The sequence below is a fragment of the Pteronotus mesoamericanus genome, unplaced genomic scaffold (assembly GCF_021234165.1).
Source record: "Pteronotus mesoamericanus isolate MK-2021 breed Mesoamerican mustached bat unplaced genomic scaffold, CSHL_Meso_final contig_46, whole genome shotgun sequence".
In the NCBI taxonomy this organism is placed as follows: domain Eukaryota; kingdom Metazoa; phylum Chordata; class Mammalia; order Chiroptera; family Mormoopidae; genus Pteronotus; species Pteronotus mesoamericanus.
This window is the reverse complement of record NW_026555170.1, coordinates 1868771-1976831: the sequence shown is the minus strand read 5'-3', so window position 1 is coordinate 1976831 and position 108061 is coordinate 1868771. Positions and strand designations below refer to the sequence as shown.

The following is a 108061-nucleotide window of genomic DNA, read 5'->3' as shown; positions in this document are numbered from 1 at the left end:
CCCACAACCTTGGCATATTGGGACAACACTCTAACCAACTGAGCTACCCAGCCAGGGCTAGTGAAGTGCATTCTTATTTTGCCTACCATGACCCTAAACTCTGTACTTCATCCTTAGTCCAAAGCATAAATCTGATTTTATCCCCATTTAAAACAATTTAATGTATTCCATTAATCTCAGAATCAAGCCCAAATACTTTTGTGTCTTCAAGACTTGACCCTCTTTACCTCTCCAATTCTTTCTTCTAATATACATGTAATGCTCCAGCCAAACAGAATTGCTTTTTCTTCATTGTTCCTTCTGTTCTGGCAAACTCCTGCTCTCTCTTCAGGACTTAACTGATGAACTGTTTTAATGAAGGCTTTACTGCCTTCTCAAGCCCGAATTAGACGTTCCTGCCTCCTGGATGCTCCTACCCCAACACTATCTCTGTCACGGCACCTGCCGTAGTGACTATAATTGTTTTTCTTGTTTGCCTCTCCCGCTAACATATAAGGGAGGTCAACTGACAAGGAGATGAAGTGAGGAGTTTGAAAATAGGTTATGAGGAATGGAAGGGAGAGGATGTGGAAAATGAGCAGGATCACTGGGCAGCACTGAGGACCCGACTGAGGTTAGAGAACACAATTTAGAGACACGTGATCTTAACACATCTGTTAAGATCCTTTTAGCATCCTGGATATATGTGTGCTTGCATATCGGTAGGTGAATAACCCAAGATTGTTTCATTTGGCAGCTGCAATGAAGGAATGGAGGCAGCAAACACACAGGCAAGAATGTGGCTCAATGATGGAATGCAGGATCTAAGTTTCATGGGTTAAAACAAGGTAAAAAAGCCAAAGGAGCAGGGGGAGGGGCTGTAGGTCTCAGTGAAAATGCAAGATCAAATTTGGTGGGAATGACAGGACAAGAGGTTGTGGTCATAGAGAGGGTGTCTGGATTTAAGATTTGGGGAGAGGGGGAGAGGCATGCAGAGGTAAAAACAAAGGAAGAATCAGATGTCTTATATCTCCCACCCTCCAAAATAAAATGAAAACTCCAACAACAAATCATGCCATGGGCTATTGGTAAATTCCCATTTATTGACAGTCTGACTCAGCTGGCAGGCAGGATGGCTCCAAGTCCGGTTGGAGGCTGGATCTACATCCTCAGTCTATCAAGATGGGCAGTTGTCCAGGGCACACTGTGGTAAGGAGCCCCACCCAGCCCTGCCCATCTTCTGCTTCACAGCTGGCCCCTGGATAGGTAGCTTGGTGGCACCTCTGCTGTCATTATATACCCAGGGTCGGGGGGGGGGGGGGGAGGAGTAAACCAGTTTTGAAAGGAACTTGCGTTAGACTGCTTACTATGTACAAAAGCATTGCTAGGCCTTGAGGATACCAAGATGGATAAATTAATGTAAGGAGTAAGCAATTAACAAGGGAGACTGACACGTAAGAAATAAAATAACAGTCTAGTGAGGTGAAGTGCTACAAAGCCTGGAAAAATATAAAGGAAGGCTTTGTAGAGGTGGCACTTGCACTCTTCAAAAGAGGTCTCCAGGCAGGTAAGTAGGGAATCTTAGATAGGGCAGTCTAAGCAGAGGGAACTCCATGAGGCTTGCAGGCTTGAGAGAACATGATATTTAGAATTTTTTTTAAAGGTTTATTTTATTCTCATTCCAGGAAGAGGGGAAGGGAGAATAACATGTGTGAGAAACACCTATGGGCTGTCTCCTGCATGCAGCCCAACCAGGAACAGAGCCAGCAAACTGGGCATGTGCCCTGACTGGGAATCAAACTGGCAACCTTTAGGTACCAGGACAATGCTCCAACCGAGTCACACCCACCAGGGTGACATTTAGAATTTCAATTTGAGCCCTGGTCAATTAGCGTGGTTAGAGTGTAGTCCCAATACGCCAAGGTTGCAGGTTTGATCTCCTGTCAGGGCACATACAAGAATCAACTTTGTATACTGAATGCGTAAATAAGTGGAACAATAAATTGATGCTTCTCTCTCTCTCTCCCTCATCCTTTCTCTCTCTCTCGAATCAGTAAGAAAAATTTTTTTAAAAGAATTTCAATTTGAATATACGATAGGATTCCAGAAGGGGAACGTACCTAAGAAATCAAATCCAGGCATGAGAGACCTCACATGCCAGCTTTTCTGATTTTATCTTATGTACTCATGGTCAAGTTTTGGTGTGCATCAAAATCAGAGCTTGTTAAGAAAAAATACTGAGGCCCAGTCACCCACGCTCCCAAGATCCTGATTTAGTGGTACACAGGTATCATCTATGTTTTCAATAAGCTGTTAGCTGAATCTAATACACATGAAGACTTGAGAACCACTGTTGCAGGAAAAGACACCTTTAGGATACACACTCACTCACTCACACTTGCAGCAGTAATGTGGGAAATGGATCCAAGCGGGGAGATAGCCAAGAGACTAGCATGGTGGCTGTCACAGTAATTTAGGTGAGAGGATGGACCTGAACCAAGCCAGCCATGGAAGGCAGGTATTTGGAAGATATTCCAAAAATAAGCAGAAGGAGCTTAGTGGCATTATCTGGGGGGTAGTGGTAATTGAGAAAGTGGCCCAGGTTTCTGGCTTTAGAAACCAAGTGGTTGTCACTTAAAGACTATCCAAAGGCATTCTAAACTATTTAAGAAAAAAAAAAATTTCCTTTTAAATCTTCACCAGGGGATCTGTTTATTGATTTTAGGAAGAGGGAGGTGGGGGGAGACATCTATTGGTTGTCTCCCATCTGCACCCTGACTGGGAATTGAACCTGCAACCTTTTGGTGTACAGGAGGATGCTCTAACGAACTGGGCCAACCAGCCAGGGCTTGGTACTTTTTAAATTACAAAATTCGTCGTCTAAAAAACTCAACCTCCTACTTTCTGGAACTTCACCTCCTTCAGGGAGGACTGGGTCAGAGACAGTAAATGTAGCTAAAAGGGCTTTTCAGGCCAGAAACCACTTGTGACTAAGCTCCTTACGTTTTGCTCCCAGGCAGCCAAAGTCAAGTCATTGCCCCTGGGTCTGATCTCCAGGGCAATTTCCCTAGTGGCAGATTCCCTTAAAATAGAGCTGAGACAGACAAAGGTAAACTTTTCCAGAATAATCTGCAATACGAAATTAAGAGAAGTCCAAATACAAAGGTAAATAAGAATAAAAACAGCAAAGTGACGAACGCATGGCAAGATTCTTTACCTGCAATTAACAACAACCCTGTCAGACTGCCCAGTTCACAGGGTGAAAGGGCAGACACTCTATCTATGTGCCCGTACATCAGACCTCGCTTCGAACAGTTATTATACGGCTAGGGAGGCCTCCAATACAGCCTCAGGGAAATATTTTATTTACGTATTTATTTTTTGGCGGTAGGCCATTCATGACCTGTAGGAGTGAGATGAAATCCAGACTATGACCCCTGTAAGGGCTGTGCCCTCGCTGTCCTAACACAGCGACGCCCAGAGCCTCACCCCGGCTCGGGTTGGGGACCATGAACCGCTCAGGTCTCGCCCTAAGCAGTCCATGGCGAGTCCTACTGGCGCAGCAGGCAAACACTTCGGGGCGTCCACCAGATGCGGGCAAGGCCTCCGCCCGGGTTCCTTGTTCTGGACAGCTACTGGGCGCTTGCGGCAGGAACTGCTCAAGGTCTCCGCTCCAAACCTTCCCGGGGACAGACGGACAGCCCGGCGACGACTTTTTTTCCCGAAAAGGTGCCTGCATCCTCGTAGCCAGGCCTCGACCGCAGCCTCTTGCCCAGGAAACCGTCAGTGGGGCCACGGTCCCCTCGAGGGTCTAGGAAGAAGCTTCTCGCCGGGCAGAAGATACAGCGGCCGAGGGCGGAAGTGGTAAGACTGACGTGGCCTGGGCTGCTCTCCCGATTGCCGGGAGGTCTCTGCCGGCGGAGAGGTTCACTGAGCCTTGCTTGGCCTCAAGAGTTGGGCCGGGCCTCCCCCTGTACAAAGCTCATTGGCAAGCACTTCACAGAGCCGAGTGCGGGGGTCCTTTGTGGTGTAGCTGTAGTCTCTAGGATCAGGCACAGCGGCGGCCAGCTCCATGGAGGTCGGTCGTCAGGTCCTCAACAAGCCGCCGCTAGCGCGCCGCTCTGGGGGAGACCCCAGCTGGAGCCCAAGGGCAGCTACGGGGCCGCAGAGGCTTCTGGCGCTGCCTCGGCCAGCCCTTCCCGCGCGGTTTGGACCCCAGGACTGCAGCGGGAAGGTGCAGGAGGTGCGAGGCCGCGTGGCGTTGTCATGGCAACGGGCTGAGGCGGGCGGGGTTGTCCGGGATGGCGGGCTGCGCGAGAGGGGAACCAGGGTTGAGGACTAGAGAGCAGAGGTGCAACCCAGCCTTCGGGATAAAAAACATCGTGTGGCGCCTGAGGGAGGGTCGGAGAGGCCAAGGGGAGGAAATGCAGTCATTGAGCTCCAAGGGCGTCATGTGTTGATCCCTGGTTTCCGTAACCTCAGGACTCCCCCAAACAGGTTCCGCTGCCTTAAGGATGACAGCCCTAGGGCACCCTCGAAGTTGGAGCTGTCAGTGGTTGCCATTCCTGATGCTGCTGCTAAGCACAGGCCATGAGCCAGGGGTGGAAGGTGTGACACACTACAAGGCCGGCGACCCCGTCATTCTATATGTCAACAAAGTGGGACCCTACCATAATCCGCAGGAGACTTACCACTACTATCAGCTTCCAGTCTGCTCTCCTGAGAAGATACGTCACAAAAGCCTTAGCCTGGGTGAAGTGCTGGATGGCGACCGAATGGCTGAGTCTTTGTATGAGATTCGCTTTCGAGAGAATGTGGAAAGGAAAATTCTGTGCCACATGCAGCTCAGTCCAGCACAGGTCAGCCTCTCCACATTGCCTAGAACTTATTCCTTCTTCCTCCTTCCCAGGGACTAATAATAGTGCATCACACTTTTGGATGTCAAAGCATTTTTATGGAAATTACCTGACTTGATTTTAACTACAACCCCATGTGACAGACAGGGCAGGTTGGCATTATTTGCTTTCAGTTGATGAAGAAACATACTTGCTCAGAGGTAACTTTTTCAAGACTACATGGATAGCAAATTGCAGAGCTGATATTAGAGCCTGAGGCTCCTGATTCCAAGCTTCTCTGCTGGTAATAAGCTCCCAACTATCACTGCTACATAGTTATTTTCTTCCATACTTACCTCTCAGCCCTTTCTTAACTGGCTCCTTTACACTCTGCCTAATTTTCCCTGTCATGCTATTTTTATTAGTAAATCTTATATTAGGACACTTCTCCTTAATCTACTTTAGACCTCCTTACACCTTATCTCTCTCCTTTTATAGACTGTAACAATGTCAATCATACTTTTTTTTGTGGGGGGACCCAACATAGTAGGGTCTAACCCAGTGGTTCTGTACAGGGGTTTTGTCTCCCAAGAGACATTTCGCACTGGCTGGAGATATTTTTGATTGTCACTATTAAGGGGGGCTACTCTAGTGAGAAGAGGCCAGGGAAGGGACAACCCCAAACAGCAAATTATCTAGCCCCAAATGTCAGTAGTGCCAAAGTTAGAAACCTTGCTGTAACCCTGTGACCAGGGAGGGCTTGTCTGATTCCTGACTTGCTCTTTGTAGGTGGAACAGCTGCGCCAGGCCATCGAGGAATTGTATTATTTTGAATTTGTGGTGGACGACTTGCCACTCCGTGGCTTTGTAGGCTACATGGAGGAGAGTGGTTTCCTGCCTCACAGCCACAAGATAGGACTCTGGACCCATTTGGACTTCCACCTGGAATTCCATGGAGATCGAATTATATTTGCCAACGTCTCAGTGCGGGATGTCAAGCCCCATAGTTTAGATGGGTTACGACCTGATGAATTCCTAGGCCTCACCCACACTTACAGTGTGCGCTGGTCTGAGACTTCAGTGGAGCGGCGGAGTGACAGGCGCCGTGGTGATGATGGCGGTTTCTTTCCCCGAACATTGGAAATTCATTGGTTGTCCATCATCAATTCAATGGTGCTTGTGTTTTTACTGGTGGGTTTTGTGGCTGTCATTCTCATGCGTGTGCTTCGGAATGACCTGGCTCGGTACAACTTGGATGAGGAGACAACCTCTGCAGGTTCTGGTGATGACTTTGACCAAGGTGACAATGGCTGGAAAATCATCCATACAGATGTCTTCCGTTTCCCTCCATACCGCGGTCTGCTCTGTGCTGTGCTTGGTGTGGGTGCCCAGTTCCTGGCCCTTGGCACTGGTGAGGTGATAAAAATTAACCAGGGAATTTTCTCAAGGGTTAAAAGTAAGTAGGTGGTTTGTTCAGAAAAGATCTAAAGATCTGTCCAAGGTGAGGGGCAGTCCTAAGGGTGGGGTGGCTCTAGCAAGGGCATGTATATTCTAATTGTGAGTTTTCTGGACAACAGAATTGGGGGGCAGTGTTTTGCTGGAGGCCTTGGGTATGACAGAAGGAGGCTGATTCCTCTGAAATTGCCGGAAGAGGAACAGATGAGACCTAACACAGATTTTCCACTACCACCCTGCAGGCATTATTGTCATGGCGCTGCTGGGCATGTTCAATGTGCACCGTCACGGGGCCATTAACTCGGCAGCCATCTTGTTGTATGCCCTGACCTGCTGCATCTCTGGCTACGTGTCCAGTCACTTCTACCGGCAGATCGGAGGCGAGCGTTGGGTGTGGAACATCATTCTTACCACCAGTCTCTTCTCTGGTGAGAACTGTCCTTTCCCTGGTGGGCACGTCATAGAACCTGGGATAGAGTCAGAGTGAGGCTTCAAAAGAATGAAAATAGGCAAAAGAAACAGTAAGAAAACCATGCAAAAGCAAGAATGCATTTATTTTGCATAGTTAAAGATTATTAAGCCCTTAAAGAGTTCTAGGTAATGTAGAAAGTGCTCAACATGCCTTCATCTCATTTAATCCTTACAATAACAATATGAAGTAGGTAATATTGTCACTGTTTTACAGATGAGCAAGTTGAATTTTAGGCTAGTTAAGTAACTTGCCTATGATTACACTCCTAAAAAGTAGTGAACCAGGTTTTAGACCCAGGCAGTTCAACTCTAGAGCCTGTATTTTCAACCATTACACTGAAATAACGGTTTTTTAATTTATTTTTGGATAATCTCCCCCCCTCCCTCCGTTTTTCTTTTTAAGTTTTCTTATTTTTGAGGTGGGCTACTCCACTGAGGTGGGCCACTCCGCTCTAGCCTTTAAGCTGGCTTGTCCTTTCAAAGGCAGTAATAGTTTGCATTCAAAACATTTCATGTTCCCAAAGCCAAGTGTCTTGATTTATATTCTATCACATTTAAGGTTGAATGGATGTTTTCTGAAAACAGAGTCTAATCCCAAAGAATGTTTCATGCTAGGAATCATTGATGGCACAGCAGGACAGGCCCTTGGAGGCAGGTGGATTTGTGTCACTCTTAGGTCTTTATGTCCAGGTGCCTTGATCGTTAATGATAATGGATGGGGAGGGGTGTCAGTAAGATAAGGAACAAGAAGTGGGATGTAAAAGGGTGGCACCTGCCAGGGTGCATGATTTTTCATCCCTCTCCCATTTAGACCCAGGCTGAGTGGGTAGCCCCAGGGATGTAGTTCCTAGTGCTGACCCTCCTCCCTCTGGGGGCCCATCCTTGCAGTACCTTTCTTCCTGACGTGGAGTGTGGTGAACTCAGTACATTGGGCCAATGGTTCAACCCAGGCTCTGCCAGCCACCACCATCCTGCTGCTTCTGACGGTTTGGCTCCTGGTGGGCTTTCCTCTCACTGTCATTGGAGGTATCTTCGGGAAGAACAATGCCAGCCCCTTTGATGCACCTTGCCGCACCAAGAACATTGCCCGGGAAATCCCGCCTCAACCCTGGTACAAGTCTACTCTCATCCACATGACTGTTGGAGGCTTCCTGCCTTTCAGGTATCTTCTCTTTACCCTATGGCCATCACTCTCAGGTTCCTGCCCCCAACTTTTCCTTCTTCCTTTTACCCTATGGCCATCACTCTCAGGTTCCTGCCCCCAACTTTTCCTTTCCCCACTCCCCCTATATACCCTAACCTATTGTCAGTGATCATCTCCGGTTCAGCTGTACCGTTAAGAGATCACTGAATGGTTCCTCCTTTCTCTAAGTAGGAAGGATTGAGCTTGAAACAGTTCAAATATGAGGTGTCTCACTTATAGAGGTGTCGCTCCTTTCACCATCTTCCTGGTTTCTGACTTGAGCGTCTACAAGTGCTGTGCGGGGCAAAGCCCATTTGAGTACTTGTTCAATTTGTTGAGTACCTCTTAGTGGCAGGCAAATAATACAATGGAAAATAAAAAGATGTTCTGAAAATGAAATCAGCTAATCATAGGCAAAAGAATACCCATCAAGCCAGGGACTCCCAGGGTAGGGAGTTGACTGGACCTACTTGCCGCACTGACCCAGTAACATAGAGGGGTGATGGCTAGATTTTGCCCTGGCCACTGTGTTGGCAGCGCACAGCCCTTTAATGCAGTGTCTTTTCTCTTCACAGTGCCATCTCTGTGGAGCTGTACTACATCTTTGCCACAGTGTGGGGTCGGGAGCAGTACACTTTGTATGGCATCCTCTTCTTTGTCTTCGCCATCCTGCTGAGTGTGGGAGCTTGCATCTCCATTGCACTCACCTACTTCCAGTTGTCAGGGGAGGATTACCGCTGGTGGTGGCGATCTGTGCTGAGTGTTGGCTCCACTGGGCTCTTCATCTTCCTCTACTCAGTTTTCTACTATGCCAGGCGCTCCAATATGTCAGGGCCCGTACAGACAGTGGAGTTCTTTGGCTACTCCTTACTCACTGGTTACATCTTCTTCCTCATGCTGGGCACCATCTCCTTTTTTTCTTCCCTAAAGTTCATCCGTTATATCTATGTTAACCTCAAAATGGACTGAGTTTTGGGTGGCAAAACTACTGCTCTGCTCTCTTTCTTCACGCCCCACTTATTTACCGACATCTCTTCTGATTGACTGAATTGTGTGATGGCATTGTTGCCTTCCCCTTTGCCCTTTGGGACTCCCTTCCCCCCGGGAAGTTCCAGAAATTATAAATATTCTATAAGAAGTATATATTTGAACTTTTTAAGTTGCCTTTAGTTTTGGTCCTGATTTTTCTTTTTACAATTATCAAAATAAAATTTATTAAGAAAAAGGATCCTGTAGTTGGAGGGTTTGGTCTGGATATAGGAACTCAAGCCCTGCCATTGCAGGAAGTGTCCCTTAGGAAGCCGGGTCGGCCGCGGAATAAACGGAACTCGAGTTCTCCACGCAGCCTCGGAACTCTCGGCTGGAGGAACCTACCTCGCGAGGGCGCAGTTTCCGCGGCTCAGCGGCCCTCAGCCCAACGGAAGTAGAGGAACCGGAGCTCTTTGTAGGAGGCGAGTTGAATCACCCTGGCGACGGGAGGGTCGCGGAGCAACGCCCCTTTCCGCCGGAAGTGGGTTTCAGAGCTTCCACGTGCCGTCCCTCCCACCTCCCGGCCAAGTAGCGGCGGCTCGGCTGCTGCCATGGAGTCCGCTTGCCTGGAGCTGATCCTGCGGGAGCTGCTGCTGCCGGACACCGAGCGCATCCGCCGGGTACGGGGCAGGCGGGACCGGACAGGGGCGAGCGGGAGGTTGCGGAAAAGGCCTGACTCTAACCCCCAGCACCCCCTAGGCCACCGAGCAACTCCAGACCGTTCTTCGGGACCCGGCTGCACTGTCCGCGCTCTGTGACCTGCTGGCCTCGGCGGCCGATCCTCAGGTGAAGCTCCTGTTCCATCCCGCTGAGCTTCCCACGGTACGTCACTGGTCAAAGCCCCTTCTCTTGCCCGGACCCTCACATGCCTGCTCCCTCGTCCTAGATCCGCCAGTTCGCAGCCGTGCTGACCCGCAGACGACTGAGCACCCGCTGGCGTCGGCTGTCAGCGGAGCACCGGGAGAGGTGGGCAGCGTCGGGGGCGGGGTGGGGCGGGGCCAGGCTGAGATGGGCAGGCAGAGTACCAAACGCCTCCCACCTGTGTTCCAGCATCAAGTCCCTGGTCCTGACGACCCTCCAGAGAGAGACAGAGTAAGTGCCCACCCACCTTCTCTCGGATCCTGACTGACTCCAGTCTGATACCCAGTCTGGGCTTCTGCCTTTTCTTTCATCTTCAGGCTGGGTGTTAGGGTCAGGGACTTCAGTTTTAGACCAAGGGTGGGTCAGATTCTAAAGCTGTGTTGAAGACTAAAGTGCTATGATGTTCTGCCAAAGAATGGAACTGAAGTTCAGTCTGACTGAGGTCAAGATCACGAGATTATACACCCACCATGCTATCAATTTCCTTTTGAACCTCTATCTTACGTGTCCCAACTTGGCAAAGACCCTGTACCACCACCTGGGAGTTTCTCTCCTGGCCACCCCATAGAGGCAGGGCCAGCATGTACAGGGGAGGGTATTGGAAGGTGATTGGGGGTTGGGGGAATCTCTCCTGTTTGCAGGCACTCTGTGAGCCTTAGCCTGGCCCAGCTCTCAGCCACTATTTTTCGGAAGGAAGGCCTGGAGACCTGGCCTCAGCTCATGCAGCTTCTTCAGCACAGTACCCACAGCCCCCACATCCCTGAGAGAGAGGTACCATTACATGGTTGGCAGGAGGGAGGGACAGAGAGGCTGGATAGACCATGTAAGTTTTTCCTTCTCGTCCCCTACTGGACAGATGGGGCTTTTGCTGCTAAGTGTAGTGGTGACCTCACGGCCTGAGGCCTTCCGACCCCACCACCGGGAACTTCTTCGGCTTCTGAATGAGACCCTTGGTGAGGTGGGCTCTCCTGGGCTTCTCTTCTACTCTCTGCGTACTCTGACCACCATGGCCCCTTACCTCCGCACTGATGACGTGGTGAGATGTGGGCCCTCACTTTCCCCGGCTCCCTATCCTTGTTAGGTCCTTACCCTTGCAGGATACAGAGCTACTCTCTGCCTGTTGTCCTTCCTAACAATTGAGAGGGGAGACTGTGAGTGGCTGTGCCTGTGCTCCTTCCGCATCCAGGCTTCAAGGAAGCTGCCAGCTTCTGGGGCCTGAGACTGGGCTGCATTATGCTTTCTGCGATTCAACTCATCCTTTGTTCTCCAGCCTCTGGTGCGGATGTTGGTGCCCAAGCTCATCACGGCCGTGCAGACGCTGATCTCTGTAGATGAGGTGAGGACATTTGGGCAGGAGCAGCTCTATTGGAAGGAGGGTGCAGGAGCATCCTCCCTGGTCCACTGAATAAGAGCATGGTAACCCTGTAACTTGTCTGTCTGGCAGGCAAAGGCCTGTGAGGCCATGGAGGCCCTGGATGAATTGCTGGAGTCAGAGGTGCCTGTCATCACCTCCCACCTCTCTGAGATCCTCACATTCTGCCTGGCGGTAAGTCTGGGGTGGGCATGGCCCCTGCTGCTTTTTCTGTATTTTCCTTGCCTGTTTCTGATTTGCCTTAGTTTCTGAGCAGGTGGCTAGAAACACGGCTCTGGGTGATGCAGTACGTGTACGTATTCTCTGCTGTCTCACTTTTTTGGTCAAAGTCAAGAGCAAGGTGAGTGTCCTTTGACACACCCAACCCCACCTCTATCCCTCATCTCACACCTGGGGCTTTTTGACAGTCTTGGGATAGCCAAAGTACCAAAGCTAAGATATTTAAGATTTGGTCTGGTCTCACCCTGGTTCCTGGCTGGGAGATTGAGAAACTCCTGCTAGACCCCTTTATTTATAGAAAGGCTGGAATTTTTAATGTGAGTCCATCTTGGTAGGAGATTTTCAGGGACACCTTTCCACCTTTCCCCCTCAAGGCCTTACTGAAGAATCGTCTCCTGCCCCCCTTGCTGCACACCCTTTTCCCCATTATTGCTGCCGAGCCCCCCTTGGGCCAGCTGGATCCTGAGGACCAGGATTCAGAGGAGGAAGATCTGGAAATCGGGCTGGTGGGAGAAACACCCAAGCACTTTGCTGTACAGGTGGGATGTGGAACAAGGGTGGGGCAGGGCATTAGGTAGTGGGCAGTTGGGGGGCAGAGATGGAGTCCAGCAAAGTTTCCCTGTCATTTTTCAGGTTGTGGACATGTTGGCACTACATTTGCCACCTGAGAAGCTCTTTACCTCACTGGTACGTGTCTTCATCCTCCTGGTGCCCATTGCCCCTGCCCCAGGTGCGCATGTTCCCCTTGAGTGGTTGATATTTGGGCCCTGGTGAGTGTGGAGGGCCTGCTGCCACAAGGGTGGGCAGGCTTGTGCTGGGGTTTCAGGAGAACACCCTGTGCTTCCCTAGATGCCCATGCTGGAAGAGGCCTTGCGGAGTGAGAGCTCCTACCAGCGCAAGGCTGGGCTCTTGGTGCTGGCTGTGCTGTCTGACGGCGCTAGTGACCACATCAGGCAGAGGTGTTTATTCCTGTCCTGCTGTGAGGGTGGGCCCTGGGATGAGGACCATATGACCCATAGCAGTCCTGGTCTGTGTGTGTAATTCGTGCCTAATTATTAACAGTGTTTACCCTCTAATCTCAGAAGTGTTCTGATTTGAAAGATAAGTGAAAGGCTGCCCCAGCTGTAGGGACCAGCAGGTGGTTCCTACCATCTGGTGACAGAGAAAGCCCAGGGGAAACAGGAGAACAGCTCAGTCCAGAGCTCTCAGTTCCTGCCCCTCAGACTATGTTCTCTTGTCCTGCCTTGTCCAGACTGCTGCCCTCGCTATTGCAGATTGTGTGCAAAGGCCTGGAGGACCCGTCACAAGTTGTGCGTAACGCTGCGCTCTTTGCCCTGGGCCAGTTCTCAGAGAACCTACAGGTCAGCAGGGCTGAATGTGGGTAGCCACCAGTTCCAGGGACGAGCTTCATGTCTTCAGGAACCCTTGCTGCCATTGGCACTTAGGTGTGTGCCTTGTGGTTGAGCTGACTCAAGGCCCACTCTCTCCTTCAGCCTCATATCAGCAGCTATTCAGGGGAGGTGATGCCACTGCTCCTTGCCTACCTGAAGTCAGTGCCTCCCAGGCACACACACCACCTAGCCAAGGCCTGCTATGCCCTGGAGAATTTCGTGGAGAACCTAGGTAGTGATGGCAGTTGAGGGTACAAGGGTGGGGACAAAGCTGCAGCTTTAGCTAAAGGGGGCAGGATGTGCAACTCCTGGAATCACTGCCTGAGGTGGGAAGAAGGGTGTGGTGGGGCCACGAGGAACATCAGCCTGGAGGCATGTGGACCCTAGAATGTAGAGACCTGGGTTGGCTGTTAGACGGGTACCCTATCCCACAGGGCCTAAAGTGCAGCCCTACCTTCCGGAGCTTATGGAGTGTATGCTGCAGCCTCTGAGGAACCCCAGCAGCCCCCAGGCCAAGGAGCTGGCTGTGAGCGCCCTGGGAGCCATTGGTGAGGAGAAGGAGGCAGGAGGCAGGGCATGGGGCTCACCCAGAAAGCCTGTAGCAGTTGGTCCTGGCACCCCATCCACCCACAGCTGATTGTGTCCTGCAGCCACAGCTGCCCAGGCCTCCCTGCTGCCCTACTTTCCCACCATCATGGAGCACCTGCGGGAATTCCTGGTGACAGGCCATGAGGACCTCCAGCCTGTGCGGATCCAGAGCCTGGGTAAGTAAGGGGCTCTCAGGCAGGGTTCCCAGTGTCAGGGAAGGGCCAGTGCTCACCTGGGATTCACAGAGATATTCCTCAGGGCAGCACAAGTGTCTTCCTTCTCACTGAGGAAGGCACTCCTGTTGTACCTAAGAGTAGGTGGAGTTTCTGAATTACCTCCGACTGCCACCTTTGGTCCCCAGATCTTGGCCCTGCATTCCTCTGGTCCAGCTCCACTTCCCAGTGCTAACCAAGTCTTTGCCCCCATAGAGACGCTGGGGGTGCTGGCACGAGCCGTAGGGGAGCCCATGAGGCCCCTGGCTGAGGAATGCTGCCAACTGGGGCTGGGCCTATGTGACCAGGTAGACGACCCTGACTTGCGGCGCTGCACGTGAGTGAGCCCCCACTCGTCCCCACTCCAGACCTTAGTCCTCTGGTTCTGGACCATAGTTTTTCCCTGGCTCCCCCATCCTGTCTGGCTTTCGTAGGCAGGACTGTACAGCTTCCACTTGCCTCCACCAGGTACAGCCTGTTTGCAGCCTTATCAGGGCTGATGGGTGAGGCCCTGGCACCTTACCTGCCACAAATCACCACACTCATGCTGTTGTCACTGCGTTCCACTGAGGGCATTGTGGTGAGCAGAGAGTAGGGCTGGGTGGTGCGGAAGGCCAGCCCTGGTGTGGAGTTTATCTTCTGGTCACAGCTGAGCCAGAGTCTGTGCTGTGCCTCCTCTGTCCAGCCTCAGTACGATGGCAGCAGCTCTTTCCTTCTGTTTGATGACGAGAGCGATGCAGAGGAAGAGGAGGAGCTCATGGATGAGGATGAGGAAGAGGAGGATGACTCAGAGATCTCAGGGTGCGGAGAAGTGCCATTACTGGAATGGTCGGAGGAATCCTAGCTTTGGACAGGGTCCCAGTGCCAGACTTGCTCCCACTGGTGCCTGATCGCTGCCACCTCCCTACCTTACTCTAGGTACAGTGTGGAGAATGCCTTTTTTGATGAGAAGGAAGACACCTGTGCTGCCCTGGGGGAGATCTCTGTGAACACCAGGTATGCATTGGCCCTTCCCTGCCTGGCACTGGGAACACTGCCTGGGAGCCTCTTCCCCATGGCCTTGTGTTTGTTCACAGTGTGGCTTTCCTTCCCTACATGGAGAGTGTCTTTGAAGAAGTATTCAAACTTCTGGAGGTGAGTGGGCGATGGGTAGAGTTGGGGAGCTCCAAGGGTTAGAGGCCCTGTGCTCGCCCTGCACAGAGGAGGCACATTCCACCCCTTTTCATCTTGCAGTGCCCTCACCTGAATGTGCGCAAGGCAGCCCACGAGGCCCTGGGTCAGTTCTGCTGTGCATTGCACAAAGCTTGTCAGAGCTGCCCCTCAGAACCCAACACTGCTGGTGAGAAGGGCACCGGGGCCAGGCTGGGGGCCTACGGGGCCAGGGGGTGCATGGGAGAGGGGCAGGGGCTGACCAGGACATCAGCCAATCATGTCCTCAGCTCTGCAGGCCATCCTGGCCCAGGTGGTGCCATCCTACATGCAGGCAGTGTATGGGGAGCGGGAGCGCCAAGTGGTGATGGCTGTGCTGGAGGCCCTGACGGGGGTGCTGCGCAGCTGTGGGACCCTCACACTGCAGCCCCCTGGGCGCCTCGCTGAGCTCTGCAACATGCTCAAGGCCGTGCTGCAGAGGAAGGTGAGCAGGGCAGGTGGGCTGCAGGCCCTGGGTGGGGGTGGTCAGAGGCTACAAGTCCAGATCCTCCATATCTCCACCCCACGGAGAAGAGAAGGGGCAGGAGAGCCCAGGCTGAGCTGTGCTACCTCTTCCTGCAGACAGCCTGTCAGGACACTGACGAGGAGGAGGAGGAGGAGGACCAGGTGAGAGCGTGGAGAGCAGTTTGTCTGGTAGTCTCCACAGGGCAGGGTGGACAGTGCACTTGGGCTTGGCCTAGGGGAGCCAGGGCTGCTACAAGACTGCTAATGGCTCTGAATGATACAGCCCTCCTCCCACAGGCAGAGCGGGTTCAGGGAAGGCTTCCTAGAGGTGGGGATTCAGGGTGGGCTTCGATTGATAGGTGAGAGGAGGCGGGCCAGGAAAAAAACCTGGGCTACAAACAAGCCCAGCCTAGAGGGGCCAGTCCTGTCACCAAGGGCAGCCCTCACTGGGACCTTTGGCAGTGGAGGAGCATGTTGGGAGGTGCCAGTCACAGCTGGTCCCGGTGCTCCAGCCCCTGACCTGGCCCCACAGGCTGAATATGACGCCATGTTGCTAGAGTACGCTGGTGAGGCCATTCCTGCCCTGGCAGCTGCAGCGGGGGGAGATGCTTTTGCCCCCTTCTTCACTGGGTTCTTGCCGTTACTGCTCTGCAAGTCGGTGAGTGCGCATCATCTGGCTCAGACCCCACTCCGCCCAAATTCCACTCTGTCCCAGGCCCAGGCTGACGTGCACTCCTCCCCATGCCAGAAACAGGGCTGCACGGTGGCAGAGAAGTCTTTTGCAGTGGGTACACTAGCGGAGTGCATTCAGGGCCTAGGTGCTGCATCAGCCCAGTTTGTGTCCCGTCTGCTCCCTGTGCTGCTGAGTGCGACCCGGGAGGCAGACCCCGAAGTGCGGAGCAATGCCATCTTCGGGCTGGGCGTGCTGGCCGAGCACGGGGGCCGTCCTGCCCAGGAGTATCCTCAGCCTGCAAGAGTGGCTGGGGCGGGGGGTGGGATTGGGAGAGTGTCCCTGGGCTCAGATGGGAGAGTGCCTTTTCCTTGACTGTGGACCAGACACTTTTCCAAGCTGGTGGGGCTCCTGTTGCCCCTCCTGGCACGGGAGCGCCATGATCGTGTCCATGACAACATCTGTGGGGCACTCGCTCGCCTGCTGATGGCCAGTCCCACAAGGAAACCAGAGCCCCAGGTGAGGGATGGGGGCGTTGGGCAGCTCTGGGAAGCTAAGGAGGGGACAGGGCAAGAGACCAGAGACATCTGTGTGTCCAGGTTCTGGCTGCCCTGCTGCACGCCCTGCCACTGAAGGAGGACATGGAGGAGTGGGTCACCATAGGGCGCCTCTTCAGCTTCCTGTACCAGAGCACCCCTGACCAGGTAACCCCAATGCTGGAGCCCTCAGGGGAGATTAATGCTCTCTTCTCATTGATAGACAGAGTTGGATCAGTTGTAGCTGATGCAGAGTGATGGTTGAAGCTGCCCTTCGACACTCCCGACTCTGCTTTCCTATTGATCTGCAAGGATTGGTAGCCAGGCCTATCCTGTGAGAAAAAGGGCTTTCTCTCACCACGTAGCATTTTTCCGCAGGGAGTCTCCATCCTGCCTGGCCATTTGCATCTAGAAAATTAGACTTTCCTAGGCAGGGCTCTTTCAGGCCATGCTTCATGGAGCCTAGATACAAGTGTGGCCACCTTACCTACCATCCATTACAATCAAAACAGTCCTTTCTGTGGGGTTTGACTGCACCAAGTGGCTAGATTTGGACTGACGTCCCAGTGTTCCTGTGTCTTCCACCTTTGTCGTGCACCTTTACAGACTGTTATATTGGTGGTGCTCCTGGGTGTCTGGGATTTTGATCTTGAGGTCATGACTTCAGTCTTCTTTGGTCACAATCCCCTGTCCTCTCCCCCTACCACCCGCTCCCAAAATTATCATCATGGTTTTTCATGGGTCCTTCTCATGTTTCACAATTATCTTAGATTCTTGTGACTTAAATTGTGACTTAGTATCAGGCTACAACAGCCCTAGCGTGAGACTCTGCCTCTCCTTGGCCCCTACCACCCGCCGCCGTCCCACAGGGCTCAGGGTTGCTGCTGCCCGTCAGCCCGTCTTTTCCCACAGGTTGTAGATGTAGCTCCCGAGCTCCTGCGTATCTGCAGTCTCATTCAGGCTGACGACAAGATCCCACCAGGTGAGGGTGGCAGTCATGGGCAGGGCAGGGGGAGGCAAGGGGCAGTGGGGCTCAGAGAGCCTGGGGCAACTAGGTGTTGGGGGCCAGTCCTCCCTGGATCTCTCTCTCTTCACTCCACCCAGACACCAAGGCCGCACTGCTGCTGCTCCTGACATTCTTAGCCAAGCAGCATACCGATAGCTTCCATTCAGCACTGGGCTCCCTGCCTGTGGACAAAGCTCAGGAGCTCCAGGCCATCCTGGGCCTCACCTAGACTGTGGGCTGCAGCCGGGCCGGAGAAAACAGCCAACCCAGGCCCCAAGACCACCGCTCAGCCCAGTTCCTCCTCATGCCTTACCAAAGATCCTGGAGTTCCAGCCCTGCTTGCCGCCTTATGGGGCTGTCCCTGGGGCTGGATCTGCTATGCTATGGGACAAAACAAATGGAGTTGTGACAACATACTGTAATAAAGGCAGTTCATTTTCTGTTTAAACAGTAGCTATGAGAGCAGAAAGGAAGAGGTGTATGTCCAGAGAGGAGGCAGGCAGGGCCTTGTAAGGCAGGACATGGTTTAAGGTAGCTGGTTTCTTGGCAGCTCCTACATTGGCTCTAACCACTGTGGAATCGGGGCCCCGGCTGGATCAGGATGCGCCCATATGGCTTCTCTTGTTTCATGCGTAGGATCTGCTGGGCTGCCAGCACTGTCAAGACAGGAGAAGTGGGCTGGTCAGGGGAAGTCCCCACAGTGGCCTCTGGCCTGTGTGTCACCTACATAGACGTGCCCACACTCACCCAGGAGCAAGTAGAAGACTCGGGCGGCCATTCTGCGAGGGCTGAGAGGTGGCACCAGGCTACTGAAATCTGGCTCCCTGTTGGCCTGCAGCTCCAGTGCCACTGCCCTGTGGGGGTCAAGAACCATTAGCTAAGGCCCCGTGCTGGGCCTCCCCAACTGAGGCACCCCGCCCTGGCACCTGTGCACAGCCTCGAGCGAGAGCAGCTCAGGCTCCAGAGGCAGCTCCAAAGGCATCTCCATGGGCACTTCAGGGAGTTCAGGTACCACAGGCAGTGCAGGGAGCTCTGGCTGCTCTGCCTCAGCCCAGGCCCTGGGAGAACATAGAAGGCAGGGAGAGTAGGGAAGTGGCAGCGGTGATGGTGACCGGGGGCATACCCTTCCTAGGCACTGCCCCACCCAGCCAGGGCTGCAGCCTGAGCTCAGCCAGGCTGGCTGCTTACCACCGCTCTTCCGGGGGGACAAGGCTGATGAGGGTTTTCTCCTCCTCAGCTGCTTCTATGGAGAGCTCTGTTGGGGAAAGGGAGGTCTTGACCCAATCTGCCTGGATCTAAGCAGTTGGGACCTGTTTGGACTGGATGCCAGAGCTGGGCAGTGACTTGCTATAAGCACCCAGGAGGGAGAACTGAAGAGAACGAATCTATGCTTTCTACGTTCAACACTCCCTCTAACAAAAGCTGTCCACTGTTGGGGTACCAGTTTCTTGGGACAGTGGTTAGGGTTGTGGTCTTCACCGCCCCTTCCTCAGGTGCTTACCTGAAGACAGCATAAGGGGCCCACTGGGCTCCTGGGCCTCCCTCAGGACCTGGGAGTGAAAGAGAATTAAGACATCAACCATCACAGAAGCGCTTGGGGCAGGAGTGAAATGGTCCCCACCCTGAACCAGCCTTGGCTCTCAGACAGGACCTGATGCCATTGGCTCACAGGGGCAGAAGACAGACTGCTGGAGCCCAAGGAAAATAGACACATCCTTCAGGAAGGACTGAGGCTGCAGTTACCTCAATATCACTCGGAATTTCAGCCTTTCTCCTTTCCTCCTCAGCTGCTGCCTCCCTCCTAGCAGCCTCTTCTTCAGGCTCTAGGGGCGGCATTCGCCTGAGTGCTCTTGGAGGTGGCTGGGCACAGTGGGTCCAGAGAGCCAGCAGTTCTGGGGGTAGCCAGCCAGCTGAATGGGGACAAGGTGGCCGCGGGGACAGGATTTGAGGCATGAGGAGTGCCAAGAGTGAGGAATATGGGGTCAGAGGATCCCACATGCCAGCTCCCACCACTCTTCTTACAGTAAGTTGGGGTTCGGAAGAGCTCCATGGGGCTTCTGATGGTCCTCTCAGGGGGCTGCACCATTGGCTGTGTGGTAGGGAAGGCCAGAGCCCAGTTCAGAGGGAGTCACTGTGCACTGCCCCTTCACCTCTGCAATGGTTTGTTCCAAGGCCTCTTGCCTTCCAGCTCTTCCCAGGCTCACGCCCCTGCCAGCTGTGCTCATTGGTAAAAGTAGGACCTTTAACTGGTGCCAATAGATATGCTGGGCAGGATCACTGAAGGAGCATGGAGAGTTACGTATGGGCAGACCCCCAATATGTGCACCTAGGGGGATTTTCCCAATGCCTCCCCAGGAGTTTACAAGGCCCAGCAGGTACCTGCTCTAGGCCCTCCCTGTCTCCACCCCTGCAAAGTCTGGACTGCACTCACACACTCCCAGCAGTGAGCTTTGGTTTGCAGTTGTTTCTGGAACTCCTCCCGGGAGATCTGAGTTTCCTTGTCCCAGAACAGTAATTGGCGGCGGCGAATGCGACGACGAGCAGGTGGGGAGGCTGGGGGCCGCCTCTGCCAAACGGGGAGGGGAGATGGGGGCAAGGCTACCAATTACTCCTTTTCCTGACATCCTGGTGGGTGGCAAACAGGCCGCACACTGTTGCCACAGAGGTGCGCCAGGAAAAGGCTTGGGCAGCCCTCCCGGAGCCCGTGCAACTCCTACACTGCAGGGGCTTACCCATCTGGAAGTGCAGCTGGTTAAATCGTGGTATGGGCAGGGCCACCTTTTACTGATTTGTGCGAAGGCTTGTGTAGGCTAGCTATGGCCTGGGATTTGGGGAAGCTTAATATGGGTGAGGAGCTCTGGGAGAGGAGGGTGAAGAGAGAGAGAGAGAGAAGGCTTAGAAGGGCTACTACTCACCTCTGGGCTGAGTGGGGCTGGGAGAAGCAGCTCCTTCGGGAGGGGGGGTGTCACCTCTGCAACAACATGCTAGGTCCTGGCTCTGCCCCACACCCTCCACCCTCAGCCACCCAGGCAAGAAGCTAGAGGGTCCTGCCTTTACCAAGTGGGAATACAGGGCCCTTGTCTGCAGCAGCTGTGCAGATGCCCCAGGAAGGATCCGGGCGTGGCAGCTACTCACCAACAAGTGGGGCCTCAGGCTCCCAGACTGCTGGCTTCACCTCCTCCGGGGCCAGGACCGGGCCTGGAAGTGGCTCTGCAGCCACTTCCACCCTCAGGGAAAATAGGCAGGAGAGATGAGAACGCTGCTCCCAGCACCAACCTCCTACCTGACCCTGGGGTTCCTGTCCTTACTGTGCAGGGGCTGGAGGTGAGAGCGGGGGAACTGCCACTTCCACTTCTGGGGCCCGGGGCACCTCCCTGGCCACTGCAGAGAGAGAGGGAATCAGGGTTCAGAGCACAAAAGAAAAGAGAGAGCACTGCCCAAGCCAAGCCTGCTCATGCCCGGGGCCTGACTGTCCAGCACCAGGCGGGCCCCACTCTGCCGGGTAGGCCTGCCTTGTTCCTCCAACAGGATAGCTTCATCTGGCTCAGCAATGAGCAGGTCCAAGTCTCGACGGCTAATCTCTGGGAGGTCTGGTTCACCCTGTAATAAGAGGAAGAACAAGGACAGGGGACTCAATTCCATTTCTGAAAAAAGGAAGTAGACCCAGGAGAGTGAGTCTGAGAGGCAGGCCACAGGGCCAGGTCAGGGAAGCCCAGGGGATGCTCACGTGCCAGAGGCAGGGAGAGGGAAACGAGAAGGCAGAGAGAAGTAGGTGCAAGGGGAGCTGGGCTGTCAGCAGCAGGACTCTGGCCTCCGGCTCTGTGTGCAGGGGCACAACCCACCTCGATGTGCAGCATACGTATGGGCTCTGCCTCCTGGAGCGTGATGGCCTCTGGAGATAGCACAGTGACCGGGACCCTGTCTGAAGGGGCAGGAAAGTCACACCAGCCCCTTCGCTTCCTTCCAAGTTCCCACACCCATGTAAAGCAAAAGCATGGAGTCTGGGTCAAGTCAATCTGGGTTCCATCAGGCCCAGGCCAGCCGCTGGCCGTTTGACCCTGGATATGCTGCTCAATCACTATGGACTTCACTTTTCTCATCTGTAAGGTGGGGATGAGAAGTCTGATCTCATAGGACTCCTGTGAGGCAGTGATGAGGTTACACATATTAAGTGCCCCTCACAGGGCCTCACTCTTGAGAAGCTCAAAAATGGTTATTTCTTCAGTTAGAGCTTCCTATGTCTCTCCTCAGAAAGAAGGCCATCTCTATTCACCTGGCTTCGCTGGCTCTGTGGGGACTTCAGGAGGGGCCTCCTCAGGAACTCTCTCTGGAGACACAGCCTCCAAAAGATGCCGAATCTTCAGGGACAAAACAAAAATAGGTTTCAGCTTCAGCCCCCTGCGTTCCCACTTTGCAATCTTATTCACACAATGGACAGTAACACCCCTTTATGCCTAGTTGTATTAACATGCAGTGAACCCACTCGCCACCTGGCCTCCCATTCCTGCCCTAACAGACCCCCATCTCTACTCCCCCCCCACCAGTTATGGAGCCTTTGTCAATTTGTCTGTGCAAGACGTGCTGCGTCCTTATATCAAGTGTCGAAGGAAAAGTATTCTTGATCTTAAGGGCCGTATAGTTTAATAAGGAGACAAGTCTGTCTATGACCCTAGCAAGGGTCAACACAAAGGATAAAACAAGGCCCTAGGTGCTGAGTTCCAGAACAATATTTGGCTCTGCCTGGGACTGGGATAGAAACTTTATGGAAAAGGGTAGCATTTGTGTGAGGAATGTAAGGAAATGTAAGACTTGGCTAGTAAAGAACAAGGGGTTACCTTAAGGGCTTATCAAGCAAAGAACTGAATGTGGCATCTTTGGGCCCAGGGGTCAGACTGGTGTGTTTGGGAGCCGAAGATGCACCAAGAATGTGTTGAGATGTCTGGGGATGGCTAACTCTGGACCAGGGCACAGAGAGTCCCAAATGCTAGTATTCTGTTTGCAGTGGGGAACAACTGCAGGTGTCTTTGAAGGAGGGGAATAACATTGTCTAAGTTACGGGGTGTCAGGAATGGATGGCGACGGACATGGGTAGGAAAACCTAGTGCCAAGGAACAACGAGGGCTGGACTAGGGCCTTGAAACAGTGTGGAGATGAGTGGAGAGAAGAACAGCTTCTAGGATGGACTTGAGTAAGTGGAGCAGGTTTGCTTGGATTGGTCCACCAGGACAGTTCCCCAGCCCCGCCTCTTGCGGGGCAGAGCTGTGGCAGCTCCCTTCCCTAACCCCAGTGTCAGGCTGGTACAGGGACAGCGCTCCCCTTCTGTTCTGTCAATGCATCGGTCGGAGGTGTCCTGGGGGAATGAGCCCCACCTGAGGTATATTGAAGGGGCTGGGAAGTCTGGGATCCACAGACATCATCCCAAAAAAGGGGTCTGGAGCATCTTCCAGGATCTCCATCATGTCCAGGCGGTTAGGAAGCAACAGGCTGGGTCTGGGAAAGAATGTGGCTATCAAGGACCGAGGCTGAGAGGAGCAAACGCCAAGCAGGGAGATTCCCCAGCAAAGGCTGGGTGGTCCCAGGCCCAGAGGCACACTCACAGCTCAGTGTCCACCATATCTATGCGGATCTGCAGCTGGGCCCGGTGCAGGCGCTCCAAGATGTGCTGAATGTCCTCTGTGGGCAGGGAAGGAAGAACAGGGAGCCGGCCTACCCGAGGGCCACTCAACTCTGCCCCACCTTGGCAGAGCCTTCTGTCTTACCTACGAGGTACTGGCATTGTTGTGAGTAGACCCGGATCACGCCAATCTGGAGCTGGGCTGAGAGATAGAGAGAGAAGCGGGGGCGCGGCAGGCCGGGCTGAGGGGGTTCCACTTGTACCAGCACATAACTGAGGATTTCCTCACTAAGGGGACAATGTGCCTTGATGACCATCACGCCTGTGCAAAGAATCAGCCCCACAACCTTACCCACCCTAAACCACCCCCTAACCCACACCAGCCCCAGGTCCATTTTCTGGGCCTTACCAGGTCTTCACCACATTCACCTTCAGATATTCACGCTTCACCAACCGGCTACCACGTGTTGCTGCCAGCCTGGACGGGGTGGGAGTGGCATGGGGGCGGGGAGCTGTCAGGCAGGGGTGCCAGGACACCCTTCCTAGCTCGCCCACCCTGGCCCAGCAGGCTTTTACCAGATGGTGGCGAAGCAGCCCGTGTGGCGCTGAAGCACATTGGGATAGTAGAACATCGTCCCTCCGAGGTTTCACCCTCCTGTCGTCTACCACTCCTCTATTCGGATCTCAATACGAATTCTTTAGGGCACGGAATTTCCCAACACCGTCGCAGAGAAGTAAGGATTTGGACTGGTGGACAGCGTATGGACCCAGAATGCCAAATAAATGAGCAGATAAACATGTGATGGATAAACGATTAAGGGAACAAATAAGAGAAAACGCAGACTAGATAAACAGGGATGCTCCCTCCTTCAGCTCCGAAGGGTTCTCAAGCCATGTGGGTGCTTCGAACTTACTGGAGCAGGTTGGAGATGCAGAGCTCCTGAGGAGAGGCCTGGCGGTGGCCCAGACCAGGTCCCGATGGGGGCTGCCCTCCACAGAGATGTCGGGCTCTGGGCCTTTGCTCTCAGCTTGGGTAGCGACCGTCTCTCTCACCCGATCGCCCCCTCGCGGGCCTAGATCCCGTCACAGGGAGGACGCACTTGGGTGCTCTGCGCCCCGCTCATTAGCAGACGGTGGCCTCCAGAACAGCCAATGGGAGCAGGAGTCGGCGAGGCTGAACTCGTTCCAGGGCGCCAAGCTGCCCGCTCAGGGTCGAAGAGATACGCCACCTCACCCCCTCCCAGCCCCCTAGCGTCCGGTGAGGGAGGAACGAACCAATCGGCAGAACCCTGCGCGCTGCTGGGCCATTGTGAGGTGTTCTGACCAATGGGCTCTCGTTCTCTTTGGTAGCAAGGGTTTCTCGGATGCTTCTCAGCCGACCAATGAGCGGGGAGCAAATCCCAGCCTCTCCCTTTTCCAGCCTGGTAACAAGGGCATTTCAACCAGAAAGGTCATGTCTGGGGCAAAGGCCTTGGCCTTGTAAGGCACCTGACTTGCGGTTAGACCTTGCACTCCCCCCCACCCCCAAATCCTACCAGGTAGCAATTGTTTGGTCCATCTTTGTGCCAGCTTTGGACATGTAGAAACAGTGTGAGGTGGATTGGGAACCACTACAGGCTGATGTGAGAAAAGACAGATCTCACAGAAGTAATGAGGGGACTTGCCTGGTCATTTCCCAAACTTGAACGGTTTAAGTTATGGGCATGCCTGATCTGCCTGTTTTCCATTTGTGAATCTTCTGGCTGAAATAGCCTTTAGCTTTGTTGGATGCAGGATATAGTCTCGATATCCAAAAGCCATTAGTCTCAAACAATTCTTTGTGTAAAATTAAGTTACATTCTCGTTACAAATATCCCTTGTGTCTACACCTCCTGCTTTCGCACAGCCATTTCTTTATTCTAAATGCCCTTCCCAGTCTCCACTCCAGGGCGAGCTTCTGTCTGTTTAAGACTCAGCTCTTACTGCAGCCCAGCTGACCCTATTTTATATTGGTCTTTCAATCTGAGAGCGCTTTAGATTGGGATCTTGTGTTTTCAATTAGTGCCTAGAACCTAGTTGAGTAAATATTTGTCAAAGAACTGTGCAATTACAATAAACTTACAACCACAGAATGTTGAGGCTAAAAGGGATTTCAAAATCTAGTGCAAACCTGGCCTTTACAGATGAGAAAATGGAGACCCAGACAGACTCTTTCTCCTGGACCACACAGTTCCTAGTGACAGCCTGGTTGGAACTCTGCTCTCAGATTTCATTGTTCCCAATCCCCATTTCACCGTGTTTGGCTAAACTGGCTTCTACAAAACATAATTGTTTCCATCACTGCCCATAAGTTGTTGAAGTTCACAAGTGTTCACATGGGGACACAAACCTGATAAAATAGGGCATCTACCCTTAAGGTGCTTAGAACCTAGTTTGGGAGATAATTTGTGCATTCATTCATTCAACAAGTATTTATTGCATGCCTAGAACGTGCCAGGTGCTCCTCTAGGCACTTGGGATATAGCAATGAACAGGTCAAGTCCCCATTCTCATGGAGTGAGGAAGGAGGAGTAAACCAGTAGACAAATGGAAATAGGTGAAGTGGTCAATGCTATGAAGGAAAATGAGGCAGCGTAGGAGGATAGAGAGTACTGAGGTACTCTCTAACTCACTAACTGCTGGTTAGGTAGGGGACTCAGGGAAGGGAGGGGGCAAGTCATGTGCCTACCTGAAGCAAGAGTATTTCAGACAAAAGAACCAGCAAGTGTAAAGGTCCTGAGGCAGAAATGTATTTGGTGGGTGCAAGTATCCTGGAGCAAAGTGACTGAGGAGAATGGCAAGGGGCGAGGTTAGAGAGGATAGCGGCCCAGTCACAAGGACCATGGAGGTCATTCTAAGGACTTGGGCTTTAACCTGAGTTGAAAGCCAATGGAGGGTTTTGAGCAGAGAAGTGACATCATGAGACTTATGTGTTAAGAGGACCTCTGCTGTGTTGAGAATAGGCTGAAGGTGGACAGGAGGGAAAGCAGAAAAGATGTGGAAGGAAGCAGGAAGAAAAAGTGTGAGATGATGGTGACTTGTTCCAAAGTGTTGGCGGTGGAAGCAAAGAAAAGCAGTCAGATTCCGGGTAGCTTTTGAAGGAATAATGACAGGACTGGCTGGTGGATCGGATGTGGGGTACAAGAAAAAATGGAAGTCAGGGAAGGTCGCAGATACAAAGGTCCAGGTGGGATTTCAGTACATTGAGGGCACGACATGGCTGTCCACCTGTGCCCTCAGTACCTGATTTCTTCACTGCCAGTGCCAATGCCTGTTTAGAGTCCTGGAGCATGATGGGAAAGACTGAAGAGAAGACAGGCCTGAGGAGGAAGAAAGGCTCCAATAGCAACATTAAAGCAAGATCCTTGAGGATCTAGGTATCTAGATTTGACCATGTAGGTAATTCATGAGCCATTGAAGGCTTGTAAGAGTGACATGACAGGAAAGAGTCTAGTCTGGGAGGCTTCTCCTCCTCTAACCTGGTGTCGTGTACAGGAAGGGGGAAGCTGGAGGCCGGGGCAATCAGGTAAGTGGTGACTTAGGTCTGAACTCTTCTGCTGGAATTGAGCGTACAGAGAGGAAGGATGACAAGCGGCCTTGTGAAGAAAGTTTCCGGTTTGGAGGCCAAATAAACACGGATGAGGGAGAGGAGTGTCAGCTGATTTGCACTCCAAATCTCAGTGGACAGTGTTGGTGACATGGCATCCTGGGCCAGCTTGTCTTCTTTTGTGGGGCTCAGGTAAAGTGAGGAAACCAGTTTGGGGGTACCCTTCAGTGGGCGTGACAGTGCACGATGTGCTGGGAGAAGAGGCACCAGGGCCTGGTCTGCCTCAGGCACAGAGGGTTCAGCAACGCTTCCCTCTGACTTACCCTCCCAGCAGGTCCCAGGGCCTCCAGCCCATAGTTTCAGGTCAATTTCAACATCTCCTGTTCATTCAGACCTCCAGTGTAGGGTCCCACCCTCAGACTGTTGTGAAGGCCCAAATCAGACGCCTCTAACAAAGCACTGTGGAGCCCGGATCTTCCCGTGTAAAGTTGGTGGCTATAGGAGCTGTAGGCTCAGTGCCTCTCTTGGTGGCTGACCCTGACTCTCATCCTGGTTGCACAGACGGTACAGAGAGCCAGACCCAAAATCCGCAGTGCCCAGACTGCTTCCTCCCCAGCACCCGTCGTGGGAGGAGAGGAAAGGGACCTGGTGATGTCAGCAGGAAGAGAACCCAAGTGCCTTGCTCTCTCGTTACCTCTTTGTTATCAACCTCTGACCCCTGCTACCTTATTCTCTCAACAAATCAGATGCTGATTCCTTTTTCAATAACATTTTATTTTAAATCTTTAGTGAAGATTTAAAAAGAAAATGTAAAGTGCTTGGCTTCAGGGTTGGGGGGAAAAGGAAATGACCCCCTGAGTTCCCACCATTTCCCAGTTCAGTTCCTCACAGACAAAAGAGGGGATGTCTGAAAAAATGAAACACAACAAAAAACCCCAAACTAATAAAAAAAAACCACCACAGATAAAAAACAGCCAGATATTAAGAGGAGTTCAAGGACATATCCATCACAGACAACTATTAAGAAGTATCATTGCAGGAGGCAGATCAATAATGTGGAGAATGAGTGTCTTTCAAAGGAAATAGGAAGAACCAAGTGGAGAGGAGGAAGGTAGGTCCCCCAGGCTCTGCACCAGGGACAGAGTGGCTGCATGGTCCTCTGGAGTGTCCTGCAGTAAATGTCGGGCAAAGGCCTGCTCCATCTGTGCCAGAAGTTGGGGGAGAGGGTATCATGAGCACAGCAAGGCCAGCCACTACCCCATCCCACCCAGGTAGGCCCCTTCTCCTCCTGGAAGCCCCTTGCCCTCATAAGCAGCTATCCTTTATTTATGTATGTATGTATTTTGAGAGAATGGGGAAGGGAGGGAGAGAGGGAGAGAAACACTGGTCGGTTGCCTCTCATACGACTGGGGTCTGAACCCGCCAACCCAGGCTCGTGCCCTGACCAGGAACCTAACCGGTGACCTTCCGCCTCGCAATATGACGCCCAACCAACTGAGCCACAGCAGTTCGGGGCAAGGCAGCTTTTCTTACCCGGCCCTGAACTTTACCTGCACTGAGATAAGACTCTGTGGGGTGTGGTTGGGGCCAGGGTCCTCCTCTAAGAAATTCAGTGTCACCTGGAACTTGGGTTGCGGGCCCAGGCCCTGGAAGTACCTTTCCAAGTCTGAAAGAGAAAAGCTCAAAGGTCAGAAGAAAGAACAAAGAAGGGAGAGGGCCACAGGAAGGGAGAAAGGAGAAAGAGGTGGTGGTGAGGCCACTTGGAGACCAAAGCCAGAGGAGGAGCTGCAGGATCACCAGGCTGCTGCCTTGTGCGAGGAGGGATTCTAGGAACTAAGTGGCTACTCACCCATATGCAGATAGGAAAAAGTACTCCTTCCACCAGCAGAAATACTGTATTTAGTGGCAGCCAACTGTTATACAACCTGACATGCTCTCTGCTGGGAGAGGTTAGAATCCTCTCAGCAGCAGCCCTGGCGGCTAACACAGACGTGTCCACGCCTTGGTTGCTTGCTCATACTATCCTCCCTATGCTAGGGCACCCGTGGCCCTGGGAACACCCATTCTCTGCGCCCCCTGTACTCCTGGCCCCCACTCCCAAGGCCAGGCTTAGAGTGGAGTGGAGGCAGGAGGTGGAATCCCAAGTGTGGATGGGAGAGGGGCGGCCTGAGAGGACACCTGGAGTGTGGTAGGGCCAGGGTGTGTGACACGTGCCAGCTCTTTTGAAGGCGTGGATGGACGAGTGTGCCAGTGTATGTGTAGGAGGGAGCCACCAGGTGCACCTTCCCATGATTCCTGCATGCTTCCATGCGATGGTGCTCTCTGAGCTGTGACGCTTTAGTGCTGGGCTACACCTGAGCCTCCTCTTCCGTGGCATAGACTGCGGAAGGAGGGCTGTCTTGACAGCCAGGGCTAAGCACAGGGCTGCACAGGATGTGCGCCCAGCAAGTGCACAGTGCCATGCATGGGCTGCCATGGTAGATCTGCTGGAAGGAGCACCAAGGTGGGGGCAGGGCCCAGGGGGACCAAGGGGAGAGGGAGGGGCTCAGGTGCTGGGCTGCAGGAACCTCACCTCTGCAGAAGTGGGCAGTTCTGAAGAGCTCCACACACTTGTTGGGGGGCAGCATATGTGGGCCTGGACCAGGTGGGGACTGGGGCGCGCTCCAGGAGATGGGGATGCGGCAAAGGCGCTGCACGAAGAGTCCTCGGGAGTTGCTGGCCACCAGGACACCTTTCTCAAGCTGGCTCAGCAGGCGATGGGTGGGCTCTTGTGGGCTAGGCTTGGGAAATACCACCTGTTCCATGCTGCACTGAGAGTCTGAGGGCTCAGCCACGAGGCGGCAGTCCAGGCTCTGCACCTGGGCCTCACCCACCACCTGCCCATTGTAGATGAAGGTGAGCAGCAGCGAGTAGTCTGCGGAGAGAGAGCAACCGACTACACCAAATGCCTCTCCCCAAGGGCCCGCCTGGTCAGTCCCAGGGGACTCTGGGAAAACAAAGAGGGGCTCCTTGCAAATCCAATGTCCTCATTTTAATGCTGAGGGACACGAGGCCCAGAGCGGAAAACCAAGCAAGGGTTGGGGAGGACAAGGCAGGCTGTGGGGTGGGGGCAGCAGCTATACTTTCTGAGGTTAGAGAAGTCACCCTCCCTCCTCATCCTCACTCCCCCGACCCTCACCAGCAAGGGACCTCCTGCCAGACTTTCCTATCACTCAGAAGGGTAGCTGATACAGAGATTCTCACTGGGGCTTCCAGGCTTAATGCCCAGGGCCTTACAGTTTACAAGGCAGTCCCAGAGATTGCACTTCTGCTTAACCCACAGAAATCAATGTCTCAGAGTGGATTCCGAGGAAACAGAATGCATAGGGGGTATTTCGGAGAAGCAAGCTGTCTGGAGTCTGGACTCTGGCCAGATGCGCTACCTAGAAACCAGCGCCTGTGTCTGGGTAAGGTGGAGCCCAGGTTGCTGCAAGCCCTGACAGATTAGACAATGTGTGTACAGTCCCAGGAAGATGACCTGTAGGGACAGGGAGCAGGGACAGGATGAGCCAGACATGCCGAGTACCTGAGTCTGGAGGGGGCAGAAGCTCCAGAGACACCTGGTCTTCTTGGAAAGGGACCTCATTTGTGTCTGCACCTGGAAGAGAGAAGCGGCATGTCATTCAGAGTGGGACTGGGGAGTTCAAGGGGCAGAGGGTGTGGCAAGGGGGATGACAAGGGGCAAGGGAGGCGGTACCTTCCTGAGGCTCAGGACTGTTGCTGCTGCTGCTCCCAAAGTCTGAATAGCCAGCTCCCCCATTGGTCTCCACTTTCTCCTGGAGATACAGTGTCTATCGTTGGCCTCCTATCCCCCCAGGTACTGTCCTACCCTCAGGCCCACCAAGTTCCCTCCCCAGCTCTCACATTTCTGAGGGGGTCCTGGAGCAAGGAGGGACTAAGTATACAGTTCTTCACGGTATCCTCATTCTCCTCCCTCTCAGGGGATATAGAGCTGTGGTGTCTCTTTAATGGTGATTTCTGGGCTGCTGGCGAAGCTGTAGAATGTGTTTGAGGGGGAGAGAGAGGTCAGAGCCTTAGGTAGGCACGGAGTGTAGGGGAGAGATAGGACGCAGTGAAAGGATGGGCAGGACTGGGCAGGGGAACCTGGGGAGCAGCTCCTCAAGGACAGAGATAAGGTAGAACTCTGACCGAGAGGCCTACAGGGGCCCCGGCACCTGCCCAGGCTTATCTCCGTCCTCCCTCCCGTCTGCTCATTCTAGGAGTGGCTGGCAAGGGGACACTCACCAGGGAGGGCTCCTGGTGGCAGCAGTCGATACACCTTGTAGGGCTCAGCCCCATCCCTATGGCTATTCTCAGGAACCTCCTCAAATTCAGAACTCTTGTTGAGAGCACAGCGCAGACGAGTCTTCCAGATGGCAGGGCCGTCTGTGTCCCCCTCCTTGTACTTTCCCTTAAATATTGCCCAGGCCTTGGGAACAGAAGTGAAAAGAAGTAGCACATTAGAGACTGCAGCTGACGTGCCACTGGGGCCAGCATCGTGAACGTGCGGCCTGAGCACTTCCACAGATAGGCCTGTGCTGGGTTTATGCTCAGATGCTATCATCTTGAAACACTTAATTTTGCATGTTCATTTTGCACTGGGCTCTGACAATTACATAGCTGTTCAACCCTCTGCTCTCCCCTTTATCTGACACCTGGGGGGACACAACCCCTGGAGCATCAGTGTCAACTCTATCTCTCACTTGGAAGGAGGGGCCGGTTTCCAGGGCCTTTCACCTTGAAAAAGGCAGCATCCTGGTCCTCCCGGAAGTCCTGCTTGCCTGCATGCTTCCAGGGAATCCGGAACATGGTCTTAGCTGCATCTTCCCAGCACACCCCTGGGAACTGTCCACTCTCCACTTGCTCCACCACCCAGTTCCGGAGCTTTCGGGTGCAGCGTGCCCTGCCTGATGCCATCCTGGGGATTAAGAGCAGCAGGCAGCATCAGTAGAACCAACTAATCCTTTAGGCGGGAACATCTGCTTAAGTTCTGGCCATCTGGGTTGTATTCTGACGAGAACCCCTAAATAACCCATCCACCTTTTTCTCCAGACATATCTCAAAATTCTGAGGCCAAATAGTTTTGCTTATGCTATCACTGGCAATTAAAAAAGAAAAGTTCCTCTTAACACCCCAAGCTCTGACACCTGAAAGGAAACCCTAGGCATTGGTCTCAATTTTAAGATGTTTTCAAGCATCTCTTGTTTGGAAGAGAGAATTTCCTTGGTGGCCTGTTCCTGGCGACACGCCCAGTCTAGAGCCCCAAACATTTGCAGAGGCCGCATCGGCTTCCTAGATGCCTCTCCAACCCTCTTCACCCACCACCCCCACAACTTCTCCTAGGACCCCCATCCTTCCCCTCTGCTTGCCCTAGGGGTAGGTGGGGCAGGGGCGGAGCTTCAGCGAATGTAGGCAGGGCCGGAAGGCAAGAAAACAGTGAGAAGTGGACAGGAGCAAACAGCCTTCTTCCCTGAACCAGGCAGCAGGTGCACCCGGCCTTTGCCTGTAGAGCTTGGGACACAGACCCTGGTCACTCATGTTGGCCCTCATTCAGGCCACCCTCCTGCTTCTTGGCTTTTACGCCTTCCTGCCTAGTTGAGGGGCCCCCAGGACCCTGCCCCGGCCCATCTGGCTGGGCCTTGCAGCCCTATACCCAGGCTACCACCGCCACTTCTTGGCTGATCTTACCTGAGCGGCTGTGCAGGGAGTCCAGGGCTCAGCTGACCTCAGCTCCGCTCCTGGCTAGGGAGCTTCCTGTTAACCCCGCCCAATTCTACAGTCCCCACCCTAAGTTTCACTTCTCCTCCTGGGAGGTCCTTTTCCCTGAAATCACGTGGCCTGAGTTGCAGGGCAAGAGGTAGCCACCAGGGGGCAGCAGCAGCATCTGAGAATCCCACTGCTGGAATCTTAGGGGCTGGAGGAACCATCCCGCTCAGGCTCCTTCCCCTTCCTCCCTCAGACATTCCTTCCGTCGGACCACAGCTGTGGCACCGCTGCTTCCCCAGGGAGGCCACGGTGTGCTGGAGTCTGGCCCCAGGGCCTCTCGGTAGCTCTGTACTGCCTGTGTAGCTATGTTCCCCCACAGTGCCAGCTTAGCACCTATGAGGTGACCACAAATATCAGCTGAATTTGCTGAAAGGAGGCAGGGCAGGGAAGGAGGAAGTCAGCCCAGGCCAAGTGGCTGGATGGGGAGGACTTCCCTTTGACATCCATGGGGTCAACTCCTTTCTGGTCCTGAGTCCAGAGAGGGTCAGCCGATGGGCTGCAGGGGACCCTTTCAGCAAAGCTCTGTTCACCCCCCTTTTTCCCTGGTGCCCCCAGATGGTGGGGTCAGGAAGAAGGACCACCAAGAAGCCTGGGCAAGGAGATGCCTCTTTATTGGTGCTGGAGCTGTTCCTGAGGGAGTGGGGCCATGGGACCCTCACCCTCGGCTACTTCCTCCTGCGGGGGATACTCTGTCCCAAGGGCACCTCTTCCATCAGCTTCTGCAGAGAGAGAGAGATGATGATGATGATATTGGAAGTCTGGAGGTCAGACACAGGCTGGACAGGGCACTTCCAAAGCATAGGGTCAGAGGCAGGCTGGGGGGGGGGGAAGCTTCACCTGTAACAGGCGGGCGTGGTAAGCAGGGGCATCCTCCCCAGCCAGCGGCTGCAGGCGCACGTGCAGGTAGCGCTCGGCAGCCGTCTCCAGCTCCTCTACCTCATACAGAGTGGCTGGGTCCAGTGAGTGGGCATTGATGAGGCTTACAAGATATTCTTTATAGTGTGCCCTGAGAGATGAAAGGGTAAGATATTTGTTCTTCTGTTTGGCTACTATTAACTGAGCGTGCCCAGCATCTCACTGGACACCGGCATACTTGCAAAGAACAAGATCAACAATGCTCAGCTGTGTAGGCATGCCAACCTGCGCACAGTGCTTGCTACTCTCTATCTAGACCCTTGCCCAGAGAGTCCTTCCCTCCTACTTCTTGCAAGACCTACTGCTCCCAGAGTCCCACGTTGCTGCCCGGACACACCCTCAGTGCACCTGTCCTCTCCCTGACACCATGCTCCTTGCCAGGCACTTACTGGCAGAGGCCTGCATAGCCGGCTGGAGTCTCCTTGCCACAGGCTTCGTCCCGGAACCCGTTGGGAACCTCCTTCTGCTCCATCACGCGGCAGCCACCTATGGATAAGGGCAGGAAAAGACCCTCTGTTGGGAAGAGGCCACTGACAGCTAAGCCCCTAGGAGAACAGGGATGGAAGCCTGGGCAGCAGCCTCTGTGGAGGGGCCGGAGGACAGGAGGGCTTGCTCTAACAGTGGTAGTTGTCGGGTGTACTTAGAGAAGCCATTGTGGCAGACTGGCTCTGGTAGAGAAGCAGGGACCTTGCTGTCCCTGCTTTTATACAAGTTGGCTCTTGGCCCTAATCACATACTCTCTGAGACAGCTCTTTAGTGATTTAGCTTTTGAATAGTTACCTTGTTGTGTGAAGGTCTTACTTTGTCTAGATGGTAAGAGGGGTATGTTAGAGCCATATGTAACTTCTTGCTGTTGCCCTCATGGAACCTGAGACAGTACAGCTAGCGGGTCTCACTAAATACTCATTGAACTAAGGAATCGTTATCCTTTGAGAATGAGAGAAGAGAGTATCGAGGTGCCCGATGCTTTAATGTGGCCTCATGTAAAATAGCTGAGCTGCAAAGTGAATATTACCCCGGTTTCACAAAGGAAGAAACAAGGCTCAGGGAGGTTAACTCGCCAATGGGCACACACAAGTCAGCATGGCATGGGTCTTCAGCTCAGGTTTGACCCCAGACCCAAGCCTCCCCTTTACCCACTCCACAGTGGGCTCCCGGCCACCCTCTCCCCTTCTCCAAGGCTTGTCCCGACACTCACCTCCGGGGACTGCCCGGGCCCCCGCAGGGGGCTCTGTGTTGAACATGACATTATTGTCCTGAGAAGGGGCAGATGGGTGGGCATTAGGTTCTCCTTCACGTCAGCCTACTGGGTTTCCAGGATAGAACTTTTCCCTTCTTGCTACCCTGGGCCCTGCCCCCTCTCCTGGGCAACCTGTGAACCCAGCCAGGTTGGCCGCCCCTCACCTGCAGCAGCTTCTGGAGCCGGGGAGCCGCCCAGTCCCGCAGGTAGAAGAGGCAGTCTCGGGGGTGGTGTCCGTGCAGGGACTTCTTCACCCTGCAGTTAGGGTCTGGGCATTTCTGGCGGAAACCCAGACGGAAGGGGGGAAGTTAGAGACCGTTAGGGTCCTGGCCCCTCAGAAACCCTTGCATGAAGGGTGTAGGGATGGGGGGAGATGGAGACACTGGGGGGTCTGGAGCAAACAGACGGGAAAGGGGACAGAGAGAGGTAATTTACACCTCCCCCCCCCCCCAGCCTCTTCTTTTCTCCCGGGCCGCTGCTCAGTGGCCTCTGTCCCTCACATCCAATGGCAGCCCCCTACCCTCGTATTCCCTCCATCCCCATTCTCTGGGCTCACATTCTTGGCGTAAAAGGCATTGTAGCATCCGCTGCAGAACTGGTGGCGGCACTGGGTGCAGTGGAAGTGCATACAGCCTCCTCGGGCCAGTGCGTACGAGAACTTGCACTTGGGGCAGTCTGCAAGGGACAGCAGGTCAGGACTAGGACTGCCACTGCTCCTTGAGGCCCTCAGGAAAAGAGCTGCTGGCAACGACAGAGTACTGGGCACGGAGGCCCAGGGGGGCAGCCTTACCAATGCCATTTTCCTGAAGGTACATTGCCAGGCCCTGGGCCTGGTATTCTGGGTCATTGTTGCGTTTCCAGTTCTGGAAATCCTCACAGCTCCGGCCCCGGTGCTGCTCTTCCCACTGCCGGAAGGGAAGCAAGAGTCATACGGAAGCGCCATCCTAGGCTCTTCTTGCTGATCCTTCCACTCACACCCAGTGGTTCCTGGCTTTGTGTATGGCAATGCCATCTACCATTTGCTCTAATCGCGGACTGAAGGGCCAGTCTTGGTGCTTTCATTTCCTCATACCATCTTATATTCACCAGCAAGTCTTGTTTTCAATACCCAAGCCTAGCTAACATTGTACCCATGTCTGTTTTGCGACCCTGTCCCCCTTCTCTTCATCGCTACTGTGACCATCTCACTCCGGGCCAGGTCAGGCCTTGCCTCAATTACTTGCCTCGGTTACTATTCTCTCTGCCTCCACTCAGGCTCTCCTACGGTCCATTCCCAACCTTGCGGCCAAAGTGCTTTTGAAGGTGTAAGTCAGGCAGCTTCACAAGGATTGCAAGTTTTCTAGTTTTGAGGTTCAGTGGGAGGGTTTCAGGCGGTTATTTTATTGTGTTTCATAATATAGATGCGACTTTTTGGTATCAAATATTAAACTTTTTAAAGGATAAATGAGAGCATACCACCCCTTGCTTAGTCTTAGAGTGAAAGGCAAATGCCCTCCTCACTTGGCCCCAAGGTCTGTCCTGATCTGGTGGCTGGCGCCTCTCCAACTGCCTGCCCCTCTCACCCTTGCACTTGACGCTCCAACCACACAACACTTTTCTGACTTTGGCCTTTGCCTGTGTTGTTCTTTTTGTTCCAAACACTCTTTGCATAGTTGGCTTCGTCTTAACTTTCAGCCTGAGCTTAAATTAAACCATTTTAAAGTAGACTTTTCTGACCTCTCTGTCCTAAGTAGTTCCATTCCATTTTTCCTAATCTCAGATTCCCATTTGTTTTCTTCCTAGAATGTATGCTCATGTATAATTATGCTCTTTCTCCCTCCTTGACCTCCTTTCCTTCCTTCCCTCCATCCCTCCCTCACCACCCCCCTTCCTCCTCCTCTACCTTACTTTCATCCCTCTTGCCTTTCACCCTTCCTCACCCTGGCCTTTCTCTCTTACCTTCTCCATCTCCCTCCATCACTCCCTCATCCTTCCTTCCTCTTCTCAGCCCTCCTCCCTCTGTAAGCACTTTGAGCCCAGAGCTCATGTCTGTTAGACTCCGAGTCTAACAGAGTACCTGGTGGCAGCTCAGCAAGTATTTCTGGAAGGATGGATGTGCCTCACCTGACGCTTACAGCGTACACAGAAGGTCTGGTGACATTGGGGACATGTTGCCTCCAGCTGCTCACGCTCGTATATGAAGCCAAAGGAGCACTGTGGGTGCAAGAGCATAGAGCTATTCTAGGCCTGACCGGGCACCAGCGCTGCCCCTCCAGTCGGCTCCTCTGGGCAGGCCACTTGCCTGTGCACACCACAGGAACTTGGGGTCCCGCATGAGCACGCCTTCGGTCAGCTTCTTATGGAACAGGGCATAGGCATCTGGCTCCAGGCTCTCTCGAAGCTAGGGACAGAATGCAGAAGTGGTGGGTGGTCAAGGTTTCTGTTCAAAGCCCTGGGCACCCTGAGTCCCAGAGACTGCAGTACCTGGATGTCGAGAGTGGAGAAGTAGCTGAGCAACTGTGTGTCATCAGTGAGGTCGGGACGGCCACAGGCAGGGCACACCATGTCGGTGATATGCTTCTCCTTCAAAGCGATGGTGAAGTGCTGGCGGAAGCAGTCAGGACAGATGGTGCACTCACAGGATGTCAGGGCCTGCATCTAGAGGAACGGGGGGAGAGGAGGTCAGAAGCCACAGCTGCCAGTCTGGGAAGGGACAGTTGCCAGGTGTTCCCCGAGAAACCACTAATTAACAACTGGGCAGGGACAGCAACCTCAAATGCCAATAGGTGCCAGGCAGGCAACCTAAATGTCTGAAGACTGTCAGGTAGAGGAAAACAGACAATGGTAAGACTTACGGTAAAGGGAGGAATGGCCTCTAAAGGCATTCACATTCAGTTAAAAGCAAACACACAAATAATCTTGAAATGGCAAAATGATAGAGATGGAGCACAGACCAGTGGTTGCCAGGTGACAGGAGGAAGGGAAGAAGCTGTATATGTACAACTACATAGGGGTAGCATGAGGGAGTTCCTTTGTGGTGATGGAACAGTCGGCATCCTGTTTGTGGTGGCAGTTACATAAATCTCTACATGGGATAAAATAGCACAGAACCACACACGCAAACATCCATGCGAAAAAAAGACTAGGTCTACAGTCTAGCTAACACTGCTTCCATGTCTATTTCTTGGTCTTCACATTATACTATACTTATACAAGAAGTCACCAAGGTGGGGAAGATGGGTGAGGAACACACAGGTCTCTGTACTATTTTTACAACTTCCTGTGAATCTACAATTATTTTACATGTATGTATATTTACAATTACTTTAAAATCAAGAGTAAAAACAAAACAAAACAAAAAACATACAGAGCCAACTCCTCTGTATTTGGCCAAAGAACTGCCACTTTTGACCTAGATTAAGTGGGGGCTCGTGAGATAAAAGGGGTCTGTTCCTACAAAATGGAGATTTGATTATTACATTAAAGAATTACTATTACCTTTTTGGTTCTGACATGGTATTTGTGGCTATGTTTTCAAAGAGTTTTCTCTTTTAAGAGATACATACTTAAATATTAGCAGGCAAACTATATGATGCCTGAGATTTGTTTCAGAATAATCCTGTGTGTATGGAGGTAAAATAAAGATGGGCCGTATGTTTGTAATTGCTGAAGCCCGGTGATGAATACATGGTAGAAGATGGAGAAGGAAATGTTATACGGTTTTCTCTACCATTGTATGTTTGAAATTTTCCATAATAGAACATTAAAAAGTGGGGGTTGGGGGAAGTGGCTTATTTTTGTCCTCCCTTTCCCAGAAGCCTTCAGGGACACATGGGCAACTGTAGGGCAAAAGACAAAACCAAAGACCAGCTGGGATGGAGTGTGGGCTTAAAGGAAATATTCTAAGCCAGGTTCAGTGGGAGGCGTTTACCCTGTTGCGGGGCAGGGCCCAGCCACACACGGCACACTCCTGGGCAAGCAGGCGGCGCAGAAAGGCCCGGTCTTGGCTCTGCCTCACGGCTTCTACCACGTCACCCAGTTCATAGTTCCTGGGTGTCTCCTGCAGCAGTGACAGCGCCAGCTCGGCCCGGCCCCAGCTGGGGAGTGCGTAGACTGCCAGAAGCCGTCTGACCAAGCTCTGCAATGTGATTCAGGTGGAAAGGGAAGAAGCGGCTGTCAGACCCAAGGCTCCTACCCTTCACCCTCCCCTCTGCCCCTCTATATGGGTCTTCACCTCCTTCCAGCACCTGCTTATCTGGATTGTCCCATGAAGGGGTGGGCTCCGGGCCACTGTCCCAGAGGCGCTGATGGAAGGGCTCTAGGCGCTGGCGCTGTAGCTCAGTTAGGGCCCGGGCCACATCACCCCCGTGTTGGAACAGTGCTTGGAGAGACCCCTCCTCAGGCCCAAAGCCCAGGGATCGGAGCTCCTGCACCTGAGAGGTGGAAGTAAAGAGAAGGAATAAAGAGGGACAAAGCAAGCAAGGAGAGAATACGAGGCTCCGAGGCCCACAACCCTCAACCCTGTCCCACCTCTAGCACAGCTGGTACCTTCTTCCGCCGGGCCCTCACACACTCTTCCACAGCTTCATCAAGATTGCCATGACGATCCAGCCAGGCTTTCTGGGCCTCCTGACAGGAAAAGGCACCCAGCCCCGGGTCCTGCTGTCCAGCCAGGTCAGCCACCATCTCGAGCACATAGGGCAGCTCTGAGCGTAACCACTGCAAGGGTACTTCAGTGCCGGAGTACTGCAGAGCTGAGAAGACCTCCTCTGGACAGGCGCCTGCGGCTTCCCCTTCCTAAGGCACAGTCCCACCCAGACAGAGGGCCTATCAGGAAGGATGCCCTCTACCCACCCTCAGCCAGAATGAAAATCCAGACAGTAGTTGAGCTCAGACTATCATCATGTGAGCAGAGCAAAGCAAACCTGTCAGGTGGGAAGTATTAAAAAAACAGGTAGCCGTGGCTAACAATGACCAGGTTTGTAAGAATTCGTATTATTTGATTACAGCCTCTCCCTTCCCCCACCAGTTCAGCCCCACCTCATCCCAGGCCCAAATCCTCACCCGGATCTTGAACACTAGCTGAAGACCCTCCTCCCGCATCTTGTCCTGGCGCTGCTTCTCAGGCTCCCCATAGGTACTGGGCAGGGGGGCACTGAGGCGTCGTTGAGGCCCTGGCTCCGGGAGTCGCTCTTCCAAAGAGCTGGCACTGGGCCGGGAGGCATGCTTTACTGGGATGGGGCTGCTGGTCCGGTTGCACATAGCACACACCCAGCCAGGGCCCGAGTTGCAGAAGGTACAGTGAATACAGTACCAGACTGGAGTCTGGGCAGAGGAGAGCAAAGTATCTCCCTGCTGGGAAGGCAGAAAGAATTATCCCATTGAAAGCTGGCTGAGGCTCAAGATGAAAATATAGGGAGCTGGTTGGAAGACATGGGGTAATTGAAGGAAAATGGGATGAGGAGGCAGAGAATGGCTTACGGTAACAGGTGCAAATAAAGAGCTGGGAAGGTCAGGAACAGGTTACCTGAAGGGGCTGCAGGCAAATGTTGGCATCCCGAGAATCCACCATCAAGCTAGGAGGCTGAGCCAACCGAGGCCGTTCACATATGGCACAGAGCACAGCCGCCGCTTCGTTCTCAAAAGTGCAGCTCTGGCAGGCCCAGTGGCCCCGTGCAAGTTCAGGTTCTAGGCTCCCAGCAACTTGGGGACTCTCGATCTCCAGCCCTAACCCCTTAGAGCCTCTGGGCCGATCACAGGCCACACAGAGCACTGCCCAAGATTCATTCAGTATGCCACAGGTGGCACAGTGCCAAGGCAGACGGGCACTTGTAGGATCAGGGGATGAAAGGGAGTTGTCTCCCAGGGCCAGCATCGAGGTTAGGTGGGGCCGTGGTGGAGCTGAGGCAGGTAAGCTGTAATGGAAAAGGAGACAAGGCCTCGCGCCGGGGTCCTTCACCGTGGGCATCCCTTATTTCCTGTGTGATGACACATCGTTCTGGCCTTTGCATGTTTTTTTCTCTCTGTCTGAACACTCCCATACCCATAGCCTATTCAACATTTAAATAACAGCTTTAAGTTTACATTTTGCTGGTAGATATCCCTAACATAGGACCTGACCCATTCTAGATGCTTAAAATACTGCCAACTGGTTAAGCTAATCCTTCGGACCAGGCTGCATCCTCCTATTTCCTATATGCACGCTGTGATAATCTATCTCATTATGACTGCTACTTGCTTGATATATATGTCTGTGATCTCACAGTAACTATTTGATTGTCCCCTATAAAACAGTCTTTTGCACAAAATGTGGTTCATACTAGATACTCAAGTAATTTTAAGTTCTCTCAATTTTCCTCCCTCCCAGAAGAGAAGGCCTCTCACCTAGGAGTCAAGTGGGCAGCCTGGGGGACCCAAGGCAAGGTCTGGCGGAGGTGATGGGCACGGGATGGGTGCCCGTGGAACAGGCGATCACAAGCTGGGCACAAGGCGTGTTCGCAGGCTGAGCAGTGCAGTGTGCCTGGGGCAGAACCACAGAGGAAGCAGGGACCAGGAGTGGAGGCTGGAGAACAGGAGAAAAAGGATAGAATATCGTTCTGGAAAAGGTCTGGTTATATCTGAATGTGCTGCAGAAGGGGATCAGTCACAGACTACTTTTCAACATATCTGAACTCAAGGAAACCATTTTAATCTCTTCTAAAAAAAGAAAGGCAGCCCTGGCTGGTGTGGCTCAGTGGACTGACTGCCAGCCTGTGATCAAAAAGATCGCCGGTTCGATTCCCAGTCAGGGCACATGCTTGGGTTACGGGCCAGGTCTCCAGCTGCGGGTGTGCAAGAGGCAACTGATTGATGTATCTCTCGCACATTCATGTTTCGCTCCCTCTCTTTCTCCCTCTCTCTAAAAATAAATAAATAAAATCTTTCCAAAAGGAAAAAAAAAAAAAGGCAGATAACCAAGAAGATAGACACAGATGCCCCCAAATTTCCATCACCATGGTCTACTAACTCCCTTCCCAATATATGACCAATAATACCTGGGGCAGTTGGTGTGGTGAGGGGGCCAGGAGCAATCTCTCTCAGTAGCGGGGCAAACTCTGAGAGGTGTAGCAACTGAGGAAAAAAAGCAGGGAATAGGTGTTTGGGGAGTCCCTTAACACCTGTCCCCTTCGTTCACCAGGCCTCAAAGTCCCATTCCTGCCTTTTTTGCATCATCTTCAACCTTGTCTTTCAGCAGCTGCTCCAGTGCTTGCTGTCTAGGGTGAGAATCCTGCAAACAAGATAAGAATTCCCACCTACAGTCTTAGAACAAGGACCCCGCTCTAAGTCCTAGTTCCCCAGCATTCACAGGAAGAACAGTAAGGGGAACTCCCAGGTTGCTACAGAGACTATGCCCATGGCTTAGCAGCATGGGAATCCCTAGACTGGCTTTGGAGTTAGGCTGAGCTTCCCAGCCCTGGTGCTTAAGTTCTCAGGACCAGAGACACCTCACCTGTAACAGCAGACTGAGCTCGGTCCGAAGTAACAGTACTTCCAGTGTGACTGTAGCAACTTGATGCTCATCTGGATCCTCTTGCCCCTCAGGGAAGCTCAACCCATCTGGCTGCTCCTCTGTGTAGCCATACAATCGCAGAACATCCCGGCCCCCCTGCCACATTCGCAACCAGTCACCACCCAGCAGGCCCCCTTTCCAACAGGACTGAACCCCTTCCCATTCTGCCCATCCTCAGGCTCTTTCTAGCCAATCCCCGGCTCCGGCCAAGTTCCCTTCTCCAAAAAGGGGCTCCAGGGGCTTCACCTGCACAGCATCCACCGTACTTCGAAAGACGGGATTATTAAACTTGACCCCGCGCCAGAACCGTGGTCTCTGAGGACTGAGGAGGTTGCGGCCGTATTTCTCCAGGATATTCAGGGCCGTGGACAGCGTATTGAGGTAGTCGTGGGGCTGAAAGCAGTCATAGAGCAGAGAGCTGTGAGCCCCGCCCCGGGCTCAGGTTCTCGATCTTCCCCCAAGTGGGGCTCGGCCTCACCTCCCCGTGAGCATTGCAGCGGACCAGGCGTGCGGCGTCCAGCTGCAGGTAGCGGGCGGCTGGCGGCAGAGATGTGACCAGAAGTGGCCGAAGCTGCTCCAAGGAGAACGCCTGCCCAGAATCCCTCCTCAGGGCTTTCACCAGCTCCTCGCGGGCTGCCAGGAAGGCCCGCTCCTCCTCCTCCCCCGGCATCCCGAGGAAGGAGTCGGTTCCAGCGCCGCAGCCGGCCGGGATCCGGCACAGGCTGCGTTAAGCCTGTGCACCGCCCCTTCCGCCTGGTGTCTGACTTTACGACCCAACCCAGTCGGCGCACCTTCCTGGGCCACTCAGGCCACGGTCACCCTTGAGACCCCTAGTCCCCAGCCAGGTTTAATCGGGAACAGGAAGTACTAGGGTAGAGGGCGGGACTGCCACCCAGTTTCAGAGGAAAAGGAGGGGTTTAATGTTAGGAGGGCAGGGTCATGTAGTAATGGGGCGTGGCCTATAAGGGCGGTCCCAGCCAATGAGAAGGGTAAATGGTCCCTGGCTTCTTCCCACCCTCCCACCGCCCAGCATCACTGCTTCTAAATTGGTTCTAGAGCTATTCCCTGCCTTCCCCGAAGCTGGCTCGTCCCTTGCCGGATGGCCAAAGGAGCCGGGTTATCTTATTTCCCTCAAAGCCCTTCTCTCTAACCTGATCAGTAGGCCTTGCTACAGTCCCCACTGGGGAAGTCCCACTCTGCCCGGGCCTCGACTCTGGCGGGGCTGTGCCGCGCCTTCTCCAGTCAGTCTTGGAGGCAGGGAGCCCCCGCGCCTACTCCCTTTCATAGCCTGCTAGTCCTTCCCAACCTCAGGCTCTCCCTCCTACTACCCCAACGCTCTGATCCCTCTCCGGCCTCTCCTCACAGTCGTGCCTTTTAGGGGGAGCCCCGCCACTGAACACCTACTTCCCCACTCTCCCACGTCTCTCACCCCAACGCAGTCTTCCTGTAAGCCCCGCCCCTTCTCGGGTGTTAAGTCTCCGCTGTCCCGCTCGCCCTAGACCCTCCCTCGGGCAGCTCCGGCCCTGTAACCAAGTCAGCACCGCCTCTCTTAGTCTCAACTAGCCGAGTATGGCTGAGGGGCTCCCTACCGTTTGCGTCCTGCCAGGGGGAGGGGGAAAACAGAGAAGGGGGCGGGGTTGAGGGGGGCGGGCCTGGGTGTGGGGAGTGAAAGCGAAAGCCCAGGAGGCGAGCCGGGAGACCGAGATCTTAGCATACTGAAGCAGCATGGCCAAGCCTTGTGGGGTGCGCCTGAGTGGGGAAGCCCGCAAACAGGTACGGGGGACTGGAAGGCTAGGAGGGGGCCGGGAACCCTCCTGGTAGAGACCAGCTTGGGTTCCAGGGGACCAAGGCCGTGCCAGAGAACTACCCCAATCTTTCTCTTTAGTGCTTTCACTTCTGCCGGGGGATTCCCAGATTCCTGCCCTCTGGCCAGCCTCTGCATTGAGCATGGACTTCCGGGAAATCTGGCTGCTTGTGGGAAGGGCCTGAGCCAAATTGGAGGGTTTGGGCATTACATCGGGGGGTGGGATCTTAGCTGTTGACAATTGAGACCCTTAACCAACATCCGGGTACTGCTCTCTGTGTAGGTGGATGTCTTCAGGCAAAATCTTTTCAAGGAGGTAAGTCTTCTGGATTCAAGTGATTTGACCCAGAATCTTAGACCAATGGCCAAGGGTCACAACTTCTCAGAGTGACCCCCAAACCCATCCTAAACCTGAACCCTACTTCCCTTATCAAGCCTTCACCCGAGATAGCTCCTATTCATTGATCTCTACCTTTAATTTGACCCCTCTTAGCAGTCTCCCCACTATTGCCACTTCTCTCCCCTCTTGGTGTGGAGGGAAACGCTATGGCCCCAAAGCAGGAATACCACGGTTCTAACCTTGGTCTTTGCCACCTCCCCGCTTGGGCAAGTCCCTTCACTTTTCAGGGCTTTGGTTTCCTCATTTGTAGGTCTTGGGTTCAATAATTTTTAAGGGCCCTTCCCGTCCCACTTCTCAGACATCGAATTGAGTGTTTTCTGTGATTCTCCACCCTTGCAATGTAACCCACAGGCTGAGGAATTCCTCTACAGATTCTTGCCACAGAAAATCGTACACTTGAATCAGCTTTTGCAAGTGAGTAGTGTGAACCCCTCTTGCTCCATCCCATGGCCTCCATTTTCTCCACTCCCCCTCTCTAGCTAGCAGCTGGGCCCAGCATGCATTGAACAGTTGTGGGTGGTGGACTAGGAACTTTAGAATGGTGTGAGGTCTGAGCATAAGTTGACAGGCAGAGGGCAGGTGGGATGTGTGCAGGGAAGGTTGGGCAGCCCCTGACAATAAGCTCTGTGCAGGAGGACTCCCTGAACGTGACTGACCTGACCTCTCTCCGAGCCCCACTGGACATTCCTATTCCAGACCCTCCACCCAAGGATGATGAGGTGAGGCACTGGGGGTGTAGGGCTTAGACTATAAACCCAGTGGAGATGATGGCCCTCTGACCTCCATGACTTTCCTGAAGCTACTTTCCCCCATTCTACTTTAGATGGAAACAGATAAGCAGGAGAAGAAAGAAGGTAAGAGAGGAAGGGGTGGTTAGGGAAAGGGAAATGGCACAGTGACTGCTGGAAGAGAAGAGGTCTAAATCCCCTTTATTCACAGTCCCTAAGTGCGGCTTTCTCCCTGGAAATGAGAAGCTTCTGGCCCTGCTTGCCCTTGTTAAGCCAGAAGTCTGGACTCTCAAAGAAAAATGTATTCTGGTAAGCCTGGGAACTAAGAGAAATAGAGAAGACAGGGCAGGCCCTGGTGTCCATCAGAAATGCAAGTCCTTCATTCAGGAACCTATTCCTGAAACAGGAAACTTCTACCTGTGATGTGGGTGTAGATAACTTTTGTTCTGTTAGATCTCTGATATCCCTGAAATCAGAGATTGTACTATATCTATCTCCATAACCTCAGAACCCACTGCTGTACCAGGGACACAGTGCAGGTGCTATAATATAGTAAGTTGATTTAAGAGTTTGGGCCCTAGAGGAAGAATGCTTGAGTTCAAATCGTGACTCCATCACTAACCTAGCTGGTTACCTTAGGTAAGTCTCTTAGATGTTCTATGACTCAGTTTTTTCATCTCTTAAAAGGATATAAAAAAGGATAATAAACTTGAAAGAGCAAATGAAATGTATAATACGCAGCATCGTGCTTGGCGCTTAGTAAGTTCTCGATTAAATATAGCCATTGTTAGGGAGTAGCAGAAATAGGAAGAACCCAGTAGGTTTGTTGAATGATTCCACCATGATACCTCTTCATGTAGGTGATCACATGGATCCAGCACTTAATTCCCAAGATTGAGGATGGAAATGACTTTGGGGTGGCAATCCAGGTAAGAAAAGGGTGTGCGAGGACATTAAGAGTGGCTTGGGGAATGAGGGTTAGAAGACAGACATAACTGGAAGGAGGAGGGAGAAGGTGAGTGAAGAAGGAAGGAGATAAAGCGTTTCCTTTGCCTCTCATCTCTTTTTGTCACGACAGGAGAAGGTGTTGGAGAGGGTGAATGCGGTCAAGACCAAAGTAGAAGCTTTCCAGACAACTATTTCCAAGTGAGGGCAGCTGAAAGGCCAGCACAGGGGTGCTATGGGAACATTTTAGGGACTCCTAAAGCTCTTATGGCAGTCCCATCAAGACTATGGGGGGCTTTGGGTAGGGTCTGAGAGAATATATCTCTCTGAACACCCATTCCTGTGCTTCCGGCAGGTACTTCTCAGAACGCGGGGATGCTGTGGCCAAGGCCTCTAAGGAGACCCATGTAGTGAGTGCATTGTCCACCAGCCTTTCAGCTGAGGCTGGCTGGGAGTGGGGTGAGGGAAGGGGGATAGAGGACCTCTTTGTCTTGTTTGTGATCTTCCCCATGTGGAGAATATTAAGCCAAAATCATTGCCTAGGAAAACTAATTTGGGCTTCAAAAACCCTTGATCCCTTTTGTTTGTTTGTTTGTTTGGACCTACGGGAATCCTATTTTCTTGGTGCTGAGAAGGGCTCATCCTCAAGTTACCTATTCCCTGTATGAGGAAACCAGACTATGTCCCAGCCTCACATGGGGCTGACTCAGCTTTGCCTTCCACATCCCAGATGGATTACCGGGCCCTGGTGCATGAAAGAGATGAGACAGCCTATGGGGAACTCAGGGCCATGGTGCTGGACCTCAGGGCCTTCTATGTGAGTGTGGAGTACGCCCCTCAGGGAGTCGGATGACGGAGGGCAGAGGAAAGGCCAAGAAACTGACTGCTGTCTTTCTGGCCTTCTTCCAGGCTGAGCTTTATCATATCATCAGCAGAAACCTGGAGAAAATTGTCAACCCAAAGGGTGAAGAGAAGCCATCTATGTACTGAGCCCAGGGCTAGAAAAGAAATAAATTACCAATACTTTGTGTGGATTACCTTTGATGTGTATCTTTCATCTAAAAAACATTTACTGAGTGCCACATTTGTCCAGACACGGAATGTGAATGTGGTGCTGGAAAAGGGAAGGGGTTCCAGGTAGACAAAGATGAATTAGATGCCCAACCTGTTCTTAACAAGTCATCCTAAAGAACAGGATGGAAACTGTTACATGCCATGACAACCATAAAGATAGCCTGTACTGGGGATTTTCACAAAACTGTTCCCATCTAGGGGTCTCAGGAGTGCTTTCTAGAAGAGGTGGCGTTGGGGCAGAGTCCTTATGGGAAGAATCAGGCTTTGGACAGGCAAGGGAAAAGTTCTGTGGGTGAAGTCAGAGAATGAAAGGAAAAGCCTTTCATCACTTCATCAGCCTGGAATAAGCCTGGAGGAAGAATGGTTTCACTGGAAGAATTATGGGTCAATGGTTGGACTTCTTCTCAAGGGCTGGTAGGGTAACAAACAATCCCAAGGCATTATGATGAAGGAAATTACACCAGAGGACATTACAGAAAGGATGGGTCTATACATTTTTTTGTCCTTTTTTGTTTTTTTACCCTCCACCCAACTGCTGTCTTTATTTCTGCAGATATTACATCAAGGAAACTAAGGACCAGATAACCTGTAGTTGGAAAGGTAGCGTCGCTCATTATTAAGTGGAAGCGTCAGCCTAGAGTACATATCCACTGATTTGATAGTAGGAGCAAGGTAGTCCCCTACATGCCCAAATTCCAAGATCTACTGCTCTGGGACATCCGATGCAGGGCGCACCCTGCTGTTCTGGGGGGCGTTTGGGGCCCGTGGCACAGGTTTACAGAAGCCATCCCTCCACCGCGAGCTGAAGTCGGATAATCTAGCCAATCTGCGTGCTGGCAGTTTTCTGCTTTACAGTTGTGGGTTCTTCTAGTTCGCTGGAGACAAAGGTGGGGCAAGGTTTGGGTGAGGCCAGTGATTGGACAAAATGAGAACCTCTAAGCCTATCAAGTGGCACCATGTGGGCAGTGCTGTAGAAGCGGTCCGGCTTAAGCAGGCGGTTTTGGGTCCCCGAGACAGGCACGAATCTGAGGCCGCCCCCTGGGGGCTGGCGGAGGCGGAGCGTGGTGCGGATGCCGCAACTTGCAGCCGCCAACGCCTGCATTCCTGGCCAGGTTGGGGCCAGGCGCCTTCTAGCCGAGTCAGGGTCACCACCGAACCTAAGTGACGGGGTCACGGGGAGAAACAGAGAAGGCGCCAGGGCGCTGGAAGAAGCTTCGCGGACCTGAGCTGGGGCCCGGCTCGCCATGGGGGAGGTGGAGATCTCGGCCCGGGCCTACGTGAAGATGTGCCTGCATGCCGCCCGGTACCCTCACGCCGCGGTCAACGGGCTGTTGTTGGCGCCGGCACCGCAATCGGGAGAATGCCTGTATCTAGCCGACTGTGTGCCACTGTTCCACAGCCACCTGGCCCTGTCTGTCATGCTGGAGGTCGCTCTCAACCAGGTGCTGCTGCTGGACTCCCACCAAATACTGCGAAATCCCCTAACACCCTTAGCTCAAGCCCACCTCCCGCCTCTTAGGAGCAGTGTACACCGACTGGGCGGGCGGCTCGAGTTAGTTACTGATGGTCCCTTTCCCATGGCAGGTGGATGTGTGGGGTGCGCAGGCCGGTCTGGTAGTGGCTGGGTACTACCATGCCAATGCAGCTCTCCATGACCAGAGGTAAGTAGGCTAGCCAGAGGCAGAAGGCTAAGGGTTATGGAGTGGGGGTGGGGTCAAGAGAACCCCTCTTGGTCATTACTTCAATTTTTCCTTAATCAAAAAGGCTTAGGAGCAGGGACTCTTTACCAGGCATAAGGCTGGGTACTGGAGTGAGGAAATATAAGGACTCTCTGGAGGAGCTGTGTCCTCTCTGGAGGGGAGGACAAATGTGTATGAAGAAGAAAAGGCTGACACTAGTTTTAACCGAGGTGCCCCCACCCCTAAACTGCTGACAGAATCCTGGAAGCCCCACCAGTAACTTAAAAACAAACCCACAACATTTATTTTCTATAAGTAGAAAAACATATCTACTTATCTGTTAATCATGTATCCGGATCAAAGTATACAATACTGTTTTGTAATTTGCTTTTTCCTTATTTAATAAATATCTTGACATTTTTCCATCTCTAGATCAAGATCTACCTTATCCTAAAGCTATGTAATATGAATGAAGATGTGCCATAATTTATTTAATGTCTAAATTGACGTTGAGACTGTGTAATTAAACATTTTTTTATTATAGACTGCCTTATTATTACAGTAACTTTTTTCTTTTTTAAAAGAAAGAGAGGGAGCAAAACATCGACGTGTGAGAGGTACATTGATCAGTTGCCTCCCACATGCCCCAACCAGGGACCTGGTCTGCAACCCAGGGATGTGCCCCAAACTGGAATTGAACCAGCAACCCCTAGGTCTGCAGACCTGCACTGAATCCACTGAGCCACACCAGCAGGGCTATAGTAACTCCTTTATAAGTAGGATGTCTGGGTCAGCATATGTGTGGTATACAGTTTAAATTTGGATGGTTATGCTGAATTACCTCCCAAGACCACCTTTGATTTTCACTTTCACCAGCAGTGTCTGATCACCTGTTTCCCACAACATTCAAGCATCAAGCAGTCGTGCATGAAGCATCAAGCAGACCAGATCCCCCAGCTTAGCTACAGGGAAAGGCAGTCACTACACCCATGTCTCTGAGACCTGGGAGACACAGTTCAGATGGATGGGGTCTCTCCAGTCTGCCCCTCACTCCTCTGATCTTCCCTCTACACAGCCCTGGGCCCCTTGCCTTGAAAATCGCTGGGCGGATTGCAGAATTCTTCCCTGATGCAGTACTCATTATGGTGAGGCTTGGGTTTGGAGGAGGGGGTTAGGAAGAAAAGAGAAGAGGGATCCTTGAAGCCCTCACTTGCCCTTCCTTGTCTACACAGTTGGATAATCAGAAACTGGTGTCTCAGCCTCATGTGCCCCCAGTCATCGTTCTGGAGAACCATGGTCTTCGCTGGGTCCCCAAGGACAAGAATTTGTGAGTCCCCTGCTCCCTCTTCTTCTTGGAAACCCACAGCACCTGGGCCTCTGCCCTTGGTTGTGCCCCAAGGGTCATTGTCTAGCCCCACTGCCAGCTGAGTTTGATCTCCATGGGGGTTATTTCAGAGTGATGTGGAGGGACTGGGAAGAGTCACGGCAGATGGTGGGAGCGCTACTGGAGAGCCGGGCCCACCAGCACCTTGTAGACTTTGACTGCCATCTCGATGACATCCGGCAGGACTGGACCAACCAGCAGCTCAACACCCAAATCACACAGTGGGTTGGTCCCACCACTGGAAATGCCTGAACCAGAGTGGGAGGGTCAGGATCCAATAAAGAGACTTGAGCTCATGGATAACCGTTACGACTATATTTATTGTGCCTGAGAGACAAAATGAGGGAGAAACCTCAAAAGGCTGAAGGGAGGACAAAATCTGGAGTTCCCTGTCAAAGACAGGACGTTCTCTATTGGACCCACCAGAGTGTGAGAGGAGGCTTTCAATAGATCATTCCCTTTGTTTCTCCCCTGGGCTTCTTGAGCTTCTCAAAGTTCTTCAGGATGATGTCATATAACACAGCCTACAAGGCCAGGGAGGAGAGGGAATCACCCATAAGCCCCCAGTGGCTCTGTGCCCCATTTTTAATCTTGTAGAGAGACTGAGCTTTGTCACCCTTTACCCCCAGCCTGCAGGGTCAGGGGATGGGTGGCCTGGGAACGTTGCTTCTGCCCACCCTCGCCCCATCCTCTCCTCCTCACATAAGCATTTCGGATCTCCATGACCATCAGCCGAATGTCCCGATACTCTGCCTCATCCAGCTCGTGCACCAGCTGCCGATAATCACCCTGTGGGAGACCTGGGTCAGGGCCAACTTCCTACGTGTCCTTCCCCCCAGCATGCACCCTGTGGATCTCACCTACCACATGTGGCTGCTTGGCTGCTTTGGCCACGGCATCGCCTCGCTCAGAGAAATACCTGTGGGAAATAGAAGGGCGTGCAGTGGGAGAAGGGGTGAGCCCAGGCCTCTGTCCAAGCCAAGGCGGGATGTGCATGTGGGTGCAGTTGGGCAGACACTCACTTGGAGATTTGACTGTGGAATCCTTCCAGCTTGGTGTGAAGGGCAGTCATCAGCTCAAACACCTTCTCCTGGGGAAAGAATGCAATGGAGAAAGTGGAAAACAGCATGGACTAGAGAGGTAAGAAGACTGGGGCAGTGAGGCAGCACTCTAACCTGGACAGCCACTCCAAAGTTGTTTCCATCCTCAATCCGAGGTATCTGCAGCTGCAACCAGGTGGTGACCTGGCAGGAGGGAATAGCATCAAAGCCACATCAGCCTTCAACCCAATTACCAAGTTCCTGTCCTTCCTTGCTTCCTGTCCACTCAGGATGCTAGGTCCATCCTGAGGCCCAGAGCTTAAACCTCTGCCTTCATGTGCTGTGCCCTCTCCTACTAAGACCTGGCAGGTGCCATGCCTTAAATGGCAGGGAACAAGGAAGACAAAGGGTTTGACCTATGGCCTGGGGGTAGAAGTGAAGTGGGAGGGCTCACCAGGTTAAGCTGCTCAATGACATCCTTGATCTCAGGCTTTAAGCGCTGGAGAAGGATCACGATCTTCTCGTTGCAGTTCACTGGGCCACAGGGAGGACCTAGAGAGTGGCCAATAGGTTAGTCACATGGCTGGGACTGAGTGAGGGGTGGGGAAGAGGAATCCTTCAAAAAGAGCTCCTGGAAGATAAGACTCAAGTCCCTTCCCACCAGAGTGGTACCTTTGTCTTCATCTTCTTTCTTCTTTTCATCCTTGTCTTCCTTCTGCAGGGAAAGAAGTGCTCTTGGGAGTCAGGTCTAAGGCTAATTTTCCCGTGGATGACACCCTCCTCCCAGCTCTTCCTGGCTTGCCTCCTGCTGTTTCTTCCGCTCCTCCTTCTCTTTCTCCTTCACTGGATCAGGCACAGGGATGTCCAATGGGGCCTTCAGATTGCTCAGGTTGGCTTCGTTGAGAGCTGGCTCCTGGCAGAGTAGGAGGAGTGCTGGAGGCAAGGGCATCCCTCTCACCTCCTCACTCTCATGGTCCCCAGATTCCCCTTTGGCCTCTACTCTCTAGCTCCTTGCCCAACCCCAATACCTTTAAAAATGCATCCAACTCAGAAATCTTCTTGGGGAAATAGCTCCCAAGCAGGTTCTCGGTCTGTGGGGCGGGGGCGGGGAGATAGGTGTCAGAATCAAGTGCCCTTTCTAGGCAGTGAAGCAGGGCTGATGCTGCCCAGCAAGAAAGGGCTGAGCAGTGGAGATGGGGTGCTGTTGGGGCGAGTCTTACCTTGGTACACAGGTCTTCACGGAACACATCCACCTGTGGGACACAGGCAGCCCTTCAGACACCTGGCTTTATGGCCAGTTCATTTGGGTACTGTTCCCTTAGGGTTGTGTAGGGTCTGGTCTGGGGAACAGCGGAGCGGATCCCCGTGGGACTGGGTTTGGGGGATGAGGACATTTTTGGCTGCAAAGGGCGAGTAGTTCAGGTGAGAACAGATCCCTCGGGTCTCCTGGGCTGTGTAAGGAGAGGTGTAAGAGCCTTCTGCGACCGGACATGGACGGAATACCCTGTGGGGTGGGCCTCGGCGGCCCTCCCGGTGGGAAAGGCAATGAGGTAGTAAGGCAGGTGCCGCATTCCCTCTGTGTGTGGGCCCGGCGCCGGGCCAGCGGACTTCCCCTCCACGCTAGCTCTCCGCTTCACCTCACCCCGATGAACCCCGGCCGCCTCCTCTCTCCCGGCAGCCGAACCTCGCCGGTCTCCTCGGAGCTCCGGTGCTCCCTGCATGGAGGCTCACTTGGGCTCGAGGACTGACCTCGACAAGTGTCGGGGAGCTGGAAGGTGGATCACCTACGTCCTCAGCTTTTCGGCGCCACGCCTCCCTGATGGGCCCTTCCTCGAACCCGCAGCGCTCACCTTGGCTTGGGCTTCAGGCTGGACCCTGAGCATGGCCATGGCTGGGGCGGGGGCCCGAGCGCCTCACGAGGAGCGAAGACTGGGCACGGAGAAGGGAAAGCGAAAGCAGCGCGCGCAACCGGCAGGGCTTTCCTGACTAGCGGGGAGTGGAGGCACTGGAGGAGGCGGGGACAGACCCGAAAGAAGGGGGTGGGGGGCGGAGTGCTGGGGGGTGGAGCAGGGGAAGGAGGCTCCGGCGGGGCTCCCCCTAGAGCCCGAGCGGAGCGTTTTTACTGAGGTCCTCCGCGAGCCCCTCGGTTCTCGACGCCCCGCCTCCTCCTTCCTCCCCCTTCTCCGCCTACTTTTCCTGCCTTCTTTCCACTCCTGCCCTCCCTGCATTCCGATTCTCACCTCTCGGCTTCTGCAGGCCCGTAGACCTTTCACCCGGCCAGTGCCCGCCTCTGCACTACCCCTCGTACCCCCGGCTCCCCCCGCCCGCCCCCCCCGCCCCCCCCGCACCTCTGCGTCCTGACTCCGCACTGGCCCTCTTCTTCACTCACTGGGCCTGGGACGGTAATACGCCTTTTCCGGTGGTCTTCCATCTTTCCTCCTCTGTGGAGCAAACCTGGCCTACCGTCCCTAGCCCTGCCAGTCTAGGGCCCTGGACTCCAGCCCCTGGGTGTCCTCTGGTCCACGCAGTGACATTCAATTGCTGGCCCCAAGCCAACCCAGGCGTCAGTCAGCTCTCTCCTGACCCTTGCTGGGCACTCCATTCCTCTGTAACCTGCTATCCACACAGCAGCAGGATCTGGCTCTTTCTTGCTTGGGACTGTGTCTCAGTTTCCTGTTGACCTGAGAATGAAATCCAAAGGGCTCCCCTGAAATCCAAAGACCTGCCTGGACAGCCTGGCATCTGCTGCCAATCTGCTTCACTGCTACACTGCTTTCTCCGGCTTTCATTACACTTGAAAATACCTGGCTTTTCATTTGTTGTCAGTGTCACATTCATTACTGTCTCAAGGCATTTGCCTTGGCTAATCCCTTCCCCTGACACACTCTTCCCCTGTGTTATATTGGTGTTCCATTCTCAGCTCAAATGTCTCTTCTTAAGAGAGCTCTTTCCATTATCCTTTAAAAAGTATCTTCCTCCAAGTCTCTTGTTTACTAAGCAGCTTGTTTTAGTACCTTCGTAGCACTTACCTCTGGTATCAGTCAGTTTGTCTTCTGAGGATAGTGTGGTTTAAACAAGGGGTTGGCAAACTTCTGTAAAAGGCCAGATAAAATTTTTGGCTATCTGGGCCATATAGTGTCTGTAGCAACTACAGTACTCAACTCTGCCATTGTAGCAGGTAAGTTGCTATATCTAAATTAATTAGTGTGGCTAGGATCCAAAAAAACTTTATTTATGGACACTGCAATTGGAATTTCATGTAAGTTTCACATATCATGAAATATTCTTTAATTTTTTTTCAACCATTAAAAAATATAAGAACCATTCTTAGCAATCTGGCCATACAAAAACTGGCCACAGGAGGGCTGTAATTTGCTGATCCCTGGTTTAAAGACAGATAATGGTCTCAGAGTGCCTGTGTTTATAATCCTGACTCTGATATTTACTAGCTGTGAACAGGTTACTTACCTTGTGCCTCAGTTTTCACAGCTCTTCAATGGAGACACTTCATAGTGTTGTTGCTGTGAGGGCTAACTGTGTTAATTTATATAAAGAACTGGTGCCTGGCACAGAGTAAGCACAATACAAGTGTTTGCTATTGTATTTGAGTTTATCATCTGCTTCCCCAGTAACCCATAAGCCCCCAAGCAGCAAAAACCTTGTCTTCCTTACTCACATGATATGGAAGTATGCTTGGTTCAGTAAACATCTGTTAAAAAAAAATAAGTGCACATGGACCCCTACGGGGAAGATGGGGTAGGAAGGGTTTCTAGATAGATAGTCAGGCCCCTGAGGGAAGCAGAGGTAGGATTCAGTGAAAGAGGCAGGGAAAAGGAATCAACCAGGCTGGAGATGGAGCACCTGCTCAGTGGGGATGCTGCCCATACCTAAGGACCATTCATTACCTGCCTTAGCAGTGCCATTCCTTGATATCGGAGCTTCAGAGAGCTCAAAGTCGGCAAGGACTAGGAGATGGAAAGGACAGCAGGAGAAATGACCATCAAGCGCTCAAGGTTGATGACAGCAAGGAAAGGCTGAAGAACCTCGGTGACCACCAGCCTCTTTTTACCCGTCCCACCCTTCCTAGGTCCCCCAACCAAATGATGAGAGGGGCCAGAGCCAGGCCTGATGTGCCTTTATTTCTTTCAGTTATGCTTGCGGCTGGAGTGGGGGCGAGGGAAGAGCCCATGGCCTGGGCTCCCTGGAGACCAGGGCTGATGATACCAGCTACCGTAGGTGAGGTACCAGGCAAAGGTGCCCACTGCGGCACCCACCACCTTGTGAGTATACTGGTGGAAATAGATGACGGTACAGAGTAGCAGGAAGTTCCAGAGGCCTAGTAACAGCACGTTGAGCAGGAAGACGAGGCGCAGGGGTGCTCCAGCCGGCAGCCCATGAGCCAGGTACTTGGCGAACACTGCCGCTTCCTCGGCCATGAGCAGGCAGCAGAAGGTGAGCAGGAAGGTGTGGGAGGAGACCGTGTAGCCCCGCCACTGGTGGCCAGCTGCCAGACAGCTGCGGCGGTCAGGCAGCTCGTGGAGCAGCAGGCCCTGGGGCAGAGGCTCGAAACAGGAGCCGGTCAGGTCCTCAATGAGCAGGAAGGCCCGGCCAGCCCCCCGCCATACAGCCGCCCCCACCACCAGTCGGCTCAGGTGCCGGGCAGTTACAGCCACGCTCCGTGTAGCCAGGAACACCACCAGCAACACGAAGCCCCCCAGGAAGGTGCATGTCCAGCCCCATGCCGAATTCACAAACTTTCTGTGGGCAGAGAAGAGGGGAGGCTACTGAGACCCCTCAGCCCCATCTCCCCATTGGGTCAGTGTTCCCATCACCGCTGTTCCCAGTTCTCCATTTCATCACTGGCTGTCTATTCCCTGAGTCTTCTAACTCCCACCCCCATCCACTTATAGGTCCATTCGGCCTTTTAAGGTCCCTGTTTCCTCTTCAGCCCTGCTCCTGACTTCCTCTGTACCCCCATAACGCTGCCCCCTCCCCCTCCTCTGACCTTCTCCTCAGACTCCTGGCCTATTTTTAGCGTTCAGACTGGCAGGAGGACAGAAGCCTGTAGGGTGCTGGGATCCCAGAGTGCAGAGAGTGGCACCCATGGCCTTGAGTGGACTCACATGTTGAAGAAGTTGCCGTGGCTGGCGAAGATAGTCCGAGGGTTGACATGGAATTGCAGAAGAGGCCCAAAGATGACCACTGCTGCCAACCAGGCATGGTACAGGCGCCGTAAGCAGGGGCTGCCCAGGAGGCGGGCAGCCTGTTCGCTTCCAAAGTACAGCAAGGCAGAGGCCACCCAGAGCAGCACCTTTACCAGGCAGCCCAGCAGTGCCCGGATTCGGGCTCTGGCCCCCGGCCCTGCCCCCACCACCGGCCCCCGCTCCATGTTCCCTCCCCTCCCCACTAACCGCTCGCTCTGCTGGGCAGCTGAGGAGGGGCTGATGGGGCCCCCCTGGACAAGGACAGGCAGTGACAGGTGTGGCAGACACAGGGCAGAGCCCTGTCGGCAGCTGGCAGGCGGGGGAGAGGGGCGGGGGGCAGTAAGGGGCCGGGGCAGAGGGCTGCCACGTCAGCAGGGTCTCAGCCTCGGGTATGTGTCCGGATTGCAGCCTGTGTCCTTTCCAATTAGCTTTGTGTCCCCTTGGCCTTCTAGGCCTGTGTCCCCAGCCCTAACGATGTTCTAGTTCATGTCCCAGGGCTAAGCCTGCTGTTCAGGGTTGTCTCTGAGCATAGCCCGCTTGGGTCTGCCTGTTTCTGTTTAGTCAGCCAGTTACCCTCACTCTACCCCAACTTTACTGTTTGATACATAGGGGAATTAAAAAAAAGGTTGTTGTTTTTGGTTTTTTTTTTGAGGCTCCTGAGATTTCTTTACTGCTTGACCTTTTAAAGCCACATTATGTCTAAAGAAGGGGAAGTGAGAGAGTCAACATATCTCAGAGGGTAGGTTTTGTGAAACATTTATTCACAAGCTGGATTTCACACACTGTGCTGTAGGCAGGTAGGAGGAAGAATCTAAGCTATTTTCAGAGGTTTCTCAAATAAAACGAAGCACAAACTTAGGTGGGTTGAAAGAGTGTCAGAAAGATAAAACTAAGCAACCCTTGGAATTTATTTAAAAAATCTGTGACTGCCTCATCATTAGTGCGGTCCAGGCCCCCTTCTCAGATCGGAGCACAAAGGCCCACGACGGAGCTTGCAGCAACATGGCTGTGCACTGCGCTGTGCTCAATCCGGCCTCTCCACGGCAGGGTGCCGTCACCGCAGGGACTCGGCTCAGCCCCTGCTTGTCTAGTTGGAGGGGATCTTAGGGGCTAGTTTAGCCCCAGGGCTGCTGTGTAAAACATGTACATGGTGGTTGTACAATGCACAAGACGTCAGATCTAAAGGGGACCCTTCTTTGCTATGTTTATTATCATGGCCAACAGACGGCATTCAAGTGTCCTGATAAGGGTGTACTGTATGAGATGGTGGAGGCCCAAATTGGACTCTCAGAGACTGAAAGATTAGGCTCACTTCTAGGTGATGGGGAAGGAGAATCCCAGCCATTGAAAGTTTGGGTTGTGTCCTCCAACCAATTACCCTTGGCCTCGGCCACATATAAAACTCGGCCTCCCAACCTGACCACTGTGGCTGGAGCCACAGAGCAGAGAGCACCTTACCTAAGTGAAATCCCTGCTACTCAGTAACTGTTTTGCCATCCCTTTTTGTCTTCCTTTCTCATTTGTCAAAACTGGTGGTGGGATTTCAAAGCATAGTGGAGACCCACAAAGTAGTGAAAGGAATGAGCAAGCAAGGACACTTGCATTCTGGGCCCAACTGTGTGACTTCAGGAAAACCACTAACGCTCCTTGGTCCTCAGCACCCTCTTCTGCAAACTAATCAAGATGGAGTAATCGATCAGGTTCTTTCCAGATTCTAAAATCCATAACTGGGAATAGTTTCTGCTCATGGACTATGTAGAACCCCTCAAACATTTTAAGCTGACAAATGTTTTTCATTGTAATTTTATTTTATTTTTTAAAAAAATGTTATTTATCTATTTTTTGAGAGAGGGGAAGGGAGGGAGAAAGAGAGGGAGAGAAGCATCAATGTGTGGTTGCTTCTTGGTGCCCCCAGCTGGGGACCTAGCCCGCAACTCAGGCATATACCCTGGCTGGGGATCGAACTAGTGACCCTTTGGTTTACAGGCTGGTGCTCAATCCACTGAGCCACAGCAGCCAGGGCTACATTGTGACTTTAAATAGTTGCAAAGGACATAATCTTTAGTGTATAGTATATACTGACATTTCAAAATCAAAGCTATTTATATCAGTCTTTTAAATATATCCAATGGAATCTAAACACTACAGTGATTATATACCTCACTGTTGTCCATTTAAAAACAGGATGAGATTTAAAAAAAAATATATATATATATATTTTATTGATCTTGCTATTACAGTTGTCCCATGGATCGTACGTGTAAGTTCTTTGGCTTCTCCATATCCTATACCAGTCTTAACCTCCCCACTGCCTGTTTTGTACCTACCACTTATGCTGATTATTCCCTGAACCTTTTCCCCCATCCTTCTCCCTCCCTCTCCCCTCTGATCTCCATTTCTATGATTCTATTCCTGTTCTAGTTGTTTGCTTAGTTTTCTTTTTCTTTAGGGTCAGTTGTTGATAGTTGTGAGTTTGTTGTCATTTTACTGTTCATAGTTTTTAATCTTCTTTTTCTTAGATAAGTCCCTTTAACATTTCATATAATAAGGGCTTGGTGATGATGAACTTCTTTAACTCTGTATTATCTGGGAAGCACTTTATCTGCCCTTCGATTCTAAATGATAGCTTAGCTGGATAGAGTAATGTTGGATGTAGAAGAAACCTTGCCTTTCATGACTTTGAAAACCTCTTGCCAGCCCCTTCTTGCCTGCAAGGTTTCTTTTGAGAAATCAGCTGATAGTCTTATGGGAACTCCTTTGTAGGTAGCTGTCTCCTTTTCTCTTGCTGCCTTTAAGATTCTCTCCTTATCTTTAATCTTGGGTAATGTCATTATGATGTGCCTTGGTGTGTGCTTCCTCGGGTCCAGCTTCTTTGGGACTCTCTGAGCTTCCTGACCTCCTGGAAGTCTATTTCCTTGGCCAGATTGGGGAAGTTCTCCTTTGTTATTTTTTTCAAGTAAGTTTTCAATTTCTTCCTCTTCCTCTTCTCTTTCTGGCACCCCTATGATTTGAATGTTGGATTGTTTAAAGTTGTCCCAAGCCTCTCCTCATTTTTTTAAATTCTTGTTTCTTCATTCTGTTCTGGTTGAATGTTTATCTCTTCCTTCTGCTCCAAATCATTGATTTGAGTCCTGGTTTCCTTCCATTTACTCTTGGTTCCCTGTATATTTTTATTTCACTTTGTGTAGACTTCACTTTTTCCTCCATTTTGCAACCATACTCAACCATTCCTGTGAGCATCCTGATTACCAGTGTTTTGAACTATGTATCTGATAGGCTATCTGTTCATTGCTTAGTTCTATTTTTGGAGTTGTAATTTGTTCTTTCATTTGGGTCATATTTCTTCATCTCAGGGCACCTGTTACTTTGGGAGGGGCAGAGACCTTAGGTATTCGCCAGAGCAGGGCAACCCACATTGCTGTGTTGTGCTGTTCTGTGTGGGGGAGGGGTCTGAGAGGGAACAATGCCACCTGCTTGGCTCTCGGCCAGCTTTCAGTCACTTCCCCCGCTACCCACAAGCAAATTGGGTCCTTCTGGTGCTGATTCCCAGGTGGGTGGGTTTGTGTGTGTTCTAAGACCCCATGGGTCTCTCCAACGAACTCTCCTGAGAGGCTGAGAGTTTCTCCTGCTGCCACAGCCCCCACAGGTTTTTACCTCCAAAGGTTTTAAGGCTTTCTTTTCCCACACTGGAACCTTGGATTACACGGTCTATCCCGCTCCCCAGCTGTTCCTCCGTTTATTCGCACGCAAATGTGGGACTGCCAGCCACCACCTCATCCGCCTGGTCCTCCAGCCACCGCCTTACCACATGTCCTCTTGGCCCTGGCTGCCCATCTCTGCCCCTCCTACCAATCTGGATGAATGTTTCTTCTTTTAGCTCCTTGGTTGTCAGATTTCCATGCAGTTCAATTTTTCTGGTAATTCTGGTTATTATTTTATAAATTTATTGTTGTCCTTCTTTTGGTTGTGCAACGAGGCAAAGTGTATCTACCTACACTTCCTACATCTTGGCTGGAATTTTTTTTTTTTTCTTTCCAAAGACAGGGGATGAGAGAGAGAAAGAGAGAAAGAAATATCAATCAATTGGCTAGCTCTCATATGCCCCCAAAGGGGGACCTGGTTTGCAACCCAGGCATGTGCCCTGACGGGGAATCAAACTAGCGACTTTTGCAGGATGACAACCAACCCACGGGGCTACATCAGTCAGGGCGGGGGTGAGATCTTAATAGTCAAAAATTTTATTGCCATTCTACTTTCCCCAAAGGACTTACCCTAATATTCTTTTTCTTTCTGTTTTCCCTCCTTCCTCCTTCCCTCCCTCCCTCTCTCTTTCAAGAGGGGATGGGGGGGAGGATGGGGCGGTGGGAAGAGAGGAAGAGAAGCATTAATGTGAGAAACATCAATCCGCCTCTGGTATGCGCCCTAACCAGGGACCAGGGACTGACCCCACAACCCAGGCATGTGCCCTGACAGGAAATGGAACCAGCAACCTTTTGCTTTGCAGGACAATGCCTAACCAAGTCACACCGATCAGGGCCTAATGTTTCTATTCCTGAAAATCTTTTATTGATCAAACTTCACTGCAAAAAAAAAAAAAAAAGTATAATTTGAAATTTAATTTTTAAACACTTCCTATGTTCATAAAGCTTTAAAAGTTAAAATTTTCCTTCTGGATTGAATTTGCATAATTAGTAGTAGTATAAAATGTATTATTAGTACAACAAACACTTCATGTATTTTGATAATAGTAACCTAAAATTGTATTGGAAAAACATCTCTTAATGAGGAGAATGAGCGGTCTTTAGGGCCTTCGTTAAATGAGGCTTTGAGGACACTAATAGTTTTAATTTGCTTCTCACTTGGGCACCCTGGGAGGTACTACAGGTTCTGGGTGAGATGGGTGGGATCTCTGGGGTGATGTGGCAGAGGGGAAATGAAAAGGGCTGGAGAGAAAGGAGTTTCACACTGCACAGAGCGCTTGGAGGAAAGAACACATGGATGGGCATCTGAACAATTCGTATTTTAAAAAAACAACTGGTGTCACTGTGAAATAGTTACTCCTTGTACCCCTTGCTGCGTCTTTGAGAACCCCTGCAGGTGTGTATCCCAGTTTGAAAATTGCCTTGGAGATGAAGAAATGTGGGGAAAGATGAATCAGAGCTGGACGTGAACCCTAGCTTCCCTAACTGACCACACCACTGGTCTTTTCTGGGGCATGCGCCCTGACCGCTGTACGTCTGCACTTCCTCACCCTGTGCAAGGGGTGACTGTGAGGGTGAAGCGCCCATGTAGGGTCTGGCATCAGTGCCCTCCAGGCTGTCTCTGGCTCTGGGCTACCTTTTCTTGTATGCTGGACCAAGTCCAGGGCCAGCCCCAGAAGAGAGCTGATGCATGTGTGCTGGTCAAAATGTGCTTATTTCCTGCTCTCTTGATTTCTACTTGCTGGAAAGTTTCTGAGGTTGGCAAGGGACTACCTATTGCGAAGTTCAGTTAACAAATGATTTTGGTGGCACAGCTCCCTTTCTGTCTCTGCGGCTGCCATGGCTCCCATGAAAAGGCTTGCGGCGAAGAGGGGCAAAAAAAGCAGGTTTTGAAGTTCACCCTTACTGCACCCATCCTGTAGAAGATGGAATCATGGGTGCTATCAATTTTGAGCACTTCCTTCAGGAGAGAATCAAAGTGAACGGAAAAGCCGGGAACCTCAGTGGAGGGGTTGCAATCATTGAAAGAAGCAAGAGTAAGATCACTGTAACTTCTGAGGTGCATTTTTCCAAGAGGTATTTGAAATATCTCACTAAAATATATTTGAAGAATAATCTATATGACGGGTTGTGTGTAGCTGCTAACAGCAAAGAGAGTTACGAATTGCGTTACTTCCAGATAGATAAAACAGGATGAAGAGGAGGAAGATGAGGATTAAAATTCATTTATGTGACATATTTTGTAGGAGTTCTTGAATAAAACCTAGGAACAACAACAAAAAAAACCCCAAAAGACAAAACCAAAAAATGATTTTGGTATTTCCCTACATCTTGGGACATCAAAGGAGTGTTTTTTTTTTCCCACAGAGGAGCACATCTGAAGGCTCTGTTGAAACTATCTTCTTGAAGTGAGAGGATAAAGACCTCAGACAGGAAAAAAGAGACAGACAAAACAGGCACTGAGCCAGGTTCCCACAGAGAGTTTATTGAGAGCCAAAGCCAGTGAGAGGATGGAGTCCTACTTCAACATCCCTCCTTGAAGCCGCTGGCCTCTGCAAGAAGGAACGTTCTGGGTGGGAGCGTCTGCCCTGTGTAAGGCCACATGGAGCCTCTCACACCACAGCCTGTTGTACCCCAAAGACCCAGACAGAGAAGAGAAATGACATAATTCCCACCCCAGGAGGACACGCCTTACCCATCCCACCCTCGTCGGAAGGGCTACAGCTCTATCCATCAGGATCTCTGAAAGAGAGGCTAGGATGCCTGGCCCTCTGACTGGCCAGTCTAATCCTCAGCGTGAAGGCCTGGGCACTGGGCCTGGCTGACAGCTCAGTTCAGACTTAGCCCCAGGCATCTACTCTAGGAGCTAACACCTAACATCCAAACATGATTAAAAACACTCAGGACAGGTCTCTTACAAGGGCCACGCCCCAGATAAGATAAGGGCAGTCCTGCTAGATCCTGGCCAGAGATAGAGAGCCAAGCTGAAAGGGGTGTGAGCATGTGGGGAGACCCACGAGGAAGATTTTCCAGGGCTCACATAGGGCCCTGAAAGCCTGGGCTTCTGTTTCTCCCCATCCAATGCCAACGATTCCCCGCAGATTCCCCCTGAAGGGAGAAAGGGAAGAGAAGGCAGAGGGCTTATCAAGAGGTTCAGCCATGTGTAGGCTGGAGGTCAGATCTACTGGGGCGAGGAAAAGGTTGAAGAGGGGTGGGGCACTGAGGCAGGAGCACTGGGGCGTTCCTCAGACTCTGGCATGTCGTCCTGGAAGTACTCAGCCTGGCGGTACTGCCACAAACGCAGGTTCCCATCCCACTGCAGGGAAGAAGGTGGTGAGTGGTCAGGGGGTGCTGCCCCTTCCCGGGTCCAAGTCCCAAACACGCGCTGGCTCCCCCTAACCCTTGCAACCTCACCGAACTGCTGACAATCTTCTCCTCAAAGGGGTGCCAACTGACGTCACGCACACAGGCCTTATGGTTGGTCAGCTTCTTCACAATGTGCCCACTGAGTAGGTTGTACACTGTTCATGAAAGGCCAGAGTGGAGAGGGGTTGCCACAGGACCTCCTAGCCACCCCTCATCTCTCCCTGAGCAACACCACTTAGATGCCTCTCAGGTAACTCCCCGCTTTCCCAGGGGAACAAAACCCACAGCAGAAGACGAGGTTATTCCTCAGTTTCTTTTCTCTTTTCCCTGCCTCAGATTGAGGTCTAGCAGAACTTGGGCATCTCTGGCCCTCAGCTAAATCTCACAAGGTCTACACTTCAGACAATGCAATGTGTCTTTAAAGCTTTTAGCAACACTTTTTTAAAAAGCTCACAAGATCTGGCCCTGGTCGGGTGGCTCAGTTGGTTGGAGCGTCATCTTATGCACCAAAAGGCTGTGGGTTCAATCCCAAGTCAGGGCGCATACAGGAGGCATCCAATTGATGCTTCTCTCTCTCGCTAAAATCAATAAACATATTCTCAGGTGAGGATTTTTTTAAAAAAGCCCACAAGGACAGCACCATAAAAGTGAACAATGGATGTCTCTACAGACATATGAACCTGTTGTTCCTTATGTGGAAGGGGCACGCCTTTCTCTTTTTACATGGGTCTCCATCTGAGTGCAGTTTTAGACTCATTATAGATGTAGCTATGCTTGTGCGTTCCTCCTGCTTCGGTGGCTGTATGTCCTTTACTACTTGCTGTTATCTTTTTGTGTCTTTTTTTTTAAACCTCTGTTCCCTCCTACCTTTCATCTGCAATCTCTTTACTTGACTGGGTACAAAACAGAACCAAGTATATTTTTGGTAATCTATTATATTTACTGACTAGAATTCTGTGTTCCTTGTCTTAATTTAAAATGCTGATGAATAGAATGTTTTCTGTTTCTCTGTTTAAACCTTCCTTGCTCCAAGCTAAATTAAATTCCACTTGCAGACGTCACAGAGTTTTTTAAGGTGGTCACTGGTAGTTACAGGTAGAATGCCTGAGAAACATTCCTGCCCTTCTTGAGGCCCCTTGTTCTAACAGTCCTTACCAACCACTTTGCCAGTAGAGCAGCCACTATAGATGAACTGCTGGCCGGTGCTATGGGTGGGGGAGAATCGGCATCGGATGAGGGTGTGCAGTACCCCATGGCCCCTGTAGGTCATCAAGGAGCTGTCCCCTGGGAGCTTCAGCTTCCGCCAGGCTGGGTAGGGGTGCAGGGAGAGCCCTAGGTTAGGAGTCTGGATTCTCCCAAATCACCAGTCCTTAGCAAAGATGGATGCTCACAGACAATGATCCTTTCAACCCCCAACTGGTGGCTCTGTCCCCACCTAACAGTCAGCTGGTACTCGCCAACAATCAGCTGGGCCTCATGCTGATTGTTAAGATACTGAAATATTTTCGTATAGGTTAGGTCAGAGTGGTGCCCAGCCCCCAGCCCTGGGAACCCCTAGCTCTCCCCATGGGTCAGCATACAAAGAGTTAATGCCTGGCCAGGGGAAGTGGGGGCAGGACTCCAGGACTCAGCTCCAAGCCTTAGCAATATTCACTGTGCCCATGACAGGCCTCTCCAGGAGTTAAATATTTTAACTACCACCTCTGACTTCACTCTCCAGATCTCAGGCTCTACCTTCTACTCACCTTTTTTGGGCACCTGCTGCCAGCGGTAGTCCCAGTTTTGCTGTGTGGCAGCCTGGCGTGAGGCTTCCATGCCTTCCCGGCTGGAAAAGCGCCGGATATCCCAGAGCTTGATGGTCTGGTCTTTGGAGTTGGAGATGAGATACCGGGCATCACCCTGTAAATCCCAAAATGGATAATGAAGTATCAGGGCTTGCAAATGTTGGTGCTGTCACTCCAGTTCCCTTCTCCAGTTGAGGGGTAAAAAATCAGATGCTGCTGGTCATCTGATTTTGTTTGCCTCTTTCCTCATCCAGACGGGCTCACATCGGTTTCCTACCCCAGGTCCCATCCCCTGGCTAGGCTTCCCCTTCTTTACCCTTGGTACCGGCTTGGTCTCCATTCTATCCGGGATTAAATGTCTTCTACTTTCCTTGTACAGAAAGCCCTGGCCTGCTTCATTGGTTCCCATCAGTGTTGGGCACCAATGGATCTCATGTTTCCTGGCTTAAACCCCTTCCCTAAACTCCGACTCTTGCAAAGTTGGCTAACAAGGACCCTGGGAAAGTTCCCACACCCTCTCCTTTGACACCCTCCCCTGGACATCTGGAACCTTAGTAGCCTAGCTGTTCAGCGCTGCCTCCCAGCCCACCTTGCTGTCAATGAAGGTGATGCCATCCTGATGTCCGGCCAGTGCACCCACAGGCTTAGGGTCATCCTCCCGCATGGTGCGTCGATCCCACACTTTGCAGATGGCATCGTCACCCCCAGAGAACAGGATTTGAGAGCTTATGTCAGCAAAGGCCACTGCATTCACATCATCCTCATGGGACTCAATCTAGGGGAGAAAGAGACCAGGATATCTGGGACCTCTTTCTGGCCCCTGTAATAGTCCAAGAGCCAGGAGGCAGAGACTCTAAGTCTCAGGAGCAATACCTGAAGGGTGCGCCGGTTCTGTTCTCGATCAAAGACATACAGGCAGCCATCATTGGCCCTGAAAGGGAAGGGATAAATAGGGTCCTGGATCCAGGACCAAGAGGACAAATGCTATGTGTTCTCTGGAGAGTCCCTGTTGTGAAGCCCTACTGAGGAGCAAACCCTTGTCTCTTCTTACACAAGAGACAGAAAAGTTAGCTGTGTCTATGAGGAGGTTTGAGACCTCCCATCTCATTCTGGGGAAATAATGAGCAAGAGATGAAGCAAGTCATAAACTTTGACCTTGGAGAAGAGCTGGTTGTTTTCCGTAGCTGCCTGGGTAGGGGTATCCAGTACTGTCTCTGTAACAGCAAGGCAGGTCTCTGGGAGGACTCTGTCTCATTAATTGAGAGCAACATCTCCCACAAACACTCACCCTCCTAGCACTTCTCTTCCATCTGAGGAGACAGCAATGGAGAAGACTGCAAAGCGACGTTCATCTGGCCTGAAGAGAGCAAAGGAGGAGCTGGTTAAGTGCACTTCCCTTCAGCCTTTGCTAATCCACATAGAATCTGATGAGGGTTGTAAGGCACACTTATCAGGGGAAAGGAAGTCCTGCCAACATAAGCCAGAATGTAGATCACCTCGGGGAGAACCCAGAAATAATCCTGCAACCATCTATTTTACCCTGGTCCTCTGCTGACAGGATGGGTGGGTCCCTCCCGGGAATCCACACAGAGAAACTTGCAACCAGTGTACTTTTCCCTCTAAGCAGGAGTTCCAGTTCAAGAGGTTTGCTCCTGGAGAGCCTTCCTTGAGAAGTTTCTGATGAGTCTGACCAGGAAGGGAAGCCAGTACCTTAGATCCAGGGCAGTGTGTGTGTCTCCCTCCCCGTAGATGTTGCAGATATGAACTAAGAGAAGCAAGAGAAACAAGAATCTTTCAGGGCTGGGGGAAGGCAGGTGGGAATGAAGCTAGAGAGGAGATGGAACAACGGGTCAGGGTGTCAGGCCCTGGGAGTGGTCTTTCCAGGAGAAGGCGTAGAGTCCTGCACAGAGGAGGTGGGTGTTTGGAGATCTCAGGTCCCAGGCTGGAGAGACCGTGGAAGTCTGGGGCATACTCACTATAATCAGACCAGCTGGAGTATAGGAAATGGTTCCCATCAGGGGTGAAGGCCACATCCAGGACACTCCAACCTACATCCCGGGCCTTGATGCTCTTGAATTTATGAAAGCGGCCATACCGGCAGTCATACAGTCTGATTGTCTGGTCTGTGTAAGTGGGGGCCAGACAAAATTAGGGAATGCATTCCTTGAATCCTCCCCAGATTAGACCTCTCTCAGTGTATCTGAAAAACGTGCTCTGACTAAGCATCTGTAAGTCAGGGGCTGAGGCTTTGTAGCCTCAGCCAGAGGCTACAGTCCTTGTTCTGGGGCAGTTCACAGGACTAGGGTCTTGTACCTTGACAAGCAGACATGAAGATTTGACCATCTTTGCTGTAGATTCCACAGAAAGCCTTCTGAGAGTAAGTATCAGTGAAGCCCAGATCATTGGGCAAGAAGCTGGGGAAGAAAAGGGAAAGTGAGGGTAATGGGAGCTAAGGATGAGGAGCTAAGGTAATGGGAGCTAAGCTGAATCCTAACAGAGCTGGATGTGAGTACAAGGGCATTATTCCCTTTTGGCTTTGGGTACGATCTTTGTTTCATTCATTCTATCATCCTCTCAATTTCTATACTTTTCCACTTTGTTTGCTCTCAAAGTTTCAACCCTACTTAACACAACCTTAATATGCCTGAGGATCCTTTAACATTTATTCCTTCAAAATGTGGAAGATAAGCCCCATACTCACTGAGACATCACCCGAGACTGTTCTCCAAGGGAGAAGCTTCCCTGGTGGCAGAGTCCCCGTTCTCTCTAAAGGAAAGGATTGGGGAATATTGCTAGCAGAAACACAGGGCCACTTCAGCCATACCAAGCCCCCTCCTCCAAAGTTACTGCCCTTGTTAACAGAAATGGATACCACACATAATTCCACACAAAATTCTGATGCAGGCTGGCTAAGAACTCTCCAGCTCTAGCACTTGAGATTTCTTTGGAAAGTTTACTTCTTTCTTCTCTGGGGCTAGCAGAGCTTCTGGCTACCTTGACAGACCTGCTGCCATCCTAGCGGGAGGTGGAAGCCTACCTGGTACAGCATTTGAGGAAAGCTGTGTTCCCGGGCCGACCGCCTAAGCCCCATCCGCCCTGTGGCCAATTCCACTTGCGTCTTGATCTCATTGCATTCCAGCTCCCGGGTGTCAGGGGTTGCATCCACTGTGAGGACCAAGGAGAAGTTTCATCCTAGGTCTTCCAGCCCCACAGGACAGCTGGCAGAATTGTGCACAAGCCCACTCAATGTGCCTGCATATACTGGGTCTGCAAGGATTCCCTCATTACTGGAATTACCTTATCTTTTTTCAATTTAATTTATTGTTCTTTGCCAAATTTTTTTAAACAGTTTTCTAATAAGTCTTTTTTTAAAATAAAGATTTTATTTATTTATTTTTATAGAAGGGAAGGGAGGAAGAAAGAGAGGGAGAGAAACATCAATGTGTGGTTGCATCTCACGTGCCCCCTGCTGGGGACCTGGCCCGCAATCCAGGCATGTGCCCTGACTGAGAATCGAACCAGTGACCCTTTGGTTGGTAGGTTGGCACTCAATCCACCGAGCCACACCAACCATGGCTAATGAAAATCTTCTGATGTTAGAATCTTGGCCTGCTTTTCCTCTTACCAGGTGGGTTGTATCGGTCCCCAAGACGACCATCCCAGGCACTGTCATGTTCTTCCTCCGAGTCGGAGAGGGCCTGGATGAGTTGTATATTTGCTGCACCTCCTCCCTGCACCAACCTCACTTGGCCCCTGTGGAGAGACCCCCCCCACCCATGATAAAGGGGGAGGATCCCTTTCCCAAACCAACCGCATTCAGAGTCCATAGCTATCCAGCTCTTGGGCCACTGGTACTCAAATCTTCATACTGTTCCCATTTTGAGGCCTGAGGCTGACTAGACCTTGGCTATTATTGGCAGTCTCCTATAAGACTAATTCTCACTCTTTCAGCAGGAGTAGAGAACCCCAAAATTACATGGAGGTTGAAAAGACCTACAAAGTTGACTTCCCAAAGAGTTAAAAATTCTGAGAGCATTTCCTTCTGAGCCTCTACCCACAGAGTCCAGCATAGAACACAGTATTCTGAGGGGATCCCTAAGATTGTCTTCTCCTCAAGAAACCACAGCTAAGAAACAAATCTATTTTCACTCCCTTTCCAGTCAACTCCTGGGGTCACTTTCCTCAAAGCATTCTTTTTTCAAGAGCAGGATTAGATTTAGCTTAATTTAAATTTGTTTTTCAAGTAAATCCACATAGCCTCATATCACATGCAATTAACTTCACTAAAGTTCAACATCTACCTGCCCAACTCTTCTCTTCACCCCCTTACATCACTCCTTTCCCACCACGGCCCCATTTTTTTTTTTTTTTTTTTTTACTTACTTGTAAAATACCTTACATTTGGGTAGTCATGGCTAGAGAGGCTCCCTTGAACAGTCCCCCCTCAAACACAAGAGTAAGTTATCTGGCTGACCCTAGGCAAGAACCACTCTTACTAGGTATGGAGCTGAGTGCTATGAGTATCCAGGAGAAAAGCCTGTTCTGCTCAAACAGAACAACTGTCCTGGTCTAATCCCATTCCCTGTCCTCTGTAACTTCTGGCTTGGAGTTGGGATCAAGGGACTGTGGTGACACCTGGTGGGGACACACCAGGGGGCAAGTTACCTGCGAAGGAGATAGGCCAGTACCTGGGCCAGATCCACATCTTCATCCTCCTCTTCTTCTTCTTCACTCCGACGCAGGCCAGCCCCTCTTCGGGGCAAGCCCTCGGAGGAGTCTCCGGACCCAGTTCCTGCGCTGCTGCTGTTCCGGGATCCCATTTTCTGGTCACAGCATCCTTAAGCCCTGTGCAGGGGCTCCTCCTGTCACCTCCTTGGGTTTGGTGAAAGTAAAGCCTGCTCTAGAAATGCTAGGGTCTCCTGAGATAGGGGTAGCTATCTCTAGGAAGGCGACACTTCCTAGGGACCGAGGGGATCCCTTTTTCTTTAGCTTGTGAGAACTCTAATGCCTCAGTTACACACCTTCCCCAGCCTTGCGAAGCAAAAAAAAAAAAAAGAAGCCTAGGGAGCTACCCTAGCTTAGCAATAAGAACCCTTTGAAGAGAAATTTCTCAGTCTTCTACCTCAAACTCACCTATCAAAGTCCCTGGACCGTGTGGAGTCCTCGTAACCTCTGGCCGGCCAATCAAAACCCCTCACGCTAGCCAATCAGAAGCCTTAGGACTCAAAGACCGCCCCCGACGCCCCCCTTACCGACCAATCAGAATGCTCCCTCAGAATGCTCCCTTCGAAAGTCGGAAGCAGCGACAATCAATGACGTTAGAATTAGGCTTAACACCCCCTCCTTCCTAGCCTCACGCCCACGTGGTGTGCTGGGGCGGGGGGTGTTTGTACACCAAGGTGGGGAGGCAGGGAAGAGGCCGAGAGGCCCCTCCCACTGAAGCCGGCGGTTACCGCTTCGCACTAGAGCACCCACCAGCCAGGAGCAGTAGCAGGACCTGCAGGGGCGCGACAGGGGCGCGACGCCTTGTTTACACCGACCGCCGCCACAGCTTAGACCAACCGCTCTTCCTTCACGCGACACCCTCGTCACTCATCTCCCAGCTGCCGGCCCGCGGACCGTCGACGTCACGCGACTCCCCTAACAGAACCGCCCCTTTGGCCCGCTAACTGGACAGTTGGGCGTGGTGATTGACAGGTGGGTGGGAGAAAGTGCATGATGGGTTGTGAGGGAGGAGAAAGCCCTTGACCTAGGGAGGGCGTTCGCTACTGTGGGTTTTTTTTTTTTTTTATTTTTAGATTGTGAAAGAGAGGGAACATCACTGTGTGGTGGCATTTCGCACGCCCCCTGCTGGGGACCTGGCCTGCAACCCTACACTAGGGAATCGAACGGGCGACCCTCGCGACCCTCTGGTTTCCAGGCCGACGCTCAATCCACTGAACCACTCAATCCACTGAACCACGCTAGCTAGGGTCGGTGGTTACTTGTTGAGAGGAGTAAGTGGGGAACCGGGTGCTTTCGGTGTCGGGGACAACGGAATTAATGGGTGAGGGGGTGGGGTTTACAAAAGAAGTTTGAAGAAAACAACGATGACAACAACAAAAAAGAAGTTTGGTGTTTAGCTACCGAGAGGTGTCTTAGCAAGGGATACAGTTTGTTGTCGGTCCCTAAAAGTTTCTGTGACTTTGCACTTTTCGATGATCGCTGAGGCCCTCATCTTTTTCCCTCTCCCCTTCCCGCCGGCTCCAACCTTCCTCTTTTCGTTCATTGCTTTAGGCGGCCCTACCTTAAGGCGTACCGGCCCTTAGAGGCTGTGTTCTCGTCATAGATGGGGACTCAAGCCTGCATACCCTCCCTTCTGCGTTTAGCTTCTGAAAGCCTTGTTCTTGTGGGAACCGCTCTTTCTGGACATCCCCTTAGCCGCTTTGATAACTTTTTAGATGACCCCTGGCTTCCCTCTGCGTTCTTTGCAGACGCTCCCTAACACACCGTTGGGCTTCTAAGGGCCTTTCTGGTTCCGTCATTTCCCCTGGGCCCTAAGGAATCGCAGACCTTCCCTAGATCCTCAGTCCTTGCCTTCACCTTTCCGTCCCCGGCAACCGGTCTAGGTTGTGCAGGTACTCCGCTTCCTATCCCTTTCTCCAGGTTTCTGAGTAACCCGGATGAGTGCGAGGTTGCGACTGACCACTTCTCCGGATCATCGCCCAGTAAGGGGGGCGGAGGATCTGGGTCGAGTGACTTCGCCCTGACGGGTGTAAAGGTTCGGGTCGAAGCTGCACCTCAGGGCCCTGGCCTTCAACTCCCTTAGAAGTGCTTCGAGCTGTCCCGGGTCTAGAGTCCCCTGAAGACAGGGAGGAGAGCAAGGGCCCCTAATTCCCCTGGGCTTTCTGGGCCTCACCCTCCCTAGGAGGGCGAGGGTGTGGTCAGCCCTTTGGGTGACGCCTCTTGGTCTCTAGATTGCTAGACTCGAGCTTATCTCTGGTCACCAGGGCCAGCTTCAGGGACTTGTGTCTGTACAATCGTACCCTCTCTTATTTTACTACTGTTGATATCAGTACAATATAAACAAATATACTACAGTGTGGAACGGGATTGGTAAAATAAGTTATGGTCTATGTGGTAGGACACAGAAATACCGGGTAGATATTAAAATGATGTAATCTATCTTAATGCTGTGGAAAACTGTTCAATTTAACATTGGTAGGCCTTAAAAACGGTGGTAGTTCTGGTGGCATACTGCGGTGGATGCAAAAACAATATGCTTTAATACCCAGGTTTTTTTATATCCTTAAATCAATAGCAAAATGAAAAAGGCTTTTCATGAATTAGTGACAAAGGTATAGCAGGAACATTGCATTATGATTAATACAACTGGAACATCCGAGGTTCACAAAAGACAAAAACTGTTCAAGTCATCTTTTTTTTTAAAATTTTTTTTCCCTTTATTTACTGATTTTAAGAGAGAGGAAGGGAGAAGAAAGAGAGAGAGAGAGAGTGAGCAATTTGTTGTTCCACCCATCTATGTATTCATTAATTCTTGTATGTGTCCTGACTGGGAATTGAACCGACAACCTTGGCACATTGGCCCAATGCTGTAATCAACTGAGCTACCCAGCCAGGGCATCAACTCATCTTAATAATACATTTTTTTCATGACCCCTTTCCTCTTTTCCTTGGCCTCTTCTCCATAGCACTTACAAATACAGTTTAAAACTCAATGAAATCCAAATTCAAGCCTTTGAAATACAGAATTTGTACATTAATGAATAAACATATAAAAGTCATTAAAGTAATTTTTAAAAAACCCTGAGGTTTTTAGGACTAAAATTCTTGTCTTTGTCTGACTTCACTTAGCATAATATCCTCTAGGTCCATTCATGCTGTTTCAAATGGTAAGATTTCACTCTTTTTATGGCTGAGTAATAGTCCATTGTACATTATGTACCACTGCTTTTTTATCCACTTGTTTACTGACACTTGGGTTGCTTTCTTATCTTGGCTATTGTAAATAACGCTGCAATGAACATAGGGGTGCATACCCGTATATTCTTTTGAATTAGTATTTTGGGTTCCTTCTGCTACTTATTGAGAAGCAGAATCTCTGGGGGGTAGGCAGTCCCATTTTTAATTTTTTGAGGACCCTCTATATTATTTTCCATAGTGGCTGCATCAATCTGCATTCCCGCCACCAGTGCACGAGGCTTCCCTTTTCTCTTTATCCTGGCCAACACTTGTTTGTTGATTTATTGATGAGAGCCACCCTGACAGGTGTGAGGTGATATCTCGTTATTGTTGTAATTTGCATTTCTCTGCTAATTAGTTGAGCGTCTTTTCATACGTTTATTGGACATCTGTATGTCATCTTTGGAGAAGAGGTCCTCTGCCTGTTTTTAAAGTTGGATTGTTTGTTTTTTTGGTGTTGAGTTGTGTGAGGTCTTTATAAATTTTAGATAACCTTTTTTAAGATGTATCATTGGTGAATATGTTCTCACATTCAGTAGGTTGTCTTTTTGTTTTGTTAATGGTTTCCTTTGCTGTGCGAAAACTTTTTAGTTTGCTATAATCCTATTTGTTTATTTTTTCTTTTATTTCTCTTGCCTGAGAAAATATATCAGAAAAATTACTGCTGTGAGAAATGTCCAAGATTTTACTCCCTATGTTTTCTTGTAGGAATTTTATGGTTTCAAGTGTAACAGTTAAGTCTTTTTTAAAGATTTTATTTATTTGTTTTTAGGGAGAGGGGAAGGGAAGGAGAGAGAAAAAGAGGGAGAGAGACATCAATGTGAAAGAGAAACATTGATGGGTGGTACGCATCCTGACACGCGACCAACTGAGCCACACTGGTCAGGGCCTAACATTAAATATTTAATCCATTTTGAGTTTATTCTTGTATATGGTGTAAGAAGGTGAGTCTAGTTTCGTTTTTTTGCATATATTTGTCCCATTTTCCCAACATCAGTTGCTGAATAGACTTTTTACCCCATTGTCAAAATGGCATTTCTTTAAAAATAATTGTAATTAAGTCATTTTGATAAACTCTTTTGGTCTTCTTTCTCATGATTTTGAAATTTGGCATATTGCTTGGTGACAATTTGTAAAGTGCTTTTTGTTTGGGCAGCTTCTGAGCTGTCTTCTGCCACTGTCAGCCACTGAGATGTCTTCTACCTTTAGCACCCATTTTAGGATCGGTGGTTCGGGTGATTGCTAGGTAAATGTCAGCTAGTCTACTTCCTGTGTGACCCGACGTGGGCTGTTTCCTGCTCATTAAGCATCTCCACTAGAGGGCGGGCTAGGATAAAGAGGGGAGAGGACAGCAAATTTTTCTTTCCCTAACACTGCCCTTCCTCTCCCTCGTCGCAGCTTCCAGCCTGGTGACTACATAGAGCTCCAAGCAACAAAAGGGAAACTTCCGAAGTGACTGATGATGTGTTTATATGTTATCTTCTTGCAGCATTCTCTGTGTAGAGGAAAGGGAAAAGTATGCTAATTTATCCACGACTTAAAAGTGTTGACTATAAAGCAATTGAGTAATTATGGGATTTCTAATACTTTAATGTCCTATGTCCTCCTTGAGAACCAGAATTTTCTGTGTGGTGGACAGGAGGTACAGATGTGATGTAGAAGAAGTTAAAAACCCTTGAGCCCTAAGTTTAAATAGGAACTATCAGTATGAACTCATTAGGTGTGTTATCTTTTGATCTCTATCCACTGAAAAGGTCTAGAAATAATGACCAATCCAGAATCAATGAATACTCCTGCCACCCATATCTTCAGTATGATTTATCTACAATTTAGTTGTAATTTCAGATCGGTCCTGGAGGAGGTTAGTGTAGCTTCCACTTAACTCCTCCCCCATCTTGGATCTCTCTCCTGCTACCCATATGTTAAAATACCATCTCCCATAGAAACAAACCAGAGCTTGGAGAAATAGCTGATTCCAGGCCCAGGACAGGAAATGTGCAAGATGAGTGTGGAACAATTTATCATACCAGAGAGCAAAGAAGACAGCGAACACTATCAGGGTAATGTCAAAAGGACTAAGGAGCCAAGTTCTGAGGGCCAAGGATGGGATAATTTGAGCATTAACAAGGATAATTTAATAAACATGTTGAGGAGCCCTGGGTGGGTAGCTCAGTTTGTTAGAGCATTGTCCTGATACACCAAGGTTGTAGGTTTTGTCCCCACCAGGGCACATACAGGAATCAACCAGTGAATGCATAAATAAGTGGATCAGCAAATCAATGTCTCTCTCTCTCTCTCTCCCCCCCATCCCCCTCCCTCCTCCTTCCCTTTTTCTCTCTCAAATCAACAAATTAAAAAAATAAAAATAAATTATGTTTAAATCTATGAGTTTATAATGGGGTTTGTGTGTGTGTGTATGTGTGTTAACTAATTGATCACCTTTGGAAGATAAGAAAACATTATTTTGAAGATGGTAAATAAAGAAAAAGAAGCAGTTATCTTGCTATTCCTATATAAACTGTACCCAAGGGTAATGAATAGCAGATAAAGGGTGTGTCCCTTTATAAAAGTATTCCAATTATTATGATAGAGCTTAGATATGGCTGCTTCGAAATCCCCAATAAATGAGTATAAGCATTGAACATCTAAACCTGGATTCTTCAATGGTTAAATTGAGGTAAAAGAAAGAAATGGAAGGGGAACCTGTAGGTTGAAAGACTTAAAAAGCATGTGAAATTTTTGAAAACTGGACAAGGCTAAACTATTATGTCTAGGGGTCCACATTTTGGTGATAAAACTACAAAAAAAAAAAAAGCAAGTAATTATGGTGCACCATAGTATTCATTTATGCCAGGAAGAAGGCACTGAGATGGAGACGCACAGAGGAAGATGGAGGGGAGGTGTGTGTCGGGGGACTACTTTTGGGATCTGGCAAAGTTCTGTTTCTCTAGGTGATGGTTTCAAGGCTATTCACTTTATTAAGCTATACCTTTGTTTTGTATGGTTTTTTGTACCTGTTTTATTTAAAAATAAATGTTAATTAAAATGTGTTATCAATTTTTCTTATTTATCTGGAGCTCTAGGCATGCAGCCCAGTTTTATTGTCATAGACAAAATTATTTTTGAAGGCTAACATCTTCACATCACTGTGCATTTAGATACCAGAAAGATGCCTGGAATCCCAGTTACCTGCCTCTTTCCGGGAGGGACTTACTTCCAAACTGACTTTTTCTCCTCTAAATTTTACTTATATTGTTCATTTTACTTTTAAACTTCACAGTCAGCAATATATAATACAGGCTTCTATAGCCTAGTCTAATCAATATAGAGCAGAAAGGTGAGGGCGGCTAACATATTCAAAGGTTGTTCTATGCCAGGCATAGTTTTGAGTGCCTGGCACCACTGACTCCTAATTTTTTTTTTTAAGATTATATGTATGTATTTATTTTAGAGAGATGGGAAGGGAGGGAGAGAAACATCTATGTGAGAGAGAAACATCAATCAGTTGCCTCTCCCATGCCCCTGGTCAGGGACCTGACCCTCACCCCAGGCATGTGCCTTGACTGGGAATTGAACTGGTGACCTTTGGTTTGTGGGATGATGCCCAAACCACTGAGTCACATCAGTCAGGGCATGACTTTTAATCTTAACAGCACTGTAAGTTGTCGGCACATCTGTGTTCTACAGATAAAGGAACTGAGAGGCACAGCCACTGGCCTGAGTCTACTATGTGCTTAATTTATGCTGCCTCTGATCATATTGTTTCAGGCATCGCTATTTATGAAGCTGAGGATTTGTCTGCATACTTTTAAGTGCAGTGGATTCCATTGCTCAGTGTATTTTAGCATGGGACCCACTCTGACCTTTAGAGCCTCTTCTGCTCTTACACATTGTAGCAGGTTATTGGCTATTTTCTAGAACGCTTGGTGTTTCTTCCTCCTGTGTTTTCTTTTGAGGGACTTCTCAATAATTCTATGTTATTTGTTGAAGTTTATTCTCATTTCCTGGGTACAGACTTCTGTCTTATCCACCTCAGTTTATACATTCACTAAGCCTGACCCAGATCACAGGTGAAGTTATCCTCAGCTAATGCCCCTGAGTTATGTGGGATCATCACTCTTTTTGTGGTTTCCTTCTAAAATTGATTTCAGAGTTTAGGCCAAGGCCTTGCTACTCAAACTATGGTCCCTGGACCAGCAGCATCAGCATCATCGAGGAGCTTGTAAGAAAAACAATTTCCGGGCTACTCTAGACTTGCTGAATGAGAATCTGCATTTTACTAAGATCCCCAGATGATTCATAGGCACTTTTAAGTCTGAGAAGCATGAAACAGGTAACATCTCAGATCCTTACAGCTCTACAAGTCTACATTGCTGTGAGAGACATGTTTCCAGTTATCGTTTACCCTTGGCCCTACTGTTTACTGTGCGACCTTTGGTAATTACTTGACCTCTCTGTGCCTTTGTTTCTTCATCTGTAAAATGGTACCTGCCTCAAAAGTTTGTTTTCTAATATGTTTAGAAGAGTGCCTGAGAAAATGCTATCGAAGTATTAGCTGTCCTAAATACTGAATAAGCTTTCATGTATACTTTGTGAGTCCCAATTTCAGATAGGAGGAAGAACAGTTTTGAGAACTAACAATGGAACCACTTCACTGTAGAATGGGGTTATAGAGGTTTCTGCTAGTCTGAGCGGAAGATCAGGAATTTTAGGCCTGGAGGATATACTGAGCAGTTCCCAGAGGCCTCTACTTTTTATGACCTCAGGACACAGAGCAGATAGTGCCTTCTCCCAGCAATTAATTCCTTCTTAGGTGGCCCAAAGGTAGAGCTACATGTGGGACACCAGCTACTGGGAGGAGCTGGAAGAAGATTATAAAATTCATGTTAGAGGGAAGTCTGTGAAGATAAGTGCGAAATGAAAACACAAATGTTGTATAAAATAAATGCGCATCTCTCATTATTGGATAGCATGTAGGATAGACAGCATATGGGGAAAGGCCTGTGGCCTGGTCTCAAGGCACCCACGGGATGTTAGTTACATCAAATTGCTCATATTTTCTGCAACCCTGGTGGCTCTTCTGTTCCTAGGTGACAGTGGAGGATAGGGATATGCTGTGCTTTCTGGCTAGACCGGAGCCTCAGACTACATTCTGCGCACACGTCCCTCCAGGGCCTCCAACTCAGTCAGCACCTCCTTGGGCAGATCCTGGTTGACCTGCTCTGTCAGGTAGCTCCTAATGTCACGAACTTCCTGTTCCCAGAAGTCCTTAGGGATGGAGAACAGCTGGGTGGTATCTATGGCTCCCAGACCACTGAGATCCAAGGCGCCTTCCTTTGGCACTAGCCCAATGGGTGTCTCTCGGGCACTGTCCTCCCCCTCTAGCCGCCGGCAGATCCAGTCCAGCACTCGAGAATTCTCTCCAAAGCCTGGCCACAGGAAGCGGCCTGCATCATCACGTCGGAACCAGTTGACATGGAAGATGCGGGGCAGCCGGGCCCCCTTGTGCCCCTCCATGCTCAGCCAGTGTTCTAGGTATCGCCCAAAGTTGTAGCCAAAAAAGGGCCGCATGGCAAATGGGTCATGCATGATGACCTTCCCTGGGGAGGGGAGAGGATGTGTTAGGAAAAGAGAAGGGCATCTGGCATCCAGCTCCAGGAGGCTGTAAAATGTTCATGGTTCTAGGATATCCTTGGGGCAGGGTGAAAAGGGGTGGGGGAGGGGCTGGGCAGGAGGCAGGTCTGGCTCAGGCAGGGGGAGAAGAGGCAACGGGGCACATGGGAGAGGAGCAATGGAAAGTGCGCACCTTTGTGTTCAGCTGCAGCAGTGGACTCAGAGCGCATGGCACTGCCCACAAACACTCCGTGGCGCCAGTTGAAGGCCTCATATACCAGGGGCACTCCTAGAACACCAGTGAATGGGGTAACAGGCAGTCCTTTTTATTGGACTCATCCATCCTTTCTGGCGATTCTGACTCCTAATCTCTCTCTCTTAGGACCTCAGCTGTCCCATTTTCAAACCTCACATCTCCCCGCAGTTTTGCATTCTCCAGGGGAGAGCTCTGGAGACAGATAGCTACAGTTGGCAATCCAGGCTGAGGCTTCTGGGGCTTTAAGTACAAGAGGGGGATGGGCCCTGATATAGAACCAGATCCTTTACCGAGAAGGCATGGAGTCCACACGATACTTACCTTTGGGTCTTCGCCCTCCAAAGATGATGGCATCAATAGGGACACCCTCAGGGGCCTCCCAGGCTGGGTCCATGATGGGGCACTGGCGAGCCGGGGCACAAAAGCGAGAGTTGGGATGTGCACAGGGCTCCTTGTCACCTGGCAGAGGAAATACAAATACTACCATTTCCCAGAGCACAGCCACACCTAGCACACACGTGCATGCACTCTTGCACAATTTCTTTTTAACTCATCCGCTCCCTGCAATCTCATGTGGTAGGGAGTAGGGAAACAGGACATCTCCCCTAAAAGATCAGCTTATTTATCCATAATGGTACTGACAACTGAGCTATGTGAGAAAAGGGTAGGAGAGGAAGTGGGATTAAGCGGGGTACTAATGTTTATGCCAAACTATAGCCATGTGGCATTAGCCAGTGCTCAAAAGAATGGGGTTAGATGTTGGCATAATTCCCCCCCAGAAATGATTTACTTTATTTATGGGATATTATTTAAATAAGTACTCAAACCTAAAGCAAAAACTGAGTCTCTCTGGTGAGTATTTTAGACAATTGACCTTTCATCAGCAAATGCAGTAAGATGAAAATCTCCTGAGCTACCAAAGTGCAAATAGGAATTGACTTTAAAACTAACAGAATTTTGGTGATTTCCCCAGGTACCCTAAATGGATATGGTGCCTTCTCTGTGGAGGTTTCTGGTCAGACCTGGGGGGGAGGGCAAGGGATTTAAAGAGCCAGCACCCCCTGCCCGCTTCCCACCCCCCAGCTCCTGCCTCCAACAAAAGCCATCCTTTACGCTTCTCTCTTGCACTTTCATCAGCCCCCAATTCATGACCCTAGCATAAGGTGTTATTTTGGGAACAAGCTGGGCACCACATGCCCTAGTTACACCCCTGAATCCACAGATAATGAAAGGGTTGAGGAATTAGCCTGTAGGGGAATATGAAATTTCCTTGGATTTCTCAGCTGGGTAGAAGGCTGAGGAGAGCTTAATGATGACGTTACAGAAAATAAAGGGTGATTTAGATGACAAGGGCGACTGCTAGGTCATCTTGGAAAACCTGAACGCAGGCTTCAGTGACCACAAGGCGGCCCTCCCCCACCATGCTCTTCTTTGCTCCCGTCCCTACCCAGGTCTCTGAGCTCTCTGACTGCTGAAGGCCACTGAACGTTGGAGGTCAGAGTGCAGAGTTGGGGGAGGGGCGGGACTGCAGGCGTGGGGAATATGGACAGTGTTGAGAAACTAACTTCCAGGAAAGGCTAAAGAACGGGTCTGATTCAGTCTGGAAGAAGTTTTAGAGTGTATGTGTTAGAGGGGCAGGGGAGGGGTGAGGGTAACAATACTGAACTTCAGGCAGTAGTTATTACACAGAGGGATGGAGGGAACTAAGTGGCAGGAGGAGGGGCAGGCTTCCTCCTTTCCTAATAGGTCAAACTTTATGGATTATGCTTTGAGCCCTATTTCTTTTAAAATAATTTTCAAAACCGTCCTTCCCTTTTCTTTTTAAAAAAATACCCAGCTTATATTTATTGCAGATTTACAATGTGTTCGGTACTACGCTAAACCCTTTATGTGCATTTAATCCTTCAACATAATCCTTCAACATAATCCCGAAGGATTCAACATAATCCTTCGACCTTATGGGATAGGTGCCGCTACCCTCATTCAACTGACAGGAAAACTGAAGCTGAGGAGGTTAAGCAATTTAGCTAAGTCACAAAGCCAGTACTTGGTGGAGTTGGGATATGAACTGAGACCTTTCCTGGGTTTGGAAACTGCAAACATAACTTCCAGTGCGGTGCCTTGCGGAGATCCTGGAAGATGGCTGTGGTTTGAGAAGGCTTTTCAGTCATCAAGGTGCTGAGCCCTGGGGCATGTGTCATGGCTCCCCTACCCCACATACCAGGTTTCCAGGCCTTGCCCAGCCAGGAGGTGACAGTGACGCCAGGTGGAAGAGGCTGGTCGATGCCCTCCCAGTACACGCCACCATCGCTGGTCTCAGCCACATTGGTGAAAAGAGTGTTACTCTGTATTGTGGCCATCGCATTAGGATTGGTGGTGGCAGAGGTACCAGGGGCCACCCCGAAGAAGCCATTTTCAGGGTTGATAGCCCGGAGTCGACCTGTTAGGAGAAGTGGAAAAAAAGGAAGGGCCAACCAGGAACAGGTGAGGAGCGGGCCAGGGGTGTTCCTGCTCTGCCCTTCTCTGCCATGAGCTGGACCCGAGCTCTTATGGGGAAAGGCTTTGTGTCTCTGCCAGTATCCTGGGGGCAAGGTCAACTTGTCAGGAAAAATTGCCTACTGACAAAGCTCACCATGAGCAGTGGAGAGGAGATCATTACGCTCTGGTAGGAGCCAGAACTAAGAGTATGATCCAAGGGCCACTCACCATCACTGTCAAACCTCATCCAGGCGATGTCATCGCCCACACACTCTACTTTCCAGCCTGGCAGTGTTGGCCGCATCATGGCCAAGTTTGTCTTGCCACAGGCACTGGGGAAGGCGGCTGCCACATAGTGCTTCTTCCCCGAAGGGCTGGTGATACCCAGGATCTGAACATTGAGGACAGAGGGAACAAGGAGGAGGTCACCAAAGGTCGGGGCACAATCCACATGGGAAGGACAGCTGTGGGTTGACAGGGAGGACAGGTTTAACAGGTTTATGCACTTAACGGTTGCGCCACCTTGCCACTGGGCCTGGAGTGGCAGCAAGGGGAAGCCACCCAACATTCAGCAGCCTGGGGTCAAAGCTTCAGGCTTTGGGCAGAGTCCCTGCTCACCAGCTTGGCAGGTGGCAGTCACAAGGCGAGGCTGAGGCGGAATGGCCAGGCCCCGCCACTGCCTTGCCCCCCACAGCGGCCCGATCCTCACCAGGCCCTCACCAGCATGTGCTCCGCTAGCCAGCCCTCATCCCTGGCCAGCCGAGAGGCGATGCGAAGGGCAAAACACTTCTTGCCCAGCAGGGAGTTGCCACCATAGCCGCTGCCGAAGGAGACGATTTCCCGCTGGTCGGGCACATGGCCAATCAGGGTTTTCTCTGGGTTGCACGGCCACTGGCTCACCGGCTCCCCTGGGGACAATGGGGTCATGGGGCTGCTGGCGGGGCATCAGGAACTGGGGGATCAGGGGCTGGAGGGATCAGGGGTTGGCAGGAGAGACACTTGAGAGCAGAGGCAGTACCAATGGGTAGCTGAAGCCTCCCACCTCATAGTATCCATCAGCTCTCATGCCTCCATTCTTAGACATGGACAATTGACTTTTGCAATATTGTGCAAATTGCTCTGCAAAGACAGGCTCACCCTCAGCCCACACTGCTGGCCTGCATCTGGGGAATTAGGTGTCTCACTAAGTAGGATGGGTAGGATTTGGGGTTCCTTCTGAGTGTAATCAGGACTCTGTGTCCTCCCATGGACAGAGCAGGAGCTCACCTGACCCAGTCAGGGGCTGGCCCACAGAGTGCAGACACTTGACAAAGTCACCATCTCCCAGGGCCTGAAGCACAGGTGTCCCCAGCCGGGTCATAATACGCATGCTTGCCACCACGTAGGCTGAGTCAGTGAGCTGCACTCCGATGCGGGACAGTGGAGAGCCCACAGGACCCATGCTGAATGGAAGTACATACATGGTTCGGCCTGTGGAGGAAAATGTCACCTGGATGAAGGGTTCCAACCTGTTAATACCATCAGTGTCCCTGCCTCTGTGTCCCCACCCTGGTTACCCTGCATGCAGCCTGGAAACCTCTCATCCACAGCTTGCTGGAACTCAGCTGGAGACATCCAGTTGCCCAGCTGCCCACGGGCCCCACCGGCCGGAAGGGGCACTGTGTCTCGTTGAGTAGGAGTTACAATCACCGTCTTGCTCTCTACCCGTGCCACATCCTTGGGGTCTGTGCGGGCCAGCCAGCTGGGAGAGAAGGGATTATTAGGAAGACGGTGGCCAGCAGGTCTCCCTTATCCCCAGACCCATTCTTTCAAGTCTAACTTTGACTCCAGGTCTTCTGTTTTTTCCCATCTACTCACACCTCCGTCACTTCCTCCAGGCTCTGCCCCATGTGAGGGGACACATGTAGGCATACTGATGCTATTGCAGGCCTGGCCCAGGCCCATATTCAACTATGCAGTTCCCTTGGCCCCCAGCCCTGTAATTTGCTCCCTGAATTTGGGAGGAAAAAAGAGAAAAAAGTCTTTATTTATATATGATTCTTCACTTAACATAAAAATGCAGACCACTCCCAGTAATTCCTGACTGTTTGCTCTAAACCTCCCATTCTTTCTCATTCCATTGAGATGGTCTAGTTAAATCTGATTTTGTCTTGGTAAAGACAAAGTGGCCTCAGTCCAAGCAGCTGCCCCCATCTGGGGGGTCGCTGGGCTCAGGGCTTACCAGTTATTGTATTTGGGGAGCTTTCGGATGAGTCCCTGCCGCTCCAGCAGGGCCAGCGTGGCAGTGTTCTCGGCCTCGGTCCCATCACAGATGTGGATGCCTTCTGGTTGGCACAGGCGTGCACTGCGCTCCACAAAGTCTCGAACCCCAGCAGGCAGCTGGCCCAGGTCTCCACTGAGCACTCGCAGGGTCTGAATGCTGCGCCGTGATGACCAGCCACAGGGGCTCAGTCCATGCCAACTAAGCCTGTGAGAGAAAAAAACAGAGAGGTAAGAGGTAATGAGCCAGGTGTTTTCATGGAGGGTGGGCAAGCCAGGTGGATAGGAAGCTGGGGCTGCTAGGGAGCGTGCTAAAGCAGGTCTTGAGGTGTGTGGGACGGGTTCGGGCCACATGTATCTTGTGGCCTTTATAAGGCTTAGCGAGGGTATCTCCTGGTCAGCAAGGGATGGGTATTGCCACATGATCATAAAGGCTGTGTAGAAGGGTATGTATGTGTCAACATGCTGATGTTACTGCAGGCTTAGTCCATGCCCATGTTTAACTAGGTCTGGTCAATGTTTAGAAATGAACAGGTGCCCTATGGCCCAAGTGTAAATAAACTGCCTACGTGACAGCTTCATGTGTCTGGTGTTTGAAGCTCTCATCCTTGTTCTTTCCATTCTCAAGCCTAGTTTTTATAAGTTAAAAAGGCAGCTATTTTTATTTATTGATTTTCTTCCGGTGTGTATGTTGTGAGACTGTGAAACCTCATGCAAAGAACCTGTTCTTTGAGATGGTACAGTCCCGTTTCTAGATTAGGACTCCTGCACCGAGAGCAGGTGATTGGATATTAGGTTTCAGGCATCAGATCTGCTTGCAGCCCACCTCCTCTGAAAGTAGTGCAAAAATGTTGCTATTGGGTAGGTACTTTTGAACCCTGTGAAAGGTTGGCTGGGGTTCATGCCCCGATTCCCAGGAGGGCAGGATCCCTGTTGTCTGTCCCTTCACACTGCTGGGAGAGGGAGGAACAGGGTCTGCTCTGATTGGCCTAGACCCCGAGCAGAGGGAGCCAGAAAGACCAAAGGCCAGGAGAAGGAGGTTGCCCTCCTCCTATGCCAGTGAGGCATAGGGAAACGTGCCCCGCACACCTAGGAACACATGATCCTATTCTCCCGACTCTCTTTCCTAGAGGACACATGCCTGTAGAGCTTTGAGTGTTGGTGGTAGGGTGCAATAACAGACTGCAGGAAGCTCAAATTCAGAGGGTGTAAGCCTGGGGAAGGGAGAGAGCTGAGACTATGGATGTTGGATCTGGAGCCTGGCTGGATTGGGAACTGGGGTGTCTTCCACTGGGCTGAGTGAGATGGAAACCCAGTGTGGTCCCAGGGCAGAGGAGGAGGGCACCTGGGACCTGGGTTTTCCCTGAGCACTAATTTTAAAGGTGCAAGGTCTTGGGGAGAGCCTCTCTCCATGGGGAGCCTGGCTCAGGAAGTCTTGGTGAAGCTCCACCACTTCCCTCCAGTCTCTTAAGCAGGACCTTCTCCTTTTCCTCAGCTCCAGAGACCACCCACAAGGGCTGGCTACTGGGAACTAGCCGCGGGAGCAATATGGGGTCAGCTCAAATTCTGGGGCAAAACCTGGGAAGAAGGGAGGCTACAGAGGTAAGACAGGAAGCTGTGAAACGGCCCGGGGAGAAGACAGACAAACAGGCCTAGGGGTTCCTGTCCTGGACAGGGGACGAAGCCAGCCATATACTAACTGAAGGCAACGTGGCTCCCTCTTCTGCCTTGCTTCCCTTCTTCCCCTGTCTCCAGGTCCCTCTGGCTGCCAGCCCTGCTGCCAGGTGCCAGTAGGTGGGGGAGGACCCGGAATGGGTGTTTACATTCTACCTTTTTTACGGAGCTCTGAGCCCCTTTCCCCAGGGGCTCTTGCACCCTTGACCCCAGGGCCCTAATGCTCCTCATTGCAACCTGTGGCACAAGAGTTACATCCGAAAAGGAAAGGGGAAAGACTCGGATACGGGGCTCAGCGGGGGCGAGCGAGGAGGTGGAAGGAAGTTCTGAGAATTGGCAGATAGAGACCACGCGGTCAGAGGCCAGCAGAGCAGGGAGGGGTAGGAGCGGACGGAAACGGTGAGACTCGAAGCGGCTCCCCCCGATCTCTGGCGAGACGCAAGGCCTGAGACACTCCGGATCGAGAAACACTTGCCGCCCCGCACGCCGCCTCATCGGATGGGAAGCTAGGCTGAGGCTGACGAGCAGGACGGCACAACTGGCAGCCCCGAGGGCGCGAGCTCCGCGGAAGGTGTGGATTGGCCCCGGGCTGAGGGTCACTCACCGCAGGCCGTGGCGGTACACAGCGGCCATGGCACCTGGGCGGGGGCTGCGGGGTGGCCTCAGGAACGGAGCGGAGCAGGGGAGAGATGGAAGGCGGGTAAAGGGAGAGCGGCGAAGCTTGAGGGAGCTAAGACTGGGCGGGAGGAGCTTAAAAAGGAGGCGGGTGGGCGGGTGCGGGGGCGGGACTTAACAGGGATCTAACAGGGCCAGAGCGACCCTCTTTCCACCACGCCAGCGGGCCAGCTCTGCGAGTCCAAGTTCTAGGCCAGCCCAGCCGCCGCCCCACCCCCTGCATCCTAACCCCCAAACCCATCTCTGCCATTGAGGGACTGGGTCCTCTCCTCGAGGCCCCGCCCCCCTCGCCCGTTCCCGCCCACTGCACATGATGTAACTTTGAGGACTCTTGCCCTGGGGAGAGGGTGATTGGGGACCTTGGGTGGCAAACAAGCTAGGAAAGACAAGCAAGGCCAGGGGCGGGAGTCGGCGGGGCCTTGAAGTCTAGTAGTGGGCGTTGGATATGTTATCCTTCCCCTTCTTCCTAGGGACTGGGCACTTTGAGCGCCAGGCTCTTCTGATTTGCAGGGCCTCAATGTTAGGGTCCTCTCAGGCCCCAATTCCCAGATCCTTGTTTCTTCTCCCCCTGATGAGGGCTGCCTTCTGTCTTACCATCAAACAGTGGTGTATACTCGTCTTCTTTGGGCCTCTGACCTATTCTGCCTGCCTTCCTTCCTTCCTTCCTTCCTTCCTTCCTTCCTTCCTTCCTTCCTTCCTTCCTTTTTTGAGAGAGTTGAAGTGAGGGAGAAAGAGAGGGTGAGAAACATTGACGTGAGAGAGAAACATCTATCAGTTGCCTCTTATACACACTCCCGGGGGTGGGGGGAACCTGCAACATAGGCATGTGCCCTGGCTGGGAATCAAACCGGCAACCTTTAACTTTTCTAGACGGTCCCCACCCAGCTGAGCCACACCAGTTAGGGCTGACCTGATCATTTTTTCCACATTTCCCTGGAGAGAGCATCTGCTCCACCCAATCACCATCATAAAGTCCTCAGATAATTTCTCAATTTATGTCTCCATCCAGACATTGCCCTTCATCTTGAGGCCACTGGGTATCACTCCAAATTCCACAGCATCTGAAACTCAGCATGTCTGTGGGAGGCATCTGCTCAGCATCCACTCTGCCTTTTTGGTAATAGCACCCTGATGCTCCTCCTCAGTCTTTGTGGTCCTGTGGGTATGCTGGGGGTTGGTTCTCAGCTTGGCCAATTTGTGTGTTCCTTGCTCTGACCTCAGCAATTGGGAATGTTCAGGGATGGGCATGAAGTTTCTCTGTGGTCCTGCTGGGGTTGCTGAGCTGGTAGACTATAAATCTGGAGCTTCCGGGTGTCAGTTTAGTACTGCAAAGCAGGAACCTGCTTGAGACAGAAGCCAAGCTAGAGGAAGCAGAGCAGAGGGATGGAGAGAAACAGATTTGTGATTTCAGCTATAGGAGTCAATACATTTCTTCTCTTGCCCAAGCTAATTTTAAGTGGATTTCTACCATTTGCAACAGAAATGACAGTGATTCTCAGATTTTGCCTAGTTCTGTGCTGGAACACAGTGGGACCAAGAGAGCTGGCCTCCAGCCCTGGTCTTGCTGCTGGCCCTCCTCTCTTACACCCTGGCTCCACCCTGCGCTCCACCTCAGGTGTACATGTTTGGGACTTATCCCTCCAGTCCCAGCATCCAAACTCTGTCCACACCTACCTCACAGCAAACAGCAGCCTGTTTGTCCCTTTGGCCCTATAGGTGTGCATACTCGTGGACTGGTCAACCTACTGAAGGTCATCCTCACAATCCCGCACCTGCTCTCATGGTTCCCTACCTCAGCGAATGGACTCACCATCTCCCTAGTTGCCCCAGAGGAACTTGAATCAGTCCAAACAAGTCCTTTTTTATCCTCCACACCTAATCAGACATCAGGACCTTTGGATTTGTACCTCACGTATCACTCAAGTCTGTGTCTATCCCCATAGCCACTGTCTTAGTTTGGGACTTATCTCTCACCTTGTTTCGGGTGATTGCTTCAAGCCACCTCTTTCCACCTGCCTCTCCAAATGCTACCCTCTCTCCTTCCCACCAAGTTACTCTCCAAACTCTGCACTTAAGGTCACATCGAAGAGTTAAGAGAGAGGGATGTTTATTGTGTAGACACACAATAAACACGAGGTGCCATGCTCTGTGCCAGCAGCATAAGTATAATCTCACTCCGTTTCACAACAACCCTATTACAGATGTGGACACTGAGGCTTAGAGGGGTTAAGCCATTTGATTTAAGTCACATAGCTGGTCGGGTTGAGAAAAGGAGACTGACTCCAAGTCTGACTCTAATTACTTACTTGTTTTCTTCCTTGCAGTCCTAGATTGTCCCCTTGGTTTATCATTTAAAAATGTGAGAACATACCACTCTCAGGTTTAAAATTCTTTCAAGGCTTCCTTCCTATTGCATGGCAACTGATGTCCTTTATAGTCAGTTTCCTATTTATCCAGTGTTACCACCCCATCTCCTTACTTACCACCTTCCACCTCCATATGGAACTCCAAAGTTTCCAGAGCACTTCTGTGAACAGCTTCTGCCCCTCAGACTTAAATTAAACACCACCTCCTACAGGGAGTCACTTTGCCCCTCAGAATTAACATCTATATGTCATTATGTTGTTCCATACTGTGTACATATCTTGTAGCTTTGTAACCTTATAGTTTTGTACTTATCATGCTTTATTTAGTTGTGTTTGCATCTCTGTAACGCTCACCAGAGTATTAACTTCTTGAGAGAAGGACCCAAATTTTAGTCTTGTTTTTATCCTAGCTCCCAGCAGAATCTGGCCTAGACTAGGCACTTAATAAAAGTTGGTTGAATAAAAGAATGAATGAGTCCCACGTTTCTGAATCCTCCCCATTTCTTACTTCTGTAATTTTAGGCAGACCGAGCAAGGGGCTCCTATGAGGATTTCCTTGCATTGTGGATTCCCTTTAAGCCATACACTTTGGTTCAGCTCTCTGGTCCTCCTGGCAGCCTGGCCCACCAACTGGCCCAATGTCCATGGTACACCAGCAGGGGGCAGGGTGTGACCAGCCTTGCTCACATCTGCATTTTTTTTTTTTTTTTCCTCCTTCCAGTGCCCTGGGGCAGGGGTGGGAGGATGTTGGGTGGCTCACAGACCCGCTGCAGTGGATGCTGTGGTGTAGCTGCCCAGATCCCAGCTTCAGGACCATGGTGTTCAATGTCCTAGCCACTGAATGTTGGCTCCTGATGACTCACAGCTGAATCCTTCCCTGAGGACTACCTGTGGCTGAGGAGAACTGTCTTGTCAAATGCAATGCCCCTTTCCTGGGATTTAATATGTATCCAATGACTGGTTGATGTACGGGTTCAAAGGCCTGGCCCCCTTGCCTCAGTTTGAAACAACTCTCATGGTCCATCCCAGCACCAGAGCTCCTGTGGAGTCAGCTGAAGCCTCTTCTGTTGCAAGTGCAATGCATTTCAACTTTCCCCTCTTTCCAGTTCTGCTTCTCTCACTCTCTTTGAAAATCTTCCCCAATAAGCCATCTGTATACAAGTTTCAAACTCAGAGTTTGTTTCCAGCTTAGGACATCCCCAAAACTCAACTTGGATACTGCATTAGCCTCCTTACCTGACTCTGACTTCATTTTTGCACTTCTCCACACTAGATCCAAAATGATCTTTTTAAACAATCTGATCATGTTACATCTCCACTGAAAACTCTTCAGTAGCTTCTCACTGCTTTTATTTATTTATTTTTTAAAAAAGATTTTCTTTGCTTACTTTTAGAGAGAGTGCGGAAGGGAGTGAAAAAGAGAGGGAGAGAAGCATGTGAGAGATACATAAATTGGTTGCCTCTCACATGCCCCCAACTGGGGACCTGGCCAGCAACCCAGGCATGTGCTCTGACTGGGAATCGAACCAGTGCCCTTTCGATGCACAGACTGGCATTCAATAATAAATAAGTGATATTTACTTATTTATTTAGAGGATTTTTACAAGAGTTTGATTGATCCAAATTGATGACGGATGCCGGGGAGCAAGATCTCAAATGCTCCCAGCTTCTCACTGCTCCTAGAATAAAGCCCACGTCCTAACCTTGGCCTACAAGGCTCTGCATAATCTGGCACCAGCAGACTTCTCCACCCTCACCGATCATCATTCTTCTTACTTTTCCTGGTTTCTACCCTCTGGCTCCATTGATCTTTTCCAGTTTCTTGAACATGTTCACCCCTTTCCTGCCCAGAGCCTTTGCATATATTGTCCCCACAGCTTGCAGTCCCCACCTTCTCCACACATCTGGGCCTGGTTACTTTTTACTCTCCTGACCAGTCTCAGTTTAATGCGACTTTCATAAGCAAGCTGTCCCCACCATGCCACCCCTTCCTGTGCTCCCACATTAGATTAGGTCTTCATGGAATAAAATCTTAGAGCATCCTGCTCTTCTCCTTCATAGCACTCATCTCAGTTACTATGGTTTGTTTTCCGGTAGACCCCATCTCTAACACGTTGGGCCTGGGGCAAGAGTACAGATAGAGGCTCACAACCCTTGTGTTTAAATATTTAAAACGAATAACTCAAGCTAACAAACTGTTAAATATGTTCTATACTTCTTCCTTGACAAACAAATACCTAAAGGTCCAGAATTTGGTTCAAATTTGGATTTTACTTGGAATCTTCAGGATTTGATAGTAGAGTATGGTGCGGTGGGGGAAGTCAGCCTTGGCCCCAGGCCCTCAGGCCCACCTCTTTTCACACCCCTGCTGCCATCCTGTACTGCGAGGGACAGCATGTGCACGCACGTGGACCTCTCTGTCTACACATCCCAATTCTGTCCACAGCCTCCTACGAACAGCTACGCCTTGGCTACCTGTTGTGTCTAGGGATGTGTATATGGGTAGTATGGTCTGCCCTTGGTTGGGAAAACCCAGGGAAGAGGTCCATGTGGGTCCTGGAAATGGGCTTGGGGTCCTCTGGACGGGGAATTCCTAGGTGTCTGGAGTATGGCCAACAAGGGGATTGGGGGCGTGGGCAGAGGAGGCCCGGATGTGTCACTCCATGGGATACAGCTGGAAGAGGACCAGAACGGAGCCTTCTTAAGCACAGGGCCCAGGGCAGGGGCCACCGGTGTGATGCTGTTTCATCAGTCTGCAAGCTCCACAGAGACAGGGCTGGTGTCAGTCTGATTTACTGAGGTCTATTTAAAGCTTAGCACAGTGCCTGAGGTGGAGTAGGTGTTTAGCAATATTTGTCAAATGAGAATGTAAGAGAGGTAGACCAGGAAGAGAGTTGAGGATTTGGATCCATTACTGAAGATCTTAGATACCAAAGGCCAGAACTAGGAATGAGAACAAAGCTTACAGGGCTCCAAAAATGGATGCAGGACAGAGGAGGTCACGACAGCGTCTTGGATTACCGACTCTGTCCCTTCTTTTTTCCTTCCTCTTTGTTTTCTGCTCCACTTCTTCAGGCCCTTTGCCTGCTTGGCCCTCTTTCCCCCAATCCACATCTTCCTGCCTTTTGGTCTTTTGGCCACTTCTCTTTATTTGTGACCTGACCATTTCTCTGTTCATTCCTCTGTGTTTGTTTTAGGTCTTGGTCCTCAATCTTACTTTCCTTTGATTCTTTCTTCTACTACTTTTGCTCTTCTAGTCCTCTGCTCCCACCACTCCTCTTGTTACTCTTACTCCCTCCTTGGTCTCCTCCCAGCTTTCCTCTCTCTTTTAGTTCCCCATGGCCCTCTGCCCATCTCTTCCATGTGCCTATGCCCCATTGTCTCCCTCAGTCCAGATCCCTGGAGAGTCCCTGACTTGTTCTGCCCTCTGTCCTAGGTCTGTACCCACGGCCTCCTGGGCTAAGTCTTCCTGCCTCCCTTCCTCTGTTCCCTCATTCCTAGAGTCCACCGGGCTTCATCTTTTTCATCCCCATGTTTTGACCCCTTGAGCCAGTTACTGTCAGCATGCATCCCTTCCCTTCCCCACAGAGGACTCATTAGCTACCTCCTGGGTTCCTAATGGTGGCCACAGCCTCTCCTTTCCATGTCCTTGGTCCTTTTCCCTGGTCCAGCCCTCAGTTCCCAGACTCCTTTCCCTGGTCAGTGGCACCTGGTCTGAGTCCTTAGCAGCTCAACCTGCCTGAGCTTATTTAGTCTGACTCCTTTAGCTCATCAATAGCTTAGCCCAACCACCTCTTCTTTGAGCCTCCAGTAAACAAGAGGATCAGTGTAGGCCTGACAGCTGCTGGGAGAGGGGAGTGCGGCAAGTGTCTGGCCAGGCAAGACCAGGCATAAAAGATGGGGGCTCTAATCAACGCTCCTTATTCCTTCTTCAACTGGGGACATTCTGGGGTCTCTTTCCTGCCTTAGAGCTGCATACCAAGGACATGTGTGGAGTACGCTATCTCTATGATCCCTATTCACATTCTGTGGCTTTGTTTTCAGGCCTTGGGCTTTTTGGTTCTTCTACAAAACAGCACTAGATCCAGGCAATTGCACTGAGAAGCCCTTTTCTTGAATAATGGTAGTAGTCTCTGCGCCACAAGATGGGGGCCAGGTGCGGGAAAAGAAAGCCGGCATCTGATCTCCGTTTCCTTATACGTGTGCAGAGAACATGGCAGGAGAGACCACACACAAACACTCTGCACCAAGGGAAGTTGAGTTCATGGTATGCATTCCGTAGACCAGTTGTTCTCAAACTTTTGTGTTCATCAAAATTGCCCAGATGGCTTATTATAACACAGATTTTTTTTTTTGGCTCCATCCCCAGAGTTTCCAATTCAGTAGATTTGAGGTGAGGCGAGAGAATTTGGATTTCTAACAAGTTCCCAGGTGATGCTGCTGATCTGGCAACCACACTTAGAGAACAACTATCTTAAACCACATGAATCTCTCACCTTTTCACCTAAGGCTGGGACTAGGTTAATTTTAATTTTATTTTTTTAAAAATATTTTATGTATTTGTTTTTAGAGAGGGGGAAAGGAGGGAGAAGGAGAGGAAGAGAAACATCGATGTGTGAGAGATACATTGATCAGTTGTCTTTTACACACCCTCAACTGGGTACTTGGCCCACAACCAGGCATGTGCCCTGACTGGGAATGGAACTGGTGACCTTTTGGTTTACAGGCTGGCACTCAATCCACTGAGCCACACCAGCCAAGTCTTTTTTTTTTTTTTCTTAAAGATTTTATTTATTTATTTATTTAGGTTAATTTTTATAAATGATGATCATTGGGGCTGATGGACCCCCATGTCTCTCTCTGGGTTGGGAAAGAGGGCCTATTAACTCCATGGGAGGGGGTTTGGGTATCCTCAGAAGGTAGTGAATAGACTTTAGCTCCTGGAGTTCTATTCCAATATAGACCCTATTTAAACAGCTTCAGACAGGTTTAAACATCTCCTTGGCTAATTCCTAGTATCCCTGTTTCAACTTCTACTCAGGGATGATAGCTCTAAGAGGTGTTAGGGGATTAGGCTGAAAATGTAGGTCACCCACCAGCCATCTGGGAACCAGAAAGAGAGAGGAAGAGAGTGGGACAGAGATACACACAGGGCAAAAAATGAGAGGAAGCAGAGGGCATATGACAACAGTTACAAAAGTCTCAGATGGATTGGTGATGAGATTTCAGTGTCCCATGGTGGCCCAGAAGGAAGGGGCAGAATATCGTTCTCCCTTCTCCTGCTCCTTCTCCTATGCTGGGCTGCCTGTCCTGGGGCTGGGTCAGCAAGAGTGGGAGAGACTGAGGATCAGATGGTCAAATCCTGGAGATTCATTGCTGAGAAGATGGCTTCTCTTTCTGATGTGATAGCTGTTGGGATCACGAGGCCAGATACAGTGGGAGTGAGGCAGGGGGCAGAAATGTGAGGATTCCTGAAAACAGGAGACACACACCAAACAGTCCAGGCGAGAGCGGGTGTGGGAGAGCTTGTACTCACCAAAAACAGTGACGAGGGGCTGCAGAGCCTTGGACGGTAAGGGCACTGGGGGCTTGCCTGGCCCTCTTTTTCTAGTCCCATACTTTCAGTCTCTGAGGGCCGAGGGTTGTGTTCACGTGAGGGTGGTGGTCTGTACCATCACCAGCATACATGGTTCCCATTGTCCAAAAATATACACATTCTCTGTCATAATTAATTAAGCAAATTTTTTTAATTGCTTGGAAATGGAATGATGTCTCTTGAGATGACAGAGCATCTCAGGGAACTGAGCACATGTGGGTCAGACCTTTAGTGAGGAGCTTTGTTGGGGGAAGATCTCTTCTTCCCTTCCTTGAGAAGAGGCATACTTGTCCTCCCTTCTTGTTTCCCCCAACCACCTCCCTCTACCCCAGGCCAATGAGATAGGCAAATGATCCCCTTACCTCATTGGCTGAAGGCCTAAGGAACACAGATGACCTCAGAGAGCTATCCCTTTAAGAGTGCCCTGTGGGCTCTGTGCCCACAACCCCTTGTTCTGAGCACGAAGGCACAAGGCTCAATGGGGCCTCCAGCCTCGGGGGAAGCTGCGCCTGCCTGGCTCTGACTCTCTGCTATCCCTTAAGTGAGTATGCCCTCGGTCTTCCTGGGTGCTGGGCCTCTAACCTATACCAGCCATCTGCTCTCTGTTGTCTATTTTCAGGAACCCTCACTCTCCTGTCCCCTGCCCCATTCCCACCTGTACTGGCTTTATGTCCCTTCACTGCTCTCACTTCAGAAAGATAAACAAGCCTCCTCATTTATCTCTTCTTCTAATTCTGTCCGGACACCTCTCTCGGTATCTCACCATCTTCTCCCTGCCAAGGACCAGTTCCTTCAGTCTGTGTCTTTGTTCCTGTCTCCTTGGTGCTCTCAAGGGTGAGGAGCTCAATAGACAGTGCAACAACTCTTCCCTGGGACAGGAAGAGAGAGGCACTGTCCTTCCTCCTGTCTCTTTGGGCAGAGCCTGGGGGTCTGAGGTGCAGTTGGAAAGAGGGATACCTAGGTAAAAGGCATCCAGATAGAGCCAAACTCTAAGCCTTGGGGATGAGCCCTCCCTGCTTTGTCCCTTCTGGGGCTGTGGGTGCAGCTGCTGGAACTGGGACCTGAGCTAGGGTTTGGGACTTCCAGGCTGGGAAGGCTCTCTGAGGTCATCTAGCCAGAGGTTCCTCAGGTCAGTGCATTCTCCATGGCTGATAAAAGGGAGGAAAGCTCCTGGTGACATAAGTTTGGTACACTTTGTGTGGAAGCTGAACAGATAATTTAACTGAAGGACCTATTCGTTTAATATGCTGCTGTGCTTTGTGCAAGAGGTGCGGATGGGAGGCAGCATTTCTCAAAGCTTTCTGAGCATACACATTTTCTTGGGTGTTTCTCAGATTTAGCGTTTCACAGATCACTCATTGGGAAACGGTAAAGTCCAGCTCCCTTCATTGAATAGAAGGGGAAACTAGGGACAGAAAGGGGAAGGTGATCGATTTGCCAAAGGTTGAGCAAAGTAGGGGATTCTGAATGGAAGGAGGAAAACCAATCTTGGCCGGTTTCCCCTGGAGAGGGTGACCTTGAGGAAAGAAGGTCGCTACTCAGTCCTGATCTTTTAAAAACTGATTCCAGGGTCTTTCTTTTGTCCTTGCAAAGTTTCTCCTATAAAAGGAATTCATTGATCGATTAATCCATAGAACAGATGTGCAGTAAGGGTCTTCTGTAGGCAAGGCATTGTCTTGGGTGCTCTGAGAGACAGAGAGGTATAACAGCATGTTATCCTTATACATATATTAAAATTCATAGCATACATGGTTCCCATTGTCCAAAAATATACACATTCTCTGTCACAGTTAATTAAGCAAAATTTTTTAATTGCTTGGCAATAGAATGATCCCTCTTGAGATGACAGAGCATCTCAGGGTGTTCCAGCATTAGAGTTGGAACACTGCCATATTCCTCCTGTTTTCTATAGATCTCAGAGGCACTGGGCCGGGGGGGGGCGGGGGGCGGGCAGAGGCTGTGCTATCCTCTTCCTCACTCAGGCTTTTAAGCTGCTTGTTCCCCCGTCAGGACCCCCTGCCACCTGAAAAGTTGGCCCCCAGCCTGGAGGTGACTATGCAGGGAACAGGGCTGTACCATCATCACTCTGGTTTTCTAGAATTTGGATTCCAGGGCGTTTGGACTTTGGGGGAGGTTTTGGTGAAGGAGGCTGGCAGGCAGCCTCCTGTGCTCTAAATGTTTCCTCTGTTTTGCAGATGCGTCCCTCCCAATCCAGCCCCAGAATGGCACTGTCTCCCAGCCCCCTTGCCATGGAGTATGTCAATGACTTTGACTTGATGAAGTTCGAGGTAAAGCGGGAACCTTCTGAAGGGCCACCTGGCCCCCTCACAGCCTCACTGGGCTCCACACCTTACAGCTCAGTGCCTCCTTCGCCCACCTTCAGTGAGCCGGGCATGGTGGGTGCCACTGAGGGACCCCGGCCAGGCCTTGAGGAACTGTACTGGATGGCCACCCTGCAGCAGCAGCTGGGGGCTGGGGAGGCCCTGGGGCTGAGTCCTGAGGAAGCAGTGGACCTGCTGCAGGGGCAGAGCCCAGTCCCTGCTGAGGGGCCCCACAGCTACTACCCAGGGAGCCCAGAGGAGACAGGAGCCCAGCATGTCCAGGTGAGTGATCAGTGAGCTGGTCTGAGAGGAGGCAGGGAGAGGGAAGGAGTTCCTGGACTGGAAAAGAGACAGAGAGCAGGAGAAGGGAAGAAGGGCCCTCGAAAGAAATCATAGAGAGAAAACAACATTCTACCTCCTCCCCTTTTTTTTTGAAATGGAGAGAAATGAATATGCTAACCAGGAAGGGGTAGGGCTGGTGGTGTTAGAAGAGGAAGGACAGCACAAGGAGTGTTGAGAATTAAAAAGCTTAGGGGAGCAAGCAATTATGGGGAGGTAAAGAGATACACTGTGCGTGGAAAACAGGGAAAGAGTTGTCCTTGGAACGCAGCAGAGTCAAAACTGTGGGAACAATAATGGGGTTGGCCTTTTCAAGACTTCGTGCTCCTCCAGCCCCCAACCTTCTCAGAAAGGATTGGGATTCATCCTATTAATTACGGACACAGATGGGGGTGTTGAAGGTATTAGGACGTAATCCAAATCCTTTGAGGGTCACAGGGTTGCGGCCTTCAGCACAGGAGAGCCAGGTGCGTTGGAAAGGCAGGGTTTATGTGGGCTCATGTCCACTGGATACATTTGGGTTTGGAGCCAGATGCTGAGGACCGCGCAGGGGCCGCGCAGCGTTCAGGTGCTGGACTGGCTCTGCTGACAGGGCGGGGCCTACAGCGCTCGGGAGGTCCGTAGGGCCGCACGTCCCAAGGCCAAGGCCTCAGGGGACCCGGAAGGGTTGGAAACCTGGGGCGGAGTCTAGACTGGGAGAGTCACTGGAATGGCAAACAGTTGAGTTGAGTGCCGGAGGCGGGGCCTTCCTGGGGGGCGGGGCCAGCCTGGCTCGGGTCCCGTTGGAGAACGGGGCGGGCTCCTGTCCGGACCAGGTCTCTCTACCTGCTCCCTCTGCAGCTGGCTGAGCGGTTTTCCGACGCGGCGTTGGTGTCGATGTCTGTGCGGGAGTTAAATCGACAGCTTCGGGGCTGCGGGCGCGACGAGGCGCTGCGGCTGAAGCAGAGGCGCCGCACGCTGAAGAATCGTGGGTACGCGCAGGCCTGTCGCTCCAAGAGGCTGCAGCAGCGGCGCGGGCTAGAGGCAGAGCGCGCCCGCCTGGCCGCCCAGCTGGACGCGCTGCGGGCCGAGGTGGCTCGCCTGGCCAGGGAGCGCGACCTCTACAAGGCTCGTTGTGACCGGCTGTCCTCCAGCGGCCCTGGGTCCGGGGACCACTCCCACTTCTTCGTCTGAGCCCCTGGGGGTCGCAGAGTGGTGGAAGAGGTGGCTGGGTAGGTGGCGGGGGGTCGGGGGGGGGCACCGTCCAGGAGGCAGCTGTACCATTTACTAGGTGGTTACTGAGCATCTTCCGGTGCCAGACACTCCTTCGTATGACCACAGCAATATCCCCAAACTTTTTGGACCCTCAAGGCATGCTCAGAAGTTAGATGATGGTCATTTTCTGGGAAAGGGTTCCCTGCTCCTCAGGCAGGCCATGCACAGAAACCGCCTACCTTCTGCCCAAATCCACATGACTAGGATACTGAGATCTGCAGGAGCCAGTACCAGGCACTTTGTGTGTGTGTGTTTGGGGGGCGGAGGGGTAGGGTGTGGATGATCGCTGCATGGCAGTGTGTGGGAGGTGAGGGAGGGGTGCAGCTTCCCGCTCAGTTTAGATTTTAATTCAAGGTTTTCAACCTGTAGTGCAATTAGCAATAAGGCCGTATTTTCATTCTGAGTCTTGTAACATCCTCATTTAGAGCTATTGCATTTTCAAGCTTTTAATTCCCAGTAACTAGGAACTTTATCCAAGAGGCTTTCCTCCTACCCAACCTAGTGGCCTCCAGGGCCCAGACTTGCAAAAGCCGGAGGAGCTCTGAGAGTGGTTAGTGTGCGCAGGAGAGAACCCTGGGCAGGAGTCTGGAGACCTGGGTGCTAGTCCCAGCTATACCACAAGATACCTCTGTAATCTTGAGCAGATTGTTTGCTTCCTGGGTCTTGGTTACCTCACCTAATCCTCATTTGGATTGGATGACTTCTGACACCTCTCCAGTTCTGGCACCTCCATAGTGTTGGAGTCCAATGGTCTCCCCAAGACAGCCTCACCAAAGGGACTCCCTGTCCTGCTCCAGCTTCCTGACTGCAGCTTCGGCAGTGGATGAGCCCATGCACTGGTCGTCTGCTGCTCCCTGCAGGGCTGCCTTGACCTCCAGACCTACATAAGGTGATCCTGCTACCTCCTGCCTTTCTGAGGGCAGAGGCGAGGCTTTCCCCAGCATGACAAGGGGCTGAGAGAACTTAGCTTTTGTGAATTAAACTTGAAGTCTAGGCAGAACTTTATGCTATTGGCTATTGTTCTTGTGATTTAAGAAATGTTCATTTTTTATCCTTGCTCCAGACGTGTGTGTGTGTGTGTGTGTGTGTGTGTGTGTGTGAGAGAGAGAGAGAGAGAGAGAGAGAGAGAGGGAGAATCTGGGAAGCCCCCTAACTGGGTTGAATGGTGTCTTTCAGTTCTGGGGGCCTAATGAAAATGGGGTGGAGGGGTGGAGATTGGGCCAGATGGAGACTCCCCCTTCCACCACCACCGCACAGAAGCCCAGGAGCATCAGTGACAGGGCCAGGCCTGTTTATAGCTATCCTGAGGTCTTACAGTTGTCATGGCAATCCAGCCCTCTGCTTCAGCTGCCTGTGGTGGGAGTGGGTGGGGAATCTGGGCAGATCAGAGGCATTGAACTGGGAGCAGCAACCTCATCAGGTACTCTAAGGGACATAATAAATGGGAGAATCAATCAGGTGTGGGGGAAGAGGCTTCCATATGTCTCTCTTCCTCCCTGGCCCCTCTATCCACCCCCTCTCCAGCTGCCTCTTCCCATCCCAGCCCTTGTCCCCTCCTTCCCCTCCTCTGGCCCAGGCTTGTCCCTCCTCCACTCAGGAGCCTGCAATGGGAGGCCTCTCTCCCATCCACCCCACCCTCAGGATTTCTTTCTCTTCTCCTCTCCCTTTCCCACCACTGGCTATTGGCTATTGGCTACTGGCTACTGACTACTGACTACTGGCTACTCACTCTGGCTGTGGCTGGGTCATGGCACTTTTAGCCTCTCCTCCTGCATCCCCTTCCACACTCATCCTTGAAGCGGGAGGCTGGGACAGGGAGGGTCCCTCTAGGAGCCCAGCTCTTCTTCCCTCACTCTGGGTCTCACAAGTGTCTCATCTGCTCTTTGGAACTGCAGTTCAGACCCACTACAGTTCTTGAACACTTTACTTGATTCGGGCTGAGACACACACACAGGCAGAGATGCCCATCCGCAGGTACTGCACTCATACACACAATCAGGCCACATATAAATACACCTGGGTCACAAGATGAGGGTCACACAGATACATCCCACACAGAAGTCGCACACTAGTGATTAAGAGTGTGAGCACTTTAGTCAGATGGGCCTGGGCTCAAGTTCCAGGCCTACTGCTGCTTCTTTGGCTACACAGTATGTGCCGTTAACGTTATTAAGCATACACAGCAGGACTCCTGAACCATTAAGACCACACTCATGGAAAATCAGGGATGTGCAGTGCATGAACACACACATTCACACAACCAGGCAAACCAGGCAGCACAGACCTCAAATGCCCCTTTGTAGTCATAATTCGCCACCAGACCTGCTGCCCCTCCTTCGGTCCCACACACCCCTTCTGGGCCCCGCCCCACAGCTGTGTGGGGGCTGGAGTTCAGCCCCTGGGGACTCAGCTGGGCTGCTCTGGAGACAGCTGTACACAGGCATTAGCCTGTCCCTTTGACAGCCCCTTATTACCTCCCCCACCCAGTGATTAACCCCACGGTGCCTGGGCCCCCTGGGGTTGGGAGATGAGGATCAGGGTTCCTCAGACCTCATAGGTAAATAGTTGGGGTGAAACTGTAGAGACATCTGGCTGTCTGGTGAGCTCTGGCCCAGTGTCTGAAACGTGCTGGTCTTCACTTCTTAATGGTGGTGGTGGGTACTACTGACAGTTTGATGGGCATATGAGACATGATGGGTAGAGGCTGAGGTGCCAGGAGTGGTGCCCTTTATTAATGGCCAGAAAGTCAGGATCACTGAAGAGTCATCGAGGGGCCACGAGGCTGACAGCTGTGGGGCCTGGAGAGATGGGGCAGGGCTCTCCACTCACTTCCAGGATTCAGGGGGCGCAGCTGATCCAAGAGGGAGAGGCACCGATCACTGGAGTCACAAGGGTCAGGGCAGGCCCCTGGGAGAGGGAGGGACAGCCATAAGCACCCTCCTCTATGCCACACCCGACCAAGATGGGCTCCTCCAAGCCCCACGTTGCACCCCCTAGTGTCCATACCGTTGGGCCCTCAGGACTCACTGAGAGGCTGAAGGAGTGCCGGTCCGGTGGGAAGCAGTCACGGGCTAGGGCTGGGGGTCGTGGCCGGCGTGCAGGCCCTGGGAACCCCGGGGCTGATACCTTGGCTGGCGTAGTACTCCACCACCTGCCGGGGCACCTCGGCCAAGACGCACTTCGCCAGCGCAGAGGGTGCGGCCTGCGGGTGGAGGGCGGGGGACGTGGTTAGGAGCCTGAGCGCCAGGGGCAGGGTGAAGTGGGGGCGTGGCTTCGGAATGGCCAGTTGGGCTCCAGCGTCCTTCTCAGGACACCGACCCGGTGAGAGAACCGGGTCAGATTTAGGGATATGAGGAGCTGAGGAGTCCTGTTGGGTGAGGGCGTCGGGACTTACATCCTTGAAGTCCCGGAAGGGCACGAACTGGACGATGTCGCGCGCCGCGGGCACCCCTCGGGGACAGCGCAAGGGACCGTCGTCGCCATCTAGCAGCCGCATGTCGGTGAAGTCAGCATTGCCCACGCCCACGATGATGATGGACATAGGCAGGCGGGAAGCGCGCACGATGGCAGTGCGGGTCTCGGCCATGTCGCTCACCACGCCATCTGTGAGCACCAGCAGCACCGAGTACTTCTGAGGGCAGGTGGAGGGAAGGATGGGTAAGCTCTGTGTGCAACGACCTTGGCACCTGCCCCAAGCCCAGACCCTGGCCCCACTTGGGGACCCCCGGGCAGAGCCTCGTTGCCTGCTTCCTCTCCTCACCGTGGCTTGGCCGGTGCTCTGCTCCCTCTGGGCAGGCCCCGCCACGCGGTTGATGATGGGGGCCACGTTGGTGGGGCCATAAAGCTGGATCTGGGGCAGGCATCGACGGTAGGCTGCGATGACCCCTGAGATCTCTGTGGGCAGAGGTGAGGCTGTCGGAGGTTAGCAGGGAGCCCTTCCTGACACCCCTTAAAGCAAGGAGGTGTTCTGCCCCTTCCCCCACTAGTTCCTCAGTAAGTAGGAGAGTTGGATGGTCCCGGCACTGGGGCAGGTGGGTGGGTAGATGCTGGGCCAGGGTCTGGAAGTCTTACCAAAGGAAGACGGGTGCTGGATGGGTAAAGGGGGAGGGAGCTGGACCTACGGGAATACAGTCTGTGTTCTGGTATGGGGGGTAGGGCGTGTGCGATAAGCTGTATGGGGGTAGAGGGGTTGGGGACCCGGGGGGAAGTCCCCACTGGTGGGAACCTCCCCTCTTACCTTCACATTCAGGATTTTCGGGGTCAAAGTTGATAGCAAAGTCATGGGACACCTGTGAGAGTGCGATGAGAACAGCAAGGAGATCATTCCTTCCTGTCCCACTCCCCCACCTCCTCCTCCCTTCTCTTGGCACCCAGCCTACCTCGAAGTTGGGAGGGATTCGAGCCCCAAAGCCAAACGCTGGGAACCGCTTATCACTGGGGAGAAGGAAAGGCTGTAGGGCCCATTGGGCAAGGCCTCTGTGCCTGTCTCCCCATCCCTGCCCCCCAGCTCTACCTGTCATAGTCTTGGCAGATGCCTCCCACGGTACGCAGGGCCTGCAGGTAGTGGTTGGGCTGGCGGGGGCTGAGGCAATGTAGGGACTGGCTGCTCCATGGGTCCCCATTGGAGGCTGTGAAGTCAATGGCCACCTGGTGGTGGTGGGAAATGGGACTTTTTCCATCCTCGAGAACCAGCAGAGAGCCTAGGCCAGAGCTAGTGTCTATAGGGGACGGGGACGGAAGTAAATCTGGGCCAGCCCAAAGGTAGCATCATCATGGGGTGAGGTGAGGGGGTACAAGGTGACAATGCTAGGCTCATGAGAGGTCTCAGGAGGGCAGAGGGGATCCTGGGCTCCTTCCGTTCACTATGAGTTTGGCGCACTCCCCCCTCCCATCTGTGTCCCCATCCTCTGGGCCTTTACCGTGAAGCTGATCTGGCAGCCACCCATGATGTAATCCAGGAAGGTGTGTACCTTTTCCACCTGATGGAAACAGGAGAGGTAAGGTGGAGGGATGGTCCTTTGAGGAGGGAGCTAGGCGGGGCTTCTGTGGGGGAGGCGGAGGAATTAGAGGTTTTGAGGTCGAAGTTGGCAGTGGTATAGGGCAAGGGTTCTCAGTTCCCAGAAGCAAGGGAAGAGCTGAATGTGAGGTTGCGGTGGGGCTGAGCCTGGGGCAGGGCTTGAGGCCAGCACTGGGATTTACCGTGCACTGGGTCAGCACTACGGTCCCCGAGCTCTTGTAGTTCTTCTTCTTGTCCCGATACTTGGGGTTGATGCAGTCCCACTGCATCTAGACCCCACATACCCCAAAAGCCCAGGTCACAATTCCATCAGGTGAGCCCTCATTCCCCTTCAAGCAGAGCCACCCAGAGTAAGACCTCCATCGCTCAGTCCTTAGGCTGAGCCTGGGGACTTTCTATACTCTCCAACTCCTATCATGAGTGGTGGCCTCTTCAGCGTCACCCCCAGGATTTTCCCAGGGATCTTGGGGGTAAATCCTGGGGGGATCTTTGTGACACCTCTTGTCCAGGATTTGCTGTTCCTTCCTGCATCTCCTGGAAGGTGCTGGTGAACTCTCCAATGAAGTCATGTTTCCCACTTGAGTCATAGTCATACACCAGGAACTGGGAAGGCAGGGGGCAGTCAGGGTCAGGGATGCTTTGCAGTGGTTCCTGGGGGCAGGGGGAGGCACTCAGGGAGGTAGGGGCCCAACAGTCTCTAGGCTCAAAAAGAGGAACTCCACCTGCCCAGGGAGGCCATCTGCTGAGAACTGTGTTCTTTGGCTCAATCTGGCAGGAACTTTGGCTTCTCATTAAAGGCACACATGTAGGGACATTGAGCTGTGGCTGGTTCTTTACCCCACAGTGGGAAGATCTTATCCCATGCGGGAGAGGGCAGGGGCTTGCTACACTCAACGGGGAAGGTCTCAGACAGAGGCTGGATGCTTCAGTAGGCTGCCCTTGCTTGGTGGGGCGGGGAGTGCTTCACCTTGAGAGGCCGGTGGATGTCACAGCTGCATAGGGAGTGCAGGGACAGGCGGAACGGCTCCCAGCTGGGGTTCAGGTTGTTCTTCACCACCTTGGAGAGGCACCAGAGAGCCGGTCATCTCCCCTCTAGGCTTCCCTACTCTGCTCTTCCTCCCTTCTTTCCCACAGCTCCAGGCACCAACCTCAGTCCTCCAGACCAGCTGGTCACTGTGGTCCTCATTGGTCTTATAGATCTCCATGAAAGGGTCAGACTTGCTGAACAGATCCTGGGGACATAGGGGGAAAGGCCCATGAGCCTGGTGAAGTGTGCATGGGGAGATGGCGAACACTGAGAAGGGAGCAGTGCTGGGACCCTAGGATTTGTCTTGAGTGGGGGGCCTGGACTCTGGGGTTTCAACCTTGTTGTCCAGCTTGTGGGCCCTGAAGGTGAGCTGTACGTAGTCGTTGGTGCCAGACACCTCCTCGGCCACAATCTGCAAGGGGAACACAAGTGGCAGGACCCCACCCCCGGCCCTTACCACAAGAGCAACCCTATGCCCTTTCCCTTAAGTGGGAGCCAGCCATGGGCATGATGTCACCATGGATGTCCATGCAGGGGCATTGAATGTCCTGCCCAAGGGTGCGTACAGGTGACCTTGCCTACCGTGATGGTGGACCTGCCCGCGGCCTTCCCATTCTTCAGCAGCAATGGCTTAGTGACCTTGGTTTGTGACACAATCTGGGGATGGAGGTGGAGGGAGACCCAGCTGTGATGCCCCGCCTGCCTCGGCCAAGGTAATAAGGGACAGGGGCAGTAAATGCCACTTGGCCTAGGATTGGACTTAATTTCTACAGCAGCCTTAAGGTAGGCACTGTGCCCCCCTACTGTTTAGATGAGGACAGTTAAGACTCTGAGAGGTTAAGTATCTTGCCCGAGGCGGCACAGCCAGTGAATGGTGGACATGGGGGTCCAAGCCCGTAATGAACTAGTTCCAGAGCTCATGCACTCTGTTATTTTGGATTTCAGAGGTAGAAGCCGATGAGGGTGGGGTGGGATGGGAATACAGACCTGGCCCAAGGTGCACTCTGTAGAGCCAAGGAAGGTGTCATTGCTGGGGCTGGTGGCTCCGTCCTCGGCGTCAAACACATGGAACTGCAGGGGCTGCTTTTCCTCAAAAAAGTACTCAAGGGCCAGCACCCGGGAGAAGACGGGGCTGGAGCAGGAACGCAGCACCTCTGTGCGCTCCACCTGTGGCAGGAGGGGTGAGGACCCTCTGGGAACCCAGGTATGTTCCCAGCCCGGGACCACCCATCATGCCCGCTTTCCTTGGGCTTGCACAATCCCAGCGACCAGCTCTTCCCTCCTTCAGCTGAACCCCTGACTCAGGGGGCCGCCAGCTCACTAGACCATCAGCCCCCTGGGGCTCTCCTGAGGCCCCTGGGAGCAACGCCACTGTCTGTGGGGCCATCTCAGGACCCTCCGGAATGGGATGCTTTAGAAGCTGTAAAATAGTTTGTGTTTGCAATGATGGCACACCCTTCTCAAGGTTACCCACACAGCCAGGAAGAGGCCCCTCAGGGCCTTCACATTCCCTTGTGAGGCTTTTGTTGCCCCCACCCAGCTCCCTCCCTTCCCAGGCCAGGAGGTCAGGGAAGGAAAGACCCACCCCCCACCCCCTCTCACCTCTACCCACTGCTCCTCAGAGTAGAGCTTGAGCAGCACGCAAGGGTGGGGCTTGGTGAGTGTGTCTCGGTCCAAGAGGCCATGGCAGGACACCCGGAGCTCCACCCGAGAGGCCCCCAGTGTCATGGCTGAGGGCTCAGGCACCCATTCCATCTCAGGGTTCGACATGTCACTGTGAGGACAGAGCAGACAGTATGGACACGGGAAAGGGAACACATGCCAGGGCAGGGAGTCTATTTTCTGGGAGCCTGCGCCCCACCCACCCTTGCCCTGCTCCCTGAGGCCCTGGACCTCACTGACCTCCTGTTTCCCCTGCCCTCTCTGGGCTTGGCCTCCCCTGGAGCTCTGAGCAGAGGAGGGCAGAGGACTTGAGCCTCCCACTCCTGCGCAGCCCTGTGCTTCCGTCACCCCATCTGGCCTAGTGTGCGTAGATGGGCCTGGGCAGGGCTAGAAGGCTGGGGGGTTCCTGGCAGCCTTGGCTCCTAGGCCATCGATTGATCCACACTTTTATCCACCTCAGCACCTTCTGCTATTTCCCAACTGATGTTTGAGCCAGTGCTGCACTCAGTCTTGGCAGGAGGGAGATGAACTGAGGCAAGGGGGGTGGGGAAGGGGGTGGACGGGCCCTTGGAAGTCCGAAGGGGACGGGCCTCCGGGATGGAGCCGCGGGGGGCAGGAGGGGGCTGGGTGGAGGGTCCCCTGGGGGCTGTTCCTTTTTACCTCCCCCCACTCACCTCCTGGCTGGCTGATGGGGAGGGACGGCGGGGGGTGGGCTTGGGGAGTTAGAGGCAGAGCCCTGTGCCTGCTGAAAGCTCCCCCAGGTTCCTGGCAGGAGCTCCCACTATGACAACTCTCACTTTGCTTCCCACCTCCCCTGTTCTCACACTTCTTGGCAGCAGTAGCACTGTCTCTTAGCGACGAGATTTTTGGGGAGCTGCGGCCCCCTCCATGCTGTCCGTGGGATGCACGCACGCCACCCTCCCCCAGCAGTGGTACCAAGCCTCGGGCAGCAGCAGGCAGGGGTACGCTGGCCCGAGTTCATGGCCGGTCAGTTCATCTATCCATATCTGTCCACGTCTCAGGGTGAGGCTGTCTGATCTCATGTCGTGCTTCTCCCGGCGAGTGTGCATTGGTGTGACTGAATGCTCCCACCCTGTGTGTCTGTCCCCTAGTCGTGTGTCTCTCTCCAGGAGGGTGTGACAGTTCCTGTAGGTACCTCCCTCAGAACTGGGACCCTTCTGTGGCTGGGGAGCCCCTCCCCACAGCGTGAGCCTTTCTGGGTCTGCGAGGGAGGGTCTGGGTTGCCGGGGGTCTCTGCCTTCCAGCCCTAGTCTCTGGTTCTTGTAGGTCCCCTGAGATGGGCAAGGGCGTGTGGTAGCCGGGGGGCGGGGGGGGGGGGCGGTCAGGCAGTGCCGGAGACTTCTCTGGGGGCTGGGGGAGTTGTTGTTACAGAGGCTGGACCCGGCTGGGCTGGGCAGGGCTGGGCTAGGCTAGGGAGGAAGGGGAGGCTCACCTGGGTTCTGGTTGGGGGGTTCCTCTCTCCGGCTCTGGCCCCGGCCCCGACTTCCTTGCTGCTCCAGCCGCTGGCACCAGCTCCGGCTCTGGCTCTGCTGCTATTTATGGGGCCTGGATGGGGAGGGGGGGTGGCAGCACCAGCTCCCCCCACCCCCCGCAGAGAACAGTTGGGAGGGAGAAGAGGGGCGGGGCAGGGCCACTGTCTGGGAGGGAGCCACAGGACTGGGGGAGGAGGATGGGCTGGGGGTGGCTCAGAGGCAGGACCCCCACAGACACAGTGACACACATCTTCCCCTTCACACCACACCCACGCCCAGCATCACAGAGATGCACACACTGTGGCGGTGCATGCGCACGCACACATTCATACCGGGAAATGATGGAGACACGCACCCACGACTCACAGGCTCACACATATCTTGACACGCACAGACGCCAGCACATAAACTCTCCGTGACACCACGACAGTTATAGCCCTACAGATATACACAGGGAAACGCACCCAGCCTCACAACACTCTCCACATGGTACTTGTTAAGGATATTTGCACATATATAAGAACACTGGGCTATCCTTGTCACACACACATATACACTCTCTCACACTAACCCAAATACAACAGAATGGAGATCTTCACCTGCTCCTTAAAAACCATGCTGAACCCCATAGCTCTCAGAGTGAGGTTCAGGGTCCCAGTCACCCTTGGGCGGGGAGACACAAGGACAGGGACACAACTGCTTAGGGGCACACAGTCTCAGGTCCTGGTCACACAGCCAAGCCCCTGAAGGCGGGGCTGCCCATGGGGAGATGTGCTTCAGGACTGATTCTAGAGGCACCTTCCTAGCACCCACAATTCACCCTCTGCCCCGAG

General features: G+C 51.9%; 13 protein-coding genes, 1 long non-coding RNA gene and 1 pseudogene across 23 annotated transcripts; 7 read left to right on the top strand and 8 right to left on the bottom strand.

Annotated features, from left to right (window-relative positions):
- Positions 1–3750: 3750 nt before the first annotated feature.
- TM9SF1 (transmembrane 9 superfamily member 1) lies at positions 3751–9106 on the top strand. Of its 3 annotated transcripts, none has more exons than XM_054577860.1 (6): positions 3751–3843; positions 4477–4838; positions 5604–6225; positions 6512–6697; positions 7629–7902; positions 8499–9106. In XM_054577860.1, exons 2-6 carry the CDS (start codon positions 4494–4496, stop codon positions 8890–8892), a joined length of 1821 nt encoding a protein of 606 aa, XP_054433835.1. In that variant the 5' UTR covers positions 3751–3843; positions 4477–4493; the 3' UTR covers positions 8893–9106. The 3 variants fall into 3 exon arrangements, with proteins under 3 accessions (XP_054433835.1, XP_054433833.1, XP_054433834.1); XM_054577858.1 differs by lacking the exon at positions 3751–3843 and adding an exon at positions 4081–4222 and having other exon boundaries at positions 8499–9105; XM_054577859.1 differs by lacking the exon at positions 3751–3843 and adding an exon at positions 4084–4222 and having other exon boundaries at positions 4462–4838.
- A 316-nt stretch (positions 9107–9422) lies between these two features.
- On the top strand, positions 9423–17918 carry IPO4 (importin 4). The gene is made up of 30 exons (XM_054577857.1): positions 9423–9572; positions 9652–9738; positions 9839–9918; positions 10003–10044; positions 10455–10584; positions 10670–10849; positions 11084–11149; positions 11258–11359; positions 11442–11525; positions 11779–11943; positions 12038–12091; positions 12254–12363; positions 12657–12765; positions 12898–13027; positions 13230–13343; positions 13446–13559; positions 13812–13932; positions 14064–14175; positions 14281–14396; positions 14514–14591; positions 14672–14729; positions 14829–14934; positions 15035–15228; positions 15366–15410; positions 15781–15906; positions 15997–16205; positions 16305–16437; positions 16518–16622; positions 17367–17436; positions 17559–17918. Exons 1-30 carry the CDS (start codon positions 9504–9506, stop codon positions 17687–17689), a joined length of 3240 nt encoding a protein of 1079 aa, XP_054433832.1. The 5' UTR covers positions 9423–9503; the 3' UTR covers positions 17690–17918.
- REC8 (REC8 meiotic recombination protein) lies at positions 17906–23706 on the bottom strand. Its single transcript, XM_054577861.1, has 19 exons — positions 23651–23706; positions 23484–23552; positions 23220–23362; positions 23058–23133; positions 22830–22950; positions 21734–21818; positions 21303–21382; positions 20955–21060; positions 20769–20799; positions 20596–20687; positions 20376–20431; positions 19892–20026; positions 19483–19549; positions 19204–19370; positions 18962–19010; positions 18649–18715; positions 18387–18518; positions 18208–18314; positions 17906–18116 (listed from the first exon to the last, which is right to left on the bottom strand). The coding sequence occupies exons 1-19, from the start codon at positions 23704–23706 to the stop codon at positions 18025–18027; spliced, it is 1731 nt and encodes a 576-aa protein (XP_054433836.1). The 3' UTR covers positions 17906–18024.
- A 3743-nt stretch (positions 23707–27449) lies between these two features.
- Positions 27450–32437, bottom strand: IRF9 (interferon regulatory factor 9). The gene is made up of 9 exons (XM_054577753.1): positions 32367–32437; positions 31416–31596; positions 30924–31107; positions 30543–30673; positions 30376–30454; positions 30205–30276; positions 29212–29553; positions 28190–28305; positions 27450–27841 (listed from the first exon to the last, which is right to left on the bottom strand). Exons 2-9 carry the CDS (start codon positions 31593–31595, stop codon positions 27713–27715), a joined length of 1233 nt encoding a protein of 410 aa, XP_054433728.1. The 5' UTR covers position 31596; positions 32367–32437; the 3' UTR covers positions 27450–27712.
- A 595-nt stretch (positions 32438–33032) lies between these two features.
- On the bottom strand, positions 33033–43147 carry RNF31 (ring finger protein 31). The gene is made up of 21 exons (XM_054577856.1): positions 42606–43147; positions 42374–42520; positions 42068–42223; positions 41777–41845; positions 41613–41688; positions 40963–41140; positions 40106–40493; positions 39643–39933; positions 39127–39375; positions 38826–39011; positions 38510–38716; positions 37063–37236; positions 36881–36979; positions 36703–36792; positions 35390–35504; positions 35156–35274; positions 34764–34877; positions 34558–34615; positions 33749–33845; positions 33282–33450; positions 33033–33163 (listed from the first exon to the last, which is right to left on the bottom strand). The coding sequence occupies exons 1-21, from the start codon at positions 42795–42797 to the stop codon at positions 33110–33112; spliced, it is 3228 nt and encodes a 1075-aa protein (XP_054433831.1). The 5' UTR covers positions 42798–43147; the 3' UTR covers positions 33033–33109.
- Positions 43148–43782: 635 nt separating this feature from the next.
- On the top strand, positions 43783–47038 carry PSME2 (proteasome activator subunit 2). The gene is made up of 11 exons (XM_054577752.1): positions 43783–43900; positions 44215–44247; positions 44683–44745; positions 44964–45050; positions 45155–45185; positions 45271–45368; positions 45920–45988; positions 46138–46205; positions 46360–46414; positions 46735–46821; positions 46914–47038. Exons 1-11 carry the CDS (start codon positions 43853–43855, stop codon positions 46992–46994), a joined length of 720 nt encoding a protein of 239 aa, XP_054433727.1. The 5' UTR covers positions 43783–43852; the 3' UTR covers positions 46995–47038.
- Positions 47039–48080: 1042 nt separating this feature from the next.
- On the top strand, positions 48081–50408 carry EMC9 (ER membrane protein complex subunit 9). The gene is made up of 5 exons (XM_054577854.1): positions 48081–48520; positions 48663–48739; positions 49833–49902; positions 49990–50084; positions 50213–50408. The coding sequence occupies exons 1-5, from the start codon at positions 48323–48325 to the stop codon at positions 50391–50393; spliced, it is 621 nt and encodes a 206-aa protein (XP_054433829.1). The 5' UTR covers positions 48081–48322; the 3' UTR covers positions 50394–50408.
- A 33-nt stretch (positions 50409–50441) lies between these two features.
- PSME1 (proteasome activator subunit 1) lies at positions 50442–53667 on the bottom strand. 2 transcript variants are annotated; one of them, XM_054577852.1, is made up of 11 exons: positions 53571–53667; positions 52402–52434; positions 52210–52272; positions 51984–52094; positions 51854–51896; positions 51636–51733; positions 51317–51385; positions 51164–51231; positions 51006–51060; positions 50844–50930; positions 50442–50665 (listed from the first exon to the last, which is right to left on the bottom strand). In XM_054577852.1, exons 1-11 carry the CDS (start codon positions 53610–53612, stop codon positions 50585–50587), a joined length of 750 nt encoding a protein of 249 aa, XP_054433827.1. In that variant the 5' UTR covers positions 53613–53667; the 3' UTR covers positions 50442–50584. The 2 variants fall into 2 exon arrangements, with proteins under 2 accessions (XP_054433827.1, XP_054433828.1); XM_054577853.1 differs by lacking the exon at positions 53571–53667 and adding an exon at positions 53032–53182.
- Positions 53668–55316: 1649 nt separating this feature from the next.
- Positions 55317–56570, bottom strand: FITM1 (fat storage inducing transmembrane protein 1). Its single transcript, XM_054577851.1, has 2 exons — positions 56305–56570; positions 55317–55939 (listed from the first exon to the last, which is right to left on the bottom strand). Exons 1-2 carry the CDS (start codon positions 56568–56570, stop codon positions 55327–55329), a joined length of 879 nt encoding a protein of 292 aa, XP_054433826.1. The 3' UTR covers positions 55317–55326.
- Positions 56571–61925: 5355 nt separating this feature from the next.
- Positions 61926–62305, top strand: LOC129074055 (60S ribosomal protein L22-like; annotated as a pseudogene).
- Positions 62306–62554: 249 nt separating this feature from the next.
- On the bottom strand, positions 62555–71805 carry DCAF11 (DDB1 and CUL4 associated factor 11). 7 transcript variants are annotated; one of them, XM_054577848.1, is made up of 15 exons: positions 71789–71805; positions 69902–70108; positions 68862–68989; positions 68274–68401; positions 67938–68002; positions 67550–67650; positions 67213–67359; positions 66947–67001; positions 66525–66593; positions 66110–66167; positions 65826–66011; positions 65198–65351; positions 64608–64760; positions 63501–63607; positions 62555–63402 (listed from the first exon to the last, which is right to left on the bottom strand). In XM_054577848.1, the coding sequence occupies exons 2-15, from the start codon at positions 70054–70056 to the stop codon at positions 63268–63270; spliced, it is 1641 nt and encodes a 546-aa protein (XP_054433823.1). In that variant the 5' UTR covers positions 70057–70108; positions 71789–71805; the 3' UTR covers positions 62555–63267. The 7 variants fall into 7 exon arrangements, 6 of the variants coding, with proteins under 6 accessions (XP_054433823.1, XP_054433822.1, XP_054433820.1 ...); XM_054577847.1 differs by lacking the exon at positions 71789–71805 and adding an exon at positions 71523–71617; XM_054577845.1 differs by lacking the exon at positions 71789–71805 and adding an exon at positions 70712–70847.
- LOC129074150 (uncharacterized) lies at positions 70797–76372 on the top strand. The gene is made up of 3 exons (XR_008529508.1): positions 70797–70933; positions 71035–71232; positions 74597–76372. It is a non-coding gene; the product is annotated as an uncharacterized LOC129074150 (long non-coding RNA).
- Positions 76373–78130: 1758 nt separating this feature from the next.
- On the bottom strand, positions 78131–86216 carry PCK2 (phosphoenolpyruvate carboxykinase 2, mitochondrial). Its single transcript, XM_054577844.1, has 10 exons — positions 86083–86216; positions 83767–84012; positions 83102–83286; positions 82812–83015; positions 82266–82453; positions 81774–81936; positions 81289–81507; positions 79389–79526; positions 79005–79100; positions 78131–78798 (listed from the first exon to the last, which is right to left on the bottom strand). Exons 1-10 carry the CDS (start codon positions 86109–86111, stop codon positions 78344–78346), a joined length of 1923 nt encoding a protein of 640 aa, XP_054433819.1. The 5' UTR covers positions 86112–86216; the 3' UTR covers positions 78131–78343.
- Positions 86217–96337: 10121 nt separating this feature from the next.
- NRL (neural retina leucine zipper) lies at positions 96338–97948 on the top strand. The gene is made up of 2 exons (XM_054577751.1): positions 96338–96718; positions 97616–97948. Exons 1-2 carry the CDS (start codon positions 96338–96340, stop codon positions 97946–97948), a joined length of 714 nt encoding a protein of 237 aa, XP_054433726.1.
- A 2832-nt stretch (positions 97949–100780) lies between these two features.
- CPNE6 (copine 6) lies at positions 100781–105847 on the bottom strand. The gene is made up of 16 exons (XM_054577750.1): positions 105676–105847; positions 105061–105240; positions 104656–104730; positions 104411–104485; positions 104195–104278; positions 104014–104103; positions 103545–103649; positions 103229–103315; positions 102949–103008; positions 102543–102676; positions 102409–102463; positions 102267–102318; positions 101790–101923; positions 101424–101660; positions 101057–101231; positions 100781–100936 (listed from the first exon to the last, which is right to left on the bottom strand). Exons 1-15 carry the CDS (start codon positions 105841–105843, stop codon positions 101094–101096), a joined length of 1674 nt encoding a protein of 557 aa, XP_054433725.1. The 5' UTR covers positions 105844–105847; the 3' UTR covers positions 100781–100936; positions 101057–101093.
- Between the last annotated feature and the right edge of the window lie 2214 nt (positions 105848–108061).

Bases quoted from the DNA above. Each gene is read 5' to 3' on its own strand.
- TM9SF1 (XM_054577860.1), top strand. From the start codon at position 4,494: ATGACAGCCCTAGGGCACCCTCGAAGTTGGAGCTGTCAGTGGTTGCCA. The intron at 6,226-6,511 runs GTGAGGTGATAA...ACCACCCTGCAG, and splicing joins GTTCCTGGCCCTTGGCACTG to GCATTATTGTCATGGCGCTG. The intron at 6,698-7,628 runs GTGAGAACTGTC...CCATCCTTGCAG, and splicing joins TACCACCAGTCTCTTCTCTG to TACCTTTCTTCCTGACGTGG.
- PCK2 (XM_054577844.1), bottom strand. From the start codon at position 86,111: ATGGCCGCTGTGTACCGCCACGGCCTGCG. The intron at 82,454-82,811 runs GTGAGCTCCTGC...CATTGTCCCCAG, and splicing joins CCAGCCCCTGACTGGGTCAG to GGGAGCCGGTGAGCCAGTGG. The intron at 79,527-81,288 runs GTATGTGGGGTA...TTCCTCTGCCAG, and splicing joins GGGCAAGGCCTGGAAACCTG to GTGACAAGGAGCCCTGTGCA.
- RNF31 (XM_054577856.1), bottom strand. From the start codon at position 42,797: ATGCCGGGGGAGGAGGAGGAGCGGGCCTTCCTGGCAGCCCGCGAGGAG. The intron at 38,717-38,825 runs GTGCTGGAAGGA...ATCACATTGCAG, and splicing joins GGGACAATCCAGATAAGCAG to AGCTTGGTCAGACGGCTTCT. The intron at 34,616-34,763 runs GTGAGGGGCGGC...GCCCCTTCTCAG, and splicing joins GGCTCCAGAAGCTGCTGCAG to GACAATAATGTCATGTTCAA.
- FITM1 (XM_054577851.1), bottom strand. From the start codon at position 56,570: ATGGAGCGGGGGCCGGTGGTGGGGGCAGGGCCGGGGGCCAGAGCCCGA. The intron at 55,940-56,304 runs GTGAGTCCACTC...CTCTGCCCACAG, and splicing joins CACGGCAACTTCTTCAACAT to AAAGTTTGTGAATTCGGCAT.
- IRF9 (XM_054577753.1), bottom strand. From the start codon at position 31,595: ATGGCATCAGGCAGGGCACGCTGCACCCGAAAGCTCCGGAACTGGGTG. The intron at 29,554-30,204 runs GTACTCGGCATG...CTCTCTCCGCAG, and splicing joins TCTGCCCCCTCCAGACTCAG to ACTACTCGCTGCTGCTCACC. The intron at 27,842-28,189 runs GTAAAGTTCAGG...CTTCTGGCACAG, and splicing joins AGAGTCTTATCTCAGTGCAG to ATGGAGCAGGCCTTTGCCCG.
- PSME2 (XM_054577752.1), top strand. From the start codon at position 43,853: ATGGCCAAGCCTTGTGGGGTGCGCCTGAGTGGGGAAGCCCGCAAACAG. The intron at 45,051-45,154 runs GTGAGGCACTGG...ATTCTACTTTAG, and splicing joins CTCCACCCAAGGATGATGAG to ATGGAAACAGATAAGCAGGA. The intron at 45,989-46,137 runs GTAAGAAAAGGG...TTGTCACGACAG, and splicing joins ACTTTGGGGTGGCAATCCAG to GAGAAGGTGTTGGAGAGGGT.
- PSME1 (XM_054577852.1), bottom strand. From the start codon at position 53,612: ATGGAAGACCACCGGAAAAGGCGTATTACCGTCCCAGGCCCA. The intron at 52,435-53,570 runs GTGAGTGAAGAA...TGTGTCCCACAG, and splicing joins GTATTACCGTCCCAGGCCCA to GTGGATGTGTTCCGTGAAGA. The intron at 52,095-52,209 runs GTATTGGGGTTG...CTACTCTGCCAG, and splicing joins AGTTGGATGCATTTTTAAAG to GAGCCAGCTCTCAACGAAGC.
- NRL (XM_054577751.1), top strand. From the start codon at position 96,338: ATGGCACTGTCTCCCAGCCCCCTTGCCATGGAGTATGTCAATGACTTT. The intron at 96,719-97,615 runs GTGAGTGATCAG...CTCCCTCTGCAG, and splicing joins CAGGAGCCCAGCATGTCCAG to CTGGCTGAGCGGTTTTCCGA.
- EMC9 (XM_054577854.1), top strand. From the start codon at position 48,323: ATGGGGGAGGTGGAGATCTCGGCCCGGGCCTACGTGAAGATGTGCCTG. The intron at 48,740-49,832 runs GTAAGTAGGCTA...CCCTCTACACAG, and splicing joins GCAGCTCTCCATGACCAGAG to CCCTGGGCCCCTTGCCTTGA. The intron at 49,903-49,989 runs GTGAGGCTTGGG...TTGTCTACACAG, and splicing joins CTGATGCAGTACTCATTATG to TTGGATAATCAGAAACTGGT.
- REC8 (XM_054577861.1), bottom strand. From the start codon at position 23,706: ATGTTCTACTATCCCAATGTGCTTCAGCGCCACACGGGCTGCTTCGCC. The intron at 21,383-21,733 runs GTGAATAGAGAT...CTGCCCCTTCAG, and splicing joins CACAGAGCCAGCGAAGCCAG to ACAGGGTCCCGGTCACTGTG. The intron at 18,519-18,648 runs GTAAGCAGCCAG...ATGTTCTCCCAG, and splicing joins GTCCCCCCGGAAGAGCGGTG to GGCCTGGGCTGAGGCAGAGC.
- IPO4 (XM_054577857.1), top strand. From the start codon at position 9,504: ATGGAGTCCGCTTGCCTGGAGCTGATCCTGCGGGAGCTGCTGCTGCCG. The intron at 10,585-10,669 runs GTACCATTACAT...CCTACTGGACAG, and splicing joins CCCACATCCCTGAGAGAGAG to ATGGGGCTTTTGCTGCTAAG. The intron at 15,229-15,365 runs GTGAGCAGGGCA...CTCTTCCTGCAG, and splicing joins AGGCCGTGCTGCAGAGGAAG to ACAGCCTGTCAGGACACTGA.
- CPNE6 (XM_054577750.1), bottom strand. From the start codon at position 105,843: ATGTCGAACCCTGAGATGGAATGGGTGCCTGAGCCCTCAGCCATGACA. The intron at 103,650-104,013 runs GTGAAGCACTCC...CTGCCTTCCCAG, and splicing joins ACATCCACCGGCCTCTCAAG to TTCCTGGTGTATGACTATGA. The intron at 103,316-103,544 runs GTGTCACAAAGA...TGTGGGGTCTAG, and splicing joins CAGCAAATCCTGGACAAGAG to ATGCAGTGGGACTGCATCAA.
- DCAF11 (XM_054577848.1), bottom strand. From the start codon at position 70,056: ATGGGATCCCGGAACAGCAGCAGCGCAGGAACTGGGTCCGGAGACTCC. The intron at 68,402-68,861 runs GTAAGAGGAAAA...TGGTCCTCACAG, and splicing joins GGACCGATACAACCCACCTG to TGGATGCAACCCCTGACACC. The intron at 66,168-66,524 runs GTGAGTGTTTGT...CTTCCCTTTCAG, and splicing joins GGAAGAGAAGTGCTAGGAGG to GGCCAATGATGGCTGCCTGT.